General features: G+C 42.5%; 2 protein-coding genes and 1 pseudogene across 6 annotated transcripts; 1 reads left to right on the plus strand and 2 right to left on the minus strand.

Annotated features, from left to right (window-relative positions):
* Positions 1-8,784: 8,784 nt before the first annotated feature.
* On the plus strand, positions 8,785-13,535 carry NANOG (Nanog homeobox). Of its 2 annotated transcripts, none has more exons than XM_030834440.2 (4): positions 8,785-8,935; positions 11,294-11,562; positions 12,886-12,972; positions 13,119-13,535. In XM_030834440.2, exons 1-4 carry the CDS (start codon positions 8,785-8,787, stop codon positions 13,533-13,535), a joined length of 924 nt encoding a protein of 307 aa, XP_030690300.1. The 2 variants fall into 2 exon arrangements, with proteins under 2 accessions (XP_030690300.1, XP_030690302.1); XM_030834442.2 differs by having other exon boundaries at positions 12,886-12,968; positions 13,160-13,535.
* Positions 13,536-44,045: 30,510 nt separating this feature from the next.
* SLC2A3 (solute carrier family 2 member 3) lies at positions 44,046-121,689 on the minus strand. Of its 4 annotated transcripts, XM_060306297.2 has the most exons (11): positions 121,296-121,689; positions 119,843-119,920; positions 54,095-54,187; positions 53,393-53,553; positions 52,300-52,540; positions 51,684-51,846; positions 51,212-51,399; positions 48,355-48,459; positions 47,884-47,985; positions 47,069-47,272; positions 44,046-46,524 (listed from the first exon to the last, which is right to left on the minus strand). In XM_060306297.2, the coding sequence occupies exons 2-11, from the start codon at positions 119,861-119,863 to the stop codon at positions 46,312-46,314; spliced, it is 1,491 nt and encodes a 496-aa protein (XP_060162280.1). In that variant the 5' UTR covers positions 119,864-119,920; positions 121,296-121,689; the 3' UTR covers positions 44,046-46,311. The 4 variants fall into 4 exon arrangements, with proteins under 4 accessions (XP_060162280.1, XP_060162279.1, XP_030690376.1 ...); XM_060306296.2 differs by lacking the exons at positions 119,843-119,920; positions 121,296-121,689 and adding an exon at positions 108,768-109,211; XM_030834516.2 differs by lacking the exons at positions 119,843-119,920; positions 121,296-121,689 and adding an exon at positions 55,771-55,999.
* On the minus strand, positions 76,951-77,359 carry LOC132597997 (large ribosomal subunit protein eL28 pseudogene; annotated as a pseudogene).
* Positions 121,690-121,896: the final 207 nt, after the last annotated feature.

Raw genomic sequence — 121,896 nt, forward strand, 5'->3', positions numbered from 1 at the left:
CCACAGACAGAAAACAAACTTATGGTTACCAAACAGGACAGCAGGGCCATGGGAAGATAAATTAAGAGTTTGGGATTAACATATATACACTACTATATATAAAATAGATAAACAACAAGGACCTACTGTATAGCATAGGGAACTATACTCAATATCTTGTAATAACCTATAATGGAAAAGAACCTGAAAAAGAATATATATACAAATATGTGTAACTGAATCATTTTGTTGTACACCTGAAACTAACACAACATAGTAAATTAACTATATGTCAATAAAAAATGCTTAAAAAAAGAATCCTTCCTTAAATTTGAATTTCTTTTTCAACACCCTGCTAATTTGCCCTAGCTCTGACTTCTCTCTTGAGGTGAACTTATTTACTCCCGGGGGGCAGGAACCTCCTGTTCCCTCTTCCTGTCACTTCTTTATAATATTGGAATACTCTGGTGTCCTGAAGTATTCTAAGTACAGTATTTGGATGCAGTATTGTTAGGGTTTAACAGCTTTATTTCATCCCAACGCCAGTCAACTAGAGGAACAACTAAGGTGCTGGATTGTTTCCCTTATTCTACCCCCACCAGCATCACCAGCATCACCATCACCCTCCTCAAACCCCTCCACAATCGCCTACTTTTTAAACTTCTCCTTCCTCATTCTCTAACACCTACTGAGAAACTGGGAAGCTTATTCTCTTCTGGGCCAATAGTATCACCTGGTTTCAGAGCAACTGTATACATTTGCTAAACTTTGGTAGACATTCCTAGAGGGTCCTCCCTTCCCTGGGGGCTAGACCTTATGGGGGTGAAAAAAAATCCATTTTTCCTTGGGGTCAAGGATCCCCTGAGGGTAGGGTGGGGAAGGGAGTGATGCTGTGGTGTCAATAGCGTTGCACAGGGTCAGGATTCTGACAATGTGATTTGATGATGGTTTCCCCTTCCGAACTCGCCACTAGGAGACGTTAGAATTTGGGATACAGAATAATTTAGTCCTTGCATATCAAAAGCCTTTAGTTAGAGTAAGATCTGACGAATCCAAATCAGAACCACAAGGAAGAAATTTGGTTTTTTTTTGTTTTTTGAGAGTTCTTGTAATTTTCCAATTTTCTGAATATCAGTGTTTTAGCCACTGGAGCTGATTTATTAACTTAATAAATATGCATGAGATTTTTTTCCCTACTGCCAAGCATTGTATTCTAAACCAGTGTTCCTCAAATTTTAGGGCACACAAGAATCAGAGATTCTTAAAAGACAGTTTCCTGGGCTCCACTCCCAGACTCTGATTCAGTAAATCTGGGGTAGCACCCAGCCCAAGAATTTGCATTTCTGACAAGCTCCCAGACGACACTGATGTGGTCAGAAAGCGGAACCATTCTTTGACTAGCATTGCACTAGGGTTATAGTAACAAACCAGGCTCTCAAGGAGTTATTATTCCAGCCAGAATCCAAATAAAAAAAAACTGTCCCTAAAGTGCAAAGTGACAGCTGCCGTGGGAGGAGTTAGGTGCAGAGAGAAGCACCTAAGTCACTGGAGAAGGGAGACTATAGCAGGTGACACCTGATCTGAGTCTTGAAAGACTAAAAATGAACCAACCAAAGAGAAGGGAGAGAAGCATTCAGGACAGAGGGTTTGCTTGGGTCGAGCAACTTGCCAAAGCTTGAAATTGGCTTGAGAGGCAGGCAGAGAGCAGCAGGCTGTGAGCTTATTCAGGGAAGACTTAAGCAGAGGGATAATATGGTTGAACTGAAGGTAAATCATTCTGGAGCACAGTGGGTGCTCCGGAGTTAACCGGTGGAAGGTGAACTGGAGGTCTGCCGAGGTCTGGGCAACAGATGATGCCTGAATGAGGGTAAAGCGCGTGGTACAGAACATCCAGGGGACAGACTGGTCAAGTGTTAGGAAATGAATTGATCATGACAGAGCTATTCTTAACTACATGAAGTTTCAGATGTTGGAAAAAGGAGTCAATGATGTGTCACATATTTTCCTGTTAGTTGAATCTTTTATGATGATGTCTCACATATTTTCCTGTTAAGTGAATCTTTTATTGGACTTCCAAACTTGTACTCATGGCAAGGTCACTAAAACAAAATTGGGCATGAGTAATTTACTTAAGCGGGATGATAGATACATTTTGAGGGTTTATCACATTGTCTACTAGGTAAAAAGCTTCTTTTGGGGGAAAAAAAAAGGTGTGTTTGTGCTCTTATAACACGCGAAGTAAGTGGAGAATATACTGTGTAATTCCATTTGTAATCTCTAAACCCGCAGTTTTGGTGGTTGTATGGTTCATTTTTACAACACAAGTAATTTAAGAGTAATCTCCCAGAGGAGCCAGAAGGATTATTTGTTGCAAATTAAAAGTCAGCTCTTTTCCAAGAGTTCCAAGGTCATTGAATTCAGTTTAGGGAACCTGAGGCAAAGAGCATTGTTGTTTTTTAAGGGCTATTTTGAATATCACATTGAAGTGCAATTTAATATTTAAATGTTAGGAAATGGCTCCTACCCTCTATTTACTTACAAAGTCCTAGATCTTTTTAAACCCATTCCTTCATTAACAAACAATGATCGAGAGCATCTACTATTGCCTATTACTGTTCTATTAACAGTCCTTCTCAAACAACAGCTTTCCAAAGATTCACCTGGAGAACTTTTTTTTTTTTTTTTTTCCCCCGGTACGCGGGCCTCTCACTGCCATGGCCCCTCCCGCCGCGGAGCACAGGCTCCGGACGTGCAGGCTCAGCGGCCATGGCTCACGGGCCCAGCCGCTCCGCGGCATGTGGGATCTTCCCGGACCGGGGCATGAACCCGTGTCCCCTGCATCGGCAGGCGGACTCTCAACCACTGCGCCACCAGGGAAGCCTGGAGAACTTTTTAAACAAAGATTCCCAGTCACCCCTACCAGAGATTCCTATTCAGCAATTCTGACGTAAAGCCCATCCATTTACGTCCCTAACAACTCCCAGGAGATGCTGATGATGCTGGCCTATGGACCACACTCTTCTAGGGCTGGAAAGAGCTGCCCTCACAGAATTTATATTTCAGTGGTGGTGGGAAGTAGATGATGACAGATAGATAGAATATACATTATGCAAGATGATGATAAGTACTATGAAGATAAGTCAAGTGGAGGATAGGGTGAGGGAGACATAATTGAGAATGGAAAATTAAAGATTTAAAGGAAGGGAGAGATCAAGCTGGTTATAATTCTGGGGGAGGAACTGATCGGGGGCAAAAGCCCTGATTCTGGAGGTTTCCTGGTTTGTTCCAGTATCAGGAGAGGGAGGCCAGTTTTGTGGGGATAAGGGAGAACACAAGGACACGAGACGGAGGTCAAGTACAAGGCCAGAAGAGGGCTTCTGTAATTCAGTATATTGACTTGTTACTCTGAATGTGAGAAAACTAAAGGAGGACTGTGGGCAATGTGTGACATGTCTTTAAAAAAAAACATCATTCTGGCCACTACGTGGTGACTAGATTATAGCCTGAAGGCTAGGGTGCAAACAGGAAGACTAGCTGGGAGGCTACTGGAATAATCCAAGCGATACATGGTGGTTTGGGGAGGGCTGTAGCCTTGGAGACACTTAGAAAAGGTCAAGTGCAGCTGGGGCTAGCACACATGCCAATGTGAGCTTACTCTTTTGCCAGAGAACGCAGGTAATTCAAGCCCCCAGCTCTCCTGTGACGCAGGCAGTAACAAAATAAATGCATGTTCTTTATAAGAAATAACCATTTCTCGCTACTCTGCTGATTTTCTATGCCCTAGTGCATGTGATGATCAAAAACTCTCTCAATGGGCTTCCCTGGTGGCGCAGTGGTTGAGAGTCCGCCTGCCGATGCAGGGGACACGGGTCCGTGCCCTGGTCCGGGAAGATCCCACATGCCGCGGAGTGGCTGGGCCCATGAGCCATGGCTGCTGAGCCTGCGCGTCGGGAGCCTGTGCTCCGCAATGGGAGAGGCCACAACAGTGAGAGGTCCGCGTACGGGGGCGGGGGGGACCTCTCTCAAACAGTGGAAAAAGGAAACATGGGGAGAAAAAAAAATTAAAAGAAAGAAGCAATTAGATTCTTCTATATTTTGATGGCATTAGTCAACAAAGACGCCTTTAGGATTTTGCCCTGAGTGACTAGAAGGATGGAATTGTCATACACTGAGATGGAAAAGACTAGAGGAGGAGCCTGTGTAAAGAGAAACACTGAGAATTTGGTTTGGGAAATATTAATTTTGTGATGCCTACTAGAAATTCAAGTGGAGATGTTAAGTAGGCAGTTGGATAGATAGAGACTTGAGTTTGGGAAACAGGTCTGGGGTAAAGACATACATGTGAAAGACGAAAGCCTATATTGATAGATGGTATTTAAAGGCATAAGATAGAATTCCCTGGTGGTCCAGTGGTTAGGACTCTGCGCTTTCACTGCCGAGGGCAAGGGTTCAATCCCTGGTCAGGGAACTAAGATCCTGCAAGCTTCGTGGCCAAATAAAATAAAATAAAGTCATAAGATAGGCTGAGATCACCAAGGTAGTGAGTATAGGTAGAGGTTTGAGAACTAAACTTGGGTACACTCTAATTTTTAGATATAGGGGTGAGGAAGAACCAGAAAGGAGACAGAGAACCACCAAGTTAGTAAAAGGAACACCAGGAAAGTGTAAACTAATGAGAGGAAGAGATTTAATTCAAAGCTTAGTTTTTTGTTTTTGTTTTTTTACTATTCCTGTGGTCACTGTTTACCTCTTAGGTCTCTCAACTCTAATTTCCAAGGACTTATTAAACATCTCCATCTGTATTTATTTATTTATTAAAAGCACAAAGCTCAAACATACTACATATCAGACACTGGGCTAGATGCTAATTAGTGTGGCTACAACACTGACACAACAGTGCCTTATATGCAGCAAGAGCTCACTATAGATGAGTTCTGTCATTTTCTCTCACAATCCCTTCCACTGCACCCTGCCTCCGAGCCATGTTAAGTGACAGTATTGAAACCCATCATTTTCTCTAATGCCTTTGCCCAAATTGTTCATTTTCTGGAATTCCCTTCCTTATCCTCTCAACATTTTTCTATCTCAGCTCAAGTTAAGATCCTCCAGGAAGTCTTCCCTGGCTCCCTTCCCCTACTCCCATCTTCCTTGTTTATTCTCCCTTAGCATCTCTTGAATACCTCCTGGCATTTGTTTGTTTGTTTGGTTGGTTGGTTTTCAATACTTATTGCACAACATTGTAATTGTCTTTTTGGTCTATTTTGACTACTCTACGAAACTGTTAGCTCCTCAGAAGTAGAGATGACATTTATTTATTTTTTTCCTCTCAGGCACGTGCTAGGCACTCTTTTACTATTAGTTGACCCAGTGACAAATAAATATTTCCTGGCCCATCAATGTTTGTTATATCACTAAGATATATACACACATGTGTATATGTATATCGACAAGAAACTCAAGTTTACCTGATGGGGTGAAGAGTAAAAGCAATGATCCATCAATAATAAATTCAATAATTCCACCAGTAATAAATCAATAATAAATTTTATAATTCCACATGTTTGCTGTATACCCCATGCCTGAGAACTGGGGGGCGGTGAAAGTCTGTGTTGATACTTGTGATGATTGCTACCGCCCCCTTATCCTTGACAAATGCAAAGTTAGCAGCGCCCGCTCTCTTAAAAGACTGTGTGGCCCAAAGTGCATTTCTTATCCATAAATAAAGAGTAAATCATATCTGTAAAATGTTTCTCCTTTCTCATATTCAGCTTTTTTTTTTCCCTTCTTCTCAGATGCTGCTCTTAGAACAATAAAATTTACAATCCGGACTTCACTGAATCACTTTTTGCACTTGAGGCTCTGGACCCGAGTCCCCTATAACACACCCCTCCTCCACCCACCCAGAGCACCCCGACAAACCCGGGGTCTCTGACAGCTTCCGAGGCATTCTCAGCCTTATTCAAATTGCTTTCCTGGACAAAGAATGTAGTAAGCCTGCCTTCCAGCCAACAGCCCCCTGCCCTTTGGTCTTTCTCTCCGGAGGCTCTTACCTTAGATACAATGGGGCCCAGGTGGGGGGATGGGGTAAATTCGTCTCAGGCTTTCATGCAAAGACTCCCATCAGCAAAGAACAAAACTTCCCATACCTGCAGTTTAGAGAGCTGCAGGCAAACCAAAGTATTTGGTGTCCTTGACTGTCCCCATTTACCAAACAGTGCTGACTGAGAGCCAGGAAATCTAGTTTCCCCCTTTTAAATTTATTTTCCCCATTTTATTGAGATGTAATTGACATACAATGTTGTATTAGTTCAAAGTGTACAAAGTAGTAATTATATATATATATATATATATATATATAGCAAAATCATCACCACAATCAGTTTAGTTAACATCCATCACCTCACATTCTCACATTCCTTTTTTTTTTTTCTTTTTTGGCCATGCAGTGCGGCGTGAGGGATCTTTGTTCCTGGACCAGGGATGCAGCCCATGCCCCCTGCAGTGGAAGCGCGGAGTCTTAACCACTGGACCTCCAGGGAAGTCCCTCACATTCCCTTTTTTAAAAAAATCATATTCTATTTCTAATGAGACAGAGGCTATCTGCCTGAGGCACAATGTATTCCACCCACCCTCTCCTTGATTCCCCTCTTCCAAACTCTTTTTCCCCTCCAGAATGATGGTCTGAGAAGACAAAGAAAAGATTACATAGAATTTCATCCCCTTGTGTGGGCCTGGCAATACTCCTGAGCTTGCAAGGTGGCATCTTTGAATTATGAGCAAAAATCAGCTTATGTGGGAGCAAAGCCCGCAGGTGGAGACCAGAGCAGCAGAGTGCATGGGAGGATTAGCCAAGAACTGTATCTTAGGAAAATATATAATTGGAATTTGCTAAGGGTTTACTTTTGGGGATAGGAGATTGGGAAAGAAGAAAAAAAAAATCTTAGAATTCCTGAATGTTGAATTTGGGAATGGGGAGGAAAATTGAGAACCATAGATTGTTACCCTTCTGCCCATAAATATGTTAGTGCTGGAACCCAATATTAAAAACTGTTCCTTTGGAAAACAAACCAAAAAAAAATAAAAGAAGACGACGAGAATGAGGATGGAGTGGGGTTGAAGGGCCTGACAGGATTGCCAGGCCAGAGAAGGAAAAGCTAATTAAAAAAAGCGCCAACATACATACACTACCAAACGTAAAATCGATAGCTAGTGGGAGGCAGCCGCATAGCACAGAGAGATCAGCTCGGTGCTTTGTGACCGCCTGGAGGGGTGGGATAGGGAGGGTGGGAGGGAGGGAGACGCAAGAGGGGAGAGATGTGGGAACATATGTATAACTGATTCACTTTGTTATAAAGCAGAAACTAACACACCATTGTAAAGCAATTATACTCCAATAAAGCTGTAAAAAAAAAAAAAGAAAGAAAGAAAGAGCCAGAGGGGAAAAAAGACAAGAAGATGACTGCTTGGGAAGGAGGAATAGACAGGAGGGCGAACACTGGTTCTAAAATGAACCTATCACATTTGCTCTGGCAAGTCCGTTACAGGAATATCACCTGCCTAGAGAACGTTCTTTTTTCTCCCTCTTTTCAATTGGGTTCGTTTACAGGTCAATAAATTTTATTATTTTATATCTAGGAGTCCAGTAATGTCCCAGGTAAAATAAGAAGGTGGTGCTTTCATTCTATCACACAATGTTAGATTTCACGTTCTCTAGATTAAAATAAAAATCACAACAAAAAGGTAATTTCAAATTTAGAGGTCATGGATATAGGATCCTGAAAGAATTTCTATTAACAGCCATGTTTGTAGATCACTGATGTGTCAAATGAGTATTTAGCACTTTACTTTCCTTGATTCTTACAACACAGAGAAGGTACTTTTGCCCCTATTTATAGATGAGGAAACTGAGACTTATTAAAGTGGCTGAGCCAAGATTCTATCCAGTAATATGTGTATAAAAACAAATTTAAAATCCTCCATAGTAATGGTTTATGTATAATGACTAACCCGGCACCCAGGGTCCTAGGTCCGCAGGTTCTTTCCTCTGGCTTTTGTCTTGCTGAAAAGGCTTGCTTTTCTGCAAGCTAAAAAAAACAAGAAAGAACTTAGGTGGGAGTTGAAAACAAGTACTATTTCTTAACATCAACCGATGCCTTAACATTCAGTATGTATTTTATTGTGACCTTAAGAGTGAACCAAAGAGGAAAAGGGCGCTTGTTGAAGTTTCTGCATAACTAGCCTGATTTTGAGACCCTAAGGGGTCTCAAGTCAAGGGCATTAATTGTCCTGGTGGGAATTTCAACCACCTTAGCTGGGCCTCAGGAACTGGAAGTGCATCTTTGATTTTAAAAGGTGGAAACAGGGTGAACCTAGAAGTACTTCACTGCTGGGTTTATTTTGTTTCCAGGTTCCGAGGTCCCAGTTTTCCAGTTCCCCACCCAGTCTAGGCTACTCAGCAGCTCTCTTTTGCATTACAATGGCCTTGGTGAGGCTGGCAGACAGGATTAACTCGGAATTCGCAAGGGTGTGTGTGGGCGTGGGGCTGCCAGGAGGGGCGGGTCGAAGTATGGCTGAGCCTTACTTATAAGTCTAGAGCCTCCACAAATTTTTTTGTCATTTTCCTACACTGGGCTGGTAGGCTTCTGTTATCACACAGGTGACTTCCCTTCATCCCATGTTTTTAATACTTTTACACCTGGACATCTTCACCTTTCTCTAAGCTCTTCTACCTAGATTCTTAAGCCTGGACTTTTCCTACCATCTATCTAGCTCTTTGGTTTTCTCCCTCTCCTTCAATTCAACAACATGAGTGTGGAGCCAGCTTGTCCCCAAAGCCTGCGTGGCCCCGAAGCATCCAATTCTAGGGAATCTTCACCAATGCCTGAGATTTATGGGCCTGAAGAAAATTATGTGTCCTTGCAAATGTCATCTGCTGAGACCCACGACATGGAGACTGGTAAGAAAATACTGAATCCTTGAGAGGCTAAGTTCCTTCAGGGAAAGGGAAAGAAGGAAAGAGGCTAAGGGTTATCTGTTTCCCTCTTGAGCCCATCAATATAAGCAGGTGTCATTATCTATTCATCCTCTCGACACCTCTTTTTCAACGGTAACTTGATGGGGTCATGCCCTTTCCCCAATGTTCCGGGCGATAAGAGCTGTGGACGGACAGACGCGGGATACGGGACTCAGCCATTCAACTGTACGCGGTGTATTTGAGAGCTTACGTGTGTAGGCACTGTGGAAACGCAACCGTGATGTGATAAACTGACGTGTAAATCTTAACGTATATGAAACGCACCTTTTGGAAATGTTTTACCTTTCTACTACAGTAGCGGTTGGCTCTTCCCCTAACCTCTGGATGCGAGGACGTTATTGGGCAGCTGAGTTTGTAGGCACCTGCTATGCTCAAGTCTCCTAAATCCCGAGGAAGTGTTCACCCCATTTTACAGTGGATGATTCCAAAAGGTTTAATATACCGACAAAGTGGCGAGAGCTCAGATTTGAAATCCAGTTTGGCTTTGAATTCTATACTCTTAATATTTAGGCTTCTAATTGGTAATTTTGGGTGTGAGAGGTGCTCGGGATATTGTAACGCCGGCACAAACTTTTTTGGAAATCAGTTTGGCAGTAGTTGTTACAAATGAAAACTGTAACAGTTTTCATTAGACCAACCTTTACCCAGGCATGCTATTTTTAACATTTATGGCATAAAATAGCTTAAAATCTGTTTACATTTATGATTACTACCATAGAAGTAAGTTGTGGAGAAAGTAATAAGTAAACAAAATAACTTATATTTGAGTGCTGGATTTTAATGTTACCCCGTTTTTCCAAATTTTGTGTTAATGTCCTTTTATAATTTCAAATGTTGAAAATACAGCTACAGCGCTGGATTGTGAGACAAATAGCTCGGGAATGAGCAATGGACATGTCCTCCTAGCAAGCCAAGTGCAAGTCTGTATAGATTTTTTTTTTTTTTTTTGCGGTACGCGGGCCTCTCACTGTCGTGGCCTCTCCCGTTGCGGAGCACAGGCTCCGGACGCGCAGGCTCAGCGGCCATGGCTCACAGGCCTAGCCGCTCCGCGGCATGTGGGATCTTCCCGGACCGGGGCACGAACCCATGTCCCCTGCATCGGCAGGCGGACTCTCAACCACTGCGCCACCAGGGAAGCCCTGTATAGATAATTTTTAAGACATGCTCCATTTCTAATCATTAGCTGAGGACTTTCCTTCTTAGATGTACTTGTGAAATTGTGAAGTCTTTTGCCTTTTAAAGCCTGTCCATTTATTCCACGACTAGGGTAGAATTGGAGTTAAGCACTGGGTATACGTCTGTGCAAATAAATCTAAGTAACACAGGAAATAAATTTTTAGTTACAAAGTCAATAATATATGCCAGGCCCTGTGCTAGACAATTTTTTTATGTTACCTCATTTTGTTTTTAAATTTTTTATTTCTGTTACCTGATTTTAATCAGTGAAAGAAACTCCGTGAGATATACTGTACAACACGGGGAATATGACCAGTATTTTATAATAACTATAAATGAAGTATAACCTTAAAAAATTGTAAATCACTATATTGTACACCTGTATTTATATAATGTACAGCAACTATACTTCAGTCAAAAAACCACCAAAACAACCTACGATTAGCTTAGTCCAACTGCGAAAACAAAAAAACCATGAGGGAGGAATAATTTTGGAGATGAAATCACAAAGTCTGGGTTGAAACAGAAGCTTTATCAAAATTCACATTTCCCGATAGTCCTGGTATTAAGACCGGGCAGCAAACTTGATTTTATAGGGTCCCCAGAACCCGGATCATCTGTTTCAAAATTAAGTACGTGGGAGTTCCCTGGTGGTCTAGTGGTTAGGATTCATCGCTTTCACTGCCGTGGCCCATGTTCAATCCCTGGTCAGGGAACTGAGATTTCCCCCAAGCCACGCGGCTCCACCAAAAAAAAAAAATTAAGGAGGTGATGATTAAGGTACATAAAGGAAGTTGCGGAAGGACACAAAGGTGGGAGTCAAATGATGATTCTGACCTTTGAGAACAGCCAGGGTGTGGGCTCCTGAGCTTTGACTGGCAGAAAGAAGAGGTTTGAGTCCCCCTCCGCTTCCCAGCAATACATATTAGCCATGTCCCTGACATGCAAAATGGCATTTGTGCAAAGGTTAGCAAAGTGTTCAGGATTGCTTAAAAATAAAGTTATTACTTAGTATCTAGCTCTGAGGACTTTAACAGTGCTTTGAAAACAATAAACTTTCAATATTTGAAGTTTTAGAGAAAAGTGTCATTTTGTTCCCAACAGTCTCTCCTCTTCCTTCCTTCTCCATGGATGTGCTTATTCAGGACAGTCCTGATTCTTCCACAAGCCCCAGAGTAAAACTACTGGCCACGGCTGCAGACAAGAGCACAGAGAAGAAGGAAGAGAAGGTCCTGGTCAAGAAGCAGAAGACCAGAACCGTGTTCTCTCAGACGCAGCTGTGTGTGCTCAATGACAGATTTCAGAGGCAGAAATACCTCAGCCTCCAGCAAATGCAAGAACTTTCCAACATCCTGAACCTTAGCTACAAACAGGTATGGTTGTTTTCTTGTTTGATACAACAAGAAATAAGAAACAAGGTTAATTTCTATGTACTCTGTTTATGCACCCCTACAAACAAGCTAACTTCTTTTTTTTTTTTTTTTGCGGTACACGGGCCTCTCACTGCTGTGGCCTCTCCCACTGCGGAGCACAGGCTCCGGACGTGCAGGCTCAGCGGCCATGGCTCACGGGCCCAGCCGCTCCGCAGCATGTGGGATCTTCCCAGACCCGGGCACGAACCCGTGTCCCCTGCATTGGCAAACAGACTCTCAACCACTGCGCCACCAGGGAACCCCACAAGTTAACTTTTAATATGAAAATGGAACTTTCTGTAATGTGTTTTGTGGCAATGTGTCAATTTTTTTTGGCATTCTTTTCTTTATATTCTTTTCCATTACGGTTTATCACAGGATATTGAGTATAGTTCCCTGTGCTATACAGTAGGACCTTGCTTATCCATCCTACATGGAACAGTTTACATCTGCTAATCCCAAACTCCCAGTGCATCCCTCCCCCACCCCCTCCCCCAATGTGTTATAATTTATTTAACCACTTCCCTTGTTGCACAAACCAGAATTGTGAAAATGTTTCCAATTTTCCTTAAAAAAAGGAAGAATATACCCCCCTATCTTCCGAGTTAGAAGAGTCCCTAGGCAACACTTGTTCTTATTAAAATTAAAATTGTATGTTTTGTTTTTATCTGCTAATCATTTTTCATATATTTATTGGCCATTTTATTCAGTTACTGGTGCCATACTTGGAAAGTCCTATTCCATGATCTTATTTTATATATATATTCTTCTACCTCTCTGATCTCATTTTCTAACTCAGAGTTTACAAAACCATCTGCAAAGTTTAGTTTATTCTGTGCTGCAACATAATTTGATATTTTCTAAACAGCTGTCCTCCTTGTGGTATGTTTCATAATTCCTGAATTAAAATACCATTATCACATTAAGTGTAAATGTGCTTATATGGAGGTGGGCTTTTCATTGCAAACCAATTACCTTTAACCGTGACTAATGGCGTGGGTAGACATTTATATGGGAACTTCCTAGTTAGTAGCAGACTTGTGGTATGTTCTGTTCTATCTGGTTAGGTTTATTAAACATAAAGTAGCCCACTGACTTGAGGGGCTTGAAATTCACTCACAGATTGAAGGTTTAAGAAAGGACTCTAGAAGTTAAAATTTTGTCCTGAGTTTGAGATAGTTGTAGCTATCGGAAAAAGCAAACAAAAAAAACTTAATATTCTTTGATCCCAGTACATCCTGCATTACTAGTATTTTGTGTTTTCCTGTTACCTTTTCCCTGCAGGTTAAGACCTGGTTCCAGAACCAGAGAATGAAATGTAAGAGGTGGCAGAAAAACAACTGGCCCAGGAATAGCAACAATGTGACTCAGGTAACAGGAAACTTATTTTTCTGCTCTTTCCTAACAAGGACTTTTTAGATAGATTTGTATCCATTGCTGAAGCATGCAATCCCAACTTCACACAATTCTGATTTTCCTTGTACCTTTTCAATTAATCCATCCTTCTCTTTCAAAAGGGCCCAGCAACTACAGAATACCCGGGCTTCTATTCGTACCACCAAGGATGCTTGGTGAACTCTTCCGGAAACCTGCCCATGTGGGGTAACCAGACCTGGAATAACCCAACTTGGAGCAACCAGAGCTGGAACAGTCAGTCCTGGAACAACCAGAGCTGGAACAGTCAGACCTGGTGCCCCCAAGCCTGGAATAACCAGACCTGGAACAATCAATTCAACAACTATGTTGAGGAATTCCTGCAGCCCCAGATCCAGTACCAGCAAAGTTCTCCTGTCAGTGATCTGGAGGCCACCTTGGAAACTGCCGGGGAAGGCTATAACATAATACAGCAAACTGCTAAGTATTTCAATTCCCAACAGCAAATCATGGATTTATTCCCAAATTACTCTCTGAACATACAGCCTGAAGATTTGTAACGATGGCTGTATTATTCAATCTCAATTTGAGCCGTGACTGTATTACTTCCCTAGAATTTTTCCTTTACAATTACGTCTCTCTGCCTTGATAAGCTGCTTTTCATTGTGCCTTTTGTGTCAATTTGGGGGTGTATGATTGGTGTCTAATCAAAGAGGTTTCAGAAGCATTGGCTTCTACGGACAACATGATAAAAGATGACTGGCGGCTACAGAATACTAGGTTATAATACTGTTTTTCGGATATCTTTAGGATCTAGAACCTAACCTCAAGAATAGGGAGCAAAAGTACAAAGATGTGTGAAGAAGGATTATTCGTATTTTCTGGGATGGGGAGGCTTTACTTGTTAAGAACCTCAGTTGTTAAGGTGAAGGGTTAAGCTACAATGTGCTTCACTGATTTCCTCTACCCCTTTTTCCTTATTTTACTTACAACCCCTAATTTTTTCCACCACTCTAGTATTTGTAGAAAGATGTTTTGATTTGTCCACATCATAATACTACCAGTTGGCTGGTTCATTTATAAGTACAAATAAATAAAAAAACTACCCATTTTACATTTAGTTGTCTCTCCCCTGATTTCACCCAGTGATTCAATGAGTAAAAATCTGACTAAACATGGGAATAGTTTTTGATACGGGGGGAAGAAGTTAATCTAGACATCTGGGAGACTACTATCTTAGGAGTAAAGGAAAGGTAACCAAATATACAATACTAGATGACTAATTAAACCTGAACAAACTTATTTCCTCCTCGTGTGTGTAATGTTGAAACAAAATTTGTGGTTGTTTGCAGTTAAAGGAGAGTGCCACATCTGGAAGATCGGGAGCAAAGACGTGATAAACAAGAGTTCTTAGGTTTGTAAAGAGGCTAAATGAAGGGCAGCCAGGGGCGAGGCAAATAATGTAAGGTAGAGGGACCTGAGGGAGGAGGGGGAAAGGTGGACGAATTAGAATCTCCCCCTGTAACTCACATATGAAAGGTTCTGTGACTGCTCTTCTGCCAGAAAAAGCTATGTTGAAATAGGTTTTCTTTTCTTTTTCCTCTTTTTGGCTGCGCCAGGTCTTAGTTGCAGAACGTGGGATCTTCGTTGCAGCATTCGGACTCTTACTTGCAGCAGGCGGGCTCCTTAGTTGTGGCATGCTCGCAAGAGATCTAGTTCCCCAACCAGGGATCGAACCCTGGGCCCCCTACAGTGGAAGTGCTGTGTCTTACCCACTGGACCACCAAGGAAGTCCCAAAATAAGCTTATTTTTAAATGACAGCTTTGACTTCTTTTAATTTTTTTTTTTTTTGCGGTAAGCGGGCCTCTCACTGTTGTGGCCTCTCCCGTTGCGGAGCACAGGCTCCGGACGCGAGGCCCAGCGGCCATGGCTCACGGGCCCAGCCGCTCCGCGGCATGCGGGATCTTCCCGGACCGGGGCACGAACCCGTGTCCCCTGCATTGGCAGGCGGACTCTCAACCACTGCGCCACCAGGGAAGCCCGACAGCTTTTATTTTTTAGGACACTGTTTAAATGTGTAGACCAGCTACAAAGCACAGGTTTAGTTTTGTGTTCTTGTTTTTTTTTTGGTGGGGGGGGCCTGTGGGATCTTAGTTCCCTGACCAGGGTTTGTACCCGCGCCCCCTGCAGTGGAAGCGCGGAGTCTTTACCACTGGACCGCCAGGGAAGTCCCCCCAAAGCACAACTTAATGCATTGTTTTAATGTATCAATCTACTAATGTTTAACATTAAAAAAAAATCACAGATCAATATATAAGTAAATTCTAAGGCTGATTTGGAATATAATTTTATCTTTTTTTCAGGTAAACTGTGTTCTCCCCTTAGAAGGAACTATGCCTGATACTAACCCTTTTTTTAAATGTCCCTTTCCCATCCTGGCTGGCCGCAAGTTGATCTGATTGGAAGCCCTTTAATTCCTCACTCTGCCTTCTTGCTCCATGGAAACCTCCAACTTGCTGCAGCAGCAGAGATACTGAGAATAACCAGAGAGGTTTTCTTAGTCATTTCCCTCGTGGCTTCCCCCGGTTTTCCAATGTTGCTCTATAATACTGTCAGACCCAATGAGTTTAGACATTTGACTAAAGAGGAAGTCAGGGATAATTAATTTCTGCCAAGACCTAAGTTCACACAGTATTCATTTTGACTGGCAGATATTTTTGTCAAGCATCGTGTTAACTGAACAGAGAATGGAAACAGAAAGCATTGATTGTGCTACATGAAATCACTGTCAGCACTTTTTTTTTTTTTTTTCCGGTATGTGGGCCTCTCACTGTTGTGGCCTCTCCCGTTGCGGAGCACAGGCTCCAGACGCTCAGGCTCAACGGCCATGGCTCACGGGCCTAGCTGCTCCGCGGCATGTGGGATCTTCCCAGACTGGGGCATGAACCTGTGTCCCCTGCATCGGCAGGCGGACTCTCAACGACTGAGCCATCGGGGAAGCCCAGAGAGATGGATTTTTGATGTTCATCATTTTATTTGCTTTTGGAAATTAGCCATTTACAGAAATGCCATTCATCTTTTTTTTTTTTTTTTTTAAGATTTTTCTTTAATGTGGACCATTTTTAAAGTCTTTATTGAATTCGTTACAATATTGCTTCTGTTTTATGTTTTGGTGTTTTGGCCCCGAGGCATGTGGGATCCTTAGCTCCCTGACCAGGGACTGAACCCGCACCCCCTGCATTGATTGGAAGGCAAAGTCTTAAACCACTGGACTGTCAGGGAAGTCCCTCATCTATTGTTTCTTGTCCCCAATAGGTATTAAAGGTAAAAATCCTAAGGCGGCAGGATAATAAAATCCACAACCATCTAGGAACCAAAGAAAGTTTTTATTTTTTTAATATATATTTGTTTATTTTTGGCTGCGTTGGGTCTTCGTTGCTGCGTGCAGGCTTTCTAGCTGTGGCGAGCGGGGGCTACTCTTAGTTGCAGTGTGCGGGCTTCTCATTGCGGTGGCTTCTCTTGTTGCAGAGCACGGGCTCTAGGCGCACGGGCTTCAGTAGTTGTGGTTCGCGGGTTCTAGAGCATGGGCTCAGTAGTTGTGGCGCATGGGCCTAGCATGTGGGATCTTCCCAGACCAGGGCTCAAACCCGGGTCCCCTGCATTGGCAGGTGGATTCTTAACCACTGGGCCACAGGGAAGTCCCCCAAAGGAAGTCTTTAAAAAGTCTTTTTTTAAAAGACTGGATATTTTGATTGCAAAACTAAAAGAATCTTACTATTAAAAACTAATTTAAGCAACAGAAATACATAATGAAGTGAATCTAGTAAACATTAGCAATTTAGTATATCCCTACAGGTGTTTTTAGTATATGTAACATGGGTGGTTTTTACAGGTCAATTTTAATGGGCTGTTAATACATTGTAACAGGATTATACCATACATTCCTCTTCTGAAAGCCTTTTTTTTTCCACTTGGCATTACACTTTTCAGCCTCTTTGCATGTCAAAATTTAGAGATCTATCTGAGATACTTTAGATGAATGTTAAAACCTGACCAGTACATTCAAGCACATTAAGATTCCCTATTTTCCTTATTAAATGTTTTAGCCGAGGTTGAAATAGTTTCTTCCTTCAATATTCTCTATCAAAACATTTCTGATAACGAAAAGAGTGAAATTCAGGTAAGCATGTATCTTTCCCCACCAATGAATTTAACTGCTGTATTGACTCATGCTAACTGCTGTATAATATTACACATAATTTGTTTCTGTTTTGATTATTTGCCATTACAAATTATGTTGCTGTTAATGATAGCAATTTAAAGTCTTTCAGTTATCCTTGCTTTTGGTCATGGGATTACCAAGTATATAATAGAAGGGAATAAGGTGAAAAAGGAAATTATAAAGTCACCTGCCAGCCTCTCTCGTCCTTCCACATCCCTTTTGAAAATCTTGCTCTCTTCATCCTCCTAAAGGAGGTGGATGTTACTTCCAATGTCATATTTACTTTATTATATTTTAGCTTTTAAAATTCACGTTGTCTTGATTTTCAGCTTGCGTCTCCATTTCAGTTTGTGACTGAAGAAAAGAGGCACGCTAGGTTGAATTTGCCTGGGTCTGCTGAATTCCACAGTCTGGATTCAAAGCCCAGAAGTGGGACGAGTATAGACTTTGCTTAGTGAATTTCAAGCACCCAGTTCTCGGGGTAAAGGACAAATTTCATCCTGTTCTGAATAATCCTACTATTCAGAAAACTTGGTGTCTACAGGGAAAAAAACGCCATGACTTTGAGACCCAAAGGTAAAGGCAGACAACTGCGAGACGAGGCAGGAAAGAGGGGGAGGGCCCTTAGTAAATACTGCATGCCTCCCGGGGCCCAGTGAGCTTTGCCTCAAGTGGGAGATAAAGGGAATTTGTTAGATAAAGAAGCAGTTGGGGCCGACAAAAGCTTCTGGCACAGGAAGTTAGTTCGACCGAAATGTAGGCATTTGAATAGATTCCTCTGTGTGAGGTTGAAGTGAAACCAGATTGAAAAGCAGCAGCTGGTGGCGAGCTTCTCCTTAAGGGCTTCCCAGTTCCTGGGTGGTTGATGTCTACCCTGTGGTCCTGGGAGAGAGTGTCCTTGAGAATTTTAAAAGGTTAAATGCCTGGGAAATTAATGCAAAGTAGCTCTACCTCCAAGTATTAACTGCGAAGCAAGCTACTGAACAGAAAACCTCACAGATCAAATTGAGATGCTAGAATCCTATTAAATGAATTAAACTCACATGGCACAAAGCACGGGGCAGGAGATGGGTCAGTCTAATGCACTTGGGGTCTCAAGAGGGACAGAAAGTGTAGCAATGTTCGTGAGACCCATCTCTCGGATGCATGATGTGACAATGACTGAGGATGGAGGACGAGAATTTGAGATTGAATTAAGGCCACGGTTTTGCAGAAATGTAGCTGGACAGTCAGGCAGGCTTGCTCTGTCTAGGACATTGAAGGCGGCAGGTACTCCTGGCCACGAACATAGTTCTCCTTAGCTTGATGAGCAGCTGTGGAGTTTATTTTCACAACTTAGGCAGAATACAAGTGGAGTTGGAATGGGTGTCACCAGTGGATGGCCAGTTTAAGAGCTATGGATGTTGGGTGCCTCTAGGACATAAGGATATTGAGTGATGGAATAAATAAGAGTATTGGGTTCCTCTTGCTCCTCCCATTCTGTTCTGTGTTCTGTGCACATGTACATCTAAATCTCATGTCTTATTTAGCTATAGTTAATGTGCCATATAGGTTACGTAAATTTCATTTGTTTTCCATAGTCAGAGTGAATATCCTCAGACAATACAGTAAATGCGCTTTACACCGATTTACACCCATTAGCCACACAATTCCTGTCCTTCTGCAACTCTTCCCTAATTCTTAGTTAGCCTCCCCCAGATCCTAGATATCATTTCTTAGGTCTCTTATCCGTCCTCAGCCACTAAAACCAACAATCCATTCCCCAAACTGAAAGGCTTTGTGGATTCCTTCAGTGCTGTCTGATGAACCATTAAACACAAGTGCGCCAATTCCCACAGATTCCCTGATCAATTTCTATCTCGTTAAGTCAATAAAAATGGTTCCTTTTATCTACTGAGACTCTACCCTCTACAGATAAAAATCCCTTAAGTATCTGCTATATCAGCCTTTGTCAGGATAAGAGAAAGATGATTTATTATTCTTAATTCCATGGATGGCTCTTTGCCTTTCCTTACGCTGTTTGCATCTTCCAAAAGAATTGTAAAAAAATCGAGTTTCAGGGGCTTCCCTGGTGGCGCAGTGGTTGAGAGTCCGCTTGCCGATGCAGGGGACACGGGTTCGTGCACCGGTCCGGGAAGATCCCACATGCCGCGGAGCGGCTGGGCCCGTGAGCCATGGCTGCTGAGCCTGCGCGTCCGGAGCCTGTGCTCCGCAACGGGAGAGGCCACAGCAGTGAGAGGCCCGCGTACAGCAAAAAAAAAAAAAAAAAATCGAGTTCAACTTGGAGGAAAATACTTATAAAATTATTTTACATTTATACAGGCCTCTTTTATGTAGGAAAATAGTTAAAAATTTTATTTCATATGATCCTTAAGCTACCCTCTGAAGCTAACTACCTTTTTTTTTTTTCAGGGAAAAGAAAGTAGAGTTTATTGGTGGGCATGGGTAGGGAGGGGGCAGCGCCAAGGCTCTCACGAGTGTAGGGCCCGCCATTTGTCCAGGGGGCCACGATTAGGGATGTACTTGACCCCACAGCCATCTGGAATGAGCCGCTTTTCTGCCACCATGTTTTCAAGTTCATCTGCATTAAACTTAGTAAAAACCCACTTCTTGGAGGTGTGGATCTTCTGGCGGCCAGAGAACTTGAACTTGTAAGTACCATTTATATATAAAAAAACTGAACTTCCCTGGCAGTCCAGTGGTTAAGACTCTGCACTTCCAGTGCAGGGGCACAGGTTCCATCCCTGGTCCGGGAACTAAGATCCTGCCATGCAGCAGGGGCAAAAAAAAAAAAAAAGGAAAAAAACTGACATTCTGGAAACTTAAGTAACATCCAGTGTTGTATTAGATATTATCTTAGAGGACTCCAGCTAACGTTTATAGCAACTATGTGCCCGGTACTGTGATAACTACTTAAATTTCATTCTCTCATTTAGTTTTCGTAAAACAAGATGAGATATTCATTTTTTTAAAACTTTTTATGGGGACTTCCCTGGTGGCACAGGTGGTTAAGACTCCAAGCTCCCAATGCAGGGGGCCCGGGTTCGATCCCTGATCAAGGAACAATGTCCCACATGCATGCCGCAACTAAGAGTTTGCATGCCACAACTAAGGAGCTGGCAAGCCTCAATTAAGGAGCCCTCGAGCTGCAACGAAGGAGCCTGCCAGCTGCAACTAAGACCTGGCACAACCAAATAAATAAATAACTAATAAAATATTTAAAAAAAAAAAAAAACTTTTTATGGCATGTGATTTTTAAAAATATATTTTATTTACTTATTTTTGGCTGCGTTGGGTCTTTGCTGCTGCGCACGGGTTTTCTCTAGTTGCGGCGAGCGGGGGCTACTCTTCGTTGCGGTGCGCGGGCTTCTCATTACAGTGGCTTCTCCTGTTGCGGAGCACGGGCTCTAGGCGCGCGGGCTCAGTAGTTGTGGCGCACAGGCTTAGTTGCTCTGAGGCATGCTGGATCTTCCTGGACCAGGGCTCGAACCCGTGTCCCCTGCATTGGCAGGCGAATTTTTTTTTTTTTTTTTGCGGTACGCGCGGGCCTTTCACTGTTGTGGCCTCTCCCGTTGCGGAGCACAGGCTCCGGACACGCAGGCTCAGCAGCCATGACTCACAGGCCCAGCCGCTCCGCGGCATGTGGGATCTTCCTGGACCGGGGCACGAACCCGTGTCCCCTGCATTGGCAGCCGGACTCTCAACCACTGCGCCACCAGGGAAGCCCGGCAGGCGAATTCTTAACCAGTGTGCCACCAGGGAAACCCAATAATCCACATTTTTAACAAGTACCCTAGATAATATTCAAGCACAGTAAAATCAGAGAATCAGAGTCTCCTGAAAAGAATTTGAATTCATTTTTACAACCAAAAAATCCTACCGGAGGAGGTTCCAGGCTGGTGAACATATGGAGGTGCTGGGAGGGTGATGTTCCTGGAGAGGGCATGGAAGCTCCACACCTCTCCCCCATACCTGGCCCTGTACATCTCTTCCATCGGGCTGTCCCCGAGTTATATTCTTTGTAATAAACCAGTGATCAAGGTCACAATAAGTACATGGCTATAGCTCCTTCAGGAGGTGCACATATGCTAAACCAGGCATCTTCATTTTTACATAAACCTGAGAAAATCTGGAAAATAGAATTTAAAAAAAAACACTTTTGAGAAAATCATAATTATTTTAGCCAAAAGGAGGTAAATATAAAATAAATTGGATCAGTTTAGGTATGAAAAAAATCCTACTGGATTTCTGTAGCTAATTTTGCAAACTTTTACACTAGTTTGGCCCATCTTTTACAGTCATTCCTTTTTCAATGCTCAAGTTGTATTGTCTTAGGACAATGAAAGTTCCTTCAGGTTAGTTGTCCATGTACTTTTGTTGGGAGAACACTGGTCATATCGTTCCTTGTTGGAGGGACAGCTGGCTGTTCTGGCCCATTTTATACATTCCCCTGGAATTGGCCATTTCTCCAAGGAGCCTTGTTACTTTTACTGAGGAATGATATTCAGAGACCAAAATTCTCATCACTGATGTTGCCTATGGTTACTCTGGTTCCCAAGAGAGCTGCTGCTGCTGTTACTGGCTTTACATGCAGACAATTAAAAAGCCAGAAAAATTTCAGAAGCCTTTCAGCAGACTTTCCCTCACATATTACCCAGAATTGATATAAGCCCATGATTAAACTAACAATTTGACCAGACAAATGAGATCAGCATACTTGATTTACATCAAATAAGATTCACCTCCTGATAAAAAGACAATGGCCTTTACAAAGGAAACAAAAGCAAAAATAAACAAATGGGACCCAATTAAACTTAAAACGCTTTTTGCACAGCTTTTTCTGATGACTGTTGATTTTCAACAAAAGGAAAAGACAACCTACTGAATGGCATAAAACATTTGCAACTTATTTGACCAATAAGGAGTTAATGTCCAAAATACATAACAGCTCATACAACTCAATATCAAAAAAAAACCCAACCCAATTAAAAAATGGGCAGAAGACCTGAACATTTTTCCAAAGAAGGCATACAGATGGGGACTTCCCTGGTGGTCCAGTGGTTAAGAATCTGCCTTCCAGTGCAGGGGACGTGGGATCTGGTTGGGGAACTAAGACCCCCCCCATGCCACAGGGCAACTAAGCCTGCGCACTGCAACTGGAGAGAAGCCCACACACCACAGTTAAGACCCGAAGCAGCCAAAAATAAATAATTTTTTTTTGAAAGAAGGCATCCAGATGGCCAACAGACACATTGAAAAGATGCTCAGCATCACTAATCATCAGAGAAACGCAAATCAAAACCACAATGAGAGGGCTTCCCTGGTGGCGCAGTGGTTGAGAGTCCGCCTGCTGATGCAGGGGACACGGGTTCGTGCCCCAGTCCGGGAAGATCCCATATGCCGCGGAGCGTCTGGGCCCGTGAGCCATGGCCGCTGAGCCTGCGCGTCCGGAGCCTGCGCGTCCGGAGCCTGTGCTCGGCAATGGGAGAGGCCACAACAGTGAGAGGCCCGCATACCGCAAAAAAAAAAACAAAACAAAAACAAAACCACAATGAGATATCATGTCACACCTGTCAGAATGGCTACCATCAAAAAGACCACAAATAGGGACTTCCCTGGTGGTGCAGTGGTTAAGAATCCGCCTGTCAGTGCAGGATCCCACATGCCACAGAGCAACTAAGCCCGTGTGCCACAACTACTGAGCCTGCGCTCTAGACCCCGCGAGCCACAACTACTGAAGCCTGTGCGCCTAGAGCCCGTGCTCCTCCACAACAAGAGAAGCCACCGCAATGAGAAGCATGTGCACAACAACAAAGAGTAGCCCCCGCTCGCCACAACTAGAGAAAGCCCGCGTGTAGCAACGAAGTCCCAATGCAGCCAAAAATAAATAAATAAAAATAAATAAATTTATAAAAGAAAAAAGACCACAAATAACAAATGTTGGTGAGGACGTGGAGAAAAGGGAACCCTCCTACACTGTTGATGGGAATGTAAATTGGTGCAGCTGCTATGGAGAACAGTATGGAGGTTCCTAAAAAAACTAAAAATATAACTGCCATAAGATCCATCAATTCCACAGCTGGTATATATCTGAAGAAAATGAAAACACTAATTCACAAAGACATATGCACCCCAATGTTCACAGCAGCATTAGTTACAATAGCCAGGATACGGAAACAAACAAAGGATCCATCAACAGATGAATGGATAAAGAAGATGTGTGATGTGTGTGTGTGTGTGTGTGTGTGTGTGTGTGTGTGTGTGTGTGTGTGTGTGTGTATATAAGACTACTACTCAGCCATTAAAAAAGATAAAATTTTGCCATTTGGGACAACATATATGGACCTGGAGGGTATCATGTTTAGTGAAATAAGTCAGACAGAGAAAGACAAATACTGTATATTATCCTTTATATGTGGAATCTAAAAAATAAAACAAATGAATATAACAAAACAGACTCACAGATATAGAGAACAAAGTAGTGGTTACCACTGGGGAGAGGGAAGTGGGGAGGAGGAAGATAGGGATAGGGGATTAAGAAGTACAAACTACTATTTATTGATATAAAATAAATAAGGAGACTTCCCTGGCGGTCCAGTGGTTAGGGGTCCACCCTTCCACTGTGGGGGTCACAGGTTGGATCCTTGGCCTGGGAGCTAAGATCCCACAAGCCGTACAGCATGGCCAGGAAAAAAAAAATAAAGCTACAAGGATATATTGCACAGCACGTGGGATATAGCCAATATTTTCTAGTAACTATAAATGGAGTATAATCTTTAAAAATTGTGAATCACTTTGTTGTACACTTGAAACTTATATAATATTGTAAATCAACTATACCTCAATTTAAAAAAAGTCAGTGGCATCTAGGACAAGTTAAACCAATAGGGTATGAGTAGAAAACGAACAGTTTCTGCTACATAGTAATGAGTGTAGAGCTGCTGCAGATACACAGTTGTAAGGTTAATTTTACAAGGTAGAGTGCCCATGAATACTACCAAATATATAAGGAAACTGCATATTTGACTGAGTTCACTTTAATATTAAGTTTAAAAAGCAAGCCAAAAAATCATATGAATAATTTATTCTATTTGGATTTAAAAATACATGCCACAGTATATGAAAAAAAAGTTCTTGTAGGTTACAAGTATATACCCAGAGCTTGCATTTCAGATGAGTGGATAAATGATGAATTATTTAGGACATAGAAATAATAATTGCTTTTTAGCTTGGGTGGTGGAAAATTGATAGAGTCCTGCTTCATTGTTTGGGTCACCTATATTTTAGATTTGGTGCACCACCCCAAGAAACAGTAGTAGGGATATGTTTTTAAGTTAATAATAAAAACTCTATATTAAAGAATTTCAATTAATTTACTAATAAAGGAATTTCTTATGACTTGATTTTTAAAACTTTCATAATTCAGACATCTGTTTTGAAATTTGAAAAGAAAAGTCCACGTTTATTGCACAATGTTAAAAAAAAAAGAAATTCTGAAGGATGTATAGTTTTTTTTTTTAATGCAATTTCTTCCATCATGTCTATTACCCCTCTCCAGCTCTCATGCATAAGTAACTTTAGAATTTGGTGTATATTGTAACTACAGATCTCTCTACATAAATGTGTGTGTGTGTTAGTAATTTCATATATTCTATCTCAATTGCTGAGACATTGATTATATTCAGATTATGAAACCAGTTCACAAAGGAAAAAAACTTGGAATGTAATATCAGCTATTATGTATTGTGTAAAAATGTTTCACTTTATCAACTGGCTTATCCCAGGGGACAGCAAGTATTTGATATCAAGACCAAAATAAATTTAAAATGCATTAAGGTTTGCTGTGAGGATTTAATTAGGTAATCATCTGATATGTTTTTTTTTCTAGCTCATAGAATATAGGCAACAAATGTCAGTTATGTGCATGGAAATATAAAGTATGAATACCCTTGAGCATTTCTAGGAATTTATGTAAGGCATTATTCAGACAACCACACAACGATACTCACTGCAGCATTGCTGGTAATAGATAGAAAAAAAAAATGTTTACGTTTAAATGTCCACCAGTAGGACTTTGCTTAAACATGTCCTGATATAGCCAAATACTGCAGTATTTATGCAGCCACACACACACACAAAAAAGGATGAGGCAGATTAAATGCATGGGGAAAAATTTCCATTGCTTATTAAGGTAAAAAGGCAAGTTATTTTACAACTTAAGGTGATTCTATTTATGTAATATACAGACATAAATAAAATGTGGTAAAGATAGATATATACCAAAAAGCAGTGTTTATCTTTAGGAAGGAAAATTTTGAGGGAATTTTCACTTTCTATTACTGGAATCTTTTTAGAGCATCTATTATCACATAAAAATAATAAATATTTCTATTTGGGAAGAATAAGAGTAGCATCTATGGAAATAAATAATTACCAGTCAGTAAAAGTAACCTTTTTGAAATATGAAAATAGATCATGTATTTGTCTTATTACCTTTAGGGAAGGCTAGAATCCTGGAACTCTGGGTTCTGAACCACAGATTAGACAAGTCTGCTTTGGGCAAAGCCACCAAAGGCGGCATGAAGCTCACTTGGCGGGTCACACCACTTCCCAGCGCTCTGGGCTCACCAATTTCCTGTTTTAGAACCTTGGGAAGTTTCCTTCTCCTCACCATACCTTCCAGGACAAGGGAATGGCTGCCTAGGCATGTTCAATTAATTGCGTGTAGTTCAGATGGAAATCCACGTACAATGGTAATTAGATGTACATAGATATGCCTGATAAATGACACTTGTTTGACAAGTGACTCATAGTGGTTCTGACCCCAAGTAGTGAAGGAAACACGCAAACGTTTTGGGCAGAGTGTGATTAGGTATTGTGATGAAGGTACAAATAAATGGCTGAGGACAAGCAGAAAAGAGATCTGCTGTTATGGGCTTTTAACTGAAAGCATTACCCATCTCATTCATATTGATTCCGTGCATCAGCAGGAAGATGGGGCGGGGGGGGGGGGAGGGCATCAAAAAAGAAGTATGAGAAAAAATACAAACCCCAATATTCTATTCCAAAACGTACAGGGAGAACATGACCAAACCCACGTAATGATTAATGCCATAAATTCACTCATGTGTTGAACGAATATTTATTAAACATTGCTATTTGTTATAGACGCTGTTCTCTTTTTTTAATTAATTTTTTAAATTGAGGTACAACTGACATATAACATATTAGTTTCAGGTGTACAACAGAACGATTGGATATTTGTATTATCGGGGAGTGGGAAATTTCCCCCTCTGCCCCTTGGGTTCTTGTGGCCAGACTAATAATAAAATTGACACAAGAAATATTAACAGGAGAAAAAGAAACATTTTAATTCATGTGCCTGGAGGTTTCACGGAAATAGGACCTAACAAGTGGCCAAAGCAGCCAGCTTTTCTACTTTTTAGACAAAGAAACAATAAATTTGTGAGGAATTGATATGATAAAGAAACCTAAGTTTGGGGTGCTCAGTTAGTGAGGAATCTAAATGGAGTTTAGACTTGAGGAAGTAAAGCAAAGAAGTAACAGGCTTCTTGGCCTGAATTCCCTCTCTGGCAATAAGGGTGGGGAGCGAACCTTTCAAAGGAGAGATTTATTTCCCGCTTTCAGAGAGAAAGAGCGGAGGGTCAGAGTGTCCCTCTTGCATTGGTCATGTCTTAAGCAACTTTAATTCAAAATAATGAACATGCCATTGGGGAATACTTGGGGATGGCCTGCCCTGAGCCCCAACAGTGTATACTGCAAAATGATCACCGCAATGAGTCTAGTTACCATCCATCCCCATACGTAGGTACAAATTTTTTTCTTATAATGAGAACTTTTAAGGTCTACTCTCTTAGACCAATGTTCTAAGCGCCAGAGATACAGCCGTGAAACAACCAGAAAAAAACACCTAAAAAAATATTAGAACCAGGAAACTGGAGCAATTCTAAGCATTCACTATGTGTTTGCGACTGTATTTTATACTATCTCCAAGAAGATTACAATTTCAAATAATTTGACTCATTTTCATTCAACATCACACATCATATCCAGAATGTTTTTATAGTGAGAAAATATTAACACTTTTGGTAAGACTTTGTTACGTGAAGGAAGGTTATAAATTGTATAAAGCAGTTATTGATCATAGCATCCATTTCAAGATGGCCTAAACAAGTTGGTACAAGGTAACCATAGTTCATAAAAGGAAATTGCCCATGTGCAAAATCCACTCAAATATTTGTCAAGAATAAAGGCTGGGGCTTCCCTGGTGGCGCAGTGGTTGAGAGTCCACCTGCCGATGCAGTGGACACGGGTTCGTGCCCCGGTCCGGGAAGATCCCACATGCCGCGGAGCGGCTGGGCCCGTGAGCCATGGCCGCTGAGCCTGTGCTACACAACGGGAGAGGCCACAACAGTGAGAGGCCCGCGTACCGCCAAAAAAAAAAAAAAAAAAATCATTTCATTATCCTATCTTTTTTTTTTTTTTTTTTTGACTGCAAGGCGCAGCTTGCAGGATCTTAGCTCCCCGGCCAGGGATTGAAACTGGGCCCTGGGCAGTGAAAGTGCGGAGTCCTAATCACTGGACCACCAGGGAATTCCCTATCACTCTCTTTCAATACTATTTTTTTTTGCGGTACGCAGGCCTCTCACTGTTGTGGCCTCTCCCGTTGCGGAGCACAGGCTCCGGACGCACAGGCTCAGCGGCCACGGCCCAGGGGCCCAGCCGCTCCGCAGCATGTGGGATCCTCCCGGACCGGGGCACGAACCCGTGTCCCCTGCATCGGCAGGCGGACTCTCAACCACTGCGCCACCAGGGAAGCCCAATACTACTTTTCTTGAAGTATATTTTATCTGATATCCTCCCATTCTATTTTGAACCTATGCCAATCCAATTTTCAACGACATCAGTCCACCAAAACTGTTCCTCTCGAGATCACTAACAATCTCCATATTGCTAAACCCAATGGCAATTCTCAGTCCTTATCTTACTAGGCTGTAAGGAAGAACTCAGCCTTTCCATAATAAAAATAACTCTAAGTCACGTATTAAGATAAAAATTAATAAAAAAGATGCTTACTGTCTAACTCCCTTGGAAAAACATCATATAATATCTTTATAGTTTTTCAATATTATACTCTTCTTTGTTCTTCTAAAGTGTTATTCCGGGACTTCCCTGGTGGTGTAGTGGTTAGGACTCTGAGCTCTCACTGCCGAGGGCCCAGCTTCAATCCCTGGTCAAGGAACTAGGATTCCATAAGTCTCATGGAGTGACCAAAAATAAATAAAGTTTTGTTCCTTCTGTTTTCAAATGTATATTTGACCTCTTTTATAATATGTGTTATCAGTACCTCTTTCACATGTATGTTATCAGTAGACGTTTCCAATAACCTTTTTGGAGTTTACTAATTTATGATAAGGTCTACCTTTTCCTTACTTGCTAAACATTAAATGTCTCATCTTCCACACTGATGAAGCCCCTCTTTTTCTACCTACTATTGCCTAATGATAGGTGTGCCTCACCTTGGAGTGGGTCTTTGGTGTATTCATGTATATAAAGGAGAGCCTATAATTTTCATTGAAAAGCTGGGGTGCTGGTACCTAGGTCCTATCTGTTAAGCATTTTACTTACTTCCTATACTACAGTTCTCATAAGTGACAGTGTTTTACTTCTACTAGAAAATTGGCACATTCCTGGACGAATCTAGAGCAACACAGCTCCTGAGACCAGTGGAGGTGGGCTTCCAAGATCTGAGCTAGTGTGTATATGGCATAATCCCTTGGTGCCCTACTTCCTTCAGGTGCCAAGAAAACTCCATTTTTCTGAGCTGTTTTCAGAAAGATACTGCTGTTTTCCGGTCAGGATAATAAACTGACCCTGTCTGTCTGTTTACCCATCTCCATGTAGCTTCTTTGTTACTGCTTCTTACTTGGACCCCAGATTTCAGTCTACTATTTTTGGACCTAGACTACATCTACTTTGTATCAATATGGCTTATCCCAAGGGTCAGGATGGGAGCCCACTCCTACTTAGTTCACTGTAAACTATTATGTTTTTCTTTCTGCAAATTTGGAATTGGTATACCAGAAAAAACTTTGGTGTTTTCCTTTTTTTCTTGGTTTATTCTGGCAAATTTTCCAACATTAATGTAAAGCTCTAATTAAATTTCAACCACCCTCAGGGCTCTGATGAGGTAGAATGGAAACTATGACACTAAGCAAGGATGTAGTAATTTAGAAACAAAATGTGCTTTGAGTCATTATATGCTTCTAATTATCACGAGTATCCTGTAAACTGCAAGTTAATGAATTGTGGAGCGCAACCCACAGGAAATCCTCCTTGAGCCCAGGAAGATTCCAGCAGTTCACCTTTAACACCTAGAGGGCACATTGTAGTCTTATTTTCAAGGACTCACTTCCAAGCTCTTTTTCAGAATGAGCACAGGCTATTTTCTTGTCTGTCTTCTCTAAGGGAAAATGGCCCCAAATGATTGGTAAACTCCTGCAGAGCAGGGCATTGCATGCCACTGTTTACCCAGGATCATGCTTAGTGCTCAACAGAAAAACATGCATAGACATCTGTGATAAGGAAAAGAATGAAAAGAAATAGAAATGAAGAGAAAAAGAAAGACAAAGGCAAGAAAGCAGTCTAATAAGTGGCAGGGGGTCTTAGCAAGAATGAACCTCCCAGTCAGAAACAGACACATCTTACCTACACAGATAAGAGGTGAATGTTTGGGTCCAGGGAGTCAGGATCCTTCTGGGAGTGCAAGCAAATTTTTGAGTTTGTGCATGTATGTTTTTCTCAGTAGAGTCAAAAACTTTTATCAGATTCTCAAAAAGTTCGACTAATACAGAATATAAGCTGTATTCAGAATCAGCTGTTACCAACCCCTGACCCTTCCCCTCCCCATCCCACCTCTATGACTGCAGTGATGATTTCACAGGTGTATACATCATAGATGTATAAATTACTGAATTGTACACTTTATGCACAGTTTGTGGTATGTCAATTAAACCTCAATACAGCTGTTTTTGGTTTTTTTTTCCCACTAATTTATTTATTTATTTATTTTGGCTGCGTTGGGTCTTTGTTGCTGTGCGTGGGCTTTCTCTAGTTGCAGCAAGCGGGGACTAATCTTTGTTGTGGTGCGCAGGCTTCTCATTGTGGTGGCTTCTCTTGTTGCAGAGTACGGGCTCTAGGCACCCGGGCTTCAGTAGTTGTGGCACGTGGGCTCAGTAGTTGTGGTGCACGGGCTTAGTTGCTCCGTAGCATGTGGGATCTTCCCAGACCACGGCCTGAACCCGTGTCCCCTGCATTGGCAGGCAGATTCTTAACCACTGAACCAACAGGGAAGCCCTACAGCTGGTTTTTTAAAACTCACTAATAGGCAGACAAACAAGCCACTTTAAAAATGGGCAAAATATTTGAACAGGCACTTCACCAAAGAAGACACTCAGATAGCAAATAAACACACGAAAAGTTGATCAACATCACTGGTCATTAGAAATCTGAAAATTAAAGTTACAATGAGATTCACTACACATCTCAGGGATGTCTTTTGGCTAAAATAAATAAGATTGGTCATATCACATGTTGGTGCGGAAGTGGAGCAACTAGAATGTTCATACAATACCGCTAGGATGTAAAATGGTTCAACCACTTTAGAAAACACGTTGGCCATATTTCATATCTCAACTCGTGATGATCAGTCAGGATTGGGAGCCAATCCTGGGCTGCGTTTAGAAAGATGATAGGACCTAAGATTGAAAGACTTAAATTCTAACTCAACTCTCTTGCCTTTTATGGTAATGTTGGGCAGCTGCCTGAACCCCTCTGAACCTCAGTTGCCCCAACAGTAACATCAAATTAATAATAACTGCCCTTTCCATTTCAGGGTTTGGGGGAAAGTAGATATGCAACTGTCTTGTAAACTAGAGGCAGCCATACAACTGTTATTATTTATTATTAATAATAAATAATAATAATTATTATTATTAATAAATAATAAATAATGCAGCAGTGGGCAGTGACCCAAAAAGGCAGAATTAAGTATGTTTCCATTAAGAAATGAAGGAGTTACCTGGTCACTTAGTTCTAAAGGAAACTGCTGAAAGTAAATTTCTTGGGACTTTTCTTTCCCATTCCTTGCAATTATTTTTTTTAATTTTTATTAGAGTATAGTTGATTTACAATGTTGTGTTAGTTTCAAGTGTACAGCAAAGTGAATCAGTTATACATATATCCACTCTTTTTTTTGGCTGCGTTGGGTCTTCATTGCTGAGAGCGGGCTTTCTCTAGTTCTGGTGAGCGGGGGTTACTCTCGGTTGTGGTGCACGGGCTTCTTATTTCAGTGGCTTCTCTTGTTGCAGAGCATGGGCTCTAGGTGCGAGGGCTTCAGTAGTTGCAGCAGCTGGGCTCAGTAGTTGTGGTGCAGGGGCTTAGTTGTTCCGTGGCATGTGGGATCTTCCAGGACCAGGGATTGAACCTGTGTCCCCTGCATTGGCAGGAGGATTCTTTTTTTTTTCTTTTTAATATAGTTAGGCAAATCCATTTTTTAAAAAATAAATTTATTTATTTATTTTTGGCTGCGTTGGGTCTTTGTTGCTGCACGTGGGCTTTCTCTAGTTGTGGCAAGCGGGGGCTACTCTTTGTTGCAGTGCTTGGGCTTCTTATTGTGGTGGCTTCTCTAGGTGCACAGCACGGGCTCTAGGTGCGCGGGCATCAGTAGTTGTGGCATGCAGGCTCAGTAGTTGTGGCGCACGGGCTTAGTTGCTCCGCGGCATGTGGGATCTTCCTGGACCAGGGCTTGAACCCGTGTTCCCTGCATCGGCAGGTGGATTCTTAACCACTGCGTCACCAAGGAAGTCCCTATCCACTTTTTTTTAGATTCTTTTCCCATATAGGCCATCACAGAGTATTGAGTAGAGTTCCCTGTGCTATACAGTAGGTCCTTATTAGTTATCTATTTTATATATAGTAGCCATTCCATACACTTTTAAAAAAATATTTATTTGGCTGTACCAGGTCTTAGTTGCGGCACGCAGGATCTTTGTTGCGGAATCTCTCGTTTCGGCATGCAGGATCTAGTTCCCTGACCAGGAATCGAACCCAGGCCCTCTACATTGGGAATGCTGAGTCTCAACCACTGGACCACCAGGGAAGTCCCTCCGTACACTTCTAAGGTTAATGTATCAAGAGTTGCCAAGACCACCCCCAGGCTCAGTGATTCACTAGGAAGACTCATAGGACTCAGCACAGAGTAGTACTCACAGCTAAGATTTATTATAGTGAAAGAGTACAAAGCAAAATCACCAAAGGGTTCGTAGGGCAAAGCCTGGAAACTCGGTACAAGCTTCCCCGAGTCCTCTCCCAGGGCAGTCATGGGTATACTTGATTCTCCCAGCGATGACTTGTGACAACATGTGTGAAACACTCTCTATCAAGGAAGCTCATTGGAGACTCAGCTCCCTTGCCCCTTCCACACAGTTATTTCTGCCTTACTCTATTGGCCAAGTCAAGTCATACGGCTAAACCTAAAGTTAAGGGGAAGCATATCTCTCCCTTTTAGTAGAAGGAACTTGTCTTTGTTCATTTGGGCTGCTAAAACAAAAATACCAAATACCAAATACCATGGGTGGCTTATGAACAGCAGAAATGTATTTCTCACAGTGCTGGAGGCTGGGAATTCCAAGATCAAGTCACCAGCAGGTTCAGTGTCTGGTGAGAGCCTGCTTCCTGGTTCGTGGACTGCCATCCTTTTGCTGTAATCTTACACGGTGGAAAGGGCAAGGGAGCTTTCTTGTGGGGCTTTTATAAGTGCACTAATCCCATTCCTGAGAGCTCTGTCTACATGACCTAATCATCTCCCAAAGGCCCCACCTCCTAATACCATCACCTTGGGGGTTAGGATTGCAGTATATTAATTTTGGGGGACACAAACATTCAGACCATAACAGAACTACAAAAACCACTTGGTAGAGAGCATGGAATTGGGTGTAGGGTGGGGTGGGTGAAGAATAGGGGCCATACATATTCCACTTTCCCACATAAAGTCAAACTGTTTTCTAAAGTGCTGGTACAACTTTACACTCTTTTTTTTTTTTTTTTTTTTTCCGGTACGCGGGCCTCTCACTGTTGTGGCCTCTCCCGCTGCGGAGCACAGGCTCCGGACGCGCATGCTCAGCGGCCATGGCTCACAGGCCCAGCCGCTCCGCGGCATGTGGGATCCTCCCAGACCGGGACACGAACCTGTGTCCCCTGCATCAGCAGGTGGACTCTCAACCACTGCGCCACCAGGGAAGCCCACAACTTTACACTCTTACTAGCAGTAAAGACAGTCCCCATTTTGCATTCTTGCCTGCAGTTGATATTTACAGATATTCAAAGGTCTGCCAGTCTGGTAGGCACGAATAACAAAAGGAAAACATGGATGAACTGGACTTAATCAAAAATTTAAAACTTTTATAAACTATCTTAACTGCTGTGGTCTGAATGTTTGTGTCCCCCCAATTCATATGTTTAAATCCTAATGACGAATGTGATGGTATTAGTTGCTGGGGGCCTTTGGGAGCTGATCAGGTCATGAGGGTGGAGCTCTCATGAAAGGGATTAGTGCACTTATAATAGCTCCATAAGAAAGCTTCCTTGCCCCTTCTGCCATGAAAGAATACAACGAGAAGACTGCAACCCAGAAGGTGGCCCTCATCCAAACAAGCAGGCACACTGAGCTTGGGCTTCAGCCTCCAGACCAAAACTGTGAGAAATAAATTTCTGCTGTTCATAAGCTATCCAGTCTACAGTAGCTTGTTAAAGCAGTCCAAAAGGACTACGATATTAACCATTTTTAAATGTACAGTTCAGTGGAGTGAAGTATATTCACATTGTTGTGAAGAAGCAAATATCCAGAACGTTTTCATCTTGCAAATATGAAGCTCTATACCCATTAAACAACTCTTGTTTCCCCTTCCCCCAGCCCCTGGTAACCACCATTCTCCTTTATGTTTCTATGAGTTTGACTGCTTTAATATTTTTTTCTTTTTTTAAAAAAAATTTGGGGACTTCCCTGGCAGTCCAGTGGTTAACACTCCGTGCTCCCAATGCAGGGGCCCCAGGTTCCATCCCTGGTCAGGGTACTAGATCCTGCATGACACAAAGAAGATCCCACATGTGGCAACAACGATCTCGCACGCAGCAACAACGATCCTGTGTGCCGCAACTAAGACCCAGCGCAGCCAAATACATAAATTTAAAATATATATATATTGAAAAAAAATCTTTTTTTGGCTGTGCCGTGCAGCATGTGGGATGTTAGTTCCCCAACCAGGGATCAAACCCACATCCCCCGCATTGGAAATGAGAAGTCTTAACACTGGACTGCCAGGGAAGCCCTGAGTTTGACTGCTTTAAATACCTCGCGCAAGGAGAAGTATACAGTACTTTTATTCTTGTGACTGGCTTATCTCACTTAGCATAATGGCCTCAAGATTCACCCATGCAATGGGATATGCAGGATTTCCTTCCTTTTGCAGCCTGAATAATGTTCCCTTGGATGTGGGGCTTCCCTGGTGGCGCAGTGGTTAAGAATCCGCCTGCCAATGCAGGGGACACGGATTCGAGCCCTGGTCCAGGAAGATCCCACATGCCGTGGAGCAACTAGGCCCGTGCGTCACAACTACTGAGCCTGCGCTCTAGAGCCTGTGAGCCACAACTACTGAGCCCATGTGCCACAACTATTGAAGCCCGCACGCCTAGAGCCCGCACACTGCAACGAAGAGTAGCCCCCACTCACCACAACTAGAGAAAGCCTGCACACAGCAACAAAGACCCAACGCAGCCAAAAATAAATAAATTAAATAAATTAAAAAAAAATTCCCTTGGATGCATATTGGACACTGTGTTTATCCATTCATCCATTGCTGGACACTTGGGTTGCTTCCACTTGGCTATTGTGAAGAGTGCTGCTATGAACATGGGTATGCAAATATCTCAAGACCCTGCTTTCAATTCTTTTGGTCATATATCCAGAAGTGGGATTGTTAGATCATATAGTGCTCTATATTTAATGTTTTGAGGAAACTCCATAGTATTTTTCATAGTGGTTATACCATTTTACAAGCCCACGAACAAAATTTAAAACTTCTGTATGTCAAAGGACACTATCAAGAAAATGGAAAGAGGGAATTCCCTGGCAGTCCAGTGGTTAAGACTCCACGCTTTCACTGCTGAGGAACAGGGTCTGATCCCTGGTCAGGGGACTAAGATCCCACAAGCCGCAGTGTGGCCAAAAAAAAAAAAAAAAAAAGTTTAAAGACAATCTACAGAATGGTATTTGCAAATCATATATTTGATAAGAGACTCATCCAGACTATATAAAGAACTCAATAAAAATAATAAATAAAAAATAAAGAGGGCTTCCCTGGTGGCACAGTGGTTGAGAGTCTGCCTGCCAATGCAAGGGACGCAGGTTCGTGCCCCAGTCCGGGAGGATCCCACATGCCGCGGAGCAGCTGGGCCTGTGGGCCATGGCCGCTGAGCCTGTGCATCTGGAGCCTGTGCTCTGCAGCGGGAGAGGCCACAACAGTGAGAGGCCCGTGTACCGCAAAAAAAAAAAAAAAAAGAATAGCCAAAGCAATCTTGAGAAAGAAAAACGGAGCTGGAGGAATCAGGCTCCCTGACTTCTGACTATACTACAAAGCTACAGTAATCAAGACAGTATGGTACTGGCACAGAAACAGAAATATAGATCAATGGAACAGGACAGAAAGCCCAGAGATAGACCCACACACATATAGTCACCTTATCTTTGATAAAGGAGGCATGAATATACAGTGGAGAAAAGATAGCCTCTTCAATAAGTGGTGCTGGGAAAACTGGACAGCTACATGTAAAAGAATGAAATTAGAACAGTCCCTAACACCATACACAAAAATAAACTCAAAATGAATTAAAGACCTAAATGTAAGGCCAGACACCATCAAACTCTTAGAGGAAAACATAGGCAGAACACTCTATGACATAAATCACAGCAAGATCCTTTTTGACCCACCTCCCAGAGAAATGGAAATAAAAACAAAAATAAACAAATGGGACCTAATGAAACTTAAAAGCTTTTGCACAGCAAACGAAACCATAAACAAGACGAAAAGCCAACACTCAGAATGGGAGAAAATATTTGCAAATGAAGCAACTGACAAAGGATTAATCTCCAAAATTTACAAGCAGCTCATGCAGCTCAATATTAAAAAAACAAAACCCAATCCAAAAATGGGCAGAAGACCTAAATACACATTTCTCCAAAGAAGATATACAGATTGCCAACAGACACATGAAAAAATGCTCAACATCATTAATCATTAGAGAAATGCAAATGAAAACTACAATGAGATATCATCTCACACTGGTCAGAATAGCCATCATCAAAAAATCTACAAACAATAAAGTGAGAGAGTGGCATGGACATATACACACTACCAAACACACTACACACTACCACAAAGTGAGAGAGTGGCATGGACATATATACACTACCAAACGTAAAATAGATAGCTAGTGGTAAGCAGCCGCATAGCACAGGGAGATCAGCTCGGTGCTTTGTGACCAGCTAGAGGGGTGGGATAGGGAGGGTGGGAGGGAGGGAGATGCAAGAGGGAAGAGATATGGGGACATATGTATATGTATAACTGATTCACTTTGTTATAAAGCAGAAACTAACACACCATTGTAAAGCAATAAAGGTGTTAAAAATAAATAAATAAAAACTCATGTAACTCAATTAAACAGAAGCAAAGGACTTGAATAGACATTTCACCAAAGAAGATATAGAAATGGCCAATAAGCCCATAAAAAAGATGTTCAACAGCATTAGTCATTAAGGAAATGCAAATGAAAACCACTCTGAGATATCATTTCACACCCACTAGGATGCATAAAATCAAAAAGTCAGATATTAATAAGGGTTGTTCAGAATGCAGGGAAATCAAATCCCTCACACACAGGACACAAATATCTACTCATTCAATTACATTGACTATCTGCATAATATTCTATTACAGGATGGTTCAAAATTTAGTTTTACCAGTTTCCTATCAGGACATTTAGGTTTTTGGGTTTTTTTGCATACGCAGGCCTCTCACTGTTGTGGCCTCTCCCATTGCGGAGCACAGGCTCCTGACGCGCAGGCTCATTGGCCATGGCTCACGGGCCCAGCCGCTCTGCGGCATGTGGGATCCTCTCGGACCGGGGCACGAACCTGTGTCCGCTGCATCGGCAGGCGGACTCTCAACCACTGCGCCACCAGAGAAGCCCTGCATTTAGGTTTTTATATGACTACTTATTCTCTTATTTTCCTTTTTGTTTTAATCTTTTTATTACACAGATTTATTTCTACATAATTTATATATAAGGTTCACCCACTGAAAGCGTACCATTCAATAATTCTTAGCATTTATACAGAGTTGTGGAACCAGATTATTAGATGAATAATCTAATTTTAGAGTGTTTCCATCACCCTAAAAAGAAACTTTGTACCCATTAGAAGTCATTTTTTATCTCTCTGTGTCCCCACCCCCCTTTGTTTTTCTCCCCTTAGTTCTAGGTCACCACTAAGCTACCATCTTTCTATAGATTTGCCTGTTCTGGAAATTTCATATAAATTGAGTCATATAATATGTGGTCTTTTGTGACTGGCTTTATACACGTGTGGTTTCAAGGGTCATCTATATTACAGCATGTATCAGTACTTCATTCCTTCTTGTGACTAAGTACTATTGCATGGTACGGATATACCACATTTGGTTTTCCGTTTATCTGTCAATGGATATCTGTCAATGGATATATGGTTTGCTTCCAGTTTGGGGTTAGTGTGAATTATGCTGCAACAAACGTGTGAACAAGTTTTTGTGTGGACAAGTTTTCATCTTTCATGGGTAATATATCTAGGAGTGGAAATGCTGGGTCATACAGTAACTATTTTCTTTATAAACTCTACTTATTTTGTCTTGTTTCTTCTCCAAAACACATCTTTTTCAAAATATTCCTCCTCTGACATATACAAATGGTATGCAGATAAGGAAATACAAAGACCGAAAAAATGCTCAATCTCGTAATAAAAATGCAAATTTAAAATACAGGACTCGGGATTCCCTGGTGGCACAGTGGTTAAAGAATCCGCCTGCTGGGCTTCCCTGGTGGCGCAGTGGTTGGGAGTCCGCCTGCTGATGCAGGGGACACGGGTTCGTGCCCTGGTCCGGGAGGATCCCACGTGCCGCGGAGCGGCTGGGCCCGTGAGCCATGGCCGCTGAGCCTGCGCGTCCGGAGCCTGTGCTCCGCAGTGGGAGAGGCCACAGCAGTGAGGGGCTCGCGTACCGCAAAAAAAAAAGAAAAAAGAATCCGCCTGCTAATGCAGGGGACAAGGGTTCGAGCCTTGGTCCAGGAAGATCCCACATGCCACGGAGCAACTAAGCCCATGCACCACAACTACTGAGCCTGTGCTCTAGAGCCCGTGCGACACAACTACTGAGCCCACAAGCCGCAACTACTGAAGCCCGCACGCCTAGAGCCTGTGCTCCCAACAAGAGAAGCCACCGCAATGAGGAGCTCGTGCACCGCAACGAAGACCCAACGCAGCTAAAAATAAATAAATAAATAAAATAATAAATTTAAAAAAATAGAATAAAATACAGGACTCCTTTCTCACTTCAGGTTGATAAAGATGAAACGTTTCATAATAAAACGTTTTAGTAAAAGTGTATAAAAACTGGTACCCTGGGCTTCCCTGGTGGCGCAGTGGTTGAGAGTCCGCCTGCCGAGGCTGGGGACGCGGGTTCGTGCCCCGGTCCGGGAAGATCCCACATGCCGCGGGGCGGCTGGGCCCGTGAGCCATGGCCGCTGCGCCTGCGCGTCCGGAGCCTGTGCTCCGCAACGCGAGAGGCCACAGCGGTGAGAGGCCCGCGTACCACAAAAAAACAAAACAAAACAAAAACTGGTACCCTTAAACCTTATTGGGTATTTAACTTTAGTCCAGTTCTGGAGCATATAGTCAAGAGACAGGGTGCCGGTTCCAGTTTTGACGATTCAATTTTTTAAAAGTGAGATTTGAATTTAATCTCTGAAACCTATGCCAACTCAGATGATTTAGTCATATCAATTAAGTCACAAAGCTTAGAGCAATCCAGAAAGGGTAGTTAAATTCTCTTCAGAATAAGAAAGGCGGGAAATACCTGCCTTTGAAGGTCTGCACTTTGCCAAGCGTGTCCTGCGTCTTAGCCGGAAACGGCTTCAGCCGCATGGAATCTAGCGGGCTGCTGGTGCCGCCCGAGCCTGCGCAGCGAAGGCTCGCGGGAGACCTGGCGCGGCCGAGGCCCCGCCTCCTGCAGCGTCCGCGGTTTGGTCCAGAGCCCGCCCAGCCTCCCGTGACTGCGGGGCGGAGGAGGGGGCGGGCGCAAGCAAAGGCCCTAGGCCAGCCCTGGAGCTGGAGGGGTGGGAGCGGAGGGAGGTGGACGACCGGCGGGATCCGCGGCTTCAGCGGTGCCGCCGCCACCGTGGCCCGCCTGGATCACGGACAGATATTACTAGATTCGTTGGTGCCACCCTGGGACTTGACATCCAAGAGGGCGCGCGGTGAAGACCTAGAACGTAGAGCCAGAGCGGGCCGGCTCAGGCCTCACCTGGACCCTCGATCCAGACATCGTCCTGCAGCTCAGAGGCCTCAGGCGCAGAGGGGCTCCCTCTGCATCTCCCCCTGTCTCACTTGCTGGGTCCTGGGCAGGGGCCTCCAGCGCAAGCTCAGCTGGAGCCAGCCAGTTGGAACCTTGGCCAAATTTCTGAAGCAGACACTTTTGGGACCCCACACCTCCCCACCTCCTAAAATGGCACTTTGCAACTTGAATTGTATCTGAAGTTCAGAAGGCTCTGGGAGTTGTGGAAGAAGGAGACGCTGTCAATCAAGGACCCCTTCAGCCAGCCATCTAACAATTGTGCCAGTTATCGATTTACTGCCTCAGCTCCAAATTCGTCCTTCAAGACCTGTCTCGTGGGCCTTCCCCGGTGGCTCAGTGGTTAAGAATCAGTCTGCCAAAGTAGGAGACACGGGTTCGAGCCCTGTCCGCGAAGATCCCACATGCGGTAGAGCAACTAAGCCCGTTCACCACAACTATTGAAGCCCGCACGCCTAGAGCCCGTGCTCCGCAACAAGAGAAGCCACCGCGATGAGAAGCCCGCGCACCGCAACAAAGAGTAGCCCCTGATCTCAGTAAATAGAGAAAGCCCGTGTGCAGCAACAGAGACCCAATACAGCCAAAAAAGAAGACCTGTCTTGTGGTAATGCATGGAATTCCATTTATTTACATACTTATTTCTTCATTCATTCATGCTGCGCTGGGTCTCCGTTGATGCGCACAGGATTCCTCTAGTTGCGGCGAGCGGGGGCTACTCTTCGCTGTGGTGCGTGGGGCTTCTCATCACGGTGGCTTCTCTTGTTGCGGAGCACGGGCTCTAGGCGCACGGGCTTCAGTGGTTGCGGCGCGTGGGCTCAGTAGTTGTGGTGCAGGGGCCTAGTTGCTCCGTGGCATGGCACGTGGGATCTTCCAGGACCAGGGATAGAACTCATGTTCCCTGCACTGGCAGGCAGATTCTTAAACCACTGCACCACCAGGGAAGTCCCTGGAATTCCCTTTAGATCATCTCTTAGCGCGTTGAGTGCAATCAAGTTTTCTCAGTAGATGGTGCTAGAAGGATATTGTAGAGGAAAGTGGGCTTCTGCTGGTTCCAGCGGCTACACCACAGATCAGCAGGGTGGATGAGTGAACATTTGGTGGTGTCCTGCCCCAGCCAAGCACGAAGAATGCAAGCACCCTCAGCCACCTCATGGCCCCGGCCCACGTCTGGCAGTCGCTATTCACCCCAGGCCCCAGTCCTCTCACCTATTGGAGAGTTGTCGACTGCTTGCCTGAGGAATGCACACCAGCTCTGGCCTGTGTAATCTAGCAAACTCCTCTGTTAGCCAGTAGACTGCTACTATGCCTTTTCCAGTGAGATCTGAACCTCAGCTTTGGGGAGGTGGCCTCCCAAAGTTGTCCTTCCTTGGATACTCTCCCTCAGCCCTGGGATACCATATTGAGTTCTCTTCCATCATTTTTAACTTGTTCTTATCGTAGCCTGATTTTTTTTTTTTTTTTTTTTTAGTTAAACTTTCCCTGTTTAAGTCAATGTGTGGTTTTGGTCTTCTTTATGTTTTTAGTTGTAGAAGTTTTGGTATTCTGATAGGAGCCAGACTGATATACTTAATAAAAATCAGTTATATGTCAGGCAGTGTTCTAGGCATAACAAGACAAGGTACTTGCTTTTATGGAGCTTATCCTCTGCAGAGATTAACTAAACCCTAATCCACAAAGTAGACTCAGCCATACAAAATTCTGAGGCAGAATATTCCAAGCACGAGAGGATACATGTCAAGAACCTGAGTGATCATGAACTTGATGTACATGAGAACTAGAAAGACCAGTGGGGCTAAACTTCAGTGAGCAAAGAAAGTAACAAGAGCAAATCCTTTGAAGCAGCAAACCCTTTAGGCAAGGAAAGCAGAATTTAGTGTCAGGACAGTTATGAGAATGAATGCAAGCAGATACAAAAAGCTACACCAGGGTCATAAGAGTAAACTAGGCCATATGGTCACCCAGTTTATAGGCCACAGCAAAGAAGTCTGGGTACTATTTTTTTTTTTTTTGCTTTTTTGTTACTCAAAAATCTCCATTTTTATTTCATTTATTTACTTATTTTTATTTTTTTGCCGCACCGTGTGGCTGGTGGGATCTCAGTTCCCCAACCAGGAATCAAACCCAGGCCTCTGCAATGAAAGCGCCAAATCCTAACAGCTAGACCACCGGGGAATTCCACCCCCAACAACAAAAAAAATCTCCATTTTAAAATTTAGCTCTCTGACTCTGTTCTTTTGCCTTCAACACTCTTGATTTTCTGCCCAATAAGGAAAGCATGCTTGATCCTGTCATGGACACATTTACCTCCCATGGACCCACCACAGGTCCTGCTGACATGCTTATTTATTTATCTATCTATCTATTTATTTATTTATTTATGGCTGCGTTGGGTCTTTGTTGCTAAGCAGGGGCTTTCTCTAGTTGTGGCAAGCGGGGGCTACTCCTTGTAGTGGTGCGCGGGCTTCTCATTGCAGTGGCCTCTCCCGTTGCACAGCACAGGCTCTAGGCACGCAGCCTTCAGTAGTTGTGGCACACGGGCTTAGCTGCTCCGCGGCATGCGGGATCTTCCCGGACCAGGGCTCGAACCCCTGTCCCCTGCACTGGCAAGCGGATTCCCAACCACTGCACCCCAAGGGAAGCCCCTGACATGCTTTCTCATTTTAGACAACCTTATAAAAAGTTTAGGTCTCACAGCACGAGCCCCTCAAAGTCAGCCTGGGCACACACTATATGTAGGTTTTGGGGTTCCAGATGGCCTAGTTTTGTTAGAGGCTGTTGTAGGACAGTCTAGGACGTACCTCAAACGCTGGGCCATTCTGCGTGCCTCTAGATACCATCCCCTGGATACTATTTTAAGTGGAACTGGAAGGCTTTGGGCAGCGAGTGACATGATCTGATTTTAAAAGATCACTCTGATCATGTGAAGAATGAATTATAAGGAAGCAAAGGTGGAAAAAGGGAGCCAAGGCAACCACAATTTTGGGGAATACGGTGCACTCACTGGGGCTCTTTCAGGATAGCCAGGGTGTTTCATCCTTTCATCCCCTCTAACACACAGAGTACCACAGTGTAAGGACTATGTTGGGGGTAAAGAAGCCTTTATGGAGCTCCTGCCTGGGCTAGTAGAAATATCTGTAGTAAATGAATGGAAACTAGGGAAGGGAGTGTCAGAACTACATGAAAGGAAAGCATGGAGGTGTGGAGTGCCTGTAGTGGGTATGAGGCGTTATTTTCTGTTTTCTAATTATTTATTTATAACTAATTTTATTTTTATTTTTTATAACTCATAGCACTCTTATTTACAAAACAGAAACAGACTCACAGACTTCGAAAACAAATTTATGGTTACCAAAAGGGAAAGGTGGCGGGGAGGGGGACAAATGACGAGCTTGGGATGAACATACACACACTACTGTATATAAAATAGATAATCAACAAGGACCTACCGTTGAGCACAGGGAGCTCTACTCAATATTCTGCGATAACCTATATGGCAAAATAATCTGAAAAAGAATGGGGATATATATATAGAGAGAGAGAATACATATGTATAACTGAATCACTTTACTGTACACCTGAAACTAACACAACATTGTTAATCAACAATACTCCAATATAAAATAAAAATTAAACAAAAAAAGAAAGAAATGGTGAATCGAAACGAAAGGTAGCAGGAACCTTGCCCCTGGAGGGGTTGTTAAGCCAGGGGACTGTTTTTCCTGTAGTCGACTGGAAGCTATTGAAGAATTTTTAAGCAGGACAGTGATTTAAATGTATATGTATATGTCATATGGATGCCCTGACATCAGTGTAGGATGAATTTTAGAGATTGAAGACTGGAGGAGAAAGGAAATAGGTAGGAGCATAAGAGAAAAATCAGAAGAATTCTCACTGGGGAAAGCAAGCAACATAATTTATTAAGTATGCAAGGCAATGCGCTAAGGCTTTTCCATTTCATCTGCATAATAAACAAGTATTGCTGTTTTCATTTGTACGAGACTCTCGTAGAAGAAACTTACTTAAGGTTACAACAGGTACTGGGTGGCCACATTGGGATTAAAGCTGATTTTGTTGTCACAGGAAGGACCGAAACAAAACAAAAAAGCCAAGCCTGTGATGTTATATATACATTCAGAATTTTTATTTCAAAACAAAGAACCATAGTAACAATAATAGAAAATCCGTTTGGAAATTATTCACAATCTGGTCACTGAGAAATGGGAAGACCTCCACACTGCATGACTGCCGAGCCACTGGTTCTGAGGAGCCAGAGTGGAGGTGCAGTTAGAGGAAACTCCGCCGTTCCAGCAGAGCCCCACCCCACGGCTCTGTGAGTTTTTATCCAAAGGCTCAAGGACCAGAGGGAATGGTGAGAACTTAGAACCAAAATCCTGGCAACAGGCAAGGGTTTGGCTAAGGGGCCTGAAATATGTAAGCACCAAAGAGGGAGAGGGAGATCAAGCAACATATGAAAAAGGGAAGAAGGGCCCAATCTCCATTTCTAAAAATACTGGGTAACTGGATGGGCGTGGAGGTGTCCATGGCCTCTGGCAAGTGTAGATCCCTCCATCTCACCTAACTCTCTGAACCGCCCCGAATTTAGAAGCTTCAGTTTGTTTCTTACTGCCTTCAAGGAATGCCTCCCTCTCCCCTGTGACTCCCCTCCAGCACCCCCCAGAGGCACCGAGTCCCGGAGCATGGAGTGAGTCCTCCACTCTCAGTCTCAAAATTTAGGGAGTTCTCCCCTTCCTCTCCAAAAAGGAAAGGCAGCCAGGTAAGACTGAACTCTAAAGTTTGAAAAAAAACCATAGATTCAAATTCTACCCAGCAGAGGCAGTGCTATCGACATTCTACCCAAAAGGGGGCCTTAGGAACATAGAGGAAACAAGTTACCCATAAACTACTTCCACCCAGAGCAAGGTGACAGTGCACATACACTCACGCTCAAGTGTGGGCTCCACTGCACATCCACGCATACTGTCAAGTGTGGTCTGTGGGAAGGTTCAAGTCCCTGGAAGGACACTTGACATAATACTATGGTAACATGGTAACAAGGGTAACTTGACATGGTAACAGACATAAATGAGCATGAGATGACCCTAATGTAACAACATACTTCAACTGGATAATAATCTTTCTGGAAAAATCCTCTCCCAGAGCTGAGGTTACAAATTCCAAGGTAGCTATGCACATCTCTGAATTCTTTTAAAGCTATGGCTTAAAACAAAATAAAAATCAACATCTAAAATCTTCTAAAGAACAAACTGAAGAAATAACAAACCTCTACCAAGAACTAATATTTTGGCTTGTTCATTTGGAAGGCTCTCCCACCAGATGATAGGAGTATTAAAAAAAAAAAAAAAGTGAGTTCACTACAAAGAAGCCGTTTGGTCCAGTGAGGGGAGAGAGGATTTCTAGAAATAACCATCCCTTCTCTGGACTCCATCCAAAATTAGAACCCATCAACTACCATTAACTACAATGCCCATCTTAGTGATAATCCTAGATTTCAAGTAATACTACATATAATCTTAAACAAAGGAAAAAGTTCCAAAGGAACTAATAGCTTCTTCATACAGGCACGTGACTTTTCTGAGATTTGAGTTTTCACCTGAAGGACAGAAATTGTTAAGAGGCAACGTGCAAACCTCACACACCACGTCATACACCCTCCAACAATGCATCACATTTCTCCCTGAATTTGTCCCTTCTTATTGCACCCTAACCTCTTCGGTATTAAATCTTCCACCCCATAACCTCTTTTTTTTTTCCCCCCATAACCTCTTTAAGCACCTCCCTCTAACCTCAATTTCCTCATGCTTTTATTATTTGGTAAAATTACTATATACTTACAAAAATAAATATTTATGCAATAAAACCAGAAGATCAAATAAATAAAACTCAAGTTAGTTTGCTCTGCAGAGCCATATGGAAGTGAGGAAGACGGTCTTATGGAATCCCTCTCTGCCCTCCACATTCTTACGTGTATCTGCTTCCTGGTAAATCGAGGTCGGAGGAACTGCAGCCTCATGCCCACTCCCCTAGATGCCCTCGAGAGGCAATAGTAGAGCCTAAGGGGGCAGGAGCTGGCAGAGTTGTCATATGCCAAGCAGCCAATCCCTCCTGAAATGAAGGCAGGTTCCCTTGGTCTCTCCTGAACAGAAGAGATTGTCCAAGAAATGAAAATTTTAAAAGCCTTTGAAGATAACAACTAACCCCAGCATTGGGATCCTCTGAGCGCCCAAGGGTGTGTGAGATGAGAAAAGAATTGAGTAGCAGCATTCAGAAATGGTCCTGGGTTACAACCTGATGAGGTCTCTCCCCTGCTTAGGGAGAGGTTGCTTTTTCATGACAGGAGGGAGGTGGGAAGGAGGCACTGCTTAGACGTTGGTGTCCTTCGTGGGCTGGATGCTGTTCATCTCCACGATGGGACCTTTCTCACCTCGGTTACCCGCCAGCACCGGCCCTTCAAAGGCTCGTGTAATTTCCTCAAAAGTCCTGCCACGAGTCTCAGGGACTTTGAAGAAGGTGAAGACCCAGAAGATGACAAGGAAACCCGTGAAGATAATGAAAACGTAGGCTCCTAAATAGAACTAGGGAAAGGCCACAAAACAAGGAGAGTCGGTGTCAAAATCTGGTTGCTGATAAACTCCAGTTTCCCTCGCAATCGTTATTTCCAATGGGCCTGAAGCCATAACCCTTCTAAGACTTCATGAAGACAGTAAGGTTTCTTCAGAGACTTGTTTATGATTTCATTGGTAGCTTACTATATTTCTCTGCAATTTTTTGTCATTCCTTTTCCGAGTCATTGAAGTTAGCCGTTTCCAAATACCTATTGAGTTATTTTAGGCCTTCTGATTATGAGTTTTAAGATCTGGGTTTCTGAAAGACTCATGGGAACTGGGAATGCCTTCTAGATGTCCACGGCTGGTTCCTTTACTTAACAAATCAGCTCTAGGCCATCTTATAATAGGACCCACCTCATCATCAACATCATAAAGCCATTAAGGCTAAGCCAGATGATGGATTTTAAATACTGGTTTGGAATCCTAAGGCTTATTATTACCATTCTGTTTCTAGGCAGAACTATGTATTCGCTGGTCTCGAGATGGGCTGGGTGAGTTTTAGGTTACTTACTGCAGCTGAGGGGAAGAGCAGTCCAACCAAGAAGTTGGAGGTCCAGTTGGAACAGCCAGCCACTGCCATGGCAGCCGGGCGGGGTCCCTGGCTGAAGAGTTCAGCCACAATAAACCAGGGGATGGGGCCTGGGCCAATTTCAAAGAAGGCCACGAAGAGTAAGATGGCCCCAATACAGATAAAGCTCATCCAACCGTAATTATCCTACGAGAAGGGAACAAAGGAAAGTTAGTATCAGAGAAAGCAGGCCCCAGGCAGCATCCAGCTCCCCAGAGATGAGCACTGACTGATAATGAAAAGTTCCTTCCGTCCCGCGGTATAAAGGAGTTACTGGACCTAGAAGCCTTAGGTCCTTGTTTCTTTCTTCTTTTTTTGTTTTGGCCTCACCATACGGCATGGGGTATCTTAGTTCCCCCACCAGGGATTGAACCCGTGCCCCCTGCACTGAGAGTGCAGAGTCTTAACCACTGGACCGCCAGGGAAGTCCTAGAAGCCTCGGGTCTTTGAAACCTAGCAGTGTGATCACAAGTGTCATTCTGCACTGAGACCATCTTAAGAGCTGTAAAAGGGGAATAATGACCTCAAGGTTTCTTTAAGAATTAGATGAGATAATGTATTTTACAAACTATATGTTATATAGATATAGGGATTATAGCAATTTAATCATCTATCTCTGCTAATCCACTTGTCTTAAAACTCTGGGCATGTTGCCTCTCCCAAATGTCATTTGTATGATCTCCAAACCTCAACTACCCACCCCCTCACCTTTCCGCACCACCCCCTTCCCACCCCCTTCCTTCGCAAAGAAGACTCACCTTTAATAACAAAGAAATCGTCATGAGGACGGAACAAAAAGCCATCCCTCCGAGGCCTATCAGGTGTAGCGTCCTCCTCCCTGCCTTTTCTACCAGGAACACCTAAAAGAATAAAAAAGAAATATCTGCATTCCCTTTCATGAAAACAACTATATGAGCTCTGGAACCTGCCTGACCAACAGCAGGCTACCTGCTATAGTTACACTTCCTCTCTTCCAGCGTCAAGTTAAAAGCACCCTACAGAATCCCCTCTATACTTCCTCTTGCCCATCCATTCCCTATGTGTTTGAAGAGTGAAGACTGTCTTACCCATTACCCACTCAATAGCCCTTTTCCCCCAAAAGGAATTAAAGGAGAAAAAGTTTAACTAAATGACGGAAGGGGGGTGTGGAAGGACATGCAACCCATCCTTGAACGTGTGTAGCAAGAATTCTTCTCCCACCTCAACAATGATCAAAACATCCAACTTACAGAAACCACAGTGAAGATGGTATTAACCACGCCTGCACCAATAGTGGCGTAGATCGGCTCCTTGACACCTGCATCTTGGAAGATTCCTGTCGAGTAATAGAACACCTAACAGGGAACAAAAGATGCAACTGTGAAATACAATTGTGCATAGCAGTTACATGGAACCCTCCAAAAAATCAAGTCAGAAAAGTCCCAGAAGTTAAGGAGTACTTCCCAGGGATTTTGTTCAATCACGGTATCTTTTCCGCAAACAACGATCTTCTGTTATCTTATCTCTATTCTCTTCTTCAGTCGTCTTCAATTCTAGCTACTTATTTCCACTTTTTTTTCCTTCTAACTATGCTTCTTCTTACTGCTCCATTTAGCCTCTTCCTTAAGTTTACTTTAGTAACTTACATATAAAGGCTTAAGTCCCTTTAAGTTTTTCAATTACACTTTTCCAATAGACTTACTCCAACTCCCACCCCGACCAACAATGACAGGCATTGATGTCTCCACTTGATAGTGAAGAAACTGAAGAGTAACCTCAGCCTGATCGTGATTTAGAAGCAGAACTTGGGCTGGAATTCCAGGGACTAGGTCTTTGCAAGTGTTTTACAAACTAACACCAGCTATTATTTTAATTGAATAGACACTATTAAATAAACTACAATTTAATGTATACTATTTTTATTATTTGCTCAACACTGTGCTAATACGTAGGGCTGCTGCAACTACCACAGCTAAAGAGATGTCAAAACACTGGTCTCAGACCTCAAGATAACAAGGGAACAGGATCTAGATGGCTCAGTCCCTCAGGTTTGGTTTAGGGGTTTATGATTTCACCCAGAGTACCTGCCCTCGTAGCAGCCAGTATTCATCAGACTTTTTGATGAACATATGCTTCGACAATGGGAGTGACCGTCTCCAGAAACAAGTCTTCAAATCCCTACAACCTAAGATAGAAACTATGTATATTTTCCAAAATAAGATTCAGGCTGAGCTCTTGGAAACTGAGATATGGGGTGTCATCCTCATTGAAAACTGCTGCTCTAGGAGAGAAGCATGGAATTTAAAAAAAAAAAAAAATCGAAGAATATTTAATAATATAAAGCTTGTGAGGAAAGACGTTTGAACAGTTAAAACCAGAGATGAACAGCTATGCCAATTCTCTTCCTTATATAAAAGCTCACATGTCAAAAACCTAACACGTTATATGCTCATCTCAAGCAAACTTCTTACAGTAAAATCTTGCTGCCTGGCGCCATGGAGCTAGGCCACATCATCTTACCTGAAGGCAGTTTACTCTGCTGGGTAAACACTATCCAGCCTCTTACCCCCTCTGCCTTTAAGGGAAATTAGAAAACATCCTTTGTTCAAAGGTAGGTTGGAAAACTGACTTTCACACACCATTTCCTGAAAGGGCGGAGATAGGGGCTGGGCGATGGGTAGGTCCTACCAGCAGAGCACTCATCTATCATTTGTAACTTTCCCGGGGTGGTCTTTTTCTGATCCTGTTTTGCAGGGCTTCGACTCGGGGGAGGCAAGCAGGCGCCTGGGGTATAGAATTGAAGAAGGCGGTCCTTCTCAGGACACGTCTTGTATCTGGACACCTCACTCTAGTCCCAGCCTTGCTGTTCTGGAAAGTCTTGAGAGTATATTTGAATTACAGTGGTTTTTCAAATGTGGAAATTGGAGATTGATATCCATCAAAACCACCTGAGAGGCTTTTTCAAACTATCTTTCCTCCCAAGGTCTGATATGACAGCCTCTGAGTCCTCAGGAGATGCACTGCGATTTCAAACACAAGTATCCTTGTGGTGCGTTAGGCAGAAAAGGCTAAGGACAAACTTTGTATTTTGAGTTATCATGTGTTTTGCAAAACGCTTTGTCACAAAACGATTTGATCACACTGATCACATTACGATGGGAAACCCTCAGGGCGTGAACCAGTACTTAGAAGGGGGACAGGGGTGGGTGTTCTTCATATCCAAATATTTTATCTGCAGAAGGATAGGTGTAGGAATACCCTCTCTGCCCACAACCAAAACTCAAGAGCAGAAGCTGATTTTTGCATAGAACACAATGGCTACCTGCCCACTGCTAGCTTGCATTTTGCCTCACACTTAACTATCATAGTCACTATTCTAAGTTGTAAAAAATATAGAGAATGATAAGCCCAGCTCACTCTGAGGTTGCCTGTGTGCCCACACACCTCCTAATTGCTCCCCAGGGCTTTACACTGATTTTAAATTGTACAGTCCTGGGAAAAAACCCAAGGTATATCAACTCTCAGATCTGCTTTGATTATATGGCTTACGTTATCACTGATAACATCATGTAATAAGACAGATCAGAGTTAAAGAGGACTGAAAATTTTTAAAATGAGTGGTCAAAGAAAGAGGATTAATAAAAATTGACAAATTGTGATACTCTGTATATTAAAAACAAAATCTGGAAGAGGACAAACGTTAACTATAAGTTCCAAGGCTAAGGGTGACAAACTTTTAGCTGATTCTCTCATCTTTCCACATGGAAAACATGTACTATAGATAATTTTAAGAAATAGGAATTCCCTGGCAGTCCAGTGGTTAGGGCTCCATGCTTCCACTACAAGGGGCATGGGTTTGATCCCTGGTTGGGGAACTAAGATCCAACCAAAAAAATTTAAAAATAAACAAATAAAAATGAAAAAATTAAAAAAAAAAACGAAATGGAAACCTGGGTAAAGAGCATGTTTTGAGAGGCTGCTCTGTGGCAAGCATTGTGAGGGACCCCTGGATATAAAAGAAGGTGAGCAACCAATGCTATTCACCTCTGGTCAGGTGTTTTAAGTGGAATATTGTAGGACACGTTTGACAGACAAGTGGGCACTCACAGCGTTGATCCCCGAGAGCTGCTGAGAGAGCTGGAGCATGATGGAGATGACGATGGGCTGTCGGTAGCTGGGGGCTCGGAAGAGTTCCACCACAGTGACTTTTTTTTCCTGTGCCATCCTTATACTCTCATCTTTCATCTCCTGGATGTCCTGAGCCACATCCTGGGTGCCCCACAGTCGCTGGAGAACTGGTGAAAAGCATGAAGGGGAAAGGTTAATGGTAAGGCGCTGTCCCGAATTCTTTTTCCCCGTGAGACGGATGGGAAGAAGCCGCCCAGATGAGCCCTGCATCTGGCGGCTCAACCAGCATCTGGCTTTAACTCGCCTTCTCACCCCATCCTTCAGGGGCTGCAAGTTTCTGACTTAAGCATAATCAGACAGCGAAAGATGACGAAAACCAGATCCAATGTCCTCATCCTAAAACAAACCACAAGCCTAAGGTTCCTACAGTGAAGGCGTGAAGGGTACTCACTCTCCTTAGCGCTCTCCTCTTCCTTTCTGTTAATGAGCAAGAATCTAGGACTTTCAGGGCAAAATGGAAGGGCAGCACATTGGAGGATGGCTGGGATGATGGTGAAGCCCAAGAGCAGCGGCCAGAGCTCTTTAGTCCCCAAGATGTTTTTTAGACCAAAGATCTAGAAACCAGACAAAGACAATACTATAAATTCCATACTGTACAGGCTACAAGTTGATTTTAAAAAAATGTTCAGAAGATCATCTGTTCTTTCATCACGGGAAAAGATAGTCTCTTCTACTTTTTCTACCCTGCCTGCTTCCTTAGCTGTCTGTGAACTATAGTAATATTAATTAATGTCTGAAACATATATAGTTGAATGTGTGCCAGACGTTCTTTTTTCAATTGAAGTATAGTTGATTTACAATGTTGTGTTAATTACCGCTGTACAGCACAGTGATTCGGTTATGCATATATATATATATATATTTAAAGAAATATATATTCTTTTCCATTATGGTTTATCATAGGATATTGAAGACAGTTCTCTGTGCCAGACATTCTCTTGACTGTCTTCTCTATGTAAATTCATTTAATGAGTTGTGAAACTAACACTCAGTAAGTTCTAGAGTACCTGGGCCACCAGAATCCCAATAACGATGCCCAGCTGGTTGAGAGTGCCAAAGGCCCCCCGCAGGGCCGTGGGAGATATCTCTCCAATGTACATGGGCACGAATCCTGTGCAGAGTCCACAGAAGAGGCCAATAACCAGTCGGCCCAGGATCAGCATTTCAAATGACTCCGCTATTTTGCAGAACCCCATAAGGCAGCCACCAGCGATGGCCAACAGGTTGACAATAAGCATTGAATTGCGCCTGAAAGATTAAACAAAAACAAGTGAAGTTAGCAAAACAGACCTGATCCCCCCCTTCTTTCCTAATCATTCTACTCTTCTCCAGGCTCACATATCTTTTGGTCTAATTTTTCCACTTTCTAGTATCAGAACATATCTGGTTGGGATAATCAAGATCAATGGTTCTTACACCTCAGTATGCATAACACTCACCTAAAGAATTTGTTTAAGATTCTCCCCTCTACGTCCTAGCTGTAGGCTAGAATTTTAGCAAGCACTTTAAGGCCAGTTGTTCTCAAAGTGGTCCACAAACTAACAGCATCAGCTAGAAATTTGCTAGAAATTAAAATTATCCCACCCTACCCCAGAGTAATTATTAGGCCTGAATCTGGGTTGGAGCCCAGCAATCTGTGGGACTAGTTTTCCCTTGATGGGAATTTGAGGTTCTCTCATTCAAATGCATCTTCACCTCCCTGCTCTAAGCCTCAATTCTTGTCCTCAATGGAACCAGTATAGACCCCTTCCTTGCCCAGCTTCTGATCAAGACCTGCCAAACTGGGACTTCCCTGGTGGCGCAGTGGTTAAGAATCTGCCTGCCAATGCAGGGAGCACAGGTTCAAGCCCTGGTCTGAGAGGATTCCGCATGCCACGGAGCAGCTAAGCCCGTGCACCACAACTACTGAAGCCCGCACGCCACAGCTACTGAAGCCCACGCACCTAGAGCCTGAGCTCCGCAACAAAAGAAGCCACTGCAGTGAGAAGCGCGCGCACAGCAACGAAGAGTAGCCCTCGCTCACCACAACTAGAGAAAGCCTGCGTGCAGCAACCAAAACCCAACTCAGCCAAAAAAAAAAAAAAAAAAAAGTATTAATACCTGCCAAACCGGTTGACAAAGAGTCCAACAGAAAAGGAGCCAACCATACCACCAACGGAGAAGATGGCCACAGACAAGGACCACAGGGACGTGAGTACCACCTCAGAGGGAGGGTTTTTGAACCTCTCTTGCAAAGTGTAATTGAGATAGTCCTTTATGATCTGCAAATTAAAATGGTTGGTGGGAGAAGAGACGGTTACAACTGGAAGAGAAAAGAAACAAACATTGGGGATCTTCCCCTCCCTACGAGAACAGCATTACAGTTACTTTCTAGGTAGCGGATCAAGGGAATAAATAGATGGCAATGGATGAGACAGGTAACACTGGAGTTAATGTTACCGGCTCTGAAAAGAATAATTTTTTATTTGTCCTGAAAATTCCAGTAGGTAGTAGTACTGATGTACTCTTGTTTGGTGACTATCCCAGCCACCCTCTCACCCTGAGACTTTGTAACTAACCCCTAAGAGATAATAAAGGAAGTGTGTCACCGTAGGGTGAGAGGAAGAATGGGTACAGTCCAGGGTACAGGGAGCCCCTGAGCCTTTTGCCTTGATCAATGATTCAAATAGACCCCCACCAATATCATTCCCCCTCTAGGTCTTAGCCAAGCTACCTACCAAGTGTGTCTAAACTTGTTAATTCTGGAAACACTACCTAAAGGAATAATTATCCTATTCCAAACTCTAGCTGCCTGGCACTCACCTCCTCAGGAGCATTGATGACTCCAGTGTTGTAGCCAAACTGGAAAGAGCCTATTGTAGCAATCGTGATGGCAAAGATCAGAGGGGCGGTGACCTGGGGGGGGGGGAGGGAGGAGAGAAGAAACAGTCAAAACTCTTGTTGGTGGTTGCCTCTTATTAAGAAGATGTATATATCAGAAGAACTCAGCCTGTGAGCGGTATGAAAACAACAAAAACTTAACGATTTAGGTAATGAATGAGGAACACGAAAGAACTGAAGAGCTTATCTGGAAATACATGGGTGAGCATGCAGAGTAAACTTGGGGAAAGTGGCAAGAGAATTTGAGAAAAGGGAGAAGTTAAGATAACTGGGTTAGTCGGTTTGGAAGCATTCAGAAAACAGCCCCAGGTAAGAGCAAGCATAGAACTGTGCTCAGGAATAGAAAAAATTGTGAGGGCACAGTAAAATGCCTTAGGATTGCTAAGAACAATTGACTCTGGAAACAGCTAGATCCAGCGTATGCTCACCCGTACCCCAGATTCCACAGAAGCCCGAGTACTGGTGGTGTGTCGTCATCACCAGGCTGGTCTTAACTGCATCACGTAATCTACAGGATCAACCTACTGTATCCTTGGTCCCATCTGAAATTCTTCCCGTTCACTTAATAATGTACTGTTATCCCCCACCCACCCACCAGGGGGCGAGCACAAGCTCACGCCCAACCCCAGATGGAGACATTTTGTGAGGGGCTGTGCAGTAATCCACCCAGTCATCACTCACCTTGCTGGGAATAATTCCAGTGGGCGTGATCTTACTTTCCACCTCAAGGTAGCTCACTTTTTACGCCTGAGAACCCCAACCCCTCCTCACCTTAAACTCCTTCCCTCTCAGGTCAGACAGTGGCAGGCCAGGAGTTTCAGTTCCCCAAATTGACCTTGCCTCCCAGGCATCTAGTACCCCTGAAGCCCCGCCAGGGCACCGCGTTCTGTTTAATCCTCTCCTTTTAGTAAAAACCTCTTCTTTTTCTCTCATCATTTACTATTATGGAGGGCCTTCCCACTTTTTCATCCCTTCTCTTCTTTTATTTTCAAGTAAGTTACCTTAGTGAATGAAAATACCTTTCTCCCTACAAATACTGCATCCATAACACAATAATACATTAAAATATTGTGCACTCACAATCGACCACAACAGGAAGGACAACTGGAATTCTCTCTCCTTAGTATCCAGGGAATCCCATAGGTCATAGAACAGATGGCTGGACACCGACCCAGGCCCCACAACAAATCCCAGGTCCTTTCAATGTCTAAGGCGTCCAGAGAAATCCTCTTGCTGGTTCTCAGACCCACACTCGTAATCAACACAACCAAGCAGCCCCTGATCCCCTGAACACTCAACCGGTTTCATCCTCACATTCTCAGTAGCCTGTAATTGTATTAAAGAAAAAAAAAAAAACGAGAAACAAACACAACTTCTCCAGGTGACTTTCCCTACCACAGGAAGGTGAATCAAACAGGGATAAATCCTTTATAGGAAATGACATCCAAAGAGAACTGGTGGAACTGTGGCACTGCAGGCTGGGGAAGAAATGGAAAGGCTCTAAGATGGCTAGGAAGAGAGCACAGCCATCACCATTAAGGCTTGCCTTTCGGAGCGTACCCCAAACAAGCAAAAACCAGTAACTGTATCGTTCTTACCTTCGCTGTCCCCATGGCCCTAAATTAATTCCTTTCAATCTTCAATAAAGATCTAGAAGTGGGATTCCAGAGACCCCTCTTCCAGCCAACAAAACCTCCAAAATGTCCTTCTCAGCAGCAAGTTTTCAGGCAGGTCCTCGGTACCGCTCCAACGTCTCCTCACGCACCCTTAGGATGGGCACCTATTTATAAGCTCCGCAAAGGGCGGAGCCTGGGCGACAAGCCCCCAGCCCCACCCCGCCCCCGCCCCCAGTGATCTCCGGACCTCCCGGAATTTTGTGACCTCAAGCTCTGCCCCCACCCTAGACCACACCCCCCCATCTCTTTAAAACCACATCCTCCACCCTCCCTACTCCGTGGTTTTTTTTTTTTTTTTCGAAGCTCGTCCTCCTTTCCTCTTCTAAGAGCAGCTACAGCCTCTTAGTTTCACAGACAAAAATGCTACCAGAAAAGCCTGGAGGGAGGGCAGATACACTTTATTTTTTGCTCTCGCAAGTGCTCAGAACTGAATCAATCCGTAAAGAGATGAGGATAAGCGCTATCTATATAAGGAAAGTCGAGTGGGTGCTACTATATGAGAGTTAACGTTGGTTGACGGAGTGTAAACTGAAACTATTCCTAATCCTATGAATTTATCAGCTGCTCTTTGATTGTAGGCTGTGTCTACAATCTTGAAGGGGAGGGAAGGACAGTCTGAGAGAAGGAAAGCGAGTGAAGGAAGAATTGGAAGAATTTTTGGCTCTACTTGTCCTCTGATGAGCATACTCTCTCCTGGGAGAAAACCTGAGTGTCTAGGAGCCAAACCAACTCTCCTGGGCAGCAGAAAGGAGAGAATCAGCTGCCCATGGGACACTATCCAAACTCCTGAAAATACGGCATTCACCAATGCCCCACCCATTCTGAATTCTACCCATTCTGCAGTATTTTGCCTCTAGTCTCGGGTTTACAGTACCTAGAGAGAGGGAAATGATCAAATTCCGTTCAACAGGTATTTGCGGAGCACATACTACCCATCAGACGGATTCATCAGTATATAGGACACAAAAGTCCTGGCCCTCAAGGAATTTATGGTGCTTCCCTTCTGCCACTTAAAACATTAAAAAGGGACGAGGCCAACTGATTCTTACACAACTGGAGTTAATTAGCAATATCCTATTCCTTCTGGGCTGTGAATTTCTTGAAAGAAAAGGGTGAGATAAATATCTGATTTCTAAGCCATACAAGCAAAGCGAGCAAGATTGAGTAGGAAAGACAGGTAAGAAAACTGTGAGCACAGGAAGATGAAGGAAAATAAAAGGAGAGAGAAGTGCTCCCGTGTGAGAGTTAACGAAGGAGGACGAGTTCGTCGTAGGTAGAGCTGGGTGGCTTTGCTGGGGGGGAACATCAGTAGTCAAATTCCTAATGCCTGTTAATCTGTAGCCTAGCAGGCCCTGCAGGGGAAGGGCGGGTGGGGTGCGACAAGCCGGTAAAGAGGTAGAATTATGCGAGAGGAGCCACTGAAGAAAGTGCACCTTCCCTTGGGGTTTTGGTTGGGAGCCTGGAATTCAAACTGGTAGTACTGGACCTGAAACAGACCACATCGTGTGGTCTTTCCTGAAATGAGGATTTTTAAAAAAAAACTGAAGTATAACTGACTTACATTATCATATTAGTTTTAGGTGCACAACATACTGATTCGGTATTTTTATACATTACAAAACGAAACCACTAAATGAGGATACTTTCTAAATCTCATTGTTAGCTGAGAGAACTGGCGATGGGTGAAACGTGACAACCAAAAAAACCTTCCCTGAGGTCATTCCTCCCCTCCCCCTCTCTCCCAATCTTCCAGGAAACCCTGAGCCTAGAGGCCCCTTTAGTTACCACAGCAACTGAATTTAGCAGCCAAAGGACAAAATATCCTGTATGGCGTCGCTGCCAATAAACATTCAATCTGAGTCATTTATGTAATATTAAGTTTTCTGAGTGGCCGCATTAAAATTTTTAAAAGAAAAACATAGGAAACAAGAATAATTAATTTTAATAATTATTTTATTTGACCTGATATAGCCAAAATAATACTATTTGAGTTCGATTAAATTACAATTGATTTATAAATATATTAAACTATAATTGATTAAATTATAATCAATTTAAAAATTATTAAGATAGTTTACTTTTTTCCTACTAAGTCTTTGAAATCCCGTGTGTATCTTACATCCCCACTTAGACTCTGTTTTCTACAGCTAAAGTAATATATCGTTCTAATCAAAACAACGAAGTTGTGTTTAACGGGAAAATATTTTAAATGAACTAAAATTAGCAATTCGGTTCCTCAGTCCCACCAGCCACATAAGTTCTCAGCAGCCCCAGGAGGCTGGAGGCTGGACCCTGAAGCCTCACAGCGACATGTGCCCACGCGAGTCTTTTCTCCATTCTTTGACTTTTATTTATTATTTGTCTCAAAATGTCATTCTTCTTCTTCTTTTTTTTTTTGTCCACACAGCTTGTGGGATCTTAGTTCTCTGACCAGGGATCGAACCCACACCTTTAGCAATGAAAGCGCAGAGTCCTAACCACTGGACTGCCAGGGAATTCCCTCACAATGTCATTCTTGGCTCTAAATCACTGTCTTTTATTTCTCCCTCTCCCTTGCCTTAGAATAATTATTCCTTAACGTTTTGCAAGAGTAAATGGCACCAGTGAAAGTAAAAAAGTAGGTCTTTTTGCCCTTCATTCACTCAGAGCAGGTTCCAATGTAACTCCAGAACACAGTTATTTTTCCAATACTTATTGAAAGAACAGATGAAATAATTGTAAAGGCCTAGGATTATACCTGTCCCAAATAACTTGTGTAAAACCAGTGTAGTGAAACAATACTGAGGGTCAGGATTTAGATGTCTGAAATCTGTAGGTATTTTCTGTTTGGTAGAAAAATAGGGAGGGTGAAGGGGAGAGAGATCTGAAACCTGTTTTCTCTGGCTAAACTCAGTCTGAGAAAATTATCTTTAAGGAAGCTAAGCAGCTTAGAGGGAGAGAGAACACTTCTATCAATGTATATTTTTAAACGGTAACAGCTGGAATTCAGCTCGATCTCAGGAATCTAAAAGTATGCTGAATATATTGAGATGAATACTCCTTGAGCAAGTGGGACTTAATATAAGTTCCTGCTTCTCAGAAACCAGATCAGGAACGGGACTTGTCCCCAAGGTGACAGGGACCTCCAAGTTAGGCAACCCTCACTGTGGGCCACAGATAACAGTTGCTCAATACGACTGTTTACTGATGTGTTGGGGGGATTGGCTGGGGGACTGGGGTCTTGGGTGCACTTTGGAAGCAGGCACCACGAGATTCGAAGCTCCACCCAAGCTGGAGCCGCAGCTCTGGTGACCAGTCTCCACGGAGAATGCCAGCGGAGGAAAGGTGGTCGATAAATTTCAAAATGGAATAGGTTGGGGAGGAATGTTATGAACTCCCCACCTAACAGTTTAATGGAGGTCTGCTTAGAAGAATGGGAATGAATGAATCATGACCTGAAATCTCTTAGATCCAAAGGCAGGTAATCTGCCACCTTGGATCTCAATCTCCTTCTCAGGTTGCCCTGTGAGAGGATGTTTGGTAATATGATAACCAAGCAGGAAAACAAACAGAGCCAAAATCCTAAAACCAGGGAACAAAGGGCTGTAAACACATTTACCTTGTCAAAGTAAAGACAGGGAAAACTACCTCTTCAACAGGACAATGTAAATGGCATTTCAAGGCACAGAAAAAGCTAGTGACTGCTTTAAAGACATCCAAAGCCAATCCTACTCTTTGCTCGCGTTTGTAATGTTCCTCATAAAGAACAACTGTTGCATAGAATGTTATTTGTTAATTTTCTTTTACTAGGTTGGGTGTAGGTGGAGTTTATTTTGAATCTGAAAAGACCTTAGAAAATAAACTCTCAGGGTGAAGAAAGAAAACATTTGAGAAATGTTGATTTTCCTGTCTGAACTGGGTTGCAGCTATTCATTATTCCAACCCATCCTGAAGGACCGAATCCCAGCTCCCAGATCCTTATTACTTTCTTCCCTCTTCCAATATTCAAAAGTTTATCCATCACACACCAGTGCTAGATGAATTACCTTAAATCAAAAATATAATTACATCATCTCCTAATCAAGTAACTTGAACAAGTTATTGAAAAAGTCTAGATCCGTTCTGTCCAATAGAAATATAATGAGCCACACAAGAAATTAAAAATTTTCCAGTAGCTACATTAAAAAAATGAAAAAAAAAAGAGTTGTCACTTTTAATATTATATTTAATTTAACTTAATATACCCCAAATATTCTCATTTCAACACATATTTAATATAAAAATTATTAGTAAGATATTTTATTCTTTTTTTTTGGTATTAGATCTTCAAAATCCAATCTTCATTTTACACTTACAGCACATCTTAATTGAGACTAAATTTTCAAGGATCAAGGAGAAATGTAGTCCTATTAATTAGGCTGTGTTTAACAAAAACATTTTACACAACTTAAAACTTTTTTTTACACTGCTTCAATTTTTTTTTTAATTGAAGTATAGTTGATTTACAATATTATGTTAGTTTCAGGTGTACAACATAGTGATTCAATATTTTTATAGCTTATACTCCATTTAAAGGTATTATAAAATATTGGCTATGTTCCCTGTGCTGTACAATACATCCTTGTCGCTTATTTATTTTATACACAGTAGTTTGTGCCTCTCAATCCCCAACCCCTGTTTTGCCCCTCCTTCCCTCTCCCCACTGGTAACCACTAGTTGATCTCAATATCTGTGTGTCTGTTTCTGTTTTACTATATTCATTTCTTTGTTTTATTTTGTAGATTCCACATATAAATGATAACATACAGTATTTGTCTTTGTCTACACTGCTTCAATTTTTAAATACAAACTTTTTTTCTTTAATGTTTCTTTTTTTATCAAGGTATAATTGATACACAACATTATATTGGTTTCAGGTGTGCAACATGATTCAATGTTTGTAAACACTGTGAAGTGATTACTTAATAAGTCTAGTTAACATCTGTCATCATACACAATTACAGAATTTTTTTCTCTTGTGATGAGAATTTTAAAAATTTTAAAGTTAGCAACTTTCAAGTATACAATACAGTATTATTAACTGTAGTCGTCAATGCTGTACATCACTATAACTTATTTATTTTATAACTGGGAGTTTGTGCCTTTTGACTCCCTTCTATTTTGCCTCCCCCAGCCCTTTGCCTGTGGCAACCACAAATAAACTGTTCTCTGTACCTATGGGTTTTTTTTTTTAGATTTTACATATAAGTGAGATCATATAGTATTTGTCTTTCTCTGCCTGACTTACTTCACTTAGCATGATCCCCTCTAGGTCCATTCATGTTGCTGTAAATGGCAAGATTTCATCCTTTTTTACGGCTGAGTAATATTCCATGGACATTTAGGTTGTTTCCCTATCTTGGCTATTGTAGATACTGCTGCAATGAACGTGGGGGAGCATATATCTTTTCTAGTTAGTGTGTTCATTTTCTTTGGATAAATACTCAGAAGTAGAACCACTGGATCATATGGTAGTTCTATTTTTAATTTTTTTTTTAAGAATTTGGGGATTAAAAAAATATATATTTATTTGGCTGCGCCAGGTCTTAATTGCAGCATGTGGGATCTTCCTTGCAGCAGGCGGGCTCTTTTAGTTGTGAAATGTGGGATCTAGTTCCCCCACCAGGGATCGAACCTGGGCCCCCTGCATTGGGAGCGTGGAGTCTGTACTCTTAACCACTGGACCACCAGGGAAGTCCCTATTTTTAATTTTTTGAGGAACCTTCATACCATTTTCCATAGTGGCTGCACCAATTTACATTCCTACCAACAGTGTAGGAGAGTTTCCTTTTCTCCAGATCCTCACTAACACTAATTATTTCTTCTCTTTTTGATGACAGCCACCTTAACAGATGTGAGGTGATATCTCACTGTGGTTTTGATTTGCATTCCCTTAATCATCACTTAATGATTAGTGATGTTGAGCAACTCTTCATGTAGTTTTTTGCCATCTGTTTGCCTTCTTTACAAAAATGTCTATTCAGATCCTCTGTCCGCTTTTTAATTGGAAGGATTTTTTTTTCTTTTGCTATTAAGTTGTATGAGTTCTACATTTTTTTTTTTTTTTTTTTTTTGCGGTACGCGGGCCTCTCACTGTTGTGGCCTCTGCCGTTGCGGAGCACAGGCTCCAGACGCGCAGGCTCAGTGGCCATGGCTCACGGGCCCAGCCGCTCCGCGGTATGTGGGATCTTCCCGGACCGGGGCACGAATCCGTGTCCCCTGCGTCGGCAGGCGGACTCTCAACCACTGCGCCACCAGGGAAGCGCCTACATATGTTTTGAATATTAACCCCTTATCAGATACATGATTTGCAAATATTTTCTCCCATTCAGTAGGTTGCCTTTTCATTTGTTGATGATTTCCTTTGCTGTGCAGAAACTTTTTAGTTTGATGTAGTCTAAATACAAACTTAAATGAATTTAAATGGGACAAAATTAACAATTTTCCTCAGCTGCACTCACCACATTTCAAGTGCTCAGTACCCAACCTATCATTCCAGTATTGTCTAGAACATAGACTATACACCCAAGAAGTATATCTCCTTTTACCTAAGCCAAACGGAACTATTTGTCAGTTTTCAAACAGTTTCAAACATTTCCTGCCTCACAGTTTTTACTTTGCTATTGTCTCTGACTTAAAAATCCTTTTCACTCCTACTTGTAAAAATCGTTTTCATCCTTCAAGGGTCAATTAAAATGCGAGATCGTCACAGCCAAAGGAAAGCCATTTGAAGATTATACATGTTATGGTACTCCATTCTATCTTGAATTTTAGATATCTAGGTTGGAACTCCATGGGAGCAGGATCTGGTTTGGGTTTTCTGGTCTGGTCCAGAATAGAATAGGGTTCCAATACATGTTAGTTGAATCAATGAATGGTTGTATGTTGATTTTAATTTTTTTTAAAGAAGATTAATTAATTTTGCAGCATGCGGGACCTTTGTTGCGGCATGCGGGATCTTTTAGCTGTGGGTGTGGACTTCTTCCCCGACCAGGGATCAAACCCGGGCCCCCTGCATTGGGAGTGCGGAGTCTCACCCACTGGACCACCAGGGAAGTCCCGTTGTATGCTGAAGTTGTAGAAATATGTGGAAATTGCCAGGTGATGGAAAAACTGATGAAGTCCTTTCAGAGAGATGTAGGATCAAGGCAATGGAACAACAGTAAGAACAGGTTCAAATTTGACTGAAGCACTGCTTCCTCTAGAACCTTTACTGATTCCTCAGTCTGCTCCTGCATATTTTAATTGTCTTCCTTGTCTGTCTCCCTCATTCACATTTCCCTTAAGAGTAGGGATTTTGGACTTCCCTGGTGGTGCAGTGGTTAAGAATCCGCCTGCCAATGCAGGGGAAACAGGTTCGAGCCCTGGTCTGGGAAGATCCCACACGCCACGGAGCAACTAAACCTGTGAGCCACAACTACTGAGCCCGCACACCACAATGAAGAGTAGCCCCCACGCGCCGCAACTAGAGAAAGTCTGCGCGTAGCAACGAAGACCCAATGCAGCCAAAAATAAATAAATTTAAAAATTAAAAATAAATAAATAAAGTAGGACTCCTGTTTAAAAAAAAAAAGAGTAGGAATTTTTTTTCTTTTCTCCAGTCTCGGCTCCACATAAGGCTGGACATGTGAATAAACAACTGGATGAACGAATGAACAAATTAAAACTTATCGATACGAGTTCCTATTTGCTTGAGGAAGAGCATAGTCATGTTTCCTGACCACACAAACAGGACAAGGCTGGCAGTGAAAGTAAACTCGGTGAGTACATGAACCCATAACCAATTATGTGGGGCTCTTTACACGCCTGAGAGCGATCATTGAATATATAATATAGCCCTGCTGCAAGACTAACCCACAGACTATTGTGCTCATAACTGACCTGCTAAAATCATTCCACATGGTATGATGAAAATCAGTCCACATGGGACAAAATATTGACATCAGGATTGCTTTGGAAAATCTGGGGAATCTGGTCATTATGTTGATTTTAGAGTTCTCACCAACAGTCTGTAATTTTTTAAAAAATAAATATATCTATTCTTTAATTTTTGGCTGTGTTGGGTCTTTGTTGCTGTGCACGGGCTTTCTCTGGTTATGGTGAGCGGGGGCTACTCTTCGTTGTAGTGTGCGGGCTTCTCATTGCAGTAGCTTCTGTTGTTGTGGAGTACGGGCTCTAGGCACGCAGGCTTCAGTAGTTGTGGCACGCAGGATCAGTAGTTGTGGCTCGTGAGCTCTAGAGCACAGGCTCAGTAGTTGTGGCACACCACAACTACTTAGTTGCTCTGAGGCATGTGGGATCTTCCCGGACCAGGGCTTGAACCCGTCCCCTGCATTGGCAGGTGGATTCTTAACCACTGCGCCACGAGGGAAGCCTCTGTAATTTTTTAAACTTTTAAAGTTTGTAAGTGCTTAGCACATAAAAAGATTTGATGTTTGTTGTATTGATTACGGAGCACAGAGAGACACAATACTCTTTTTTTTTTTTTAAATAATAAGTTTCAATAGGACTTTAAACCTGCCAGCCACAGGCCCTTTCATTTTATCGTAGCCACTTTTGTCACTCAGATGCATTAAAACATTGTCTATAGTTTTAACAGCTGATGTCTTAATGTTGACCAAAATTCTTTTTGAATTTCATTTAAAGAAATTTTTGTTGGGACTTCCCTGGTGGGGCAGTGGTTAAGAATCTGCCTGCTAATGCAGGGGACACGGGTTCGAGCCTTGGTCCGGGAAGATCCCACATGCCATGGAACAACTAAGCCCGTGCACCACAACTACTGAGCCTGTGCTCTAGAGCCTGCAAGCCACAGCTACTGAGCCCTCGTGCCACAACTACTGAAGCCCGCGTGCCTAGAGCCCGTGCTCCGCAACAAGAGAAGCCACCACAATGAGAAGCCCGCGCACTGCAACGAAGAGTAGCCCCCGCTAACCGCAACTAGAGAAAGCCGGCACGCAGCAACAAAGACCCAATGCGGCCAAAAATAAAATAAATAAATAAATTTAAAAAAAAAAAAAGAAATTTTTGTTTTTGCCTAGTATCACTAGTCTCCAATGCCAGGATCCGTTGTGGGCTGTGACTCACGAGGAGGGTAGCACTGGTGCACTGCAGCCAGCTCCTGAGAGCCAGTTGTGCACACTGCTTCCCAGCTCTGTGTTCAGTGAAATCACGCAGGTAGCTAGACATCTATCACAGTGTGGGTATTTACACCATGGAAATTGGCAAATGCTACAAATCAGATATTTCTTCTTTTTCCTTCTTTCTTTTTTTTAAGCCCAGAATCCTAACCACTAGGCCACTAGGGAACTACCTTTTTTTTCTTTCCTTCTTTCCTTTTTTTTTTTTTTTTTTTTTTTGCGGTACGCAGGCCTCTCACTGTTGTGGCCTCTCCCGTTGCGGAGCACAGGCTCTGGACGCGCAGGCTCAGCGGCCTAGCCGCTCCACGGCATGCGGTATCTTCCCGGACCAGGGCACGAACCCGTGTCCCCTGCATCGGCAGGCAGACTGTCAACCACTGCGCCACCAGGGAAGCCCCCATTTTTTTTTTTTTTTTAAAGCACTGATTTAACAGTGACTCCACTGAAAGTAAATAAGGCTTCTTAGAGAAATAGCTGATTCCATACCTGAGGCTAAGAGATAGATAAGGCTGGAACATCTTACTGTGTCAGGAAGCACAGAAGTTTTCAAAGATCAATGTAGCCATGTCAGAAGGACACAGGAGCCAATTTAAAAGGGACTCCTACTGGCCAAAGCTACGATAATTTGGGCATCAAAAAGAGAATACTGTCTGAGGTTAACATATTGTAAAGCTAAAAAATCCATAATGATACCAAAAAAAAAAAAAGGTAACATCATGTAGTCTAAAATGAAAGTGAATAGAACGTATTTCCGCTAAACCTTATTATTCAATCATATTTTTTTAAATAAAGAAATAAATTTATTTATTTTTGGCTGCATTGCTTCTTTGTTGCTGCGCGGGCTTTCTCTAGCTGCTGCAAGCGGGGCTACTCTTCATTGCGGTGAGTGGGCTTCTCATTGAGGTGGCTTCTCTTGTTGTGGAGCACGGGCTCTAGAGTGCAGGCTCAGTAGTTGTGGCACATGGGCTTCAGTAGTTGTGGCTCGCAGGCTCTAGAGCACAGGCTCAGTAGTTGAAGCCCGGCACTGTTGTTTCTTGACTGCTCCTCCCTTGTCTCTGCATCTCTTCCCTTTCCTGATTAACAAGTGTTTGAACCTGACCTCTAGTACTCAGGGAAAGTCAAGAAACGGGGGACACAGAAAGGCTTTCATGCTCAGGGGCCCCATAGGGTCCTGCTCAGTTTCAGTCCCACAGATTAAAGGCTCAGTCTCACAAGACTGTCTCCACGTCAGCTGCCAATTGAAAGTCTGAGTTGTTACTTGTGCTTCCGAATGACTGGCTGTAAATTGGAGGTTCCTATCACCCGTTTCCTGGGTTCAATCAATGTGCCATACTGGCTCACAGAATTCAGAGAATGTTTACTTACATTTACCAGTTAATTACACAGGATATTATGAAGTATTCAGATGAAGAGTGTCACCTGCAAATTGGCACTCGCCATCTACCTCTACAAGGATCAAATTATGAGCTGCTGCAGGTGCTGACATTTAACAGCCCCCTGAAAGGAGTTCAGGGTGGAGAGCAGAAATGAGGCACTCTGTGCTCTGGGAAGAAAACTGGCAGAACAGGTCTTCAGATAGTTAGATATTTTCAGGAGCCGATTTTATGAGCCCAATTCTTGCATCTCCTCATACCTAGAAAAGCACTAAAATCCTTCATGGTGACGTCTGCTCCTCGTGACTAGCAGAAACCTTCTGCCAAAAAATACGTGCTGGATTGCATGTACTTACACTTCACCAAAATCACATATATACTGACCTTCCCCCTCACCTCTTTGGAGCAGTTTCTCAGAGCTATCTGAAATGCTGTCTCCCGGGCTATAGTCCTCATTTTGCCCCAAATCAAACTTAACTCACAACTCTCACCTTGTGCATTTTTTTTTCTGTCAACAAGAGGTACATAGATAGGGCAAGGTCTGGAAAGATCCTAAGAGCAGAAACCTCTGTCTGCATGGAACTGGGAGGCACCACACTCTCCAAATATGGAAATGATCATCAACCTGGAAACTCATCAAATCTCTTTGTTCCAGAGTTTTGTTTTGCTTTTTTTTTTTTTTTTGGCTGCATTGGGTCTCCGTTGCTGCACCCGGGCTTTCTCTAGTTGCGGCGAGCGGGGTCTGCTCTTTGTTGTGGTGCACGGGCTTCTCATTGCAGTGGCTTCTCTTGTTGCGGAGCAGGGGCTCTAGGTGCACGGGCTTCAGTAGTTGCAGCTTGTGGGCTCTAGAGCGCAGACTCAGTAGTTGCGGCATGCGGGCTCAGTAGTTGTGGCGCACGGGCTTAGTTGCTCTGCAGCATGCAGGATCTTCCCAGACCAGGGCTCGAACCCGTGTCCCCTGCATTGGCAGGTAGGTTCTTAACCACTGCGCCACCGGGGAAATCCCTGTTCCAGAGTTTTTGTACAGTTTAACCTGTATCTCCTCCTTGCCCCAACCTAGAGGTCAGTGGGTAGTGCTAAAAGTGTTAACCCTCTAATCGTTTGGTCTGTCTGGTGACCAGCCCCATCTTTAGGCTATCCGGGGGCCGCACCCTGAATCACTTCACTGGCATAAATTTAGGTGTGTCCCAACGGGCTCCTTATGAATAACAGACATTCCTACCAGTCAGGAAATTCCAAGGGTTTTAGGAGATTTTATGCCAGTCTTGGAGACAGAGACCAAGTATATTTCTTATTAAATCACCCAGCCTTAGAAAACAAATACAAATGGTTATTTAAAAATTTATAAGTAGTTAGGTATAGTTGAAACATAAAGGTATATGTGGGAGAATAGCAGAAAAAAGACTGACTCTTAGGCAAGGGAATATATGTGGTTTCTAAGAGCAAAGACTTCAGAGCCAGAGTGCCTAGTTATAAATCTGGTCGATATCACTTACCAGCTACGTGTCAGCCTAAGCAAGTTATTTTCTCATTTAATAAAATGGGTTCTTTGTGTCTATCAGACTCGTTAGTAGTTAATGCATGTTAACTGGTAGGGTAGTCGTTTTCCTTAAGCGGCTCAGTTTAACACAGTGTTTAATAAATGTGTATTAAATAAATTGTATAGTATAGATGAAAAGAATCTGAAATCTTTCTAAAAATTAGTAATGTTAAAACTTCAATTCTGACAGCCACAGGTCCCTTTTTATTTTATAGTAGCCGTAACTTCAAGGCCTTGAACTTTTTGAGATTCTAAGAAAGATAACTTTAAAGACTCCTGGCCCTGCTAGAATTTTTCATATTCTCAGGGATGTACACTTTCTAAGAATACTTAAAATTACATCCACTTAAATTTAGGGTATTACCTTTGCCTTTGACTTGAGGCTATATTTCGAAAATCATTCTACCAACATTCTCCTTGAGTCAGAAAATGCCTTCTAACTGGTACATTTATGTTTAGTTGTTTTTGTATTGTTCATGAATAAAATATATGAGTAAATATGATTGAATAGGGACTTCCCTGGTGGCGCAGTGGTTAGAATCTGCCTGCCAGTGCAGGGGACACGGGTTCGAGCCCTGGTCCGGGAAGATCCCACATGCCGCAGAGCAACTAAGCCGGTGTGCCACAACTACTGAGCCTGCGCTCTAGAGCCCATGAGCCACAACTACTGAGCGTGCGTGCTGCAACTACTGAAGCCCGTGCACCGCAACGAAGGGTATCCCCCACTCGCCGCAACTAGAGAAAGCCCGTGCACAGCGACAAAGACCCAATGCAGCCAAAAAAATAAATCAATACAATAAATAAATTAAAAAAAAAATAAAGAAACAACAGTGTTGCCTTGGGACAGGATCCTGGCTCCGCCTCAAGGGGTACACGTAACAATATCTTTGAGCTCTTCTGAAAACCCCAACAAATGGAAGATGTTAACTACTTGACGAAGTAGTCTTCATTCCAGAGAGGAGGTCACAGTTTTATATCCTCGAGAACCACAGGTCATCAGGAGACAATCTGAGGCCAGATTAAGGGATGCAGGCCCTGCACACACCCTGATCCTTTATCAGCAACTCCACCCTTGAAGCATTGCTATAAAACTCCTCACCAAATCCCCCTAGGCTGGGACACACAGTTTTTGAGGCACGAGCCCACTGTGGCCCCCTTTGCCTGGCAAAGCAGCAAAGCTACTCTTTTCTACTTCACCCAAAAGTCTGTCTCCGAGATTCCATTTGGCACTGGTGCACAAGAGGCCAAGCTTTCGGCACCAGGATCTGATGCTAGGATCAGGTAGACAGTGCGGGACACTGTCTACAAACAAGTAGACAGTGCGGGACAGTTAAATTGGTAGGGTAACCAGTTTGTGTCAGCTGAGAATTGGAGAATTGCTTGGTGGTGTGGAAAAACACACATCAGAGGTAGCCATAACATTACACCAGACTGGGTGGCTCAAACAACAGAAATGTATTTTCTTGCAGTTCTGGAGGCTGGAAGTTCAAGATCAAGGTGTTGACAGGTTTGGCTTCTCCAGAGGCCTCTCTCCTTGACTTGGAGATGCCAGCCTCTTGCTGTGTCCTCATACAGCCTTTTTCCCTGTGTGCATGCATCCTTGGTTAACTCTTTTTGAGGGTCTAAATTTCCTCTTATGAGGACATCAGTCAAACTGGATTGGGGCTCACCCTGAGACTCTCATTTTAACTCCATAACCTCTTTAAAGGCTGTTTCTCCTAATACAATCATATTCTGAGGTACTGGGAGTTAAGACTTCAACATGAATTTTGGAGAGACAATCGAGTTCATTATATCATGCTTCGATTGGAGACTCATTCTTTTGTGCTCTTCTATCTTGAATATCCTTGCCAACTGGCTAACTCCTGGTCAAGATCTAAGTAGATATAATTTCCTTTGTGCTATAACCTATCTCAAAAATACCTATGTGTATCCTTAGGACTGCTGAATATCTAAACAAGCGATAACCTAATTAGCAAATTACATAACATGATTATAGAAAAGATAAAGGTAGTGATTCATAGAAGTCTCAAAAGAAGGTCCCTTAGATAAGAAAATTATTTTAGGGATGTAGGTGGGTGGGACTTCATAAAATGGATTTTAGGTGATCCAAGTTCCTTTATTTCCCGAGAATCATTTCTTAAAATATTCAAAGATCACAACTATACTAGCATCCTTGAAGCTTTTTAAATGATAAAGCATAAAGTCAATATAAAAAATGTAAAATCAGTTTTTTGTCTGTTTAGATGACACCATCCATCTCTGAATCTGTCTAATCAGTCAACCAGCTCTCTCTGTTTGACATTAAAACACAAACAAACAAACAAAAACTCTAGTAATAGTCTAGGCTAGTCTGCTTTATTGGTAAGCACCTACTGTTGAGGATTTGTTACTCTTACTCGTTTATGTTACAGCCTATACTCCTAATCTAAATAGGTGTCTTGAAATGTATGCTTTTGGTCAATATTTTATGTCTTAGAACATCTCTGTTTATATGTCTAGGTCTGTTGTTAATGTTAAACTGGGTATAGTAATCCCCCTTATCTGTGGGAGATATGTTCCAAGATATCTAGTGAATGCTTAAAACTGTGAATAGTACCAATCCCTCTGTATACTGTGCTCTTTCATATACATACATATGAGTATACAGTGTGCATACGATAGACAAAGGCCTGATTCACTCCCTGGGTGGGACGGAGGTGGACAGCACAAGATTTCATCATGCTACTCAGAACAGCACACAATTTTAAACTTACAAACTGTTTATTTTTGGAATTTTCTATTTAATACCTTCAGGCTGCAGTTGACCGTGGGTAACTGAAACCTCAGAAAGCAAATAAAGCAAAAAACAGCAAATAAAGCAAAAAAGCAAATAAAGCTAAGTGTATTTAGCATATACAAGTCTATTACCATACCATACCAGATTATTGTGTGTATTACTTAATATATTCTGAATATTTGAAAAAGTGATGAATAAATGTTTTTGAGAGAGTTGAATAAATAAATGGTAATTTCTAGAGAGTAATTTCTCAGGATTTGACTAGGACTGAGCATAGTTTTAATTGTATTTATAGCCTGACTGTCTCTAAAAAGGATATGTTAACAAACAAAAGAAGAGTGGCCTGTATAGCTGATTCACTTTGCTGTACAGCAGAAACAAACACATTATAAAGCAACTACACTCCAATAAAAATTAGTAAAAAAAAGAATAGTGGTCCTGTATTTCTTAAACACAAAATACTCATTTGATGATGGAAACAGGTGGTTAAAGTTTGATATTACTCACCACTAAGATGATTAATTCCCTCCAGACTCATTCTATAAGTCCAGCATTACCCTACCAAAACTAGATAAGGACATTACAAGAAAAGACAGCTACAAACCAGTATTTCTCATGAACATAGATACTAAAATCCTTAAAAAAAATTACCAGAATTTCATAAAACAATGAATAGAAATAATCATACATCATGACCACCTGGGATTTATCCCAGGTATGCAAAGCTGCTCAGTATTTGAAAATCAATGTACTCCATCACATGAACAGGCTAAAAAAGAAAAATCACGTGATCATATCAATAGATACAGAAAAAGTACTTGACAAAATCCAAAGCCTATCATGATAAAAACTCTAAGTGAAGTAGGAACAGAGGAGAACTTTCTTAACTTGATAAAGAACATCTACAAAAAAAACCAAATCAAAACAAAAAAACCATGTAGCTAACAACATACTTAAATGGTTGAGAAACTCAAAGCTTTCCCACTAAGATCAGGAACAAGGTAAGGTTGTCTCCCCTCACAACTACTATTCAACATTGTTCTAGAAGTACTAGCTAATGTAATAAGACAAGAAAAGGAAATAAAATGTATATAGATTGAGAAGGATGAAATAAAACTGCCTTTGCTTGAACGTGACATGATCGTCCATGCAGAAAATCCAAAAGAATTCACAAAAAAATTTCTATAACTAATAGACAATTATTGCAAGGTTGCAAGATACAAGGTTAATATACAAAAGCCAATCACATTCTTATATACGAGAGATAAAAAAGTGGAATTTGAAATTTAAAAAGCAATATCATTTATATTAGCATCCATAAAAGTAAATAACTAGATAAAAATCTCACAAAATATGTACCAGACCTATATGAGGAAAACTACAAAACTCTGATGAATGAAATCATAGAACTAAATAAATGGAGAGGTAGTATACGTTCATGGATAGGAAGAATCAATATTACCAAGATGTCTGTTCTTATCAACTTGATCTATAGATTCAGTGCAATCCCAATCAATATCCCAGCAAGTTAATTTCTGGATATTGAAAAAGTGATTCTAAAGTTTATATGGGGCTTCCCTGGTGGTGCAGTGGTTAAGAATCCGCCTGCCAAACGCGCAGGCGACACGGGTTTGAGCCCTGGTCCGGGAAGATTCCACGTGCCATGGAGCAACTAAGCCTGTGCACCACAATTACTGAGCCTGCCCTCTAGAGCCAGCAAGCCACAACTACTGAGCCTGCATGCCACACCTACTGAAGCCTGTGCACCTAGAGCCCATGCTCCACAACAAGAGAAGCCACTGCAATGTGAAGCCCACACACTGCAGCAAAGAGTAGCCACTCGCAACTAGAGAAAGCCCGTGTGCAGCAACAAAGACCCAATGCAACCAAAAATAAATAAAAAGAAAAAAAATCCTAAAGTTTATATGAAGAGGCAAAAGACCCAGAATAGACAACACAGTACTGAAAAAGAAGAAAAAAGTTGGAGGACTGACACTACCTACCCAACTTCAAGACTTACTGTAAAGCTTCAATAATCAAGACATTGTGGTACTGGTGAAGGAATAGACAAATAGATCAATGGAACAGAACAGAGAGCCCAGAAATAGAACCACATGAATATATAGAGTCAAATGATTTTTGACAAAGAAACAAAGGCAACAAAATGGAGCAGAGACAGTCTCCTCAACAAATGGTGCTAGAACAGCAGGACATACACACACACACAAATTAATCTAGACACAGACCTTACCTTTCACAAAAATTAACTCAAAATGGATCATAGGTCTAAATATAAAACAGAAAACTATAAAACTCTTAGAAGATAGCAGAGAAGAAAATCCAGATGACCTTGGATATAGAGATACCTTTTTAGGTACAGAACCAAAGGCACAATCCATGAAAGCAATAATTGATAAGTTGGGCTTTATTAAATTAAAAATTTCTGCTTTCCAAAAACACTGTCAAGAGAACGAGAAGATAAGCCACAGATTGAGAGAAAATATTTGCAAAAGACACATCTAATAAAGGACCATTATCCAAAATATACAAAGAACTCTTAAAACTCAACAAGAACACAACTAAATGTTCTTTAATCATAAAAAAACCCTCAACGATAATAAAACAAACAACCTGATTAAAAAATATGCCAGGGCTTCCCCGGTGGCGCAGTGGTTAAGAATCCACTTGCCAATGCAGGGGACATGGGTTCGAGCCCTGGTCCAGGAAGATCCCACATGCCGTGGAGCAACTAAGCCCGTGTGCCACAACTACTAAGCCTGCGGATCTAGAGCCCGAGTGCCACAACTACTGAGTACATGCACCAAAACTACTGAAGCCTGCGTGCCTAGAGCCCATGCTGTGCAACAAGAGAAGCCACCACAATGAGAAGCCCGCACACCGCAACAAAGAGTAGACCCCGCTCGCCGCAACTAGACAAAGCCCGCACACAGCAACGGAGACCCAACGCAGCCAAAAATAAATTAATTAAATAAATTAATTAAAAAAATAGGCCGAAGACCTTAACAGACACCCCACCAAAGAAGATATGTTGATGGCAAATAAGCATTTGAAAAGATGCTGCACTCATATGTCATAAGGGAAATGCAAATTAAAACAATGATGAGATACCACTACACACCGATTAGAATGGTCATTGAAACACTGACAATACCAATTGCTGGCAAGGATGCGGTGCAATAGGAACTCTCATTCATTGCTGGTGGGAATGCAAAATGGTGCAGCCACTTTGGAAGACAGTTTGGTAGTTTCTTACAAAACTAAACATACTCTTACCATATAATCCAGCAATCTCACTCCTTGGTATGTACCCAAAGAAGTTGAAACTTATGTCCACACAAAAACTTGCACACAGATGTTTATAGCAGCTTTACTCATAATTGCCAAAACTTGGAGGCAACCAAGGTATCCTCCAATAGGTGAATGTATAAACAAACTGTGGTACATCCAGACAATGGAATGTTATTCAGCACTAGAAGGAAATGAGCTATCAAACCAGGAAAAGACATGAAGGATCTAAGGATCCTTCCCTAATGCATCCCTAATGCATGTTAATAAAATAAAGACGCTAATCTGAAAAGGCTACATACTGTATAATTCCAACTCTATGACTTTCTGCAAAATGCAAAACCATGGAGACAGTAAAAAGATCACTGATTGCCGGTGGTTGAGAGTGGGTGATGAGAGGAGGGATGAATAGTTGCAGCACAGAGGTTTTTAAGGGCAGTGGAAATATTCTATATGATACTGTAATGATGGATATACATGTCATTACCATTTGCCCAAATCCATAGAACGTACAAGACCAAGAATGAACCCTAATGTGAAGTCTGGATCTTGGGTGATTGTGATGTGGCAATGTACACTCATCAATTGTAACAAGTGTACCACTCTGGTGGGAGATGTTTTTAATGGGGGAGGCTATGCATTTGTGGGGGAAGAGGGTGTATGGAAAAAAAATCTCTGTACCTTCCTTTTAATTTTGCTTTAAACCTCAAACTGCTCTAAAAAAAAAAAACCTTAAAAAAAAATTACCAATTCCCTATACAAGCAATTTTCTCCAATCTTGAAAGCAGAAGCTGTGCTCATTTCATTTCGTATCTCTTCCTCCAACACCATTTCCATCACCCTCTCAATACTTGGCACAGTTCATTATTTAGAGTATTTTGGAGGAATTAAATAATTTCACTTTGGAGGAAGACAGTTCTGTATGGAAGAGAATGTACTGATTGGACATAAACTCTTATTGGTAAACCACAATGGCAACTAAAAGTTTATAATCTGTCTCTTGTCAATTTCACCAACACAACTCACCTTTTAAGCCCTACCTAATCAGTTAACTAGGCTTGCTCCTTGTCAATTTTTAAATGAAATTCAATTATTAATTTCTATTGAACAATTAATTCATAAGAATGTCTTATGAAAACAACAATGAACTTTGCTGTTTAATACCATACCCCAAAGTTCTTTGAACATATGCCCTTATTTAGTACTGTCTCTTCAGAAACTTCATTTCATGCTTTTAAGTCTGTCGTCAATGCGAAGCAATTTTTTTTGGATCAAGTACTTTTTTTTTTTTCTTTTGACCACACCCCATGGCTTGCGGGATCCTAGTTTCCCAACCAGAGATTTAACCTGGGCCCACAGCAGTGAAAGCGCGGAGTCCTAACCACTGAACCACCAGGAAACTCCTTGGATCAAGTACTTTTGAATACTTGCAGAAATTAAATTGATTCTACCACACCATAGCATCATGTTTATTATACTTATTGCTAATAATCAATAATAAGTCAGAATATGCTCTAAACAATATCTAGGAAGATAAATAGGTCATTATAGTTGACAAAGGCAGAGCTGAAGAAAAAGGAAGAACCAGGTTACTAAGAGGGGGAAGTGAGTGTCTATGTCACAATTCAAACCAAGGAAAAAAAAACAACAACCCACTACCTTATACAACAACTGCCCACAATTCAGCCCCAAACTCTCTCCAGTGCCAACAGACACCCCACCAAAGATATTAAATGGAAAGTTCCAGGAATAACTCATAAGTTTAAAACTGCATGCTGCTTTGAGTAGCATGATGAAACCTTGTGTCATCCCGCTCCGTCCCACCTGGGGAGTGACATGCTAGACTAATTCTGAAAGTAAGCAGCACAGAGAAAAACCTCTGGGTTTATATAGAGAGACCCTCTCCAGTGTTTTCATAACTGGGCTTCTTCCAGGATTAGAGCCAAAAGAGACTCTCTCTCCTTGCTGAGCATCTTAGTGCTCCCCTGAAATGATCACCCACCACTGAAGCAGAAGCTCCTCTCTGACACCTCCCCTTACTGTGCTGCCTTCGGCAGGAACACAAATATCCTCCTCACTCACTGTTTACCTTTTTTTTTTTTTTTTTGCGGTACGCGGGCCTCTCACTGTTGTGGCGTCTCCCATTGCGGAGCACAGGCTCCGGACATGCAGGCTCAGCGGCCATGGCTCACGGGCCCAGCCGCTCCATGGCATGTGGGATCTTCCCAGACCGGGGCACGAACCCGTGTCCCCTGCATCGGCAGGTGGACCCTCAACCACTGTGCCACCAGGGAAGCCCTGTTTACCCTTTTTTAACACCCAGCAGAGACTTGGCACTATTAAGCTACCTATTTCCTCTTATTATCAACACTAGGACGAATAGGTAAGGTGAGAGAATAATTACAGTGTAGTGTAGTTGACTGGGCAGAGGATTAGAAGTCAAAAGAGTGAAATCTGAGTCCCACCTCTGGAACATGAAGCATTTAGACATTTGAACTGGTCATTTAACTTCTCTATATCTCAATTTCAGTATTTAACTGGAGGTCATAATATCCAGCTCAAAGAATTTTTGGGATAAAGAAATCAGATAATGCAAGTGGAAAGAAACCTGATAAACTCTAAAGCCCTAGCAAACAGTCATTTAGTCAGTCATTTATGCATTTTTCATCAACTGTTTATTGAATACCTACTGCATGCTAGCTACAGTTCTAGGCACAAGCTATATGAACGTCGCTAAGACAATGTCCCTCTCCACATAGGGCTTAAAATTTAATGCAGAAGGCCTGTGAGAGGTTAATTTTATGAGCCAGCCTGGCTGGGCCACCATACCTAGATATTTGGTCAAGCATTATTCTGGATGTTTCTGTGAGGGTGTTTTGTTGTTGTTGTTTTGTTTTGTTTTTCCCCCCGGCTGACAGGTTTATTGCTGTGGGGAAGGGGACAGATGGCTCAGGAGCTCTTGGTGGGATGGGTCCGCTTCCTCGGCACCATCACAGGCTTCTGGCTGCGCAGGACGTTGCTGGCTCTGCAGAGGGCGGCCGTGCGCAAATCCGGGCGCTACTTGTTTCGGATTATGTGCCAGATGCTGGTGAGGGTGGCCCGGGCCTTCTGTTGATGCTGGTCCGCACGTAGGAGGCGGCCAGCTTTCGTGGGCTGGATCTCTGCTTCGTGACCGCCACGACCCCTTTGCCGGCCGCCGCCGGCTCCACGCCCACAGTCTTGCGGTGAATGAGCTCATTGTAGCGGAAGGAGTTGCGGCCCTTCAGGTTATTGGGCTCGGTTGGCACATCTGCCTCTTCCTCTTGATCAAGAAGCTGGAGCAGTTCTGCACGACCATCCGTTGCAGATGCGCGGACATGGCGGCACCTCCTCTCGTTGCGACGGCCGGAGATGGAAAGAGGGGGGTGTTTGGGGATGAGATTTACATTGAAGTGATGGATTTCGAGTACAGCTGGTTGTCTTCCATAATGTGGGTAGGCCTTGTCTAATCAGTTGAAGACCTAACAAGAACAAAGGAGGGACACCTTCCTCCCCATCCCAACCCGGTCCCCCGCAAGAAGAATTCTACCAGCAGACTGTTTTGGACTTCAGCTGCAACGCCGGCTTTCCTGAGGCTCTAGCTTGATGGCCTTTGTACTTGAACTGCAGCAATGGCTCTTCCTCGGTCTCCAGCCTGCCAGCCCACCCTGCAGATTTTGGACTTGCCAACTTCTATAATCACATGAATAAATCCCTCAAAAAAAATCTTTTTCTACCTACAAGTGTCCCCTGCTTTTCGAAAGTACACTTTATGCCACTTCGCTTTCATGAAAGATACACAAACATTAGTACCTGTTTTCAGTAACCAAAAGAAATCGGAAGAGGATTTGCACTTTCAGGGAAAAAGGTGAAAAGTGAAAACAGCATTAAGTAAGCATTTGTTTTGCAAGAGCCATTATAGAGGCAGCAGCCAGCCCCAGCTTTGAGAGCAGCGCTGCAAGTTCCTTCCCCAGGATTTACACTCAGCATTGCAGCGTCAAGCTGCCATAGTTTTGAACTACGATTCTGAGCATCTCTGCTTTATCTTGATTTACTCTGTGCACCCGTTAGCAAGATGTGTCCTAAGGTAATTGCCTCTTTGTTTTATGCCATTTCAGCTTAAGAAAGGTTTCATACGAAGGCTGTACTTCCGGATAACTGGGATAAAACCTGTATTTGCACATTCTGTTGGTTCTGTTTCTTTGCAGAACCCTGACTAATACAGATTTGGGTACCAAGAAGTGGGGTGCTGCTATAACAAATACCTAAAAATGTGGGTAGAGGCTGGAGGAGTTTTGAGACACACGCTAGAAAAAGCCTAGATCACCAGGAAGAAATGGTTGGTAGGAATATGAATGATAAGGTGATTCTGGTGAAGTCTCAGATGGAAATGAGGAACATGTTATTGAAAGTTTGGGGAAAGTTGATCCTTGTTATCAAGTACCAAAGAACTTGGTGGAATTGTGTTTTGTGGAAAGTAAACTTTGTGATAAAATAGGATATTTAGCTGAGGAGATTTCTAAGCAAACTGTTAAAGGTATGATTTCCCCTTGCTGCTTATAGTAATGTGAGAGGAGAGAAATAAATTGAAGGAGGAATTGTTAGGCAAAAAGGAACCAGAAATTGAGGATTTGGAAAATTCTCAGCCTATCCATATGGCAAAAAACAAGAAAGCTTGCTCCGGAGAGGACACCGTGGGTATAGCTGGAAAATCATTTGATAAAGGGATTAGGAGTGAAATTCCTGGGTTTAATCAGCCATCTCAGCGGAATCTAGCAATAGAGCTGGTGTTACACCAGCAGAAACACTGCCAGACTAGACTAAAAGGTGAAGAGATAAGACAAATTGAAGGAAGGCTATCAGACCTCTGAGATTCCACAGGATAGGGCAATCGATCTATCAACATGTGTTATCCTTTAAGGGAAGAGTGACCCTGATTCATGATGGTATCATGGGAATGATATCAGAGAGCTGCCACTCCCACCACAGACCCAGAGCACACAGGCCATTAGGGCAAGGCTCTCTCCTCCTCAGTTTCAGTGGGTTCAGGCCAGTGGCCAGGGTGGAGGGAGCAACAGGGCCACCTCAGTGGGCCTGGAGGTCAGAGCACTGAGCCAATGAGAATTATTTTTGAGACTTAAAATTTAATGGAATATTGATTTCATGGATATGACAACAAAAGCACAGGCAACAAAACCAAAAATAAACAAATGGGACCACATCAAACTTAAAACTTTTGCTCATCAAAGGACACAATAACAGAGTGAAAAGGCAACATATGGAATGGGAGAAAATATTTGCAAATCATATATCTGATAAGGGTTAATATCCAGATTATATAAAGAACTCATCAACAAAATAATCAAATAAACTGATTAGAAAATGGGCCAAGGACACGAACAGGCATTTCTTCAAAGATGATATAAAAATGGCCAACAAGCATATGAAAAGATGTTAAACATCATTAATCATCAGAGGAATGCAAATTAAAACCACAATGAGATATCTCTCTTCAAAAAAAGAGAAAAAAAAAAAAAAAAAGAAAAGCTACCATCAAAAAAAAAGAAAAGGAAAGCTACCATCAAGAAAAAGAAAGAAGGGGCTTCCCTGGTGGCGCAGTGGTTGAGAGTCCGCCTGCCGATGCAGGGGACACGGGTTCGTGCCCCGGTCCCGGAGGATCCCACATGCCGCGGAGCGGCCGGGCCCGTGAGCCATGGCCGCTGGGCCTGTGCGTCCAGAGCCTGTACTCCGCAACGGAAGAGGCCACGACGGTGAGAGGCTCGCATACCATACCACAAAAAAAAAAAAAAAAAAAAAAGAAAGAAAGAAAACCAGAAAATAACAAGTGTTGGTGAGGATGTGGAAAAATTGGAACTATTGTGCACCATTGGTGGAATTATAAAATAGTGCAACTGCTATGGAAAACAGTACGTCAGTTCCTCAAAAAATTAAAAACTTCTAGGTACTGAAATTATTGAAAGCAAGGGCTCATAGAGGTATCTGCACACCCATGTTCACAGCAGCACTATTCACAATAGCCAAAGGTGAAGCAACCCAAGTGTCCATCAGTGGTTGCATGGATAAATGAACTGTGGTGTATACACACAATGCAATAGTATTCAGTCTTAAAAAAGAAGGAAATCTTGTCACCTGTTAGTTTCAGGTGCAGAGTTTCAGTTTTGCAAGATGAAAAAGTTCTGGAGATCTGTTTCACAACAATATGAATATACTTAACATTACTGAACTGTACAATTAAAAGTGGTTAGGATGGTGAATTTTATGTTATGTGTTTGTTACCACAATAAGAAACAGAAGGGAAAAAAATCTAATGGAATTTACCTTGCCAAGTTTTGGATTTGTTTGGGCCTCTTCACCCCTTCCTTCTTTCCGACTTCTCGCATTTTGGAAAGGGACTGTCTATCCTATGTCTGTCCTACCACCGCATTTTGGAAGGACATAACGTGTCTGCTTTCAGAGGTTCACAGCTGGAGAGGAATTTTGCCTCAGGTTGAATCATACCTCGAGTCTCACTCACACCTGATTTGGATGACATTCAGGTGAGACTGTAGTTGGAATGGATACTGGAATGGGTTAAACTTTTGGGGGCTGTTAGGGTGGAGGTAATTGTACTTTACATGTGAGAAGGACATGAATTTAGGGGGGCCAGAGGGTGGGGTGTTACAGACCGAACTGTGTCCTCCTAAAATTCACATGTTGAACCCCTAACCTCCAGTACCTTAGAATGTGACTGTCTTTGGAGACAGGGCCTTTGAGGAAGTGATCAAGTTTAAGCGAAGTCATAAGAATGTGATGTAATCCAATGTGACTAGTGTTTTTATAAGAAGAGAAAGAGACACCAGGGGTGTGCACACAAAGGACAGGCCTTTTAAGGACACAGCAAGGAGGCAGCCACCTGCACGGAGACAGGTCTCAGGAGAAAACAGCCCTGATCTTGGTCTTCCAGCCTCTAGACCTATGAGAACATAAATTTCTGCTATTTAAGCCACCCAGGGACTTCCTGGAGGTCAAGTGGTTAAGACTCCACACTCCCAAAGCAGGGGGCACAGGTTCAATCCCTGGTCGGGGAACCAAGATTCCCGCATGCTGCTGTGCGGAGTGGCCAAAAAAAAAAAAGCCACCCAGTCTGTGGTAATTTGTTATGGTAGCCCTAGCAGACTACTACAACAGACAACAAACAAACAAACAAATACATAATGTCAAGTAATGGTAAGGGAGCACTTGGAAGAATATATGAGCAAGGTACGGTAATAAAGAGCTGGGGAGGAGGGTTATTTAAGGCAGGGTGCTGAGGGTAGATCTCAGCAGAGATGACGTTTGAACAGAAACCTGAATGACGTGAGGGAGCAATTCTTGGGAGCGTTTGTGAGAAGACTGTTCCAAACGGAAGGCATTCCAAACACAAAGACACCAAGCGAAGGATGTGCTCTTGGCCTGGTGCCAAAAGACTGAGGTGCAGGAGTGCGGTGAACCGGGGGCAGAGAGGATGGAAAGACTGTTGGAGAGAGAAGTAGGAGTCTGATCACGCAGGGGCATGGTAAGTGATGGCTTGGATCCTGGATTGTACTTTAAATGCGAAAGGAAGCCAGGAAGCTGCAAAGCCATTTTAGGTTTGGGGGTGAAGGAGTAACCTTAGTCGATTTATGTTTTTAAAAAGGTATTTGCTGTTGAATGGAGAAGATGAGAGAGGACAGCAAGAGTGGAAACAGAGACCAACTAGGGGGCCACCGGTCCAGGTGAGAAATGATGAGGGCTTGGACGACGGTGGTAGTAGTGGCAGTAGTGAGTCGTTGTATTTGAAATATATTTTCAAGATACAACCAACAGGAGTAACTAACTGGATGTTGGGCATGAGGAAAAAAAAAAGGAGTCAAGAATGATCCTAAGGGTTTTGGCCTGGGTAACTGGAGTTGCCATTTACTTCAGTCAGGAGAACAGAGAGAGGAGGGGTCAAATCAAGAGTTTTGTTTTAGACATGTGAAGTCTGAGATATTGTTAGGATACTCACTAATAATAGTGCACTAATAATAGAACACTCTCCTTGTTTTCCCCGGATTCTGGCAATATACAGGTACAAAAGATATGGTTCCTGCCTTTACGGTCTCATGGAAGGGGGTGGAGAGTGTCATATAAACCAATTTTTTTTAATTAATAGGTTTTATTTGGGGGGAGCAGTTTCATGTTTACAGAAAAATTGCTTAGAAAGTACCCATATACTTCCTCACCTACCGTATTATTAACATCTTGCATTAGTATGTACATTTGTTACAATTGATGAACATTAATTGACATAGCTTAGTCACCCGAAGTCCATAGTTTACGTTAGGGTTCACTCTTGGTCTTGAACATTTTACAAATTTGGACCAGTCACCCATCATTACAGTATCATATGGAATAGTTCCACTGCCCTAAAAAAACTCCAGCTGTTCATCCCTCCCCCCCACCCATCCCCCACCTCCAATTCTCGGCAACTAGAGATCATTTTACTCTCTACACAGTTTCGCCTTTTGCAGAACGTCATATAGTTGGAATCATACAGCATGTCGCCTTTTCAGACTGGCTACTTTCACTTACTAATGTGCATTTTAGGGTCCTCTATGCCTTTTCATGGCTTGATAGCTCATTTCTTTTTAGTGCTGAATAATATTCCATTGTCCGGGTATACCATATTTTATCTCTTCACCCACTGAAGGACATCTCGGTTGCTTCCAAGTTTGGGCAGCTATGAGTAAAGCTGTTACAAATACTCACGTGCAGGTTTTTGTGTAGATGCAGCTTTTCAACTCATTTGGATAAATACCAAGGAATGTGATTGCTGGATTGTAAGCAAGTATTTTAAATGTCAATTTCTATACAAGGGCCAACAGGGAACACAGACTATTGCTTGCAGGATGCAAAGAGCCTTCTTTGAGGTCCTTAAGTTTACTCTAGCAATGCTCTAAAACTATAAATGTCCTTCCTTCTCTGTATTACTATTAGTCTGACACTATCACCAGGATACCCCTGCCCGGCTCATTTACAGGAAGGCAGCCACTGAATAGCGATAACTGAAGGGCTCATGCTGACTCACATCCACCTTTTCAAAAAACCGTAAGCAAGTGCCAATCTATTGATGACGGAGGAAGCAAAGCCACTTTTCAGTACGTTTCATAATTAAATGTCTATGTTCTTTAAGCAGTGGTCTTCCCTAACTTTGGTGAGCCCCAACTCCGCCGAAAAAAATCCATCAAGTTCTATACGAAGAAAAAAGCTACTGAAGCTCTAGGGTGGTGTTTATTCATATGGGGTTCTAAGATGGACCAGGCAGGTATACAGACCCCCTAAAAGTAAATGCAGATATTGTATTTCAGTGTACTTTTCTGAGGGGTAGGGGGACCATAATAAGCTCTTATCACAGTCCCCAAAAAAGTGCAAGATCAGAAAACAGCCAAAGGAGCTGCCAAACCTTGGGTGTGTACGAAGGGGGAGGAGAAGAATCTGACCTCCCCTGGGTCATCAGATGAACAATAGTGTGGAGACCTCCGGCATTGTCTGCTTTCTCAGTGGTTCACCGCCCACTCTTAGAGAAGGTCTGGGCTCTAATTCCCTCCTAGCAGGGGGGAGGGCAAGAGTCCAATGCCCTCCTGGAGTGCAGGAATAATGCTCCCTATTACTGAGGTACCTTAGCAAGAAGTAAAACCAATCCTCAGAACAGGGCGTAGTCTGAACAGCTAAAAATCTTCACCTTCACGCATACACTTGGTCCTGGTAATATTTTAGCATTGCCTTTAGCAACTCAAAGAGGAAGAGCTGTGAAACAATAAAGGCAAAGGTCTCTCGAGCTAAACTTTGAATCGTGAGATCTCCTCATTAAAACTGTCCACACTATATGCAGACGACAGATTTTGTCCAGTGCCAAGCAGGTGCCACACAGGGTTCTGGCCACTGTCCTTGTAATCATTCTATGTCTCCCACATATGCTTCCTTTACAAGCGCCATGTGGTCTTTCTGTGTAGTGAAAAATCGGCTTCCCTAATTTACACAGCTTTCTTACCAATAATTGAGGCCATTCGGACTTCTTGTTTTCAGCCTCAAATTGAATCAGGCAGTCACAGAAACATTTGGATGAGGCGGGCCCAGAAACCCAAGAATCTCTTCTGGTCTGTGTCTACCCAGTAGGTTAGCCCCGCCTGCCCGCGTTTTTTTAGGAGGCTGCTACGTAAGAGAGTGCAGACGTGCTTCATAGACCGTAGACCGTCAGGCAAATCTCTGTGGCAACCAGTTCCATCACTCAAAGCTGACCAAAGTCTCCCCACCCTTTATACTTCTGCTTCTCCCCTCCTCCAACGGAATTTATTTCGTGCTAATGCTACCCAGGGATGCAGGCAGTATCTTTATCTCTCCTGTTGTGCTGTTTTTCCTCATCCTCTTTGCCTCTCCTTCTCCATTGGACATGAATCTGCACGATCCCGTGGTGTAAAGCCCTGAGTACTTCTTCCATGGTGGGATGCAGATTTATTGAATGAATGTGTACTTATTTCAAAAATGTGTGCAACGAACGAGTGTTTACTTTGATGGCGTGACCCTATAATCCTATAACTGTTTAAGTGTTCAAATGGGGGGAAGTTACTTTGATTACAATCACAGTCTAAATTCTTTAAATATTAAGTTCCAGGTGGACTTTTTAATCCAACCTAATTCCAATTACACATAAATGGCTGTTTTAAGCTACTTGTAAATAAACAAGTTTATACATGCTTTTACAAAATTAAGAGGAGCAAGATAATCCATTAAATTTCATACTCTTGACAAGTGGCCCTTTAAGAGCTTTGAGTCTTAGCTTGATATTCTCAGGCCAGCTTCCTCTGGATACTATTAATAAGCAGAAACAGATCAACATACTGATAGCGAGAATGAGGAAGAAAGACAAATGGCCTGAAAAGCCCACAATGGGATATAGATCTGGGTTAATTCATTTATGCATTTGTTTACCTCTGCTATGTTGCCAGGCCCAGTTTCAGATACTGGGGATATTGTGGTGGTAAGAGAATGCCAGTCCCTGCTCTCGTGGAGCTTAAATTCAAGTGGATTGGGGTCATGTACACGTTTTTACTTTCTTTAAAAAATTTATTTTTGACTGCGTTGGGTCTTCGTTGCTGCATGTGAGCTTTCTCTAGTTGTGAGGAGTGAGGGCTACTCTTCGTTGTGGTGCGCGGGCTTCTCATTGCAGTGGCTTCTATTGTTGTGGTACACGGGCTCTAGGTGCGCGGGCTTCAGTAGTTGTGGCTCGCGGGCTCTAGAGCACAGGCTCAGTAGTTGTGGCACACGGGCTTAGTTGCTCTGTGGCATGTGGGATCTTCCTAGACCAGGGCTCCAACCTGTGTCCCCTTCATTGGCAGGTGGATTCTTAACCACAGAGCCACCAGGGAAGCCCCGTTTTTACTTTTTATTTCTATTAAAAAATTTTTGGCGGGGGTGGGTTCCCTGGTTAGGATTCAGCGCTTTCAAGGCTGTGACCCAGGTTCAATCCCTGGTCGGAAAACTGAAATCTCACAAGCTGCTCAGGGCAGCCAAAAAAAACAAAAAACAAAAAAACAAAATTCCTTTAAAGCAAGTGTAGCTAAGAGCATGGATTCCGGAGCCAGGCATCCTGGGTTTCAATCCTAGCTCTGACACTTGCATTGTGTGATTTGGGGAAGGTCATTCAGCCTCACTGTGCTTCTATTTCCTCACCTGTAAAATGAAGGTAATAATAGAGTCTACTTCATAAGATTCATTATGAGAATGAAATCATTTAATATGAGTAAAGTACTTAGAATAGTGCCAGTATATATTAAGTGTCACCTAAGTGTTTGTCAAATTAAAAAAAAAAAAAAGAAACAAATGTATCTATTTAATTTCATAGCAGAATACATATGCTCAGAGCTACAGAAGCTACTGCAGGTCATGAATTAAAGCCTAGATCCCCATTTTTTTCCAAGAACCTAAAGACTTTCCAAAGATTCTCCAGTTACATGGGAGAAGTTCAAACAAATCATCACAGAACTATTCTCCCCTATAGTAGGAGTAAGAGGTTCTTGATAAACTGAAGATGTTTTTATTACATGCCTGGTTCTTATCAGGTTACGTCATTTACAATTCACAACAATAGTTTAAATTTATTATTATCATCCTCATTTGCCATGAGAAATCTATAAGTAATTTGTTCAAGGACCCACGATTTGGGGCAGAACTAGCTGTCTGACTGTACTATAGTATATTCCTGTAGATTAAGAGACAGATACAGCCAATGTAGGTTCAGAAAAAACTATCTAGGATAGCCAGTGTTTTCCTGTTCTCACCCCCTACCCTTGTCCTCCTAGAAATGGGGCCTATTCTTCCTCCCTTCTTAAGCAGCTGATCATAAACAGGAAGCATAGCTGGGTGCAGTAAGTCTGTGGCTGGGGATAAGTGGCTGTAGACAGACATCCTCCTAGGTGGAGCCTACCTGAGGGAAGAAGCACTCCTGCTACTTATAGGGTTGTCTTTGTCAACAAGAAACATCAAAAGGAAAAAAAAAAAGAGGGGTATCCTTCAGGAATAATGGATTTGGGGAGCCCAGTGCCTGCTTTTGCACCACCCATAAACTAAGAACATTTTTACATTTTTGGAAAAAAATAAAAATAACAACTATATTTCGTTGACTTGTAAAAACTATATAAAATTCAAATTTCAGTGTCCATAGGTAAAGTTTTACTGTACACAGCCATGCTCATTCATTTATACAAGGGCAGAGCTGAGTAGTTATGACAGAGACTCTATGGCCTGCAAAGCCTAAGATATTTAGTATCCCATGCTTTACAGTGAAGTTTGCCAACTTCCGAGTTAGGCAGTTGATGAATCAAGTGGAATAGGGCCATAAAGTTGTAAAAACCCACAGTATAGGGTTATACTAGGCCCAAGTCAGGGGAAAGAATGGGATGGGGCAGTGCAGCAGGAGGAGAGGGTGAAGAGAGAGAGAATGGAATACATCTGGGTGGGATACAGACATCCCGAGAAGTCAAAAACCTCTGAGGACTTCCTGTTAGAGAATGCAACAAAGTGGCCCACCAAGATGGAGATGCAAAAGGCCGGAGACTAAGCAATAGGAAATTCTCCAAATTTCTCTCACACCACATAATAGGGACTGGGAAAAACACTTACCAAGGTTGACTGTGACGTCCCAAACTGGCTCCCTAGGTTCACCCAGGGTTGATCTTTTTACTTATCTATATAGAAGCACAGTATAGATATTATTGGGCTGGCAAAAAACTTTGCTCGGGATTTTTCATAAGAGCTTATGGAAAAACCGGAACAAACTTTTTGGCCAACGCAGTATCACACCTAAATCCCTAAGCAGCTACTCTGAACATGGCACTGCCCTCCAAATATTTTTTCCATTTTATCGAGATATAAGTGACATACTGCCCTGTATAAGATTAAGGTGTATGGCATAATGATTTGACTTGTGTACATCATGAAATGATTATCACAGTAGGTTTTGTGAACATTGATCATCTCAAATAGGCATAATGATTTGACTAGTATACATTATGAAATGATTATCGCAGTAAGTTTTGTGAGCATCGATCATCTCAAATAGACAAAAAAAATTTTAAATAGGAAAAAAAATTTTTTGTGATGAGAATGCTTAGGATTTAGTCTTGTATAACATACAGCAGTGTTAATTATATTTATCATGTTGTACATTACGTCCTGGTGCTTATTTATCTTATAACTGGGAGTTTGTACCTTTTGACCGCCTTCATCCAGGTCCTCCTCCCTTCACTCCCCGCCTCTGGAAACCACAAATCTCTTTTTCTATAATTTGTTTGTTTTTGAAATATAATTGACTTAGACTGCCCTCTTTTAAGGAGGGGAAAACTCAGGACTGGATTAAAGAAGTGGCTAATCGAGTGGCTAACTTAGTGGACTGATGGATGATCTCCAAATGCAGTCTTCCTATCTTCCTTAGCTACATGTCATTTTCTGTGACCCCCAAAAAGGTGGCAGTCACACTGCATTTTATATCAGTGCTGAAGATGGTATAGGGAAGAGGGCTGGAAGGATGGCTGAAGTGTACAGTGATGCACTGTGAGACTGTTGCCAGGGATTTCTGTGTCTTCTAATATTCCTTTCTACAGTTGGTAAGTGGAAGTCACAAAAGTTGGAAACTGGAGCCAAAATGTTACCACCTCCATCACCCATTTACCTAATGAAATCATGTGTGAAGAAATGGGATGCGGAGACTAGTAGAGAACAAGGACCTTAGTGGAATCAGGTCCCTCGATAAATCATTATAAATAGAACACATTATTAAACCTAGATCATTAATTTGCTTATTCTACACTTACTGATTTCTATCACTGCTTGCTGCTGAGTCGTATTTTAAAACACACTATGGGAGCCTGTTTTAAAAAATAAAGTCAATCTCTACATAATTTTTTAAAATCCTGCAAATTCTATAATATCAATATAAATGATTGTTCTAATTAATTTCTTCGCAAATTCAAGATTTTAATGTGGCACAATAGGTGTGTTTAAAGTAGAACACGTTGAATTTTCTAATGATTAACTTTCTACAATATGTCGGATGCTGTTTTGAAGACACATATATTATTTGCTGATTACCCAAAGTCCTAAAAAGTTTACATGAAGGGGCACTACCAAGTTCATAACTAAAATATAATGCACAAACAGAATGTCATGATACATAAATCGCCTCGTTTTTTAAAACGGGGCGCTGGCTTATTTTTCTCCATGGTACAATAAGAGAAAGATAAACACCAATAGAGGAATGTATTTACATCTCAACTGAAGGGAAAATGAATGAGGCAGGAAAAGAAGAGTCCCAGAATTAGAGTTTTTTCCACTTTCCTGGTTTCTCCTCTCAAGCACTTCTTCAGCCATGGTAGCGCGCCAAACAACTCCCCATTTGCCTGCAACCTGCTTTTTTTTTTTTTTTTTTTTGCGGTACGCGGGCCTCTCACCGCCGTGGCCTCTCCCGTGGCTCCGGACGCGCAGGCTCAGCGGCCATGGCTCACGGGCCCAGCCTCTCCGCGGCATGTGGGATCTTCCCGGACCGGGGCACGAACCCGTGTCCCCAGCATCGGCAGGCGGACTCTCAACCACTGCGTCACCAGGGAAGCCCCCTCCGTTAATTCTTAACTGCTCTTCCCCTCCCAATCTTGAAGCGTCTTTCTCAGCGACTTATTCGTTCTAAATCACCTCTTCTCTCGGTACCAGCTCTCTCCCTCTCCTGCACTCACATCCCCCCATCCAGTTTCCAAGCCCCCTTTCCCCTCACTTGCTCTCTACTCTCCTTCTTCTAAGCCCACCACTCCGCCCCCGCCGGCCTCGCCCCTGCCAACTGGTATCTCTCCCTCCTTGGCCAAAATTGGCCCGACGAAGAGATCAAGAACAGACACACACGGAAAACACACGTGCGTGCAGTGACCGTCTGGGCCGGGGACGCACGGCCGGGGGCTGGGCAGCAGGATGCTGCGCCGGGGGCGCTGTGCCTTCTCGCACGTCCGCGCCTGCGCCCCGCCCCCGGCCAGATGCTGAGGAGGCCCGGCAGGCGCGCCAGCCCCGGTCCTCGGAGAAAGCCGTAATTTCCTGAATCTGAAGCATCTCTAGGGAGATGCAAAATGTTCCACAAGGGTTCTGCCTCTAGGGCGGGTTTTTGTTCTAGGCAACTAATCCCAAACCGCCCTTTCAGCGCCACTCGGCAGTGTTCGTCTTCATCCCCCCTGCTCCTCGACCTTACCCCGACTGTTTAGCCTCGGGTCTGGTCTGGTCTTGTTTTCTGTTCTTTGCTCTCCCCTTCTGCCTCCCTTCTCCCCTCTTCTCTTTTCTGTGTATATTGCACATTTCACATTACCACACGGACTCGGATCTTTACAAAATCGTCCCGTTCTTTACGTACCTGCAGCGCCCTGACTCTTTTTTTGAAGTCAATTTCATTTACATGCTGGGTGTCCAGGGCGACGACTTTTGACAGATATACGCGCCCATGCACCCACCGCCGGACAGATTTGCATCTTACAAAGTGTCCTCAGCACCCTGATTCCTGCTGCACTTCCTGTCATTTTTTAATCATACTGTATAGTTTTAGTCTCACGCATTCACCTTTTTCATATATCGGCAAATATTTATTAAGTACCTTCTATGAAACAAACACCGATGTTACAGAGATTAAAAACTACAACTACTCAATTTAAAAGGGAAGGCAGTATAATGCGACTCATGCTTTCTGCTCTACTTCCACTTATGTATTTCTGATCATCCCCCCACCCCCTGTTTAGATCCTCAGACAACTTGGTCAGCTGTCTAATCCTTCCTGAGAAATAAATGACTTCTTTCTTCCTAAGTTTTCTTTTTTCCTGAGGAAGGCTGAAGGTGAAGGAAGCGCACTAGACCCGGAACAGCTGCTGAGGAGAAAGCAGGGTGGGAAAGCACTAAAATGGGGAGAATGCCCTGGAGGTGTGGATGGAAGACTTAATTAGAGTGGGAATTGTCACAGGCACTGTTCCCAAACAAATAAAGTCTGAGAATGCAGCTGTAAAGGCTACTGGAAGGCTCTTTGGGCAGGGGGACAGGATGTAAGTCCCTGGGATAGACTCATAAAAGAAAATGTCAGCATATACCATTGAGTTTAATCAGACACATTTAGAAAAGATGGGAAGGTAGGCTACTGACCAGAGATGAAGAAAATTTGAAGACCGCCCCCGTCCCTAAAGGGTATGCTATTTGGCGGGGAGGGTGAAAAATCAATCTAAGAAAAGTAGGCATGGGAATTCCTTGGTGGTCCAGTGGTTAGGACTCCACGCTCCCACTGCGGAGGGCCCAGGTTCAATCCCTGGTCGGGGAACTAAGATCCCATAAGATGCGCAGCCACAGAAAGAAAGAAAGAAAGAAAAAAAAATACGGAAAGAAAGAAAAGCAGGCATAAGGACACAAAGGTGAAAACTAAGAAGAAAAGGAAGGAAAAACAACAAGAAGATTGGTTGCAATGTTGACGTAAACATAGCCCTCTTCCTGAACCAGTGACACAGGGCTTCCACTTCCCTTTACTGTCACATGTTGCTCAAGTCTAGAAACGGAGATGTCTGACCACCAACTTCAAGCGAGGGGATAACCTCTAGATTCATATAGTAGATGTTCAAATTACAAAACCGAGCCTCTTAACAGTGCTGAGCTGTTGGAGTTGAAACATTTAAAAAAAAAAAAAGAATTTGCCCTCTAGTGGTGTTAGAAGTGAGGGTGAGTTCTTTCTTCCTTTTATGTCTTTTTCTTTCTTTTTTCTGCTTTACTTAAGTATAAAACACAAACAGGAAAGCAGGTAAAAATGGGTTAATGTTAAGTATACAGCTGGGTGGGCAGGTAAAAATGGGTTAATGTTAAGTATACAGCTGGGTGGGCAGGTAAAAATGTCTTAGTGTTAAGTATACAGCTGGGTGAATATTTACATCCATGTTCACCTGTACAGTACAACCACCACCCAGATTAAGATCCAAATTCTAAAACACTTCTAGCTCCCTAGAAGGTTTCCTTGTGCCTGTCTATAGCCTCCCTCCCCAGAGGAACCCACTATACTGACTTCTATCATCATTAATTTTGTTGTTCTTGATCTTTATGTAAATGGAATCATATAGTATGCACTCTTCTGTGCTAGGATTTTTTTCTTTTTCACTTAACATAGTGTCTATGAGTATTACGTGGTGTGAATCAGCAATTCATTCCTTGTTACTGCTGAGTAGTATTCCATTTGTGGACATACCAACTTTTATGTATCCAGTCTCCTGTTGATGTACACATTCACACTACTCCATTATTGTTTTTAGTTTTGAGCTATTATAAAACATCCCTGTCATTTGCCATACATATGAATTCTTTTCTCTTGGGTGTATACTTAGGAATTGGGTTGCTGTGTTGCTATTTTTTGGCAATAAATAATAAATGCTAAATAAAAACAAGTGAGTGACATCTCTGTCTTAATATGTGTATGGTATTTTCATAAAAATCTTTTATATATATTGTTTTAATTGATCCTCAAAAATTTTTTTTGTGAAGTAAGAAGGGTAGGTAATGCTGTCTCCATTTTACAGGTAGAAACTGAAACAGGGAGATTTAAATGCCCAATTAAAGTCATAAGATTAATAAGTAATGAATTAGGACTGAAAACCACATTTCTAGTCCTAATTTATGACTCAAATTCATTTTTCCTTTTCTCAGATATAGAAAACTGCTGTTTCTTATTGTTTTTATTAGATGTTATCCAGCCTCACGTGAATGGAGAGGTCACCCAGATGTCCGGGTTTCCTGAACTGTCCCAGTTCAGCACAGAAAGGCCCTGGGCAAACTGGGATGGTTGGTCACTCTACAGAAGAAAGAAAGGAGTCCAATGGGTATCACAGCTTGCAGCTGGGCACAAAAAACCAAAACCTATCTGAGTTAGCTCGTTCACACTCCTCCATTCCCAAAGAAAAAGATACTTTTAATCAAAGAGCAATGCAGTATCCACAAATTTATGTACCATGAATGTCAGTTGTGTTCCCTGACTCTCGGAATCATCAGACTCGTGTTACTCAAGTTGTGGACCAGCAGCGTCAGCATCTCCAGGGAGTCCGTTAGAAATGCAAATAAAAACCCTCTACCCCCTCTTACACTCCCCTCTCTCCTGACCTAAGAATCCCAATTTCTAAGGGGTGGAGTTCAGGAATTTGTGTTTAACAAGCTCTCCAGTGGGGGGTCAAGGGAAGCAATGGGAAAGGGAGCTCAGGTTTGAGAAGTACTTATCTAGCCCATTTCCTTTACAGAGACATGGATCCTATCTGGTTTTAAAGGTATCTCTGGGCAGAATAATTCCATTATCTCACTGAGTAAACTTTCCTTATGTAAAACAAATCCCATTGTTGGTAAAATCTTCTTTCTTGCTTATTAAATCTCTTATCTACCATTCTGGTCCTAATGAGAATGTACAATATCATTTCACAGTTGACTTTTGTTGTCCTTTTCTAAGGCCATTCCAATTGTTCTCCACTATCCCTTAAATTATAGTGTCCAGGGCATTCCCCGGCAGTCCAGTGGTTAGGACTCCACGTTTTCACTGCCGAGGGCCTGGTTTTCATCCCTGATTGGGGAAGTAAGATCCTGCAAGCCTCCCAGCATGGCCAAAAAAAAAAAAAAATAAGGTGTCCAGAAGGAATCCTAGTGAAAAACCCTAGTACATCTAAAGAGAGACCTCGTGGTTCCAACGTGAATATTCATGAATCTTTAAGAAAATCACTTTTCAAGGTACAATACACTCCAAACCACAGAGGTATAAAAATCATAAAGCTTATAAACAGAAAGAAAGAGTTAATCTGGATCACAAGAGAGGGAATAAAAGATGACAAGCCTGGCAGAATGAAAAACAGGACGAATTTACTAGCTGGGGCTGGATTTGGGCACCCAGTATATGTTCCAGTAGGAGTTTGTGTAGTTTGGCTGGCATCCACCTACATAGTTTGTCTGTACTCTGTTTCAGGACTCAATCCAAAAGGTCACCCTCCAACTCCAACCCAGCTTCTCCCTGTCCATCTGATTCTAGGCTCTCTCTTCTTTCCCTTTCCCCTCATTCCTCCCCAGAGAGGGGTTGCTATGGGGATGGGACCACAGTAAGCCAACTGGTAAAGAAAAGCAGTGACAGAAGCAGAGTGGGAGAGTACAGAGAGAAAAATAAAAGACTAAGGCAAAAGGAAAAGGCACAGACATAGATGAGACTTCAGACAGTCAAAAGAGGAACTGCAGGGACTCCCCTGGTGGCACAGTGGTTAAGAATCTGCCTGCCAATGCAGTGGACACATGGGCTTGAGCCTTGGTCCAGGAAAATCCCACATTCCGTGGAGCAACTAAGCCCGCAAGCCACAACTACCGAGCCCGTGAGCCACAACTACTGAGCCCACATTGCCACAACTACTGAAGCCCGCGTGCCTAGAGCCCATGCTCTGCAACAAGAGAAGCCACCACAATGAGAAGCCCGCGCACCACAACGAAGAGTAGCCCCTGCTCACTGCAACTAGAGAAAGCCTGCGGGCAGCAACGAAGACCAACGCAGCCAAAATAAATAAATAAATAATAAATAAATAAATAATTAAGAGGAACTGCACAAGTGATAAGATACCATAAACAACTTACAGAAATGGATGGAGACATACAGCCCACAGTTAGAGGAACAGAACAGAGGCATTAAGGCAATAGACATAAGCAAACCCAGGGACCTGAAATATATGTAGAGACACAGAGGGGAAAGACACAGTCATGTCTTGAACCAGATCATACAGGATTCTGGAGGAAACAGCTGCAGACAGAACCTTGCTAAGAACAGAGACCGTTCCTGGGAAGTGTTTATTTATTCTCATATGCCTCCATGAGTCATTTCAATTTCCAAGGAAGGGACCAGCAGGAGGTTATAAAGAGGATATGGTTACTTGCTTACTTCTGTATTGTTTTCCATTTCCTTTTCTGACATGTATGAAAAGGAACCTCCCAAAGACAAGCAAAAGCTAAGGTCTTTCCCTTTGACATAACCCTTTTAGTCTCTTGACTGTTCCTCCATCCATCTCAATATTTGTATCTCAAAATTTCTACAGTTCCTTCTCTTTCTGGCTCCTTTGTCTTTTCTTTCCATTTCCCCAGGTTATAAGCCACCATCTTCAGGCTCCTTTTGTCTCTCTGATTCTCTTTTCCAATATCTCCCTGTACCTGAAGTCATACTTGTCCCCATATCTTAGCCAGAAACTTTGCTTCTTCCAAATCCAGTCTCTATTTCTGCCCCTTAGCTGCATTCTTGGACCTCTCAATCTTTGGAGAAGATAACATCTAATAAAAACAACAGTTTTCTAACTCTGAGAAGATTTTAATTTTTTTTTAAAGGCAATTTTTAGAAAAATTATAATATATACATACATATATGCCGAGAGAGCCTACAAAACCGCACAGTACTCTGCTGAACAGTGCAGAGCCCCCCACGTTCCTGCCGTCGGCTTGATTACAATTTGGCCCATGGAGGGCACCGGAAAAGAAAGTGCTGAAGGAAGTCAGAGAATTGAGAGACTTTATTCATGTGGAAACAATCCAGAAAGGCTTCTGAAGTTAGAATCTTCCAGAAGTTAGAATTTGGAATAGCTCTTGAAAGATGGGTAAGACAAGAGGTAGGCAGAGATTAGAGAAGAGCATCTCAGGAAGATGGGATGGCCTGGGCAAAGGAACGGTGCTAGGAAGTCTGTGCAGAGGATTGGGGAAGAGTGCTTTGTCCAATTTTGCTGAAGAGTAGGGTCCTTACAGGAATCTAGTAAGAGTGAACACTTTTCTAAAACCAAGTTCAGGCTCTGCTGCAGCAGTCTTTGAATACTGGACATGCTACTTTGTTTGTTTGTTTTTGCGTTATGCCGGCCTTTCACTGTTGTGGCCTCTCCCGTTGCGGAGCACAGGCTCCGGACGCGCAGCCTCAGCGGCCATGGCTCACGGGCCTAGCTGCTCCGCGGCACGTGGGATCTTCCCGGACCGGGGCACGAACCCGTGTCCCCTGCATCGGCAGGCGGACTCTCAATCACTGCGCCACCAGGGAAGCCCTGACATGCTACTTTGAGTGTAAGCCCTTAGTTGAAGAATAAAGCAAAATCTTACCGCATTTTTTCCCTTTTTTACAGCACCAACATACCACTTGTACTCCAGAGACACCAAATGCATCACTTTTATCTTACATGCTTTGCCACAGCTAAAATATAGTCTCCCCACTCTGTGCTTCTTCTAATTTCCCCTCTCCATTTCATCTCTCCACCCCAGCTCTCAACCCCAAACTCTGTTGCTTCATTTCATTATCCTATCCATTGTTTCAGCCAGAAGGCTTTCTAGATAGAAACCAACTTGGTACAGTGGCAGAGAGCATTTTCTGCAAACAATCTTCTCTCACGTATATTTTTAGAACAATGACAAGGTTGGAAGTTAGAAGACCCAGGTAGCTGCTCAGACTATGGCATTAACTTGCTGTGCTATACACTATGCTAATATTAGTTAAGTTGTTAAATCTGTGTCTCAATTCTCTAATCCTAACAGGTAGTCTTAAGGCTGAAGGGGAAGGAGCCCAGCTGATTTACTCTCTGCCATCTCAAACACACTGTCTGTACAAATACTTGGGGATTCATGCATGCAGAGCAATTATTACCCCATGGAAGAAAGGAGATCAATTATGTAGATATTTTGACTACTAATTAGGTATGCACTCATCATTTCTCTCTCAAACACACACTTGAAATTTCCAAATGTTTAGAAGTTTCCCTGGTTCATTTTTGTGCCTGGTACATGTAGACATACTCAATGAATATCTGAATGAATGAATGAATCTCTAGCTCTAGAACACAAAGGTATTGGGGAAGGCTTATTTTTTGCCACTAGATTCTGAGTGGTATCACAGTTGTAATTTGAAAACTTAGAAGCATCTGAAAAGAGCTACCTAGTTGTTGTTTCTGGGTATGGCTAAAGAAAGAATTTATTGCTCCCCTTGCACTTCAGAGTTTCCATCAGCCTTTGCTCCTTTCAGGTACCCTGAGAGTGAAGCTATTTACCCCTGTCTCACTAGTTCCTCTTTGATCTTGACAGCTGCCATCAATACCAAGAAACAAAACGGCCCCAGGAAAAGACTGGAGCTGCTCCCAGCATGGAGCACATGCAGTAAAAAGCATTCCTCTTGGTGCCCACACCTTGGCCTCTAAGTACAGCCAGTGACAGGACAGTGACTCCGCCTCCGCCTGTCTCACTAATAGCAAACTAGTGAACATGTCTGCACAGCCACGTCCCAGAATAGCCACATGCCTCATTGGGGCACCTGAAAGATAAGGAGAACAGAGCTTCTGGTTTAAGTTGTGTTTTATTTATCTAGTAGAAAAGCAGGATTGTTCCTCTTCTCAAGAAACATGACCTTACAGATGGAAAGAATGAGCAAAATATGGGGAAGAGAAAGGAAAGGCCAGAAAGGTCAGTGAGATAAATGAGACCGCGATTTTACTCTATTTATAGTATTTATTTATTTATTTTGGCCACGCCTCGAGGCTTGCGGGATCTCAATTCCCCAACCAGGGACTGAACCCGGGCCCTTGGCAGTGAAAGCACTGAATCCTAATCACTAGATCACCAGGGAACTCCCTGATTTTGCTTTAAATGAGAGCATATGAAAATAATGTCCAAATGTGATCACTGAACATTGTTAATATTCTAAACAGGATGGAGACTGAGAGCGGTGACAGAAAATTGGGGCTCTGAAAACATTTTCTTAGGTGAAAAAAAGTTGTGCTTCAATATTGTCCCATTAAATTATAGAAAGATTATTAACAGATGGTTGGCATGAGATAAAGGGAGAGTGCAGTGATTAGTTGGAAGCAGAATTAATTCATTAAGTTTAAATTGTGTCGATTTTTTTCACGTAGGTTTTATTAACCTTTTTTTTTCAATGAGGTTAGTAAACAACATCAGGGAGATACCATGGTCCAGGGTTTGTAAATCTAGGTACTACTGGCATTTGGGGCCAGATAACTCTTTGTTACTGGGGCCTGTCCTGTGCATTGTGGGATGTTTTGCAGCATCCCTGGACCCTACCCACTAGATGTAGGTGGCATTCTCTTTGCCACAAGTCATAGCAATGAAATAAGTCTGCAGAAATTACCAAATGGCCCTGGGGAGCAAAATCACCGCAAGTTGAGAACCAGTGCCCTAGACTGAGAAAATCTCTAAGAAGTTCCTTTCGTAAAGGACTGAAATACCTTACCCATCTGGAAATCAACTATTTGAAAAACTCACTTATTTTGAATATAGATTAGAAAAACAAAGTAAGGAAAAAAAAATTTCTCACTAGAGTTCAAAGCTTTACTCACAGAATGGCTCAGGTGGCCCCTCTCAGAAAGCACATACTCTCTCTCCATTTTAAGCTATTATAAAATATTCCAAACATACAAAGCAAACTGTTAATATCTGATACAAAGCATAAGTTGGTTATTTGATTTTCAAATCAACAACAGATTAGGAGAAAATTAGAAGAAATGTCGCATGCCTCAGGCAGGGACCCTAACACATGAATGACAAGACAGAACACAGACAAATTATAAAAAGTGAACATATTTCTGAAAGAATAACAAATCAGAGGGAAAACAGTCCCACATTTTGGGTGTGTTATTCAGGTCACTTTAGTCCTTGGCATCCTACTTTAAAAAGGATGTGACCAGGATGTTGAAGAATCTGGAAACAAGGTCCTGCAGAGCAGCTGGGGAAACTAGGATTATTAGCGTAGAGAATAAAAGACATTAGGAGAGAGCACGCTAATTTCCTTCAGACATTTGCTGTGTTTCCAAAAATATGTATTTTTCAGTAACCTCAGATGGAAATGGGCATCATATTTATACTACACTTATAATCATCTCAATGTAATAGAAAGAACTTGCTGGTAATTAGAGCTATCCAATACATAATAGGCTACCTTGAAAGGTAGTAAGTTTCTCACTGCTGACTTACTTCCTGATTTCCAGAGTCATAGATCTATAGCCTGTCTGATATCTGCATCTGAATGGCCAAAAGGCATCTCAAACCAAGCCTAGCCAGACAGAAGTACCGGTTTCTCTTCCAACCCCCCAAATCTTTTCCTTCCTTACTCTCCTCCATCTAGTAAACATTATTACTATTCACCCCTTTGCCAAAGCCAAAATGCTAGGAGCTATGCAGGATTTCTCTCCCACCTCCCACATCTAATCCAACAGCAAGAACTGTCAGCTTTACCTCCAGAATCTACCCAGATTCCTTCCACTCTCCTACCTCCACCGCAGCACCCTTGTCAAAACCATCAAAATCTGTCATTTGATCTGCTGCAGTACTCTCTTAATCAGTCTTACTGATTTCATTCCTATTCTTCTATAACTCATTTTTCACAGAAGTGTCAAAACTGTACCTGGCCTCTACCTCTTTTTCCTGCCTTACTATCTACCACTATTCCCTTGATTCATTAAGCTCTAGCCATAGGAGGGTTGTTTAGTTTAGTTTTGTTTTGTTTTCCTGTCTTTCTATTATATCAAGTTCACTTCTGGCACAGGACTGCCTGGAGATGTCTTCACAAGGTCTTCAAATGTCTGAGCTTCTTGTCATTTAAGTCTGAGCTCAAAGCCTCTTCCTCAAAAAGGTCTCCTTCACCAGGCTATCTATGTTGTCCTTCGACCCACTCACCATTTATCACATTTCTGTTTTAATTTTTTTCATAGGTCTTATCACTATCTGGAAATATTTCTTTGGTTATTATCTGACCCCATTACAACAGGGACCTTGTCTATCAACATTATTTGTCCCATATACTTAACATCTAGAAGGAGCCTGTACATACTAGACACTCAATTAGTATTTGTTGAATAAATGGATAAGCAAATAATAATATAGATAAACTGGATTATTGTTCCTCAATTTGGTAAAAACTTGGATTAGATGATTACAGATTGCTGAACATTATTAATATCTCAGTGAGATGGGTGACTATGAATTTATAATGGTACCATCCTCTTCCAGGTTGTGTTTATTTTTTTTAGCATCCTGGGGGTAGTATCAAAGAAGGCTAAACCAATTCTGGGGATTTTTCAGGTGGGTAAAACACAAGGACTGTTAGGCAAGGGACTCATTCAACCAAAAGCATTTACCTTTGGAGGGTTAAGTACAGGAAATGACATCTCTCTGCAGAAGCACTGCTCAAGGTGTTAGGGTATGGAGAAAATATTGCGTTCAGAGAAATAAACCTTTTCCCAGCCTCTTCAAACCCTTGTTTTCCCCATTTACCCAGATGACCAGACTCCATGCTTTTTCAGAAAATATATTTTGCTAATTTTCATTCCTTACCCTCACTTTACCTTTAATCCATTCCTTCTAGAATCCTGCCTATTTTAGAGGTTTCCATCCTCCTCTCCATATTTTATCCCACCCATGCTTCAAGACACTGTTCTGTCCATTATTCCTGTTTCTGCCTTAAGTTTCTCACTTCCTGCTTATCTATCCCTGCTGCCAAGGGATTCTAAAGTACCACCATCCTGAAGCACTCCCATTCTTTCTATACCTCTGCTTCCCATAAGGTACTCTGTCCTTCACTGTCAAAATCCTCCAAGGAGTGACCTACACTCTGTTTCTTTTTCTTTCCCTCCCATTCAACATCAAGTTATTTCAGAATGTCTAGTGGTCTCACAGACGTTCAGCCCTCTATATGAAATTACGTACCTGTTACTAACAATATTTTTGGTGTGACTGGAATTCTTATTTATTTTATTGAAATAATGATTAATCCTATGGCACACCTTTGTGAGAAGGTAGCTTCTCCCTGAAAAAAGTGGACATTCCCATATCTAGAGAAAAGAGGTGGGTCCACAAAAAGAAAACCAGAACTCTTACACATATGTATAAGGAAACTTGACCTTGCTCCCTTAGACTTTGAGTTTAGAGGTGTTTGAGAACCCTCCCAAGAGGTACAAGGTGACGCCGGCCTCTGACAAATGGAACTAGGCCAGGAGCTTCTCAGGAAGATAGCTCTGTAATGAATCACCTCGCTAAAAGTAAAACATCTATTACTCATAACCCTTGTAGTATTCTTTTTCTCTTCTTTTATCTCCTAGTCTTCAGAACGTTTTGCTACAACATTCCAGGCTTATCTCAGCTGTGTTAAGTACTGGAGTATGCAGCCACAATCAAAGGAAAAGAGAAGCATTCGGCCTTCCTCGTGCTCCTTCCCTTAGGCTACCAAGATGGTAGTTATAGTCTTTAGCAATAATTTCCAAGGGACACATGTACTTTTTGCTTGAAGGTTCAAGCACTCTTCCCCACATTCCATTGCAACATCTCTGTTGAAGCTTCTTCAGCTGCAAAAAACAGGAATGACCTAACTGCAGAGCCAGTGACCTCCTTGGCTATTATCCTAATCAAATTCTCTTCAACATTTAAATTGCTAATGAGCTCCCCAACCTCCCTCAGCACCCACACCATTCTCTAGGTAGCCTTCTCAACGTCTCTCATTCCTAATTCTACTTCTTTTTCATTGATTCTTCCCCCTCAGTGATTCTTAAATGTCAGGTTTATCTCTGACCAGATTCTCGGTTATCTCAACTTTTCCCACAGAAGAAGGGGACTTCCAAATCTATGGTTTTTCACTCCAAACATTCTTTTGAATTCCAAGCCAAATGTACAATGGCCTGTCATGAATCTGCACATGAACATCCTGTAAGTATCTCAAGCTCAACATGCCTCAAACCAATCTTCCAAAGCTGCTTCTGCTCTTCCTCCTCTAGTTGATTTGCCCACACTGGTTAATGGCATTACTAGTTATCTAGCTCTCAAACAAAAATTTTTCACTCTTGTATCTCCTTCACCTTCCAGTTGTCAAGTCCTTTCAAGTCTGCTTTCAAAAAATGTCCCTCAATCCCTGAATAGTTATTGACAAAATCAAATCTTGTTTTGAAAAGATGCTGTTAACAATTGGCTATCCACAAGCATAAGAATGAAGTCGGATCCCTTCCTCACACCATAAATAAAAATTAACTCAAAATGGATAACAGATCTGAACATAAACCTTTCCGACTTGAGTTAGAAAGAGCTTTTGTGATATGACATCATAAGTACAAGTAACAAGAGGAAAATTAGATTAATTGGACTTCATCAACATAAAGATTTTTGTGCTTCAAAGAATACCACCAAAAAAAGTGAAAAGACAACCTATACAACATGAGCAAACATAACTCATATACCCGATCAAGGGCACATCCAGAATATGTAAGAATTTACAACTGAACAAAAAGACAATACAATTAAAAAATGGACAAAGGACTTGAACAGACATGTCTCCAAAGAAGGTATACAAATGACCAATAAGCAAAGAACACATTCAACATCTTTAGTCAATGAGGAAATGAAAGTCAAACTCATAATGAGATAGCACTTTATAGCCACTAGAATGCTGTAATAAAAAAAAGATACATAATAACAATTGTTGGTGAGGATATGAAGAAATTAGAACCCTCGTACATTGCTTGTGGGTATGTAAGATGGTACAGTGCTTTGGAAAATAGTTCGGTAGTTCCTCATAAAGTTAAACAGAGTTACCATATGACCTGGCAGTTTCACTCCAATATATATACCCAAGGGAACTGGAAGCCTATATCCACATAAAAACTTGAACAAGAGTGTTCGTAACAGCATTATTCATAAAAGCCAAAAATGGAAAAAACCCAAATGTCCATCAACTGGTCAATGGATAAACAAATGCAGTAATAATCATCATACAATGAAATATTATTTGTTCATAGAAAGAAATGAAGTATTAATACATGCTACAACATGGATGAACCTTGAAACATCATGTTAAGTGACAGAAGCCAGTCACATTAGGTCACATATTTTACGATTCCATCCATGAAATGTCCACAACAGGCAAATCTATAGACAGAAGTAGTTTACTGGTTACCAGAGGCTGGAAGCAGTTAAAGAGGAATGCAGAATGACTGCTAATGGTTATGGGGCTTCTCGTGGGGGTGATAAAATGTTTTAAAATTGATTAATGGTTGCACATGTCTGTGAATATACTTAAAAACCCTTGAACTGTAACACTTTAAGTAGGTGAACTGTATATGTAAACTATATCTCAGTAAAGGTGTTATATTAAAAAAAAATCCCTCAAATCTGTCTTCTATTCCCCATGCTCATAGCCACTGCCTCAGTTTACAGTGAATAACTAAATGGTCTCATTCTCTTAAATTTCCTCAACATCTCCTCCCCACCCACCTATCATATACCTCCATATAACTATAGTTGTCTTTTTAATACAGATCTGTTTTAAGCAAAGTATATGTGAATTATAAAGGATAAAACTTACACTTCTAACCACATAAAATTAAAACTTTCTATTGTGATAAAATATCATCAAAACCTTTTTTAAAGAAAAACTGGCAAAAATGTGTGAAAGCCATGACAAAGTCTTCGTTTTCATAATATACAAAGAGAAAGGAACAATAAAATAAGAACCATACAGGGCTTCCCTGGTGGCACAGTGGTTAAGAATCCGCCTGCCAATGCAGGGATAGGGGTTTGAGCCCTGGCCTGGGAAGATCCTACATGCTGTGGAGCAGCTAAGCCCGTGCGCCACAACTACTGAGCCTGCACTCTAGAGCCCGTGAGCCACAACTACTGAAGCCCGCGCGCCTAGAGCCCGTGCTTCGCAACAAAAGAAGCCACTGCAATGAGTAGTCCCCCGCACCGCAACTAGAGAAAGCCCGCATGCAGCAATGAAGACCCAACGCAGCCAAAAAAAAAAAAAAGTTGTATTTTTATCACTGTAGCATGTTCACTACTGAGAAAGGCCTTTCCTAGTCATCCTTCCTATGAAGCTCCTTCTCTTGCAGTTGCTGGGGTTTTTTTGGCCGCTTGCAGGACCTTAGTTCCCTGACCAGTGATTGAATCCTCGACCTCGGCAGTGAGAGCTCAGAGTCCAGACGCCAGGGAATTCTCTGTTAATTTCTATTTTAAGTGTTCGCTACTTCCTTCAATGCTCAGCCTGAGATCTGCAGGAGAGTGGACTCTCCATAACTGTAGAATAAATCAATGGTGTAGCTATTGATGAAATACTATGTAGTTGTTAAAAAGAATGAAATATAACTATATATATTGACTCGAAAATATGTCTAGGTATATATTTTAAAAATAATACATATGTTCATTATTAAAAAAAATTTAAATACACAAATCTAAAAAGTAAAAAGTTAAAGACATACACTGCATTCCTATTAAATTTCAAGATTAACCATTATTAAAAACTTTGGGGGTGTGTATACACACATATGAACACACATGTTATATATGTATGCACATTATAGAATACATATGCATGCTCTGTTTGTATACATGTATAATTTTTTGTTTATTTATTTATTTTTATAAGTCCTTGTCTACATTAAAAATTTTTTTTAAATTTATTTTTGGCTGCGTTGGGTCTTCATTGCTACACGAGGGCTTTCTCTACTTGCGGCGAGCGGGGGTTACTCTTCGTTGAGGTGCACGGGCTGTTCATTGCGGTGGCTTCTCTTGTTGCAGAGCACGGGCTCTAGGTGCGGGGGCTTCAGTAGTTGCAACACGTGGGCTTAGTAGTTGTGGCACATAGGCCCTAGAGCACGCGGGCTTCAGTAGTTGCGGCACATAGGCTCAGTAGTTGCAGTGCATGGGCTGGGCTCTAGGGTGCCTGGGCTTCAGTAGTTGTGGCTCGCAGGCTCTAGAGCACAGGCTCAGTAGTTGTGGAGCACAGGCTTAGCTGCTCTGTGGCATGTGGGATTTTCCCAGACCAGGGATCGAACCAGTGTCCCATGCATCGGCAGGCGGATTCTTAACCACTGCACCACAAGGGAAGCCCCCAAAACAGAATATTGATCACTCTTTTTAATTTGTCGCATCTCCTAGGTAAAATAAGATATAATTTCTATGTGCATTAATATTGAAGTAGTAAAAATATGAGTACACATGCCTCACATTTTTGGTGTAGTTGATAATGTTGTGTAATCTGCCACCCCATAGAATATACACAACATTACTTCAAAAAAGGTAGTAGTCAAAAGTATGGTTAGAATGATGTCATTCCTTATAAACAAACGAGTTATATATAAACACATAAACAAACGCACATGTGCACAGGAAAAAACACGGAGCATTACACCAAATGATTAACTCTGGTGAGTAAGATTATAGAGACCTTTCACTTTATCTGATATCTATTTTTCTGGAATAAGCTTAAAAAAAAGAAAAAAGAATAAGTATACATTGTTTTCAGTGAAAAATACTTTTAAACACAGATCTGATTATATCACTGCTGTGCTCCAAACTCTTCAATGATTTGTTGCCTATAGAAGAAAATTCACATTGATACAGGAAGCACTCAAGGCCTTACCCAATTTCATTCACTCCTATCTAATCTGATCACACAAAACACATCTGTACTCTTTTTATTGTGATTTTCTCTGCCTGAAATATGGTTATTTACCTTTTCTGCCTGTTGCCATACCTCTGAGGCCCAGCTCAAATGTCCCTCCACTTGCGTTCTCTCCAGTCCTCAGGAACAATTAATTATGCCCTCCTGCGTGCTTACACAGTATCCCCCCCTTATTTTTTTTGCAGTTCTATTATAGGACTAACCATAATCTTATGTACTATAGTTGAGTGCACATATGAATTCCTTTAGAGTCCCTTTGTTTTCTTCCGGCGCTCAGAACAGGGCCTAGATTACCAGGATTGCAGTTCCGAGGGGGAGAACAATAGGCAATGTCACTACAGAATATTAGACTTATGGGACTCATAAACTCCCATGGTGACACCACATAAGATTGTGCCAATTGTGTCTGCACACCCAGACTACCATTCACGTCACGGTTTATGCCAATAGCGCCTTCCTTCCCCCAGCCCAGCCGTGCCTGATTTCCAGTCTTGCATGGAGGACCTGAGGGAGAAATAAAAAATGCACAGGAGGAAGGGGTGTGGTATTGTCCAGAAGGCTTCCCCTTTGAGAAGGTAGGTTGAGAAAGACCTGAAGGCTCCGTGGTAGTTGCCCTGACAAAGTAGGAGGTAGGGAGATAGGAGAAAATTGTGTTCTAGGTTGAGGGGACAGAGTGAGAATGGGCTGGAAGGTTGGACTATGGTGTGTTTGTGATCCTGCAAAAATGTCCACATGGCTGACCTGTAGGGGGCCAAGGGATGAGAAGAAGCTGGGAAGTAAGCAGGGATCGTATCACAAATGGCCTGATATGCCAGGTGAAAGAGTCTGGACTTTAGTCTGAGGACCACAGAGAGCCAGTAGGTTAAGTACAGTAAAAACATGAACACAGATTTTAGAAAGATTACTGATTGTACTAAAACTAATTAGGAGCTTTCTGTAATAGATGACAATGGCTTGAACTGAGGTACTGGCAGGGGGCTCAGAATATCAGGTATCAAAAGGACTTAAAAAGTACTTTTAATGCAAACCTCTGCTCTCAAGGAAATTTCCTTGAGAGGCAGATCTTATGATTTTCTGTTTGATTTTATTTTTCTGAAAATACAGATGGGAAAATAAGGCATAGAAATAGTTGTGACAAAGCAGGAAAAAAAATACAAAACCTGTCGGTGGGGTATTCATTCAGTAAACGTCTACTGATCAGTTACTACATATTGGGTCCTAGGCACAATTCTCCGTATACCATAGAAAGACATATCGAGGCTTAAAGCGACTGCTAAGCTTCAAGATATGTGCTATCTGATCATGGAGAAAGAACATTTCTGAGTGCTGGGGGCCCTCCTTGTAGGATAAAATCTTTTAGAAAATATTTCAGCTATTTCTCAGTTTGTTTCTCTAGAACAGAGGCAAGGTTACATACTCATTAGATGATCAGGTGATCTTCCTTAGCATTCCTCACGTTGAATCGGGTTTGGAAGGATAACCTTAAGTTTATCCACTGTAAGAAGGCTGTGTGGATTGACCTTCCCTTCTCTTTCTCCTGTGTTGGAAAGAACTATTCCTCCTCCGACTCGCCACAGGTTTTTTTTTTTTTTCAACTTGCCACAGTTTTTACCAGGGGGACTTCCCCACGTTGGGGGCACGTTTATTTTCATCTTGAACGGTTGCATTTCACTTTCCCTCTCCTGCTTGCCTTTTATCACCAACCCCGTGGAGCCATAGATAACACTTTATAATTTAAGAACGAAAGATATTTGGAATGTTAGGTACTCAGACAAGGAGAGATGTCTGGGACAGAGCATAAGCAGGAAAAGGGGAAATGTGAGGTAGGTTGACATCTCCTGGCAGTAGGTGCGGGAGTTCCCATCTCCAAAGACCTCTCATTGCCTGGAGACACTGGTTCTTGCTTAGGATTAAGTTAGGTTCCAGAAACTCTAAGAATTAGATCATCTCTAAGGTCCCTTCCAGTTTTAAAATTTTACAATTCTCGTAAGATTTCCACAACATATCTTTTCACAAGGTCAATTTGTAAAGAGAACGAGATAATTCTTAATTAATTAAAAGAATTAATTAATTCTTAATTAAAATTAGGATTGAGGACCTGAGACTCATAGATAAATCTGGAAATAGAAGTTACATTTCTGGGATCTCCTACAGTTCCTTCAGTGGATTCCTACAAAAGTTATCCAAAACATTAACAACCTTTTGCCTTTAACTTTTGGCCCCTCTTACAATCCAAACACCAGTAAAATAAGGAGTATTAGCTAGGGAATTTGTTTAAGTTGTGCAATGTGTTTTGAAGAAAGTAATTTATTTTTAATACGTGGGATAAAAGAAACAGGTAGAGTTGTCAGATCTAGCAAAAACAAAAAAATAAACTAATAGAATGCCATTAAATTTGAATTTCAGGTAAACAATGAATAATTCTTTTAGTATAAATATGTCCCATGAAATGTTTGGGACATACCTATACCACAGAACTATTTCATGTGGCAACTCTCAACAGGGAGCTAAAGTTCTGTTCCATCCTATGGGTTGTTAGGAGGATTAAATCAGAAAAAGTGGAGGAAGTGCCTAACACAATAAATAAAAGTTCTTTTTGCTTTCCCCTTAGGCTGAGGAATATGATATTGATAATTTTCAATCATCCATGCATAGACTGAAAAAAAGTTCAACTCCAGTCACCCTGCATACTTCTGGTTCATTTTTCCCTGCTGTCCATCTGTCTTAGCCACAGAAATGAAAAAAAAATACTCAGTATTGGATAAAACATATTTAGAAAAGTAAATCTGCTAGTGGCTATTAAAAAGTCATAAATTGGGCTTCCCTGGTGGCGTAGTGGTTGAGAATCCGCCTGCCGATGCAGGGGACACGGGTTCGTGCCCCTGTCCGGGAAGATCCCACATGCCGTGGAGCAGCTGGGCCCGTGAGCCGTGGCCGCTGAGCCTGTGCATCCGGAGCCTGTGCTCCGCAACGGGAGGCCCGGTGCCGCAAAGAAAAAAAAAAAAAAAAATGTGTGTGTGTGTGAGGTGGGGGGGTACATAGTTTTCCAAAATTATTTTCTGAGTAAACAAGCCAAAAGGGAGATCACTGCTTCTTTCTTTCTGTGTTGCTCTGGCACCCACCTTCCACCCTAAATCTCTTCCTTTCTCTGTGGTTCTATTTCTTATACCCCATCAAAGCCTATTGTATGGAGACTTCCCTGGTGGCACAGTGGTTAAGAATCCAGTTCTTCCTTGGGGCTTCCCTGGTGGCGCAGTGGTTAAGAATCCGCCTGCTAATGCAGGGGACACAGGTTCGAGCCCTGGTCCAGGAAGATCCCACATGCCACGGAGCAAATAAGCCCGTGCACCACAACTACTGAGCCTGCACTCTAGAGCCCGCGAGCCACAACTGCTGAGCCCTTGCAGCACAACTACTGAAGCCCGCGCCCTAGAGCCCATGCTCTGCAACAAGAGAAGCCAGCGCAATGAGAAGCCAGCGCACCGCATGAAGAGTAGCCCCCGCTCGCCGCAACTACAGAAAGCCTGCACAGCAACAAAGACCCAACGCAGCCAAAAAAAAAAAAAAAAAGGCTTATCATGAACAGCTTCCTTTCCTTTTACCTTCTCCCTGACCTTTTGCCTAAATGTTCTCAAGTTTACTCTTCTTTTGCCGATTCATTGCTAGGACAGCACTCTCAGGCCTAACTAGATACACCAACCCATCACTAGCTCACCTTATCTGGACTCAGCTGGATTCTCATTTCCAGCCCCTGTAAACCCACAGGACCAGGAAGGGAGCCCCAAAGGCACACATCGCCACCTGGCGGCCGATTGCTAACCAGACGTGGTGACACCAGGACGCTCTCGGTGACACGGGGACAGGCCTGAAGGCAGATTGGCAAGAAGCACCAGTCGCCGATGGAACTGCCAGGGTTGGCTCCCTCTGCTTGGGTAACAGCATCTTCTCTGGCTGGAAACATCCTTCCAAATCTGTTTCTCTCAAAATTCATTTCATCTTTCATAGTCCAGTGTAAATGCCGTGATCCCTTTTTCTGACCTTTCGAGTTAGAGGATCTCACTCCTCTACAAGTCCCAGAGTGGGGTCAGCATTTCATTATAAGTCAGGAAGCTCCACATTGCCTAATCCGAACTATTTCTCCTCCTCTAGTGCCTCAAAGACTCAGGTCCTTTGAAGTACATGCCATCAGGATATTGCAATCTGCTGATCTCCTGGGCCACTTCCCCTCATTCCCTGGAAATTTAAAAACCTGACTCATCCTCTTGGTTACACAACTCCTGCTGTCCTCATTTCTAGTGACTTCGTCATCCTTGGACACAATTCATCCCATGAGCTGGCCTCAGTGTCTTATCCGCTCATTTCCAATCATCTTGTTTTCCAGCCCACCTTAGTCACTTATTCTCATGGTGACACCCTAGCCCTGGTTATTAGTAATAAATGCACTCCTTCCGAAACTTCTGTTTCTTGCATCTCACACTGATCGTTATCACCTCTTCAACAATTTCTGGACTGAAGTAGGATTTTTAAGCTATTGACTCTATCAAATTTTCACTGCCATCATCCTTCTATTTTTACTTTCCATACCTCCCAACTGAAATTGTTTGATTCATCACTTTAAACGCTCCTTTGTATAAACCTGCGACTCCCTAGCACTTCTCTCCCTCCTGCTGTATTCCTTGGTAAAATCCCAACCCTTGTTAAGTCCAGTTCTAATTACTCTACTTGCTTGCATTCACTAACTAAGTAAACATAACTGGAGAAAAATCCACAACCGTGCTAATTGGTCTCACATTAAATTAGATGATAATCTCAAGTGGGCGCTCCCGTTTTATTTTCCCAAATCGATTCACTCCCTGTTGTCCAAGAAAACAGTTTCACACCTTTTCCTCTCGACTCAAATTTCCAGGATCCCCTGTCCTTTTTCACACTTAGCTGATAATCTCATTTCTTATTTCTTTGAAAACTAAAGAAATTTCTCATCTTCCTACTTCCCTACCAAATCGAATTTGACTGAATCAGTATCCACACACTCAGTTTGCTTCTTGTTTAAATAGACTGATTGTCTAACATCTCCTAAGGCTAGCCCATCCACCACAGAAGTGGATCCCTTTACCTCTGACCTTACTCAAGAATTTTGTCCTAAAAGCATTCCCCTTATATCATCAAATTTTCCTTTTCTACCAGATCCATATCATAATGTCTCTTAACAACACTCTCCCTTAGATAAAGACAAACTTCAGAAAAGTAGATACTTCTGGCATGGCAAGAAGCTAGAGGAGAATCTTACAATACGTACAAGATTTGATTTCTTAAGCAGGGTGGGTATCAAGGTGTTCATCTGCGAAATTCTTGCCTTGTTCACAGAGACGATGCTGAAGGCGAAGGAAGCAGCGCTGAAAGGCATCCACACACTGCGCCTCTGAAGGCAACCCAATATCCCTGGAAGGGCGCCCCCCGGGAGAAACGAGCTTGACCACTATGCCATCATCAAGCCCCCCTGACCTGGGTCAGCCATGAAGAAGACAGAAGACAACAACATACTTGTGTTCATTGTGGAGGCCAAGGCCAACAAGCACCAGATCAAACAGGCTGTGAAGAAGCTCTGTGACACCTACATGGCCCAAGGTCAACTCCCTGATCAGGCCTGATGGACAGAAGAAGGCCTGTGTCCGACTGGCTACTGACTATGATGCTTTAGAGGTTGCCAACACAATTAGGATCATCTAACCTGAGTCCAGCTGATTAATTCTAAATATAAAATTTTTCACCATAAAAAATTCTTATAATACATCCATTCCTTCAGAGTAATGAAAGAAATAGTTCTTCTCTTGACCTCAAGTCCCTTCTCAAGGTAAGCGCCCCTTTAATGTAAATTCCTCCAATTCCTCAAACCATTCTCTATTAAACCTATTCCAATTAGGCTTTTGTCCCTCCTGCTCTGTTTGAAAGAATCCTATCAAGGTCCTCAGCAAACTCCATCTTATCAAATCCAAGGGTCAATTCTCTATCATTCTAACCTGACCACTCCAAAACATCTGACAAAACTCATCACTCTCTCCTTGTTCGAGTAAATTTCTTCCCTTGGCTTTTCATACACCAATTTGCTCTGGTTTCTCATTTATCTTACCGCCTTTTATCAGCATTTCTAAATGCTGGAATGTTCCCAAAGTTCAATCCTTAAGACACTTTTCTACAAACACTCACTCCCCGGGTTCCCTCCTCCAGGCCCATGGCTTTAAATACCATTTACATCAAATCTCAGACTCCAGTTGGACCTGGCCTTTAGGTGGTGGGCTAATGAGAATCTCAAAGCCAGGAGTGCCCCAGGCTCCTGGTCTCTCCTCTCCTAACTTGTTCTTCCTCCAATTTCCTACCTCAATTGCTTAAGCTAAAAAATCAAGGAACTAATATTGACTTCCGTATTACGCTTGAACCCCATGCCCAATTCATTAGCAAGTCCTGCCTGTTGAATCTAGCAGTTTTTACTACCCCTTACTACCACCGTTGTCCAAGTCACCGTTATCTCTACCAATACAACAGCAAATAACTGATCTCTCTGCTTCTACGTTTGCCCCCTACAGTCCATTCTCCCACTCACAGAAACAGTGATCTTAAAAACATAAATCTGCACTTACTTGTCCCCTGGTCGGAATCCTTCCAGTGGCCTTCCAACATATTCAGAAAAAAAAAAAAAGGTAAGCATCTCATCATGGACTACCGGGCACTACGTGATCTGCTCTGGGCTGTCTCCCCACCTCACTTCCTGCCACTCTTCTCCGGATGCACCACACTCCTTCCCTGCTGTTCTTTGAATGCATGGGCCAAATGCACCCTACCCCGGTTTTGGTTTTCGTTAATTTTTTTTTCCTTAACTTTTTGAGATAATTATAGATTCACAGGTAGCTAGAAATAATACAGAAATCCCGTTATGTTCCTCACCCAGTTTCCCCTAATGGCAACATCTTGCATAACACAGTCACAATATCACAACCAGGGAACTGATACTGATAAGTCTACTCACCTTATTCATATTTTGCCAGTTTTACATACACTCACTTATGTGTGTCTGTTTAGTTCTACGTAATTTTTTTTTTTTCGGTACGCGGGCCTCTCACTGCTGTGGCCTTTCCCGTTGCGGAGCACAGGCTCCGGACGCGCAGGCTCAGTGGCCATGGCTCACGGGCCCAGCCGCTCCATGGCATGTGGGATCTTCCCCGACTGGGGCACGAACCCGTGTCCCCTGCATCGGCAGGCGGACTCTCAACCACTGCGCCACCAGGGAAGCCCAGTTCTACGTAATTTCATCACTTGTGTAAGTTCTTATGACCACCATCCCGGTCAAGATACAAAATATCAGTAGCTCTATCAGAAGGATACCTCCGAGGAGGAGGAGAAGGCAGAGGAGGAGGAGGAGGTATGCGGGCCTCTCACTGTTGTGGCCTCTGCTGTTGTGGAGCACAGGCTCCGGACGCGCCGGCTCAGCGGCCATGGCTCACGGGCCCAGCCGCTCCGCGGCATGTGGGATCTTCCCGGACCAGGGCACGAACCCGTGTCCCCTGCATCGGCAGGCGAACTCTCAACCACTGCGCCACCAGGGAAGCCCCCTCATGCTTCTTTTTATAGCCGGTCATCTCTGGCCCCGAGTCCCAACCGGTGGCAACCCTTAATCTGTCCTCCATCTCTATAATTTTGCCATTTAAAAATGTATATATAAAGAAAAACAGAAGAAAAAAATGTATATAAATGGGACCTATTTTAGTTTGGGCTGCCATAACAGAGTAGTATAGACCGGGTGACTTAAACCACATTTATTGCTCACAGTTCTGAAGGCTGGAAGTCCAGGATCAAGGTGCTAGCATGGTTGGGTTCTAGTTAAGGTCCTTTTCCTGGTTTTCAGACAGGCATCTTCTCACTGTGTCCTCACACAGCAGAGGAAGACTGAGTTAGTTCTCTGGCTTCTTATTTATTTATTTGTTTATTTTTGGCTGCGTTGGGTCTTCGTTGCTGCGCGCGGGCTTTCTCTAGTTGCGGTGAGCGGGGGCTACTCTTCATTGCGGTGCGTGGGCTTCTCATTGCGGTGGCTTCTCTTGTTGCAGAGCACGGGCTCTAGGTGTGTGGGCTTCAGTAGTTGTGGCTCGCGGGCTCTAGAGCGCAGGCTCAGTAGTTGTGGTGCACGGGCTTAGTTGCTCCACGGCATGTGGGATCTTCCCGGACCAGGGCTCGAGCTCATGTCCCCTGCACTGGCAGGCGGATTCTTAACCACTGTGTCACCAGGGAAGTCTGTCTGGCTTCTTTTTTTTTTGCGGTATGCAGACCTCTCACTGCTGTGGCCTCTCCCGTTGTGGAGCACAGGCTCCAGACGCTCAGGCTCAGCGGCCATGGCTCACGGGCCCAGCCACTCCACGGCACGTGGGATCTTCCCCGACCAGGGCATGAACCCGTGTCCCCTGCATCGGCAGGCGGACTCTCAACCACTGCGCCACCAGGGAAGCCCTGGCTTCTTTTATAAAGACACTCATCCCATCCATAAAGGCTCCATCCTCATGACCTAATTACCTACCAAAGTCCCCATCTTCAAATACCATCACATTTGGGATTAGATTTCAACTTACGAATTTTGAGGGAACACAAACATACAGTCCATAACAAGATCACATAACATGTAACCTTTTGAGGTTGCTTCTTTTCACTTAGCATAATTTCCTTGAGACCCATCCAAGTTGTTGTATGTATCAGTAGTTTGTTCCTTTTTATTGCTGAGTAGTATTCTATGGTAGGAATGTACCATAGTCTGTTAACCTTTCATCAACCTAAGGACAATTAGGTTGTTTCTAGATTTTGGCTCTGACAAATAAAGCTGCTATAAACCTTCAAGTACAGGTTTTTTATGATTACGTTTTTATTTCTCTGGGATAAATGCCCAAGGCTGCAATTGCTGGGTGATATGGTAAGTGCATGTTTAGTTTTGTAAGAAACTGTCATATTCTATACCAGAGTCGTTGCACGATTTTATACTTTCACCAGTAATGTATGAAGGATCCAGCTCTTCTGCATGCTTGCCAGAAAATGGGGTTATTATTTTTCATTTTAGCCATTCTGAAAGGCACGTGGTTATACCTATTGTGGCCTTAATTTACATTTCCCTAGTGGCTAACGATGCTGAGCATCCTTTCATGTGCTTGTCATCTGTATAATTTCTTCATTGAAATGTCTGCTCAATGTCTTTTGCCCATTTTATTAACTGTTGATTTTTTTTAGTAACAGCTTTATTGAGATATAACTCACATATTATACAATTCACCATTTAAAGTGTACAATTCAGTGGTTTTTAGTATATTCACAGGGTTGTGCAACAACCACCATCATAATTAACTGTAGACACTTTCATCACGCCCAAAAGAAAATCCTTACCCGTTAGCAGTCACCCTCCGATTTCCCCCAAACTCCCAGGCTTAGACAACCACTAGTCTACTCTTTATCTTCATAGATTTGCCTACTCTAGACATGTCATATAAATGAAATCAAATAATATGTGGTCTTTTGTGACTGGCTTCTTCTACTTAGTACAATATAATGTTTTCAAGATTCATCCACATTGTAGCATGTATCGGTACTTTATCTCTTTTTATTGTTAAATAATATTCCATTTTAGGGAATTCCCTGGTGGTCCAGTGGTCAGGACTCTGCGCTTCCACTGCCGACGGCTGGAGTTTGTTCCCTGGTTGGTGAACTAAGATCCCGCAAGCCACGTGGTGCAGCCAAAAAAAAAAAAAAAAACTTCTATTTTATTGGACACACCACATTTCATTTATCCGAGCATCAGTGGATAGACATTTGGGTTGGGTTGTTTCCACTATTATGAATAATGCTGCTATGAGCACTCAAGTCAAGTTTTTGTGTGGACATATGTTTTCATTTCTCTTGGGTACACCTAGGAGTGGAATTTCTGGGTTGTAGGGTAATTCTATGTTTAACTTTTTGAGAAACTGCCATCTGTACCATTTTACATTCCTACCAGCACTGTATCAGGGTTTCGATTTCTCCACACCCTCGCCAAAGCATTCCAGTATCTATATTTTCAATTATAGACAACCTAGTGAGTGTGAGGTAATATTTCATTGTGATTTCCGATGTGCATTTCTCTAATGGCTAATGGTACTGGGCATCATTTCATGTGCTTATTGGCCACTTTTATATCTTCTTCTGAGAAATGTCTACACAGATCCTTTGCCCATTTAAAAAATTGGGTTATTTGTCTTTTTATTACTGAATTGTAATAGTCTTTATATATTCTAGATACAAGTCCCTTATCATATACATGATTTGCCAAAATTATCTCCCATTCTGTGCCTTTTCATTTTTTTTTAATTAATTAACTTATTTACTTATCTTTGGCTGCACTGGGTCTTCGTTGCTGCGCGCGGGCTTTCTCTGGTTTCGGAGAGCAGGGGCTACTCTTCGTTGTGGTGCACGGGCTTCTCATTGCGGTGGCTTCTCTTGTTGCGGAGCATGGTCTCTAGAGCGCAGGCTCAGTAGTTGTGGTGCACGGGCTTAGTTGCTCTGCGGCATGTGGGAACTTCCTGGACCAGGAATTGAACCCATGTCCCCTGCATTGGCACGCAGATTCCCAACCACTGCGCCACAAGGGAAGCCTCTCTTTTCACTTTCTTGATGGTGTCCTTTGACGTCCAAAAGTTTTTAACCTTGATTATGTCCAACATATCTATTTTTTTCATTTGTTACTCATACTTTTGGTGTCATATCTAAGAAACTGTTGCCTAATCCAAGACCATAAATGTTTATATCTATGTGTTCTTCTAAGAGTTCTATGGTTTTAGCTCTTAAACTTAGGTCTTTGATCCATTTTGAGTTCCTTTTTGTATATGGTATGAGGTAAGGGTCTAACTTCACTCTTCTGCAGGTGGCTATCCAGTTGACCCTGTAACATTTGTTGAAAACACTATTCTCCCCCATTGAATGGTCTTGCCATCCTTGTTGAAAAATCAGTTGAACACGGATGCATGGGATTTATTTGAGTACTCTCAATTCTATTCCATTGATCTATATGTCTAACCTTATGCTAATACCACACTGTCTTGATTATAGTTTACTGTTGAGTTTTGTTGAAAGGGCTTTTTATTTTCTAGATGCAAGTCCTTTGTCAATATGTGCTTTGCAAATATTGTTTCTGTGGCCTATCTTTTCACTCTCTTTATAGGGTCTTTTGCAAAGCAAAAGCTTTTAATTTTAGTGAGGCCCTATCTGTCTATCTATCTATCTATCTATCTATCTATCTATCTATCTATCTAGGCCTGTGCTTTTGATGTCAAGCCTCTGCCTGTTTCTGTAAATAAAATGTCATTGTAACACACCATGCCTACCTCCTTACATAATGTCTGTGGCTGCTTTAGTAGCCATGTTGAATAGTTGTAACAGAGACCACATGGCCCACAAAGCCTAACACAGTTACTATCTGGCTCTTTACAGAAGAGGTTCTTGACCCACTGCTCTAATCTGCTAAACCTTTACACTCCAGGGCCCTTACACACTCCCTCTGTCTGAAACACTCTTTCCTTGGATCTCCTTCTCACGGCTGGCTCTCCAGTGTTATTCTGGCTTCTGCTCAAATTTACCTTAGAGAGGCCTTCCATGACCATATTATTTAGAATACGCAACCCTCCCCATCGTTCCACCATCTACTCCCTTACTTTATTTTTCTTCATAGAATTTATCACTTCCTTCACTAGAATAAGCTCCATGAGGGCAGTCTCAGGCACCAACAGTGCCTGTCATATAATATCACTCAAGAAATACTTGAATAAATAAGTGAGTCACAGAGAACTATGTGGAAACCACCTCTTTCCAGGAAAAATAACTCTATTGATATTTATTATCCCATAAACTATTTTGTCAGAGGAACAATACTTGAATGAAAGAACAATAGGTCTGATTCCCTTCATGAACTGTATAATGATGTTTATGTGTCATTTTACCTCCATGGCATTCCCTAACATATCGAGCTAAAGAGTTACCTACGGCTGGAGAGCAAGGATGTTTGAAAGTCTTTACATTTGGTTTCTAACTCTGTATTCCTTCCTGATCTCCTCTTGAGCCTGAACTGAAATTCAATGGGTCGATAATAATGTAGGTTATCTGTTTCACACTACAATTGATTTCTCCTGATTGCTCTTGAATTCTGAACCTCTTGATCTGTCTGTAGGGGAACAATGTAGAACAGAGGAAAGGAAAGAGAGCTTCGGCATAAAGATACTGGTCACAGGCCAGCTCTAGCACTAGTTATGTGACCTTAAAAACATATCTCAAGATCTTAAACCTTGTTTTCAGATAGTAACATCTGCCTCACGAATAAATGTATGTAAATAATAATTAATTCCCAATTATTTAACATCTTCTATATGCCAATGTGAGATTATATATATATCTGTCCCCGGTTCCTGGCATAGAGCTCTTAAAACCCTTGTAATTTCCTGAGTCATAAGAACACTGGGAACATCTCTCATTCTAATAATTGTCTTTGACCAGGTCCCTGACACAGGGCTCCTGAAACGCTTGTAAATTCCTAATTGATAAGAGCACTAGGAACATCTTTTGTTCTGATGAGGTGAGTGTCGATGGGCTCCTGGATGGGGGCTGGTCACCAGCAAGACCAAGCTGTGATTAGAAGCTTGGAATTATCAGCCCACTCCTCGTCCTCCAGAACGGGGAGAGGGGCTGGAAATGGAGTTAATAATTGATCATGTCTGTGTGAGGAGGCCTCCATAAAATCCCAATAGTAGGAGGTTTGGAAAGTTTCCAGGTTGGGAAACACATCACACCGGGAGGGTGACGCACCTCAACTCCATGGGGACGGAAGCTCCTATGCTCAGGACCCTCCCAGACCCTGCCCTATGTATTTCTTTATCTGGTTGTTCATCTGTATCCTTTATCATATCTTTTAATAAACTGATAGACATAAGTGTTTCCCTGGGGTCTGTGATCCATTTTAGCAAATTAATGGAACGCAAGGAGGGGGTCATTGTAACCTCTGATCTATAGCTGGTTGGTCAGAAGCACAGGTGATAACCTGGGCTTGCAACCAGCGTCTGAAGTATGTGTGTATGGGGGTCGGGACAGCAGCGGTCTTGTGGGACTGAGACCTTTACTTCTGGGACCTGGTTAGACAGTGTCAGAATTGAGTTAAATTTTAGGACATCCAGTTGGAGCCACAGAGAATTGCTTGGTGTGCAGAAAAACTGAGATTTTTTTCCTTTATAGCCAAATACTTTGCTAAGTGCTGAGAATATATTATCTAATTTAATTGTCACAATAATCAGCAAAGATCGATGTCATCCAAAGAGTTAATTATAGTGTCTGGCTAATAGGTATAAAATACGACAAAGTTTCACAGCCATTTGCATCTGGCTATGTCAAAATGGCCTTGTCAAAAGTAAAATGACTGTTTTTTTTGTTTTTCGTCTTTGTTGGGGTACAGTTGATGGAAAATCACTGTTTTTAATGCCAGTAACAACAGCAACAACTATCTTAAACCTTTGCTTATCCTTAATTCCCACTAAAATTCTGGGGACCCTGTCGTTTAATTTCTCTATTATTGAGATGTTTCGCAGGCACGTACTTCTTTTTTAATAAAACCACCACCACGACGGCGATATACGATATCTTAATAATGATAAGGTTGGCATAATTAGGAAGCCCACAAATAAGAGAGGTAGACTACCCTATGATTTTTGAAATGGAAAAACACAGTAGTATACAATCTTAAGTAGTCAAATCTAATTATTAAATAATTATGCAGCAGGGGGAGCTCGGTGGGAGCTGGGGTGGACAGGAGGCACAGTGGCTTTGCTCACCATTGGTAAAGCGTTGAACACATTTTAAAAAAGGATCACTCCTTGATTTCTGTGTCTCACACCTTGTCCTCACAGTGTTTCCACCAATGTCTTTCCAAAATAGCCTTAACAACTATCATGTAGACCTACCATCTTTAAAAATGTATTGACTTTTAAGATTTTCCAAAAGATGCGATGTTTTGGAAAATGTGCTAAGGAAGAGCAATTGTCCGCCTTGTTCTTCCCCCAGCTCTGCTTTCCTTAGTTTGACCAATAAAAAAATTGGGAAAGAATCTGGCAGTCTGATAAGACCGCCATTCAAGATCCCAGTGAATTCCCTGAGAACGAGCTTATTTAAAGTCTTTCTGGATAGATCACATGGGCTAAACCCTTGGCTTCAGGCAATATGTGATTTAGTCACCAGGTGAAGCCTACCCTGTCCCCATCCCAGGCCAAAGGGTCATAAATTCTTTAGTATCTTTTTGTGACTCTTCATCACAGTGCTTTGCAAGTAATATGACTCAGTAACACTTTAGAGTCAGCTCTATAAGAAGAGTTCTTATCATGGTGCAAATTCAGCTATGATTCTTCACACCTATATAGTCATGGCAGTTTTTAAGGTAATTCCCTCTCGTCCAGTTGTGTATAATTTTACCGAGGCCTGTTTGCAATTACAATGCTGAACATGGATATTTTATCATTTTTATTATTCTTGATGTTAAAGCACAAAATGCCACACATGGCAAATACTAATTAATTGTGAATAAAAATAATATGGGAATGTACCGAGTCTACTGGCTGCAATAGTCTCTCCCACCACCACTTATGTAGGTCTGCATTAATAAGACAACGAAAGTTTAGGGAAACGACAGGTATTGAGATTACTAACATAACCATGACAAAACAAGCTGATACCAATCTGACATAAATTCTTAATACTCACATCCTGTTTGTTGCTCTCCATCTCTCTGCTATACTAAGAATTGACTCGCCCTCCAATTCTTCTTTAAGGTACTGCTTCCTGTAAATTGTAATTGGCTAGTTATTTATTTGCTTTATCTACTTAAGCTCCTTGAGAGATGAGGCTGTGTCAGCCCCCCGACCCACTGGCACACCAATAAGTACTTGTGGAAGTAGGTGAAACCTCATATAATTCTAGTGTCTTAGATTAACTCAATTCTGGGGTCCTCAACAAAGCTCTTTCCACTTGTTCAGTAGCCAGTGGGAAGAATTTTTTCAAGTAAAGGGAGAGAAAACGGAAAGAGCTGAATATGGTGCAAAATGGAACCTCTATATTTTGAGTCATTGCTCTTCACCAACTAGCACTGTTTCCCCATCAGCAAAAGGAGCAGGGATTAGGTGAACTTGCTGTCATAAAACTCTGTGATTTAATGTGGCTTATTTTGCCATATAAAATTAATAAAATATTTGAAATAAACCACCTCCTCACAGCTTCACCTAAACATCATCAGTGAGCTGCAGTAGAGTCAGAAATCAGGACTCTGCTTAACCAGTTATCAAGTCCGAGTGTTTCCTCCTTGACCAGCTCTCCTGACTTGGATGCATAGTTGGGGATCAGCTGAGATGTATGGTGAAACACTAGTATTATCTCCTGAGTTTATTAGGAGGAAGGGGAGAATTAGGACAGACCATTCCTTTGACTATTCCACAGCCTCCTTATTATCCTTTCCTTTTCATTTCTCTCTGCAGCCCCTGCCCCCCAGTGTCTCTCCTTTCCTCTGTCTGCTAGTTCTTGGCTTCCAGGTCATCATCATTCGGGGAGAAAATAAAAACCAAAAACCTCTACAACTCTTCTAACTCAAATAAATATACTTTTCTTTAAAAGTAAGGTGCTATACTTGCAGTGAATGAATGAATGAGCCATAATTTTCTAAGGAAATTCCAATTTTCATCTTTCAAAAACCTACAGAGTTATCATTTGCATAGCACTTAAACTCCTGGTAGGTATCTTTCAAGGCCAGCACAGTTCCCTTTGCCTGGATGGTTTTTCTACAGCTCTCATTTTCTTCAGGTCTTTGGTCAAAAGGCACTTCCTCAGACCCATTCCTTCCCCCACCTGCAATTGAATATGCCAGTCCCCTCCCCATTTCTTACTACATATTTTCTTCATAAGATTTATCACTGTCTGGCATTTTATTACACATCCACGCATTTTCTTGTCTATCCCTTCCCTAGAGTATAACTCCAGGAAGGCAGGACCATTGCCCACGTCGTTCACTGTGAGGTCTCCAGCACCTGGAGCAGGGCTCGGACACGGTAGGTGCTCAGGAAATAACAAATATTCTCTCAAGTACTCTGAGGCTACGTGCTAGTTTCTCCTGAGCCCTAGGACCCCCTTCTCCCTTAGTCCCGCCCAACCGTGAGTCACCACCCACCTCTACCCGAGCCCAGCTCGGAAGCTCGTCCTCCCGCCTGCCAGCCACAGGGACAGCGCTGCGCACCCACCACCGGGACCGGGCAACTGCGGTTGGGCACGGCGGCTCCGCTCAACCGCCCATCTCCGGGCTCACCCACGCCTCTCCGCTGGTCCCAGGAGGCCACGCCCGGGGGTGACAGCGATGCCGCCACTGCGCTTCCGCCCGCCCGGCTGCGCGGCCGTTAGGACCCCCCGCGCAGCTACGAGATGCCCAGGATTCTGTTTTGAACGGTCCGTTGATGTGGGAGGAAAACGTGACTCGTGCGTCCGGCTGCCTCCGTTAAGCAGGACGCAGGCAGCCACCCCTGGCGTGAGCAGGGGTCGCGCTCTTGAGTCCCCACAACCGTTGCCCCAGTCCTACTCCTCACGTTCGCGCCAAACTGACCGGCCGGGCCGCAGCCCACCTCGCTCCCACCCGGCGCCCAGGCAACTTCGAGAAGAGAGCGGGGAACGCTTTACGGGGAAACGACTCTGGGCCCCACCATCCTTGATGCCGCCGTTAAGAGGGTGTTAACATTTCTGCTTTAAGAGATACCGGTTCCCTCTCAGCGCCTCCGCGC

The sequence above is a fragment of the Globicephala melas genome, chromosome 10, assembly GCF_963455315.2.
Source record: "Globicephala melas chromosome 10, mGloMel1.2, whole genome shotgun sequence".
Taxonomy (NCBI): domain Eukaryota; kingdom Metazoa; phylum Chordata; class Mammalia; order Artiodactyla; family Delphinidae; genus Globicephala; species Globicephala melas.

Bases quoted from the DNA above. Each gene is read 5' to 3' on its own strand.
- SLC2A3 (XM_060306296.2), bottom strand. From the start codon at position 109,055: ATGAAAGATGAAATGAATTTTGAGAGAAACAGATTTGGAAGGATGTTT. The intron at 54,188-108,767 runs GTGAGCTAGTGA...CCCCCCCCCCAG, and splicing joins TCCAGCTGAGTCCAGATAAG to GTCACCGCCCCTCTGATCTT. The intron at 48,460-51,211 runs GTGAGTGCCCAC...GTTCCCTGTTAG, and splicing joins AGCTCTCGGGGATCAACGCT to GTGTTCTATTACTCGACAGG.
- NANOG (XM_030834440.2), top strand. From the start codon at position 8,785: ATGAGTGTGGAGCCAGCTTGTCCCCAAAGCCTGCGTGGCCCCGAAGCA. The intron at 11,563-12,885 runs GTATGGTTGTTT...TTTTCCCTGCAG, and splicing joins TGAACCTTAGCTACAAACAG to GTTAAGACCTGGTTCCAGAA. The intron at 12,973-13,118 runs GTAACAGGAAAC...CTCTTTCAAAAG, and splicing joins ATAGCAACAATGTGACTCAG to GGCCCAGCAACTACAGAATA.